A 115,288-nucleotide genomic window follows, 5' to 3' on the forward strand; every position below is an offset into this window, starting at 1 on the left:
ACAGGCCCCCAGAAGCACTCATAAAAACAAGCTGGTTGACAGGCGTCTGAATTTTGATCACATGACCATGGAGATGCTGCCAAGGTCCTAAGGATGAGGACCGTCGTAAGACACTTTATTCAGTGCCACTGCAACTTCAAACGGTAACTAAATGAATGGTTATAGCAATAGCACTTAGACTTCTATACTGCTTCAAAGTTTTTACAGCCCTCTCTAAGCAGTTTACAGAGTCAGCCTATTGCCCCCAACAATCTGGGTCCTCATTTTACCCACCTCGGAAGGATGGAAGGCTGAGTCAACCCTGAGCCTGGTGAGATTTGATCTGCCAAATTGCAGTCAGCTGGCAGTCAGCAGAAATGACCTGCAGTACTGTACTCTAACCACTGCACCACCACAGCTCTTGTAAGTCAAGGACTATCTGTATTAACTGGCTGATCACTGCAAACACAAAAATCAAAAATTGCTGGTCCTGGATAACTTCCAACTGCTTTCCCCTCTCCTCCACCATTTCTTCCCATCATTGTTTCCTGCAAATCAAATGGCAAAGCAAACTTCAAAACAGAAGGAATTTAAAAACTGTCTCAAGCTGTATTTGAGAGGGAGGGAGTTCCTTGTAAGGGTTTGTTTTTTGCTTTAAAAGTTCAGAGAGGCAGGGAAGTACATCACGAGGCAAAACAAAGAATAAAAGAAGTCCTCCATTTACAAAGCATACAAAACTCTAGAATTACAATCTGTACAAACTCTGATCCCGTTACAATATTTATAAAACCATCGCTTATCCATGAATATCTTTTAACGTCTTCGCTGTCTCCATTTTCTGAGAAAACATAGAATTATTGGGCACAAAAAAAGCCACCGCTCATCCGTGAGGGATTAAAAAAATTGCAAAAAAATTTGCAACTCCTTTGTAGGAAGCAGACATACACACACACACACACACACACTCTTGCACAGAGGGATCTGTGGAGTCTGGAATCCCAGGAAATTTTTTAAAAAGGATGGTTTTCACATCCTTGTATCACCACATCCTTTTCAAAGGAATGGTCTCTGAAGAATGTAGAGCTAGAAGTTTAAAAGCAGACATATCAGAAGAACCAAATCTTCCTGAAATGGAAGGATTTTAGACTGGATTATTTCAGACAACAGGCAGAAGTAGAGAAGGATGGAATAGGTTTGTCCTCAGTTTCCCAATACGTTAGTTTCTAGATAACAGTGAGTTTGGCGGCAGGAGCATGTGGAAAAATAAGGAAGAATGTTATAGTAAAAATGTTTTCCCCAACCCTCTCCCACAATTCTCTGCACGAAGCAAATTCACACACCAAGGAAAGCTCTTCGCTTTCCTACAATTGTCTACTTTTCTGCAACTCGAACAATGCTAAAAAAAATGCTTCATTTTTAATGTAACATTTTAACCCTTCCTGAATGTTGAGCTAAAATCTCAATAATATTAAAAAGCTAATAAAGAGAAGAAACGATGGTGCAATTTAGGGATATCAATGCAACTTTGGCACTGGCTAAATTCCTTTTGCTACCAGAAGTGCCAATCAATTCAAACTCTTCCAGCGCCTTCCATTGATTTCTCTTGGTGCTTTGCCCCAGGAAAGTCTTCTCCTCCAAGGGGTGGATAAAATCACCCGCAACTCTTTCTGTCATATCTTATGTTGGGGATTTTGTTCCCCTCCAGGACATTTTTTTTTTTAATGGAGTTTCTGGAGTAAGCTGCAAAAGTCCTCGGAAATCCCATCTGGTTAAGACAAAGAGTCCTGGCGTCCATCATGAGTAGCTGAGGGGCATTCTTCTCCAAAGACCACCGCAAAGGCAATTCTTGATCCATCGCTGCTCCCATTGCTTCACAGCCGTGGTCTTATTGGGGGAACGGAGCATTGTAACACAGCCGCACCTAAAAAGGGGGACAATATGGCACCCAGCTGAGAAACTTCTCCAAAAGGTATGGAGCAAAAATGTTTTCATATTTTTTTTTTTGACAAGGTTTCCCGTATAAACTTTGGATCATCTCTCTGACTCAGCCCAATTTACCTCACAGGTTTGTGGTTGTGGGGAAAACGGGAGGAGGAAGGAGTATTAGGTCATGTGACCCAGTGATGGGATTCAAAACTTTTTACTACTGGTTCTGTGGGCGTGGCTTGGTGGGCATGGCAGGGGAAGGATACTGTAAAATCCCCATTCCCTCCCGATCAGCTGGGACTCGGGAGGCAGACAATAGATGGGGGCGGGGCCAGTCAGAGGTGGTATTTACCGGTTCTCTGAACTACTCAAAATTTCCACTACCGGTTCTCCAAAACTGGTCAGAACCTGCTGAATACCACCTCTGATGTGACCATTCCCATGATCATGTAATCAGAATTCAGGCGCTGGCATGTATTTATAATGGCTGCATTGTCTAGGGGTCATGCGATCACCATTTCTAACCTTCCTAGCTGGCTTTTGACGAGCAAATTTAATGGCAAAAGCCAGGTTGTTAATAACCCTGGCAAAAGGGTCATAAAATGGAGCACAACCCACTTGCTTGCTTAGCAATGGAAATTTTGGTCTCCACTTGGTCATAGAGTGAGGACTACCTGTACCTTATGCCAGGTTTACATACATCCAGTGGTGGGATTCAGCCGGTTCGCACCAGTTGAACTGAACTGGTTGTTAAATTATCCCCCGTTTAACCCGTTTCTCCATTGCAGCGCAGGGCCCAGGATGCACTTTGATAGCGGGAGGGGGCGTGTAATTTAACAGCCGGTTCACCCAGGATCAGATTGGCTGTCGCAGGAGGAACATCCCGCATGTGCGATGGAACTGGAGGATGGGAATGGGCCACGCCTCCCATGACAGCCAACCTGACCCGAATCAATTGTTAAATTATCTGAATCCCACTCCTGCATATATCCTCCACAACTTATAAAGAGAGGAGCCATCATTAGGCCTTTTGTTTTAACGCTCTGCATGACTGTAGAAACCTTTTTTTGCCCTTTACAAACTTTGACCAGCAGCTCCAATTTCTCACTGCTGTAAGGCAGGGAGAATCAGAACCATAGTTGTTGCATTCAAAGATGTATCGCTGAACCCTATAAACAAGAATCTAGTCACTACATTGGCACTAGATAAGAATCAATGGAATTCAAGAGGACTTGGACTTAGATCATTTGTGGGAACATAAGGATTCTAGGAACATGGTGGCTTAGTGGCTAAGAGGCTGAGCTTGTCAATCAGAAAGTTCGCAGTTCGCAGTCAGCAGTTCGGCAGTTCGAATCCCTAGCACCGCATAATGGAGTGAGCTCCCGTTACTTGTCCCAGCTTCTGCAAACCTAGCAGTTCAAAAGCATGTAAAAATGCAAGTAGAAAAATAGGAACCACATTTGGTGGGAAGGTAACAGGGTTCTGTGCGGCTTTGGCATTTAGTCATGCTGGCCACATGACCACGGAGACGTCTTCGAACAGCGTTGGCTCTTCGGCTTTGAAATGGAGATGAGCACTGCTCTCATTTCATTTCATTTATTGAATTTCTAGGCCGCCCAATACTCCGGGCGGCTTACAGAAATGAAAAATATTAAAAATATCTCTAGACTCGGGAACGACTAGCACATATGTACGAGGGGAATCTTTTACCTTTAGCTTTAAGGGTTGAAGGTTGATAACAAACTCCACACACACACCACACACCCTCAGCTCTGCCTATTCTTCTCCTACTTCTGCTTATCTTTAGTCAGTTTGGGATTAGGTTCAAAATTTAAGATTAATCTTTTGGGGGACTGAACCCTTCCTTCCTTCTTCCTGGGATGCTAACCTCGTACAGGACTTGCATTCTTCAGTGGGATAAGCTCCAAGATGGAGTCGCCGCAGGTGGTCAATCTTTGGGTACCCAGTAGTCCTGGGAATAAAGACAACACTTGTTAGATAGCACAGTGCCAAATGCCACGGGGAGAAACAATCCTTCAGGGTGATAACACAACAAAGCCATCAAGAGAGGAAGAGACCGATTTCCCTGCCCCTATTATTCCATATAGGATAGGAGGGGACAACAGTTTTTTTTTTTAAATGAACCTTCATGAACCCAGCTGTGTTCATAAGGTTACTATACCCAATTTTGGTGCCTTTAAAAGAAATAATACCATAATTTTGGAATATAAGAGGCACCTTCCCCCCCCCTAAAAGAGCGTGGAAATGTTGGTGGTCTACACAGAATACAGCTATTTTTATATACCCCCACCCCCGCATCCCATTTTCACCACCCTCCAGGCCTTCCGCAAAGCCCTTAAAACCTGGCTGTTCAGACAGGCCTGGGGCTAAAGAACTATTGCCCCCCCCCCCGTCTCGAATTGGTATGACTGTTGTGTATTTTAAATTATGTATTGTTTTTGTATCGTTTTAATTTTCTGTTTGTATCCCCCTTCCCTGGTTAAGTTGTGAGCCGCCCTGAGTCCCCTTCGGGGGAAAAGGGCAGCATATAAATAAAATCAACATTCAACATATATCCCTTCCCCCTCATTCAATTTTTGCAAAAACGGATCGTTTTTGAAAAAACAAAGGGATTTTTGCCTTCCCCCAGCCCCCAGGAGCACTCTGCAGGCTTCAACAGGGCTGAGGGAAGGCAAAAATGTCCCTGTTATTGCAAAAAAACGGCCCGTTTTCTGCCCATTTTTCACAAAAATGGGAGCATTTATGTCTTCCCCCAGCCCTGCTGAAGCCTGCAGAGTGCTCCTGGGGGCCGAGGAGGACAAAACCTTTTTTTCCTTACTTACCTCTTCAAAATCTTGCTGCATCTTATACACCGGTGTGTCTTATAGTCCAAAAAAGACGGTAATCAAGATACAGCACTGCTCTAAAATCAGTGATTTGCTGCCACTTGGGAGCTGCAAAATGGAGCTGAGGCTCATGTGAACTGTGGAAGGATTACAATCAAGGCTAATTTGGCCCAAATCACCAAGTCAAGGAACTTGTATTTCAGGATCTCTTTCCCTTCTGCTTGTTTTTAACTGGATCTATTAAAACAGGGGTTTTCCAACTTGACCGCTTTAAGACATGTGGACTTCAACTCCCAGAATTCGCCAACCAGCCATGCTGACTGAGGAATTCTGGGAGTTGAAGTCCACATGTCTTAAAGCGGTCTTTGGAAAAATACTGTATTATTAAAATCCATGGAGATTCTCCGTCATCCCAAAGGTACTTTTTCAAGAGGCAACTGGAATTTCTGTTTTTTCTTTGAAGATGTTGCACTTCTCATCCAAGAAGCTCCTTCAGCTGGAAGGTGGAGAATGGAAGGATTAATACTCCTCGCAGGTAGCTGGTAAAAAAAAAAAAATTGGAAATGACCAGCTGTCCGCACCATTCCCCACCATTCAGTCAGAGCTGAAGAAGCTTCTTGGATGAGAAGCAAAACGTCTTCAAAGAAAAACCAGACAGTCCAGTTGCCAGGACTGGGATTCTACCAGTTCGGGTGAACCGGTAGCTCCGACGATCAGCTGCCCCCCTTTCCCGCTAGTCTGTCCTATATTTCTTTTGTTTGAGGCTGATAAGACGCCGCAGAACGGATTGCTACGCCTCCATTCTTTTACTCACTGGGGCTGCAGTAGAACGTGTGTTTTGGAGCTGTTTTAAAAACTAAATGCACACGCGCGTACGAAGCGCATGCTCGGCGAACCGGTTGTTACACCCGTTGAATCCCACCACTGCCAGTTGCCTCTTGAAAAAGCACCTTTGGGACTGTATTAAAGCAAGCTAATCTTTCGGCGAGTACCGTGAAGGCCTTAAGCAAGAGTAAAACGCATAAAGGACCATCCGCCCAGCATGACAAGGAGCTTCCCTGTCGTGTCAAGAGAAAAACCAGGTTGCCCTCCATGCACCTGGTAAACGCATCGCACGGAACCGGAGCGGGGTGTCCAACGATCCCGGGAGTCTTTCCAAACTGCAGCCGGACCGGCTGCTTGTTCTGCAGCTTGCTGATGATGGCATCGTTCACCGGAAGCCAATCCATGTTTGGGATGAGGAGCTGGCTGGGTAGGAGACAGCATTCATCGATCAAGGTATCGTCCGGCTCGCTGGGGTGCCCTTCATCACGACCTGCCCAAGGGAAAAGGCTTTGGGTCAGTGTTTTTCACCCTTGCCCGCTTTAAGAGGTGTGGACCTCAATAGCAATAGCAATAGCAGTAGACTTATATACCGCTTTATAGGCCTTTCAGGCCTCTCTAAGCGGTTTACAGAGAGTCAGCATATTGCCCCCAACAATCTGGGTCCTCATTTTACCCACCTCGGAAGGATGGAAGGCTGAGTCAACCCTGAGCCGGTGAGATTTGAACCGCTGACCTGCTGATCTAGCAGTAGCCTGCAGTGCTGCATTTAACCACTGTGCCACCTTGGACCTCAACTCCCAGAATTGATGTGTATTGGATCACAAACACCTGTTTTCACTTGGGAAGCATTTCTAGATAAATAATGAAGGGGATTCCTTTTTTAAAAAAGAAAATTGGGTAGACAGGTAGCAAAAACATGATTATTACTTCCATTGTGTCAGCCTCTATATCACCTGGCTTGCTATCAGCTGCCATAGTAACAGGGAGCGATGGGGTTTCGGTATTTGGGAGAGGAATCGTGCCGGAGGAGATATCTCGGGACGAGAAGGGAATTTTGTTCTCACCATCTTCTGTGCATGCTGAATGATCCTGTTTTAAGTCTGGTCAAGGTCAACCATCTCTGCATGCCAGATGGATGAAGCCACCTGAAGATGCAGCCCACATGACACCCTTGGGGGCTGGAGATTGGACATTCGCCTTGGGGTCGTTGGAGGGAGGGATTTGGGTAAACCTTTGATATGTACAATTTTGCGCCTTTAGTTTCAGATCTTGCTTTACTTTCAATGCTTTCACTTCAGATTCAATAAAAGTACCTTTTATCTAAAACTATGCAGTTGGGGGTTAGGGTTTCTTGAATTTTGAAGGAGGCGCACTTGACACATTATTTTATGGGAATGTTTCTTTTTTTTTTTTTTGAAAAAAAATCCATTTCAAAGAAAAGAAATTTCTTATTTTTTTTTTCTCAAGTCTGAGCCAGAAAGTTTTGTGTCCAAAAGTCACAAAAGGTGACAAAACAGGACACTGCAACTGTCATAAATGTGGGACTTAGATTTAGAATAACTTTATTGTCACTTTGCCAATAGAGTTGGTTGCCAAGTGTCCAAATTTTGTTCACATGACCATGGGGGATGCTGAAACAGTTGTAAAGGTGAAAAACAATTATGTGTCACTTTTTTCAGTGTTGTCGTAACTTCAAACACTAAATGAACTGTTGTAAGTCGAGGACTACCTGTATCTCACCTCCTTCTTTATCGTCTCAAAATGAAAAAGAAGGGTCCATGGGCTTGTCTCACAAACCAATACTGAAACAATGTAGATCAAAACTCAAGCCTGGAAATGTTTATGTTGAGCTCAAAATGCTCAAATGGTTTCTGAGCTTTGAATGAGTCACACCTGGCTCATGTTCTGCACACCATTTCTTTGTGCTCCAATCCTTCAAGCCAGCCTAGAACACAGTTCTATGCTACATAAAACTGTGAGAGGGATCTTGGAGACAACCATTGTAATATGAGCCAGCAGTGTGCAGCAGCTGCCAAAAAAGCCAACATAGTTCTAGGCTGCATCAACAGAGGGATAGAATCAAGATCACATAAGTGTTAATATCACTTTATAATGCCTTAGTAAGGCCACACTTGGAATACTGAATTCAGTTTTGGTCACCATGATGTAGAAAAGATGTGGAGACTCTAGAAAGAGTGCAAAGAAGAGCAACAAAGATTATTAGGGGACTGGAGACTAAAACATATGAAGAACGGTTGCAGGAACTGGGTATGTCTAGTTTCATGAAAAGAAGGACTAGGGGAAAAACGATAACAGTGATCCAATATCTCAGGGGCTGCCACAAAGAAGAGGGAGTCAAACTATTCTCCAAGGCACCTGAGGGTAGAACAAGAAGCAATGGGTGGAAACTAATCAAGGAGAGAAGCAACTTAGAACTGAGGAGAAATTTCCTGACAGTTAGAACAATTAATCAGTGGAACAGCTTCCCTCCAGAAGTTGTGAATGCGCCAACACTGGAAGTCTTTAAGAAGATGTTGGATAGCCATTTGTCTGAAACGGTATAAGGTTTCCTGCCTAGGCAGGGGGTTGGATTAGAAGATCTCCAAGAAGATCTCCAATTATTCTATTCTATTCTATTCTATTCTATTCTACTCTATTCTATTCTATCCCTCTCCCTCGTTTGGCAGCACATCAGATTACTCACAGCACAGCCACAATTTGGTAAGAAGTCGGAAAAGGAGGGACATGCTGTCCTGGGTGTCAGACGTGGCTATATAAATGGGAAGACAGCTTGGCTTCAAGAGGCCCCAGATCCGGATCATGACCATCAGTTCGCGGAGCATCCCCAGGGAGGCTCCATCCCGGAGGAAACTGTGACCTGGCCGAACAGGTCCTGATGCGGGTCCAGAGCCCTAAAGGCAGAAAAAGAAACCTTGAAGGCAGTCCAAGGCTGAAAGGATGCACACAATTCTTCAATTAACATGATTGGTAGACTTATAATAGAAGAAAAGAAAGACTCAAATTTATTAGGAGCTTGAATTACCCGACATCAACAATGAATCTCCTGCACAATTTGCATTATGAGTTAATAGCAATAGCCCTTAGACTTATATACCGCTTTATAATGGTTTACGGCCCTCTCTAAGCGGTTTACAGTCAGCCTATTGCCCCCAACAATCTGGGTCCTTATTTTATCCACCTCGGCAGGATGGAAGGCTGAGTCAACCTTGAGCCGCTCAGAATCGAACTGCCAAACTGCTGGCAGCCAGCAGTCAACAGAAGTAGCCTGTATTCTAACCACTGTGCCACCACAGCTCTTAAATGCCCTTGTTGTTGTTAGTTGCGAAATCGTGTCCGACCCATCGTGACCCCATGGACAACGTGCCTCCAGGCCTTCCTGTTCTCTACCATCCTCTGGAGTACATTTAAGCTCACGCCGACTGCTTTTGCCCGCAATCTTTCCCAGCATTAGGCTCTTCTCCAGTGAGTCCTTCCTCATATTTAAATGTCCTTAAATATCCCTATCTGCCCATCCTTGGGAATTCTGCCTCTGCTCTGATTTCCAAAGCAAACCCATTGTTTCCAATGAGGTTACTCATGATCACCAAGGCAGGATTGGGAATAAAGGGTTGAGGCTAGCAAGCTGTCGGTCTTAACCAGCAATGGTTCTCTGGGATGGGCCCATTTGACTTTCCTTGGTTAAAGATACTAGGGTTCAATAGTTAGGAGTGCTTCAGTTTTAGAAATCTCGGCTAATGAAATAATGCAGTTTTAACTGGTTAATCTGCATATCTAGATTATCTAGACCCCAGCCAGTCAGGATTCAGGCCTGGATATGGGACAGAAACGGCATTGGTCGCGCTTTTGGATGATCTCTGGCGGGGCAGGATGGGGGTAGTGTATCCATCCTTGCTCTACTTGACCTCTTGGCAGCTTTCAATACCATCAACCATTTCTTCTAGAGGGGCTTTGGGGGATGGGAGTGGGAGGCCCTCTGCTAACCCAGTTCACTTCCTTCCTCTGTGGCCACTCTTAGTCAGGGTTGATAGGAGGGGAGAGATCCAGCCCTCGCCCACTGCTTTGCGGGGTTCTGCAGGGCTCGGTACTCTCTCCGCTCCTGTTCAACTGTTGGGTGAGATCATCCATCACCATGGACTGAAGTATCATCAATATGCTGTTGATACTCAGCTGTATGACTCAGCTGAGTCTCAGGGGTGAGTTAAGCGGTGCAATGTCCTCCCTCTTGCAGTGCCTGGAGCCGGTTAGGAGTGGGATGGAGCCCATTAAATGGCTCGTGTGATGTGTTGTCACTGGGGTGGGGGTTATTATATTATTTCAAAAACTTATTATTCTCTTTTATTAGTTTTATTTTTATATATATGAGGTTTTTATGCTCTTGCAAGCTGCTTTGAATTGCCATGTGCAAATAGACGGCAATGTAGCAATAGCACTTAGACTTATATACCGCTTCATAGGCTGACTCTGTAAACCTCTTAGAGAGGGGCTGAGCAGCCCTCTCTAAGCAGTTTACAGAGTCGGCCTCTTGCCGCCAACAATCTGGGTCCTCATTTTACCCACCTCGGGAGGATGGAAGGCTGAGTCAACCTTGAGCCTGGTGAGATTCGATCTGCCAAACTGCAGCTAGCAGTCAGCTGAAGTAGCCTGCAGTACTGCACTCTAACCACTGCGCCATCTTGGCTCTATTTCTATTTATTTAGAAAATATAAAATTTCTAAATAAATAAATAAGAAATAAAATATTCAACAGAAAGGGATGACACTTGCACCGGGTACACCACTTAAAGCTAGGAATCCTGGTTTAATTAGCCAGGGTCCAAATGGGGTGATATACCAATACACTAACTCTGTTTACTTTGTAGGATAAACAAGCAAGAAAGGATATTTTTGTGTAACTCTGTGTAACAGCGGAATCCACACAAATCATTAAATACACTGCATAAACTAAGTCACTTTGATGTAATGATTAAGCCATCAGTCCAGAGACTGAGAGACTGAGAATTCCACTCCTCCTGTCTTAAGCATGAAGGCAGCTGAGTGACCTTCTCACCTTCTCTCAGGCCTAGGAAAGAGGCTCTGGCAAACTACTTCTGAAATCTTGTCAAGAAAACTGCACTCGCCAGGAGTCAACACTGGCTTGAAGGCAAAAAATAAACAATCAAAAACAACCTTCTTGTTAAACGCTGGCTTATAATTCTATCCCACGGTTTTTCAAACTTGGCAACTTTTAAGTATGTGGACTTCAACTCCCATGACTCAAGCTGGCTGCGGAATTCTAGGAAGTGACATCCACATATCTTAAAGTTGTCAAGTTGGAAACACAGCAGTTTTGCCCATTTTGGTTCAATAAACCACGAGGCTGTAGATAATGGGCTTCATATATGATGAAGCTCTTCCTTCCTGATTTCTTTCGGTGCAGGATAAAACGAAGAGGCACCATGTATACACCATTATTATGAAGTCAAAATTCCTGATTAAAAATAATGTCTGATCAAAACCACAACTACAACCTTTATATTATATGTTGCAACTGAAAAGAGATGGGCCCCTGCGTTCTGACCTAGGCTTCCTGCAAAAACACGAGGCAGAGTCCTAATCCCGACAAAACCCCTTTTATTAAATGAATATGATTTCCTCTGATTCACATTCAGCAAGGCCTGGCAAACAGTCTTCCAAAGGAATATTTATGACTACAGACCTTATCTATCTTGGAAACTCTCATGTAAATAGTTTCTAAATGAGGTGCTGTGCAAGGAAAGACTGGGCACAGAGTCTCTGAGATTCACGAACAGATCTTCACACTCCTGAAACAAATCTAATGACCGAACGAACTGATTGTTTCCTGCAAAAGCCCACTCCCCTTTCGCTCCTCTTTTATGTCCTATGGGAAGGTCCAATCACCTTCCACCTGTGGCTTTATTCCCAAGCCTACCCTGATTTCTGAGTTGTTCTTTTCTTCTGGCAGCTCTGCGCATGCGCACACTGGGAACAGGCTCCAGCTGTTCCTCTGCCTCACTGCTGTCTAGCTCCGTAGGCACCTGATCACTGCCAGACAGCATCTCTGCCTCTCATGCAGAGCCCTCATCTGAGCTTTCTGCAGCCTAAAGAATTGGCCCATGCTCCTCCCCAACCTCCTCACTGTCCGACTCTGCTGCCAGCTCCACTGGCCGCTGGCAGGCCACAGCACCCTGAGAAGTGGCACCACTGTATGTAAAGGATGAGAGAAGGCCTCACTTTAAGCAAACAGTCAATATTAGAACTCGAATGGTGAGTTTGACACAAAAGTTTACCCTCCATTAAGCAAAAAGCATCAAAGGGCATCTGCTGCACAAGTGAGTCTTACCTGGTTGGGGAGACTGGCAAGCAAATAGAGCACAAAGTCCCCAACCCACTGGATCAGTTGTTGGAGAGATTGCAAGGTGGTCATCTCCAGCACAAATTCTTCTGTCTTCAAATTAATCATCACTTTGTCAATATCTGGAAGGATCAATGGGAGGAAATTTCAAGGGGGTAGATGAGAGATTAGGCATTAGGAAGAACCTCTCAACAGGAAGAACTGTCAATCAAGTGGATGAGGGCAGTGCATGGAATGGTTTCTTCCCCTTTACTGGAGGTCCCCAAAGGTGCTTTTTCAGGAGGCAACTGGACTTTCTTGTTTTTTCTTTTGAAGACATTTCGCTTCTCATCCAAGAAGCTTCTTCAGCTCTGGCAGGATAGTGGGGAATGGAAGGATTTATATTCCTTGCAGACAGATGGTAAAAAAACCCTCCAAGGGCTTCAACGACCCTCTAAAAGGATGCAAATTATCAGGTGTGTGTGTGCATATAATATATATGCATACATACATACATACATACATACATACATACATACATACATACTGCATTTGTGCTGATAAATAAATAAAGGGAGATTAGTATAGATCTATTTCAAGCTATTTAGCTCTCATCAGCTAGCCATACCCTTACTGGGATTAGTTGATGAGAGCTAAATAGCTTGAAATAGATCTATACTAGTCTCTCTTTATTTATTTATTAGCACAAATGCAACACAAATTATGGTTTCCTGCCTGGAAGGCTCCTAGGGTGGAGTTGAAAGGCAAAAAGGGAAGCAGTATGCTCCCTCCCATATTTGGGCATACCAAATGCTTTGACATAACATGTATGTGTGTGTGTGTGTGTGTGTGTGTGTGTGTGTGTGTGTGTGTGTGTAAAATACTGGGGATATTCCTAAAGCAGCAAATTTCATTATGAATGAACAATTTTCTAAACTGAAACCAATTCATTAGTCATTTGATTGTAAATTGCTTTCTTTCTTTCTTTAGAATTTAATGTGTAAACAGTTTGCCATAATTTATTAGTTCCTTCAAAATTAACTTAAATTGTAGCTTCCCTTTTCTCTGGGACAGATGTCTCCAAACATGGCAACTTTAAGACTGGTGGACTTCAACTCTCAGAATTGCTCAGCCAACATGGCTAGCAAAAGAATTCTGCGACTTGAAATCCACAAATCTTAAAGCTGCTATGTTTGGAGCCCCCTGCCCTAGGATACCAACAGGCAGAGACATATTGATAAAAAAAGAGACTAAGAAGCAGTAACGAAAAACTTTGGGATTATTTGGTTCTCTGTGATACTGATATTACCAAAAACCAAGCAGGCAAGGAACATATTAAGAAAGAAAAGAATACAGAATACCAGAAGGTCAGTTTTGCAAATCCAGCAACGTTGACATTATCAGAGGAGAATGTCATAATTCCACTTTTAATTATGAAATTGTCTTTCAACCATGACTATAACATTGAGGGAGGGAGAGAAGGAGAAAAAAAATGTAAATAGCAAGCTGGGGAACTTTAAGATATGTAGACTTCAACTACCAGAATTTAAACCAACTATGCTGGCTGGGGAATGCTAGAAGTCCACATATCTCAAAGTTGCCAAGTTTGGGAAACACTGGTCCATCTGATGGTAAAAAACAAACAAACAATAAGGTTGCTATGGCAATGCAATTGAAATTCTGCCCTTTTTGTGTGTGTAGATGCCCACAAAATGACAGACAAGACTTCAATCATGGAGCTTGGCCACAATTGGAACGTTTTGATTCTTTCACTCTACATGGACAATCTTGAAAATAGAAGAATTTTTTAAATGAGCTTTTTCTTCTTTTTCTAGTAGACCAAGGGAGGACCAGCCCTTTGGAACATACCTATATCGGTGATCTTGGCACAGATCTCAGTGAGCCTGTCTCCAGGGGTCTTGTCGGGCGTGTTGAGGACAGGGGGGCGGAGCAGGGACTTCAGGGTGCAACTGATGGCGATCAGGAAAAGCTTAGCGTGGTAGTCACACACACGTGCCACCGTACTGGAGGAGAGCTTGCAAAGTGAGGCTTTCATGGCAATGATGCGTGTGGACAGAACCTGTCAAAAGAGGGACGTGATCAGCCCTGAGAATGCTGCTCCTTTCAGCAAGGACGTTCACACATTAAAATCAACAAATAAACAACACGAGTTCACTTGGGGTTTCACTTCTGGCAGTTCAGGTTTCTGTGACCCCAAAAGATTTACTCCAAACACACCAGAGGTGGCATTCAGCAGGTTCTGACCAGTTCTGGAGAACCGGTAGCAGAAATTTTGAGTAGTTCGGAGAACTGGTAAATACCACTTCTGGCTGGCCCCGCCCCCATCTGTTCTCTGCCTCCCGAGTCCCAGCTGATCAGGAGGAAATGGGGATTTTGCAGTATCCTTCCCCTGCCACGCCCACCAAGCCACGCTCTGCCCACCAAGCCACGCCCACAGAACCGATACTAAAAAAAATCTGAATCCCACCACTGAAACACACTTGGCTAATCATGATTTAACCCTGGTGAAACCATGGTTTAAACACACAACAGAGTCCATGTCCCATTACATGTCCATCTAACACCACTACTCGTGATCTATGCTCCCCCCCCCCACCCCCACCCCCACTCAACTTCCAGGTACAATTCAATTATTGCCTTAAAAACCCTACACAGAGTTCCCAGCGTATGACGACAAATGGGAACGGAAATTCGGCCATAAGTTGTCGTACGTCGAGGCACTTGATCATGATCAGCTGTTTTTACAGCAGCCATTAGGCCAATTGTGAAACTGTAAGTCTAAATCACATAGTCATTAAGTGAATAATATAATCATTAAGCAAGTCCATTCTTCTGAAGAAAGAATGGCGGAAAAACCACCCTGCAGCAAACTGTGGTCATGCAACCACAGGACACTAGGGTTGTGGCCCGCCAGAGTTGCACAATAAGGTTGAGGAAGAACATGAGCCAGTGCTGGAGGCTGGGGAAGGCTCAGACAAAGGCTTTGCGTCAGAGGCAGAGATGGGGCTAGTCTGGCAGTTCTCAGCTGCCTTCAGAGTCAGACATCAGTGAGGCAGAGGAACAGCTGGAGCCTGTTCCCAGTGTGTGCATGCTCAGATCTGCCAGAAGAAAAGAACAGCTAAGAAATCAGGGTCGACTTGGGAGTAAAGCCACAGGTGAATGGCCCCTCCCATGGGAAATAAAAGAGGAGCGAAGGGGGGGGTGGGCTTTTGCAGGAAACCGTTTGTTTGTTCGTTTGTGAAGATCTGTCCGTGAATCTCAGAGATAATGTTGCAAGAGCCAATCTGGGTCAGTCACCGGGAAAGAGGTTTACTCTTCCGAGCTTTTGGATTCATGCTGGAGCCCATCTTCAGGGAACCTCTCTCTACTGGAACATGGGCTTTGGGCTATTGTGAGTCAAAATTATGTGGTGCCTTCCTATTGATAGACTGGTGTGTTGACTGCCAATGACTGGGTGTTGTTTCCTTATGCTACCAAGTCCTTGGCTCCTAAGCACCTGATAAGCTGGTGGTAAATCAGCACTCCTCTCGACTGACGAGGGACCCATTTCCCAGGCTTCAATCATTTCCCTGGCTGTTTTTGTACCTGCTCGGCCAACAATCTTAGTAGTTGCAAAATTGAATGCATGTTTCAAAAATGGGAACTCACCTGCTGCAGGGCAGCATTTTGGCGCATGTATTCCTCGTGCAGCTTTTCCACCAGATTTTGCACCATGCCGGGCTGGACGTGAAGCAGGATGTCCCACCAGTCATATCCTGTCACCATGCAGTACTCCAACAGGAAAAGCAAGTGACGGAGGGAAATATTCATATCCAAAACATGCCCCATGGAGGGAGAGATCCTGAACATGCTAAGCTGCAGAGAGTAAGGGGACAGACAGAAATGACACATCAGATGCAGCCAGGAAGTCAGTTACCTCCATCTTCCAGGAAAGTTGTGTGTGTGTGTGTGTGTGTGTGTGTGTGTGTGTGTGTGTGTGTGTGTCCCTGCTCAGGGATTTTTTTTAACACCCTCTGGCAAGATTAATGCTTGGCACTTTTCAGGATTCTGTTCTTGTTTCAACCAGGGAGCTGCAGGATTGCTTGCCCGATTGTGAAGTTTGACTCATTTGTTTGAGTTATCCGTTCTTGGCAATAATTCCTTGTTTTGCCTGGGTTGATCTCGGAGAAAATGAAGGACTTTCCAGTTAAATGCACCACAAAGCAAAGGGACATTTCCTTTACAAACTGTTGGACTTGTTTATGGAATTCCCTGCAACAAGCTATAGCGATAGCCAATAATTTAAAGGCCTTCGAAAGGAAATCACTTGGATTCATGGTGGAGGGAGCAAATAAGCTATTATTTGCAGGGATTAACATGCCTTTCCAATCAGAACAGACCCAAACAGCTGATGTACCCTATCAATGTAAAGGAAGTTAAAATGTACAAATCGAATGTTGTCATTGAAAAACCAGCTGTGGAGACAAATAAAGCTCTTCACTCATTCATCTTCAGAATACAGGGATTCAGGGAGTTACAAAAGTGAGATGCTCATATGAAAAACAACACAGGGAGATAGAGATGGCTGATGCCTTGGAGACATTTGGCTGTCTGTTCTATGAATCTGGAAGCAGGGGAGAGAATTTCTCTTATTATCCAATCCTGCTCTTACGTTTTTGTCTTGGGAAAAAAGGGAACTGCAAGCAATGCTTGACTTACGACCACAACTGTGCCCCAAGTTTCTGTTGCTAAGCAAAGCAGATTCCTTAAGTGAGTTGTGCCCCATTTTGTGACCTTTTTGCCACAGTTGTTAAGTGAATCATGCGGTTGTTAAACAAACCTGACTTTCCCCCATTGTCTTTGCTTGTTGGAAGCCAGTTGGGAGGGTTACAAACAGAGGTTGCATTCAGCCGGTTCGGACCGGTTCATCTGAACCGGTAGTGGAAATCCCCAGCTCTATACCAGCTCTATGCCATCCTATTTAGGCATGTTTTTGAGGCCAGGCGCATGTTTTTGAGGCCAGGTGCATGTGTGAGCAAAGTGCATGCGCAGAAGGCTGGGCAGATGCATGGAAGGGTGCAAAGCGGGCGGGTGCGCACACGGTGAACCAGTGGTAACAAAATGTGAAACCCACCGCTGGTTACAATGGGTAATCAGATGACCCCAGGATAGTGCCACTGCCATAAATACATGCCAGTTGCCAGCTGCTCGAATTTTGGTGATGTCCCCATGGGGATCCTGCAATGGTTGCGTGAAAATTGGTTGTTAAGTCACTGCTTTAAATACTATGGGGATCTTACTCTGTAGCCCCAAGTGTACCTTTCCGTGGCTATCGACCCCAACTAAGGCCAGCGAAGTCCAAGACATCTGCATCGCTTTGAAGTAGATCAGAGGGCCCGACGTTCTCTGCCGTTTGATGGTCTGGTCATCCACCGGGCGCTGCGAGCTGGAGCCATAAAACACCGCCATGGTTTGCAAGGAGAGACGGTTGATGATGTGGACGCTGCCATCGTGGAAAGCAAGCGCCAGGCCTGGAACAGAGGTGGGGTAAATTGCAGAGGGATTTTAAAAATGGTTTACTGAAAGAAGAAGTAGGGCTGCATTCCTTTTGGACTATTCTAGTATTTTATCCCTGAGCAAGCCAAACCAAACATCACTGTTGGGAGACACTTCTGCTCACAATATAGTATCAGCGGCAAATTACTAATTTGGTAAGCTGCTAAATAAAGTTCTAATTAGGATCTGAAAAAGATGCATCTATGATTCCCAAGATTTGATATCCCACTTTTAGGCATTTATACTTTTCTTAGGAGAGCCAGTTTGGTGTACAGGTAGTTCTCAACTTAGGACTGGTCTCTTAGTGACCTTTTGAAATTCTGATGGAGCCATCTGGGTGTTATTTACAACCTAGATTTGAAGTTCCATTGATCACTCCTTTGTGGCCCAGAACAGGAAGTAGGGAGTTCAGCTTTGAAATTGGCATGGGGGAACCTTGGAACTTTCCAAGAATGGATCACATTAGCTATAGCATTTAGACTTATATACTGTTCCATAGTGCTTGAAAGCAGCTGCCTCCAACCTTTCTGGCTCGGCAGAACAGTAGAGGTGGCACAGCAGGGCGAGGGGGTGGTTTCACGTGTGCGCTCAGCCATAACTTCCGTGGCCCGGTTCAGAATAGGCCATGGATCAGGGGTTTGGGACTCCTGTTTTAATGCACTCCGAGCACTTTACAAAGTCAGCCTATTGCCCCCAACAATTTGGGTCCTCATTTTAGCAACCTCAGAGGGAGTTAACCTTGAGCCCGTCAGCATCAAACTCCTGGGCTGTGAGCAGAATTGGTCTGTAATACTGCATTATAACGACTGCATCACCACAGCACTAGATTTTTGACTATCTGATGTAGGAAGTAAGCACCCACCCCTCCTAGAAGAATGAAATATTTTAGGAAATATTAAAAAGGCAGAATATTATATTTCCCATAAAAGAAAAATAGAAATCTTAAGGGAGACAGAGATTCTGAGATTCAGCTCCCTGCCCCCAGCAGATATCTGTTGCCCATTGAGAAGGACGGGGCCAGCCTTTCTACAAAACCAAAGACCTTCAGCTCCAGGGTGATGGGATTTAAGACATGACCCTCCAGGACATAATAGGATTATCTAGCGGCAGGGCTCACTGCATTGCAAAATCACCTGGGGACATTGCATCACCCTCCAGGCTTCAATCAAACTTGATTCAGACATACATGACCCCACGGGAGTCTGACTACAGCCAATAGAATATATTTCTTGCACAAGAACAGAAAGCTCAAGGGCCAGGCTCAAGATAGGGTATAAATACCTCTCATTCTCCACTCCATGTGCTCAGCTGCCCAGGACCACAAACCTATGTGGTTCTGCTTTATCAACAAACCATCTTTCCAATCAGCCTCCATGTTTCCAGTGTCTTTCTCCCCGCTTGGAACTGAACCAGATGGATATTTCTTGCAACACTGGTAAGACTACATATCCAAGAAAAAACTTTCCTCACCTAAACCCGGGTAGAACTTGGTGTCACTTGCTACCTTCAGATCGGTGCTGGTCAAAGAAATTGGCAGTTTGGGTAACGCCACAGCAGAAACTCGGTCCAGGTCATTAGTGGCTGAAAGGATCCGCCATTTCAAGATCATCGGCGGCTTGTCCCCAACTTAGAAATAAAGAGGAAGAGGATAATGAAAAGTGCTGCAAAAAAGCATTTGGTAATGGAACGTCTGGTTCCACCACAAAACCGCGTTCGACTAAAGGGCGCTCGACGAAACCGCGTAGCTGACGTCATCACAGCGCGACAACAGTGTGGAGAAAAAAGCACGCTGTAAACGCTAAACCTAAAATTAACCCCTAAACCTAAACCTAACCCCCCTAAACCTAATCCTAAACCTAACCCTAAACCTAACCCTTAACCTAACCCTAACCCTAACCCTAACCCTAAACCTAATCCTAACCCTTAACCTAACCCTAAACCTAAACCTAATCCTAACCCTTAACCTAACCCTAAACCTAACCCTAAACCTAACCCTAAACCTAACCCTTACCTTAACTTGAATCGGCTTGCTTTCAAAGCGCTATTTAAAGCACCCTTCTTTCTCCGCGCTCGCTGTTGTCGCCCTGTTGATGACATCAGCGACGCGGTTTAATCGGGCGCGCTTTAGTCGCGCGCGGTTTTGTCGTGCCACGGGAACGTCCTTCCTTTACTTTATTGTCATTGTACGTATGTCCACAGTATACACATACAACAAAATTCACATAACAGAGATCAGGCCCAACACACATAACAATCCCCAAACACACCCCCACCCACCAAAAAATTTCCCACCCCTAAACCACCCAAGAATCCACACAACAGACCAAGTAGTACTGTCCAATAGCTCACTGACGGTGGCCCTTTAGTTCATTCCTTTCTGCTTAGCACAATCAGATTACTGTAATACTCACACTTTCTAGAGGTGTTTGGGACTGCAATTCCCAGAATTCTGAGCAGCAGGGATATTGAGAATTCTTTGGGTGTGCTGGCTGCTCAGAATTCAGGGAACTGTAGTCCTGAAATTTGTGGAGAGGCCTGGTGTGGAAGAGACTGTGTGAGTTTATTATGTCACCTTGTACCACAAGATGAGCGCCATATAAATTTGGTAAATAAACAACTTTGCATCCAGAAAAGCAAACTGAACTAAGTTGCACATATAAAACTAGTTTTCTTGTATTCCTAAGACATCACAGCTGAAGGAATATTGCATGGTATGAAAATCTATGCATTTTACACACAGGTCGCCTATGATTTCTTTTTTCAAAATGATACTAGAACCTGTTTCAAATTAATCAAATGTATTGTTTCTAAGCGAAAGGAGCAGAAATTCAGCTTCGAATTTGCCAGGTCAAGATGTACCAATTTAATGGTTTCTCGCCTAGGGAAGAATCAAAAGAATCTCATTTCCAGAGGGAAATGGCTGTGATGAGAATCTGTTGCCAGGTAATTTCCTGTGTAAAGGCAACAATTAAATATCAACTGTGAGTTTGATTGCTCTCAGTTAGAAAAATTGCTCCTGCTGAGCTGTGATGAGGGAGATGAATAGAAGGAAAGCTGGAAAGAAAAGAGCAATTTTTTTATTGGCAACACAAACCATCCATGAAAAACAAAGAAGTAACTCCTATGGGAGAAGCAGAATTCTGGTTTTGCCTTAGGCATGAAAGCTGGCTGGGTGACTCTGGGCCAATCCCCAGGAGACTGTGAGTTCTAGTCCCACCTTAGGCACGAAAGCTGGTTAGGTGACTTTGGGCCAATCCCCAGGAGACTGTGAGTTCTAGTCCCGCCTTAGGCACGAAAGCTGGTTAGGTGACTTTGGGCCAATCCCCAGGAGACTGTGAGTTCTAGTCCCGCCTTAGGCACGAAAGCTGGTTGGGTGACTTTGGGCCAATCCCTGGGAAACTGTGAGTTCTAGTCCCGCCTTAAGCACGAAAGCTGGTTGGGTGACTTTGGGCCAATCCCCAGGAGACTGTGAGTTCTAGTCCTGCCTTAGGCATGAAAGCTGGTTGGGTGATCCCTACAAGATTTTGTCCTGATCCCGCAAGATTCTGCCTATGCCTTTTCTGCCTCATTGCTTGGGCTAGAATTGCAGTTCACAGATTTCAAACTCCCCAATCTGACCATTCAGGAATCCAGGATGACTTCAACCTAATGAGAAGAAGAAGCTATGTTCTGCTGAATTCTTTCCACACTGCTACCTGACTCACCTGTGGGAGAAATCTGCTGGAAAATGTTGTTAACTGGCAGTCCTTCTTTCCGGAGTGACCAGCACTCCACAATGCTATTGTTCTGACTGGAGGCACACAGCAGCATCTGGAGAAGGAGGGAAGGCCAGGTAGAACAATGTTAGCAACCTTACCAACTTTAAGATGTGTGGACTTCAGTTCCCAGAATTCCCAGCCATCATGCTGAGGTTGATAAAACCGGAGTAGTATATACTTCCAGAGGCACGGAGAATAAACACCTGGGAAGATCCCACTGGATCAAGGGAAGCGGACTCGGGTCCAATCTCGTTTCCCATGGTTGTGCTCTAGGATAGGAGTGAAAAACTGACCCAAATGCAGTCCATTTCTCACTAGTTTCAGAGTTCACTGGAAACTCCTCCCCCCATTTGTTCATGGTGCATCTAGATCAGGGGTGTCAAATTTGTGGCCCGCAGGCCGGATGCATCACAGGCTGGCCACACCCACACCTGGTTTAGCAAAAGGGGGAAAAAGTTGTGATATGTCATGTGACGACGCTGTGATGACTCAAGTTTTACATCCCTGATCTAGATGAACAATGTTTCTGAAACTTGGCACTTTTAAGATATGTGAACTTCAACTGCCAGCATGCTGACTGGCTGGGGAATTCTGGAAATTGAAGTCCACACATGTTAAAGTCTCCAAACCTGATAAACATTGTTCTGGAATGCCCAGTGTCAGATCTAGCAGCTATTTAAAATTCAAAATAATTACAGGAAGACAGAGATTGTGGTGAGAAGACAGCATCTGAGCTGAGGTGGCGCAGTGGTTAGAGTGCAGTACTGCAGACCACTTCAGCTGACTGCTAACTGCAGTTCGGCGGTTCAAATCTCACCGGCTCAGGGTTGACTCAGCCTTCCATCCTTCCGAGGTGGGTAAAATGAGGACCCAGACTGTGGGGGCAATAATGCTGACTTTGTAAACCGCTTAGAGAGGGCTGAAAGCCCTATGAAGCGGTATATAAGTCGAACTGCTATTGCTATTGCTATCTAGATAGACAGACAGACAGACAGACAGACAGACAGCAATAGCAATAATACTTAAACTTATATACCGCTTCATAGTGCTTTACGGCTCTCTCTAAGTGGTTTACAGAGTCAGTCTATTTCCCCCAACACTCTGGGGCCTCATTTTACCCACCTCGGAAGGATGGAAGGCTGAGTCAACCCTGAGCCGGTGAGATTTGAACCGCCGAACTGCAGTAACTGGTAGTAAGTGCAAGACTGCTATCACATCCTTCCACGTGGACCAACTCTGTGGACTAACAAGATCCACTCCTTCCATGTTTCTGCATTGGGTTCTCCAGGTTCTTCACTATCTGATCTGTCTTCAACTGACTAATCTAGATATGGCCAAGTAGCTAGAAGGAAGAGGCAGCTAGGACTGGAGAAGGAAACCCCAAGGAACTCACCTGTTCAGACATGTCCCGAGCTAGAAATTTCAAGTGGGTGATTGCAGGATATTTGTCTTTCCGAGCTGGGTCAGTGGTGCAGCGCATGAACAAGGAGGGGAGGATCTCGGTGTCAATCTTACACTTCTCGTTCACCACACTGACGCAGACTTTGTAGAACTGGACTGGAGAGGCACTGCTCCCATCTGACGTGGCCACCACAATGTTGCCTCCACCGGTGAAAGCAATATCAGCCAAGGCCACTCGGCAGCGCAGGCGGCAAAGGCTCTCTGTGGAGGTCAGCACTTGTCCGTTGGGCTTCAGCAGTGAGACGGTGACCAGCCCGCTGATGGTTACTGCGATCCAGCCCTCCATAGGTTTCCCCCCAAAGAGAGTCAACGATGGGGAGAATTTGACCCGGGAGAATTTCTCACCAAAATTGGATGCTCCAGACTAAGGGCAGAAGGAAACAGAAGATATTTAGGAGAGAGTCGATTATCAAGAGTTAAGTTAAGGTAGTCCTTAACTTACAACCATTCATTTAAGTGACCGTTCAAAGATACAATGGCACTGAAAAAAGTGACTTGTCATTTTTCACACAAGCGTTGCAGCATTGACTTTGTTTGCAGGAAGCTGGCAGAGAAGGTTGTAAATGGCAATCTGTTGTGGCCCGCCAGTGGCAACAGAGTTGGACAGTGAGAATGTTGGGGATGAGCATGGGCCAGTCCTGGTGTGAAGTTTCCAAAGGATGACCTAATTAATTTACGAGCCTCGAGACAAAGTTCAAAAGAAATCCATTTGTTAGGATCAACATTTTGGCATGTTCTTCTGTGGAGCCGAAACTGATTTCCGCTTAATTGCATTTGAACTTTACCCCTGTATCTCCTCCCTTCTGTTTGTGTCATAAATCACATTCACCAACAAGATGTTACGGCTGGCTATGAACATGTATATTTCATAAACTAGCTGTAGCAATATGAGACCTGACTCTGGCCAAAGGTATGCATGGGATTCTACTCCCTTTTCTATGTCGACTTGATAATAGTCATGGAAACACTTTAAATGTTGACACCTGGAGGCTGGGGAAGGCTCAGACGAAGGCTCTGCGTCAGAGGCAGAGATGGGGCCAAGGCCATCTGGCAGTGATCAGGTGCCTATGGAGCTAGACAGCAGTGAGGCAGAGGAACAGCCGGAGCCTGTTCCCAGTGTGCACATGCGCAGAGCTGCCAGAAAAAAAGAACAATTCAGAAATCAGAGTAGACTTGGGAATAAAGTCACAGGTGGAAGGTGATTGGCCCCTCCCATAGGACATAAAAGAGAAAGGGGAGTGGACTTTGCAGGAGACAATCGTTCGTTCAGGAGTGTGAAGATCTGTCCGTGAATCTCAGAGACTCTGTGCCCAGTCTTTCCTTGCACTGCACCTCATTTGGAAAATATTTACATGGCAGCTTTCCAAGATAGATAAGGTCTGTAGTCATAAATATTCCTTTGAAAGACTGTTTGCCAGTCCTTGCTGAATGTGAATGAGAGGAATTCACCTTCATTTAATAAAAGGGGTTTTGTCGGGACAAGGAAACAATTCGTTCGTTCGGTTGTTAGATTCGTTTCAGGAGTGTGAAGATCTGTCCGTGAATCTCAAAGATTCTGTGCCCAGTCTTTCCTTGCACAGCACCTAATTTAGAAAATATTTACATGACAACTTTCCAAGATAGATAAGGTCTGTAGTCATAAATATTCCTTTGAAAGACTGTTTGCCAGGCCTTGCTGAATGTGAATGAGAGAAATTCACCTTCATTTAATAAAAGGGGTTTTGTCGGGACAAGGGGTCTGCTTGTGCTTTCTGGGGAAGCCTAGGTCAGAACACAATCAAGTGATTGCAGCTCACTGCAATTACAAACCAGGCACCCAAGTCATGAGAGCCAGAACTTTGAACTGTCACTGAACGAATGGATATAAGATGAGAACTACCTGCAGAATAGCAACCCTTAATTCATCTAATTACCTTCTCCACATGCAAAGCCAGTTTCACCCCATTGTGCAGCCAGGAAAGGGCCACTACTGGGTCTCCTTCCACTTCACTGCCCACCTCGCTCTCCCAGCTGTTGGCCAGGTGGTCCATCATGCTCCAACATTTGACGTTCCCATCAGCGTCAGCAGAGAGAAGTCTGGATCCTGCAGCCAAAGGGGAAAAAAAATGAAGTCAGAATACAAATCAAGGGAAAGACAGGTCCATTCTCTGGGAGTCAAATGGAATTACCATATTTTTCAGAGTATAAGACGCACCAAGATTTTGAAGAGGCAAATTAAAAAAAAAGATTTTGCACTCTGCAGGTCTCCCAAAAACGGTGCATTTTTCGTCAAAAAAATGATATGCATAGCCTTTAGGAGGCTTGTAGAGTGCTCCTGGGGGCTGTGGGGGCCAAAATGAGAAAGAAGCGGCCCATTTTCTGTCAAAAAAGGTTATGTATAGTCTTTAGAAGGCTTATAGAGTGCTTCTGAGGGCTGGGAGGGGGACAGAAACGAGCAAAAAATGGCCTGTTTTTCACTCATTTTTGCTGTCCCCAGCCCCCAGGAGCACTCTGGAAGCCTCCTAAAAGCTATGCGTGGCCATTTTTGCAAATGGGGTGGGGTTTGGGGAGGCAAAAAAAAATGCTGTATTCAGTGTCTGACACCCCCAGATTTTCACCCTCTTTTTTGAGGGAAAAAAGGTGCTTATACTCCGAAAAATACGGCAACTGATCTCACTTATTTGAATGTTGTCTTAAAGATAAAAGTTTCTTTCATGAAATTTTTGATTTAGGGGATATCACGAAAGAGACAACACAAGGATTAGTGAAATGTTATTTTAGGTTATATCACCATAGTTTATAATAACAGAATCTTGAAAGGCTGCCAGTTTCCTTGCATGCTCTTATACCAAACAGTAGGGTAGGGTTACTTTGAGTCTCCTTCTCACGTCCTCTTCTCCCTCCCAGGATTGAATTGTCATTTATAATCTCTTAATGATCCTTGTATTCCTTCATCAAGGTCAATTTCATGCTCCTAGCCCTGTGGTCATCTTGGCAACAAGCCACGCATGATTTGTCCATGCTTTCTTTTAGGATATTTTGTGAATAGTCTACAGTCGTGAAGTTTGCTGGTGGTTTCTCATTGAAATAGCTTCAATGGAATCAGTTAAGGTCAGCTGGGTATGTAACAGGGGTGGGTTTCAGGCGGTTCGCGGTGGTCCCCGCGAACCGGTTGGTCGACGAACCCGGAAGTAAGTAACTTCCGGGAACACCGAAGGGTCCACCCGCCCGCCTGAGTTTCTTACCCGGTTTTGACGAGTTCTGCGCCTCCACGCATGCGCAGGACGCATACAGCACCTGCGCGATCCTCCAGGAGCAGCTGGAGCATCGCACAGATGCTAGTACGCATGCGTGCACTGCGCGCGTGCACAAGGACGCCGCCGGCCCCGTTCCAACCGAACCGGTTGGAACGGGGCGAGAAACCCACCCCTGGTATCTAATAATATAAACCACCTATCAATTGTGAACTGAACCTGGCCACAGCCATCTTTCTGTTCCTCAGTTGCCACACAGAAGGGAAAGGGGGGAAGGAGGTTGGAATGCATTACTAGGCACAACAAAGAGCTTTCTTCTGAGAACCAAGATCATCTCTACCGGCAACTGATAAGGTTGCGGAATGAGTGCCTGAAGAGCCTGCCAAATAACCCAATTGACCAAAATGACCTATGACCCTTATTTCCTAGTTTCATTATACTGAAAGTGTGGGAAAGATTTAGAATTGGTTTTCCCTTCCACTGGGCTGATATGATGTACTCAATAAAGAGGACCTTTGGGAAGAAGCCAAGTCTTGGGTTTGTTAGTTGGGAGCCTTGACACCATACTTCCCCATCCTGCACTCTCTTCAATAAATCTGGAAAGTACCAGCCTGAAGAAATGGATCTTTAATATCCATTTCATCAACTCAATGACACTTCAGGTGTTTCTGGAAAAACTTAAGATTTTCCCAGGCAACCCATTGGCGGAAACACTTTTTTATTTGCAAGTGCCACGAAATGAACTCAAGGTCTTCAGGTCAAACAGGTGCACCAAGCTACAGTTGCCTTTCTTTACCTGACTGATCCCATTCCAAGCAGGTGATTATTTCAATGTGTCCAGAATTGATGGAGTGGACGTCCCACGGGTGTTCTGTGTCAAGGATGTGGATCATGTGTGTGAGGTCTGAGGAAGGAAAGGAAAGAAAAAAAAGTGACATAGATAAGTGTCAACCCTGAAGCTGACCTGACCAAAGCCATTTTGAAGCTTCAATGTTTCCACACTGGAGCTGAGGGATAGTGAAGGGGGAATACAGATAGCTGGAGTTTGTAGCCAAAACAAAATACTTTCTCCTGAGAACCAAGGACATTCTCACACCTGGTCAGAGAGAGGAGGAGTGACATTATCAGGCAACCGGAAGCCACCTTGATTGGACCATGTGACTGATTGTTTGGGGAAGGGGAAAAACTTTTACTTTTAATTCAGTGAAAACGGTGGGAACCTTCAGAGTCGGTTTTCACCAGAACTATGCCAATATGATATACCCAATAAAACTATTCTTTGAAGAATCTACTTGCCTCGGAGTTTTGTTTGCTATGGGTGTATTACTTGGAACCTGACAGGTGGATGAGAAAGCAGTAGAGGAGAGAAAATATTATTTAGAATTAACACTGCAGCTGCTTGGAGATCAGGTACAATACAATAGCAGAGTTGGAAAGGACCTTGGAAGTCTTCTAGTCCAATCCCCTGCCTAGGAAGGAAACCCTATATCATTTCAGACAGATGGCTATCCAACATCTTCTTAAAGACTTCCAGAGTTGGGGCATTCACAACTTCTGGAGGCAAGCTGTTCCACTGATTAATTGTTCTGTCAGGAAATTTCTCCTCAGTTCTAAGTTGTTTCTCTCCTTGATTAGTTTCCACCCATTGCTTCTTGTCCTACCCTAGCCGAGGTGGCGCAGTGGTTAAATGCAGCACTGCAGGCTACTTCAGCTGACTGCAGTTCTGCAGTTCAAATCTCACCGGCTCAGGGTTGACTCAGCCTTCCATCCTTCCGAGGTGGGTAAAATGAGGACCCGGATTGTTGTTGGAGGCAATATGCTGACTTTGTAAACCATTTAGAGCGGGCTGAAAGCCCTATGAAGCGGTATATAAGTCTAACTGCTATTGCTATTGCTACCCTCAGGGGCTTTGGAGAATAGTTTAACCTCCTTTGTGGCAACCCCTGAGATATTGGAAGACTGCTATCATGTCTCCCCTAGTCCTTCTTTCTATTAAACTAGACATACCCAGTTCCTGCAACTGTTCTTCATATTTTAGTCTCTGGCTGATCGGGAGAGAATGGGGATTTTGCAGTAACCTTCCTCTGCTATGCCCACCAAGCTACACCATGCCCACAGAACCAGTAGTAAAAAAAATGAATCCCACCACTAGGGCAGAGCCCTATGTTTGGTACAAGATTATCCATTTCTTCATATTCTCTTATTTATTTATACCCCACCTTTATTATTTTTATAAATAAATCAGAACATACCGAATAGACCTTCCTCCTGGTTGTTAGCAACATTTATTTATTTGTATCCCACCTTTAGTTTTTATAAATAACTCAAGGAGGCATATAATACTTCCTCCTCCTCCTCCTAGCTTCCCTACAACAACAACCCCTGTGAGGTGGGTTCGGCTCAAGGCTGAGATTCAGCCAGTTCGAGCGAACCGGATGTTAATTTTAATCTGGTATGCCGAAACAGTAGTTACAAGGACCGGCTCACCCCACTCACCCTACCCCATCCAGGAGTCTCCACGTGGCCCGTTTTGGATGGCAGGTAAGTGTAGGGCCCACACAGAGGCTCCGGGAGGGTGAAAAACAGGCCTCCCGGAAGTTCCAGAAGTCTGGAAACGGGTCCGTTTCCTCTGGAGCCTGGGGGATTCTGTTTTCGCCCTCCTGGAGGCTCGAGGAATGCCTCTGGAGCCTGGGGAGGGCGGATACACACACACACCCCGCCACCATGGTGCAGGAAGCCAACTAGGCCACGTCCCCGTGGCCACAGCCACCCAGCAACCAGGCAGAGAACTGGTTGCTAAAAATTTTCAATCCCACCCCTGGTTGGGCTGAGAGAGTGACTGGCACAAAGTCACCCAGCTGGCTTTCATGCCGAAAGTGGGACTACAACTCCCAATCTCCTGGTGTTTAGCCCAAAGTCATCCAGTCAGTTTTCGCATGTAAGGATGTCTCCTTCATGGTATTGGACCTGGGTACTTGAGAGACCGCCTGCTGCCAATTACCTCCAATAGACCGATCAGATCCCACAGATTAGGCCTCCTCCGAATTCCATCCGCCGGCCAATGCCGACTGGCGACTACCCGGAGGAGAGCCTTCTCTGTGGCTGCTCCGACCCTCTGGAACAAGCTCCCCATGGAGATTCGAACCCTCACCACCTTCCAGGCCTTCCGCAAAGCCCTTAAAACCTGGCTATTCCGACAGGCCTGGGGCTAAAGAGCTTCTGCCCCCCTCCTCGAATGGTATGGTTGTTGTGTGTTTTAAATTGTGTACTGTTACGTTTGTCTTTTTATCCCCTGTCTGTACCCCTTTCTCTGACTGAATTGTGAGCCGCCCTGAGTCCCCTTCAGGGAAAAGGGCGGCATATAAATCTAATAAATCCAATCCAATCCTGGTTTCAAGATTGGTGCCTTAAATATTAGATCAAACTGGTTAAAAATCTTAAAATAATGTTAAAATATTAAAACCATTTCAGTAACTATCTTCATATTCCGGGATGCATTAAGAGTAATGTCAATGGCAAAGAAGCCAACATACCTTTTTCCTCCTCATTTTTGAGATCTGTGGTGAAAGCAATCAAGTTGCGACAAGACCAGGCACAGACCAGTGAAATGGATGGGCAATGGTTGCTCTTTGGCCGCTTCTCCCACTCAGAGATATAGGCCAGATCCATTGTATCTTCCTCAGTTTAATAGCTGGGAACTGCTACCTAGAAGAAAATTGCAACTGGAAGCTGCTGTAACCATTACAAAGAAGAAGAAAAAACAAAACCAGCTTGAAGAGTGTTCGAAGACTCCAATTAGTCCAGAATGCAGCCGCACGAGCAATTGTGGGTGCACCAAGGTACACCCACGTTACACCTATCCTCCGCGAGCTGCACTGGCTACTTATTAGTCTCCGAATCTGCTTCAAGGTGCTGGTCGCTACCTATAAAGCCCTACATGGCATCGGACCTGGGTACCTGAGAGACCGCCTCCTGCCGATTACCTCTCTCAGACCAATTAGATCTCACAGGTTAGGTCTCCTCCGGATTCCATCTGCCAGCCAATGTCGGCTGGCGACTCCCCGGGGGGAGATCCTTCTCTGTTGCAGCTCCGGCCCTCTGGAACGAGCTCCCTGTTGAGATCCGGATCCTTACTACCCTCCCGGCCTTCCGCAAAGCCACCAAGTCCTGGCTGTTCCAGCAGGCTGGAGGGGCTGAGAAGCATCTACCTCCACAGAAATTGTGAATGTTGGTTTTGTTTTTAATATGTTGTCTTTGTCTCATTTCACCCTTTCCCTTGCCTTTTGTGAGCCGCCCGGAGTCCTCCGGGAGTGGGCAGCATACAAGACAAATAAATAATAAAAATAATAATAAAAAGCTGATCAACCAAAGGGAATCACACAGCAGCCATCCCCTGCTTCACTTCTTAAAATAGGCTGCTTGCAATATTTTGTCCAAAGTTTGGACAAAAGGTAAGGGGAAGCAGTAAGTGTCTGCAAGGCAGAAGAAGGAACATTAACACACAGACAAGACAGCAGGCATTTTCCCACTCTTCACTATATTAATTCCATCAGATGCCCACCACAATCCAAACAAATCGTGTGTTGCTGGAAGAGAGTTGGACTTTTTTCCAAGTACGATCAATTGGAATGAGTCTCCTTTTAATTCAGTTTCTTTCTAAATCAAAGACAAAGGACCTGTATGTGAACTAAAGTCACATTTCCCCCTTTTTAACTTTGCCTCCATTTACCTTTTTTTAAAAAAAATTATCCAGATACGTTTACAAAGGCAGCCACAAAGTCCTCTGCTTTTGTCAAAAGGAGAAAAGCATCACCCTGCTGTCACAGTGCAAGCTCCATCTTTTCATATGTGCATGTGAAACAATGATGCACATCCATAAGGAGCCAAACTGATGTCGCTCCCAACACTCGTGTGATTTGCCTCCAACACCTGCCTTCCCTCTCAAACTCCACACCCCCCCCGGCACTCCCCACACCCCGAAAGACACCTCTGAATTGCTGGATCACATCTGGCTGGCCCTAATGGTAGATGTAGCTGAAAAAGTTGAAAGCAACCCGTTATCTCATCTTTTAAACCCCAGAAACCTTAAGTGAGTTTTAAAAGGAATGTAAGGTTTCAAATCAATTTGACGGACCGGTTGGATTGACTGAAACAATGATGGGGAAAAAATAGTGCTACTCAGCCAGCCTACTGATATTTTTTAAGGCTTTTGAAATCCGTAGCCATCTGGAAGTGCTATGCCAGTGATGGCTAACCTTTTAGTCACCATGTGCCAAAAGCGTGTCCGTGTGTGATAGTGTGCACTCACATGCAAGAACCCATAATGCAATGCATGCATGATCCCCCCGTGTGCCCTGCCCCTCTGTGCACCCTGTCCAGTGTGCATGCATGCACGACTCTCCATGCTCCCCCTGCATATGCGTGCATCCTGCCCCCTGCATGTGCCCTGCCGCCCATGCATGCATGACCCCCTGTGCATGCCCCCGCCCGCGCATGCTGGCAGAGACCCAAAACCAGCTGGCCGGTGGGAGGCACGCATACGTGTGTGGTGGAACTGAGCTAGGGAAATGGCTCGCGTGTCTGCAGAGAGGGCCCTGCATGCCACCTGTGGCACATGTGCCGTAGATTCGCGGTGCTATGCGATTTTATGTTCATGCTACGTAAGAATATGTCAGGTAGCTGTCAATATTGGTAAAATGAATCTTGCTTCTCTTTGGAATTCTTGGTGCCTTCTTGAGTTTGGTTGTTTGCCACAGTCATTTCATTACATCCAACATCTGTAAGAAAACATCCAAGCTCAGAGAGCACCAAAGATTCCACACTTCCACCCTGATCTACAAATATTTTCTTCTATTGTTACTTTGTTGACATTTGATTTGAATGCCATTAATGGTTTTAAATGGCATTTATCACAACCAGGTATATGTTTTAGCTATAAATGTTCATACCAACAAGAGTCAGAAAGGGCTAATTAGGCAATCAAAACTAGCCCTAGCATCAAATTAAAGCACTCCCTGCTCAACCTTTTGCCTGAGCGCATCCCATGACAAGATCCCACCATGTCTCTGGCTTTAGTTGTCAAAATGTGCTTCATGTTAGGAAGTTCTTCCAGTGGAGAGAGTGAGAAAAGATCTTGATCTTTGTCATTGTCATTGTAACTTTCCTCCAAGTACTTAAAAAGCATTATCATTTCCCTTCCTTAGTCTCTTCTCTTCTCTTTAACTGCCTCTTCTCCCAGTTAAATATATCTGATTTCCTCAATCTCTCCTCATGAAGGCCTTGTTTCCAATTCCCTAATTATACCTGCACTTTTTACAATGTTGACAATCTCTCTGGGTTTTTAAAAAGGGGATGCTTGGAACCAAACACTCAAGGTGGCGTCTGAGTTATGCTGTATATCATGGAAACGGCTTTTCCTATAATTTGGGACCTGTACTTCTATCAATGCAGCCCAAAACTGCATTTCACCCTTTTTTCAAATATGTTGCACTGCTGAAGCATATTCAATTTAAGATCAGTGACAATTCCAAAAATCTTTTCAGATGCATCGCTTCTAAATCAGGTACCCACTATCTCACAGCTGGGGAATTCTGGGATTTGAAGTTGACAGATCTCAATGTCACTAGATTTGAGAAACACCAGTCTAGATGTTTGCAGCCTAGATATGATGGTCTTAAACATGGCAGATCTTCCCTACTTCTGTTCACTCAAGTCATTCATGAAAATATTAATGGGTACCAGTTCCAGGAACAAACTTGTAGCTCCCCATTGAATGCCTTATTATTCCAGGTTTATCCCAATTTGATTTTTAAAACATAATGACTATTCTGTCCATTCTGTGAAGGGCAGTTAGACTCAACAGTGACTTGATGGTGCATAATCAACCAATCACTCTTTGACTATGGTTTTGAAGGCATCTGTGCTTTTCCCTTAATAGATCACACATTGATTTAAGTTGCCAATACAAGTAGATCTCGACTTACGACTACAACTGAGCCCAACATTTGTTAAGTGAGACGTTTGTTAAGTGTATTTTGTCCCATTTTATCACTTTCTTACCATGGTTGTTAAGTGAATCACCGCAGTTGATAAGTTAGTAATCTGGTTGTTAAGTGACTCCGGCTTCCCCATTGACTTTGCTTGTCAGAAGGTCACAAGAGGGGAATCACACGACTTTGGGACACATCAACGGTCATAAATATGAACCAGTTGCCAAGCATCTGAATTTGGATCACATGATCATGGGGACGCTGGAAAGGCACTTTGAAAAACGGTCATCAGTCATTTTTTTCAGTGCCATAAGCGGTCACTAAACGAACTGCTGTAAGTCGAGATCTGCCTGTAAAAACTTGTCAAATGCTTGCTAAACTCAAGTTGTATTAAATTCAAAGCATCCCACAAGCTACCAAAACCAGTAATCACTGCTCTGTATCCAGTATAATGGCTCTAAAAGATTAATGCCTCAACAAACGATGGAAGGGAGGAAATTACTCTGGAAGTACAAGCTCCGCAGCAAAAATATCCTCCGATAATAGCTTTAAAATGTCGAGATTTTTAGCATTCTTTCTTACTTCTGCTGCCCCCCCCCGTTCTTCCCAAAATGAACTCTCCCATATCCCCCTACTTACCTCAACCATCCATGCGGTCCAGCCCCCATGCGCATGCGCCAAAACATGGGCTTTTCTCTTTAACGCTGTCTTATGAAGTGCCTGATATTCATGTGAAATAAAATCTTTGAAAAGTTCACCCCAGAGAAAAATTTAATCTTCCCAAGCCTCTTTTGCTGCGAAAACTCAAATCCCCGTTTGTTTCCGGGGTTCTTAATAAGGATGAGCACCTCTGATCTTAATTCCTACCCAAACCTTCCGCGATGATACCCAGAGGGTGTGTATTTGCATACGTCCCTTCCCATCATGCACCCCGAGGAAAAAGTAATCGGATAATCTATTGAAAACATTTTTTATTTATTTTAGTACTACTATTTTAAAAAGAAACAGAGGGCTACGAAGATCCTATATGAATGTAAAAAATAACAAATATATTTGCACGTTACAGTATCTCACCATAACAATACAATTACATTGACAAAAACCCTTATATACTGTACAAGGCAGAGTTACATTTGTGCTCGCTTCGGCAGCACATATACTAAAATTGGAACGATACAGAGAAGATTAGCATGGCCCCTGCGCAAGGATGACACGCAAATTCGTGAAGCGTTCCATATTTTGCTTTGCTCCAAAATAACAATTTATTTGCAATCAATCAGTTCTTAGTCTCTCTTCTGTAAATTCCTTTTCTACCCAGCCTCTTTATGGCTCAGCCTTGATAGATCCATTTATAGAAAACGTTTGTTACTCTTTCATCTTTGAACATCACAGAGAATGGAGCTTCTGTTATGATTATGCTTTATTAATGCAATATGAGTCTTTTAAAAACATGGTAAATATAATACGAATGCTATAATTTATATAAATATATAAGTGATTCTAATTTTTATTTCTGTCCTAAACAGAGTTAAGATTACATCTTCCAAGCAGGAGAATTTTTCCTATGTTTGTTATGCGACAAAAAGGTCCGGGAAATATTCACCATAATGGTACTTATAATAAGCATAATGATGGTGTGACAACATTATTTTATTCCAACAGTTTTAAATATATTTTAATTTTTAAAACTTCAGATGTGATGCAGTTTTTCTAATTTATGGGAAAATATCCACAGACCCTTCATATCCCGGACATAAACTGTTTCAATTTCTCCCCTCAGGATGCCGCTATAGGACATTGCTTACCAAAACAACTAGACATGAAGACCCTGTAAGAAGTTATCACCCAGTCCTCTCCTAGAAAAATGAAATATCCTAGGAAATATTGAAAAGGCAGAATATTTCTCTGGATGTGAAAAGAAAGAAATATGTTTTAAAAAACAGAATAGCTGCCTGTAACTTCCTGCCCATCCCCACTTTGTCAATGGGCCATTAAGAAGGCCAAGCTAGTCCACTTTACATAATAAAGACTTCTCCACTGCAGCCCCAGGGGGGATGGGAGTAAAGGCATGATAATATTGCCCCTTTATTCAACTGACCACATAGCATCTGAGAACTCAACTAGACCTAGATTCAAAACACAGCCCAGAGAGTTGCCCCTGCATGGCCCTATGGGAGTCTGACAACCAATCAGAATACATTGCTTACACAGGAACAGGAAACAGAGAGGTGGGACTGAACAGAGTATAAAAAGCCTAGCAAGCCCCTCCCTCAGGCCTTCTCCACCAACATTGAAGCATGTGATCACCTTTTCTGTTCAGGACTCAAGCCATGTGGTCCTGTCCACCAATAAACCATCTTTCCAAGCAGCCTCCATGTCTCCAGTGTCTTTTTCCCCACTTGGAGCCGAACCCAGAAGGACATTTCTTTCATCAACCCAAAGGTGCTTTTAAAAAAAAGGCACTGAACTTCGTTTTTCCTTGAAGACATTTTGCTTCTCATCCAGAAAGCTTCTCCACTTCAGTTCCCACATCTAAGGATGCCTAAGGATATCTAACTACGTAGTAGGGCTGTATTACCTTTTATATCCTTCTCATCTTTCCTATTACCTGCTCCTATGGATGTAATCTTATGATTTATGATTTATCACTTTATTGCTTGTATGTACACTGAGAGCTTATGCACCGGAAACAAATTCCTTGTGTGTCCAATCACACTTGGCCAATAAAGAATATTATATATTCTATTATAAATACACAATAAGAATAGCATTAGAAATATTATTGGTTTATCTATATCTATCTATATCTATATCTATATATCTATATCTATATCTATATCTATATCTATCTATCATCTATCTATCTATCTATCTATCTATCTATCTATCTATCTATCTATCATCTATAAAAAGCAAATACCACTCACTCATCACAAAATCTCTAGAACCGTAAAGCCTACAAACTTGAAATTTGGCACATATGTTCCCCTTGGCTTCAAAGACGCAAGATACGAAAGGATTTTTCAAAATGACCATCAGATCATTAGTATTTCTTATACAGTAATTAACACGCTCTAATGCTAAGGAGTTCTACTTCCCCTCCCCACCTGAAAAGAACTGTTCCAACTGCCAGTTGCCTCACCTTCAATAGTTCAAACTGGCAGATGTTCCACTCCTTCACTCAGGAGCAGTCTGGGGCTCCTTACAGTACTAAATGTCGGTACCTCACCAAAATGTCTGTATCTTCCAGTTATGGAACTGCTTCCGGACTCAAGGCGGTGGGAGCGATATTCCTTTATATGTTTCAATCGCCAACCACCACTGAGCCAATTTCTCCCGCACAGCCTGATCACCAGTAACGTGCAGTGAGGTTCACTGCCGATGAGGCAAGCCGGCAGGATTTTGCCTCCCCCCCCCCCAGCAGGAATAGTGTGCGTGCACGCGCCATCCACCCCCCTCACCCCAGTTACACCTGAGGAGAGGGGGGAAAGCCAAGCAGAGCCCCCCCTTCCCACTCAAAGCCCCCTTAAAGCAGAGAACAAGCCCGCTCTATGGCGGACAGGCGCGCTGGGACTTTTAAGTGGCGGCATGCCTTCCGGGCTGGCCATTCCCGCTGAATACACTTTAAAGTGCCAGCGTGCCACCCGGCCACAAACCAGGACATGTTTTGCTGTATGGCGGGCCGAGGTGGCATGCACTTTAAAGTGCCGGCATGCCTTCCGGGCCAGCCATTCCCACTGAATGGCTGGCCCGGAAGGCATGCCGGCACTTTAAAGTGCCAGCGCGCCTGTCCACCATAGAGCGGGCTTGTTCTCTGCTTTAAGGGGCTTTGAGTGGGAAGAGGGGGCTCTGCTTGGCTTTCCCCCCTCTCCTCAAGTGCAGCTGGGGTGAGGGGGCTGGATGGCGCGTGCGCGCGCACTATTCTGGCTGATGGGGGTGAGGCGAAATCCTGCCCGCTTGCCTCACCTGTAGTGAACCTCACCGCACGTCACTGGTGCCTTGTGATGAGATAGGTAAAGGGCTAATATTATCATGCCTTAATCCCATCAGGAGCTGAATAGGGAAATATTTATGTAGAAAAGACTGGCCCAGGCTTTTTTAATGGCCCATTGACAAAGGTGGGGGTTATTAAGAGTGAGTCTGCGTCCTGCCTAAAAACATGTCTCTCCATTTCTGATCCAGGGAAATATAATATTCTGCCTTTTCAATATTTCCCAGGATATTTCATTTTTCTAGGAGAGGGGTAACTTCCTACATTACAATTACATTTTTCAATCTTTGAAACTTTACCTCATTTCTAAATAAACAGTGGCCTTTTGAGTGCATATCAGGGAAACCCCCAGAGACTTTTTATATGCAACTCCATCTTGTATTCACTATATAAATAGCCTACCTTTGAATTTGTAAATAGAGCACAGGTAGCCCTCGACTTACAAACCACAGTTGACGCCAAACCTTGTTGCTAAGTGAGACAGTGTTTAAGGGAATTTTGCCCCATTTTGTGACCTTTCTTGCCATTGTTGGTAAGTGAATCACTGCAGTTGTTAAGTTAGTATTACAGTCATTAAGTGAATCTGGCTTTCCCATTGACTGTGCTTGTCAGAAGGTCACAAAAGGTCATATGACCCAGGACACTGCAACCGTCATAAATATGAGTCAGTTGCCATGCGTCCAAATTTTGATCACGTGACCATGCTGCAAGGGTTGTAAGTGTGAAAAATGGTCACGTCACCTCTTTCAGTGCCATTATAATTTTGGTCACTACGCAAATTGTTGTAAGCCGAGGACTATCTTGAATCGTTTCATATTAGCTCATTGAGAATTTAATTGTGATGGGCTTTTTAATATTTCTGCCATATGGTAAATAAACAAATTTCTAAACAGATTCTAGGTCAGTGTTTCTCAACCTTGGCCACTTGAAGATGTCTGGACTTCAACTCCCAGAATTCCCCAGCCAGCATTTGCTGGCTGGGGAATTCTGGGAGTTGAAGTCCAGACATCTTCAAGTAGCCAAGGTTGAGAAACACTGTTCTAGGTGTACATTTAAAAATTAGATATCAGTCATAGACAAAATATACCCATAATAATACAGCGACATTAAAATGCACAGAAGATGAAGGAGGGGCAATTTCTTTCATTGAAAGAAAGGGATAGTTTTTGAAACCAACTTAATTAATTAATCAATCGTTGGGTAATACCTCCAAATGTATTCACTCTTTCAATGCCTTTTTACTGTTCTAAAAAATTAATACTCAATAATTTCATGAACCAAACAGCGATTTTTTCCAAATGCTTCTCAGGTCTGTCAGAAATGGTGTAAGGGTCTCCTGCTTGGGCAGGGGGTAGGACTAGATGACCTACAAAGTTCCTTCCAACTCTGTTAATCTGTATCTGGATCTATAACCCCTTTGGATTCACCCCTTGTGATTTTTGTAAAAAAGTATTTTAGTGTAGGCAAACGAGGCTGCAGAGAGAGGTGTGTTCCAGTTGCAAAATATGGAACGCTTCACGAATTTGCGTGTCATCCTTGCGCAGGGGCCATGCTAATCTTCTCTGTATCGTTCCAATTTTAGTATATGTGCTGCCGAAGCAAGCACAAACTATGGCTTGCCTTAAGGAGTATTTAAAGGTTATTCCTCCAGTTTTTCTAAAGTTATGGTGATTAATGCCACAAGTAGGATCGGGTTTTTTTTTCTTTCTGTATTTCATATTCGAAACATTTCTTCTCATTCGAGCATATTGCTTTTCAAACAATGAATCTACGCCTATTTTTAATTAATTTTAAAAATGACAGGCTTTATGGAGTTCCCCCAGTGCATGATGGGAGGTGCCTATGCAAATAACGCCATGCTTATATATGCTTATCTCCCCCGCCCGCCCGCCCCTTTTCCCCTTTTATTTCTTTTCTTCAACTATTTTTCTCGTGCATTCCTGATTCCCCCCCCCCCCAAACACTTTGGAAAAAGTACTGAATATAGCAAAAGAAAAAGCTGTGAAATGTAACCTATCTGCGAGCACATACTGCCTTTCAAATACCCAGCTGCTGCTGTTCTGAAGGCCAGACAAGGAATAATGGATGGAAACGGACCAAGGAAAGATTCAACCTAGAAACAAGGAGGGACTTGCTGACAGAACAATCAACCAATGGAACAGAAGTTGCCTTCGGAAGTTCTGGGAGCTTCATCACTTGAGACTTTCAAGAAGAGATTGGACTGCCGTTTGTCAGAAATGGTGTAAGCAGGGTCTCCTGCTTGGGTGGAGGGTTGGACTAGATGACCTATAAGGTCCCTTCCAACTCTGTTAATCTGTTAAATCTGTTCTTTACACACGAGGAGGGGGTCTGGCAAGGCAGAGTTTGCTCTGCGTGCAGATTTACACCTTCCGTGCCTTGTTTCTATAGACGAATCTGCATGTTGCCCCCATTGCAATGCCCATAAAAATCCCCCAACCCTTCTAGTGCATTCCACCCGAAGGTCCCTAAACAGAGGCAGCCCCCCCCCATCCGCTCCCCTCATTGTTTGGCTGACTCCCCCCAGCCTTCCCGCTGCATCAGATTACAGCTCCTTCCCATCGCTCCAAGTTCCATATTTTGGCTGGGAATCATGAACAGTGGAGTCCCTCCTGCTCTGGGCATTATAGAACAGGTATTCCCTCGGGGATCATGATGTTAGGGAGGAGATTCTATATGTCATCTTTCCGATGAAGCAAACCAATGAAAATAGTCATCTGATTAAACTTTCCCCACCCAAAATGAATAATGGTAATGTAATTGCCCAGGTACGTTTACATAGAATAGAATTCTTTTATTGGCCAAGTGTGATTGGACACACAAAAGAATTTGTCTTTGACGCCTATGCTCTCAGTGTTCATAAAGAAAAATAAAATAGATACATTCATTAAGAATTATAAGATAAAAGACTTAGTGATAGTCATATATTAGGATGTTTCTCAACCTCAGCAACTTTTTAAGATTTTAAGGAACCAGGAGCACCACTCAGGTGACCCTGAGGACCCAGGTAAATCTCCAAGTGGCCTCAACGACTCTCTAAAAGGATGCAAATGACCAGCTGTCTGCAAGGAATATAAATCTTTCCATTCCCCACTATCCTGTCAGTGTCTTTATGGAGATTTTCAGTCATCCAAGTCATAGTTGTCCCAAAGGTGATTTTTTTTTCAAGAGGCAACTGGACTTTCTGGTTTTTCTTTGAAGACGTTTCGCTTCTCATCCAAGAAGCTTCTTCGGCTCTGACTGGATGGTGGGGAATGGAAGGATTTATACTCCTTGTATAAAGAAAACATCCTGCAGAAAGCACCGCTCCAACTCCTCAATGAAAGACCCAGGGAGTATAAACCCTTCCATTCCCCACTATCCAGTCAGAGCCAAAGAAGCTTCTTGGATGAAAAGTGAAACGTCTTCAAAAGAAAAAAAAAAGTCCAGTTGCCTCCTGGGGAAAAAAAAGCACCTTTGAGACAACTTTTTAAGATGCCTGGATTTCAATTTGCACATCTGCAGGGTTAACTGAATAGATTAGATTAGAATAGAATAAAATAGAATAAGAATAGAGCATAGCATGGCATAGCATAGCCAAGCATAGCATAGCCAAGCATAGCATGGCATAGCATAGCATAGCATAGCATAGAATAACAGAGTTGGAAGGGACCTTGGAGGTCTTCTAGTCCAACCCCAGGCTTAGGCAGGAAACCCTACACTACTTCAGACAAATAGTTATCCAACATCTTCTTTAAAAACTTCCAGTGTCCTTTTTCTTCACCTTCTGCATTGCACTGCCTGCACGCGAGGTAACTGTTCTCACGTCACTAGTCCCTCAGGCAGGCAGGCAGGCAGGCAGGCAGGCAGGCAAGCGGAAGAGCAGCACAATCCCGTCCCAAAAGAACGACACCAACCACAACAGGGACGACAGCTGCCTTGCAAGGGGCCAGGTTCAATCCAGCCCTGCCTCCCCGCCCCGGGCTGACGTCACTTCCTGCTGGGGAGGCTCCGAGGCCGGGTCTGTCCCGTCCTTCGGGCGTTGGGGAGCGGAGAAAGAGGGAAGGAGGTGGAGGGGTGGGGTGGGGGTGAGGTGAGCAGGCCGGGCAGCGATGGTGGGGCTGAAAAGGGCTGGAGGGCTGAGGGGGAGCCAGGAGGAGGAGCAGCAGCTGCCTGGATCCCCCCTGGACCAGCCCTACGGGTGAGTAGGAGGAAGGCTGGAGGGTTGTGGCCGCTCCACAATTGTCTTTGTGTGTCCCTTTCTTGCATTGGATTCAGGTCCAGGGAAAGGAGCCCCTTCCCTCTGATAGACTGTCTTAGCATCTGGAGGCTTGTGTGCTTTAATAGCGCAGAGGGCTCTGAAGCCTTGATTGCAAAAATGCAGCCTATCCAGGATCTTGAAGGTTGGGAAGGCAACAGCTGTCACCCGCCCGCCACCTTATTTTGGGTGATGTGTTTCCTCCTAAAGGTGGAGGTTTCATTTTTGAGAGTTAAAATTCTCAGAGTTGATTTGAGAATTAAAATCCTCATTCAAGTCTATATTTTATTTAGACCAGAGCCTTAAACGACTCTCACAAATTCCTTGGCGGATGAGTCCCATGGATACATTACAAACATTGCTGGTTCTTTTGTCAACCTGCACTTGGGACGTCTGCCTATCATCTTCGATCGTATTAGTGCTTTATGCTTTTTTGATATGTCAGCTATCTGAAGAGGTCTACTGAAAAAGGAAATCTATGATTTTATACGTAATACTGTACAGTATTTTAATACAAGGGATAAGAATCATTGCATTATTTCCTGTCCATAATCTGATGGCATTCTAACATTTCACTTTTTAAACTTTTTTCCACCCTTATTTTTATTCAAAGATTGAGGAAATGGTCAGCCATCAGATGAAACCGTTTCCACCTACCTATGATGCAAACTTCCTGAGAATGATGAGTATTGTAGACCAATGCAATGTATTAACTTTCGGCATAGTCCTTATTATTTTCCTCCTTTATCCATTTTTGGGGGAATATTCATCATAACTATTAATTGGAAACTTTATTATTTATAAATTTTATAAATTTTTTACAAAACAAAATATATAAAACACTAACAGCCCAAGAGTCAAACCAATCTAGGCAAATTATAACTACATCGTGGATTTTAATAAACACTCAGGTGTCTATTCCCGCAAACCCAATCCATATCTTTAGAGCCTCTGTCCGTCCCATTCCCCCCCCCCCCCCCCGCGCGGCCAAAAAAAACCCTGGTTGGTGAGAGACAATCTATTTTTAAAGAAGGAGCGGATTGCAAAATGTAAGGCTTCATTGCATATTCTATAGAAAGCAATGAACCAATGTAACTTGATGCCTTTTGACTCAAAAATAAAACCCACAACTTTTCCTCAGTGCTTCCTCTCCAGAGTGGTCAGATTGCAACATTAACAAAATATTTTCTTGTACTTTGACTATTGGAGAAGCAGGTGGCTTGCACTGACCCAGGTGGTGGCCGTTTCCATTCTAAAAATAAAGTTAATACCAATATTTCCTCTTGTTAAGCAAACAGGCAGAATGACAAAACTGTGCAGGGAGTTTGTAACTTATGACCATAGTTCAGCCCGAAATTTCTGTGGCTAAGCAAGACAGTTAAGTGAGTTTTGTCTCATTTCACAACCTTTCTTGCCACAGTTGTTAAGTGAAACACACAGTTGTTAAATTAACAGGGTTGTGATCTGACCTCCCTGTTGATTTCGCTTGCCTGAAGGTCACAGAAGCTGATCACATGACCCTGGGAGCTGCAACGTTCATAAATATAATGGACTTGTGCAATGTTGCTGCAGGAAAAAGTTACAACAAAATCTGTGGGAGCTAGGTTTACTTAACTGTGCTACTAATTTAACAATTGCAGTGATTCACTTAACAGATGTAGCAAGAAAGGGCTAAATGGGGAAAACTCACTTAACAAATGTCTTGCTTAGCAACAGAAATTTTGAGGTCAAATTGTGATTGAAAGTTGAGGACTACCTGTATAACTAAGCTTCATAGCCTGGGCCATCTTTTGTAGCCCTGGCATTGATTGAATTGCCAGTACTTAGGAAAGAGTGCGTCATGGATTAGAGTGCATTAGAGTGCACTACTGCAGGCTGCTTCTGCTGCCTGCCGGCTGCCTGCAATTTGGCAGTTCAAATCTCACCAGGTTCAAGGTGGACTCACCCTTCTTTCCTTCCAAGGTGGATAAAATGAGGACCCACATTGTTGGGGCAATATGCCGACTCTGTAAACTGCTTAGATAGGGCTGTAAAGCGCTGTGAAGCACTATATATGTCTAAGAGCTATTGCTATTGCTGGTTCATTGTTATCCCTTGGAAGATTCCAGCAATCAGCAGTTTCAAGATAAAAATATAGGCATGGAAAATGAGTGTAGATAAAAGCATTGTTCGTAACATCTCAATAGATCCTCCATGTTTAAGAGCAGCCTACCTCTAAAAACTATATGCCAGGAGAATGACAGGAGAGTTCTACATCATCTCTTGTTTTTCCTGTCCACTGATGAAAATTGTTTAGGTCCAACTGGGATTTTTTAAATTTTATTTTATTATTATTTTTGCAGTTAGCTGCGCTGGCCCTTGAAGCATTTGCAAAAAGAGTCTATAAAGAGTTAAACCTTTGATTTGGGTGTGTGTGTGCAATTGTGTCTCTTGCAGAAGGATTGAAGATTGCTTGCCCCCTCTAGCCACCCCTTCCGCTAAGAGGTTTTCTCCAGCCAAACGGAAGCAATATTATATTGACCAAGCCATCCGCAACTCGGACCTCATTCCCAAGGCTAAAGGGAAGAAGAGCCTCCAGCGCCTGGAGAACAGTAAGTGGTTGTTAGGCAGGCTTAGAAACCCTTTGGTGGCCAGTTGTTACCTCTTGATTACCTATTAAATTGATCAAAATCCAGAGCAGCCTTTTCCAACTCAATGCCTTTCAAAAGTTTGAACTATTAACTTGTATCAACCACAATTACGCTGGCTGGAGAATTCTGATAGTTTGGGCCCTAGCACTTTTCAGTGATAAAAGTAGCACAGACTTTTCCAAACTTTTTCCTTCATTACCCCAAACTGCTTTTATCAAAAAGTCTTATTGAACTGGAACGAGCTCCCTGTTGAGATCCGGACCCTTACTACCCTCCCGGCCTTCCGCAAAGCCACCAAGTCCTGGCTGTTCCAGCAGGCTGGGGGGAGCTGAGAAGCATCTACCTCCACGGAAATTGTGAATGTTGGTTTTGTTTTTAATATGTTGTCTTTGTCTCGTTCCCCCCTTTCCCTTGTCTTTTGTGAGCCGCCCGGAGTCCTCCGGGAGTGGGCGGCATACAAGACAAATAAATAAATAAACTTTGAGGACAGGTAGTAAGTCCCTCCCTTCAGTACTATCATAATGTCTAACAGTTGCTGAATGAATGGTCGTAATCCAAGGACTATCTATGTTATAAAAACAGTATCATTGAATGATCTTTATCATTTCAATAAATTTCCATTGATAATTTCAGCAATTTAGTTTATTTTACTTTATTGTCATTGCCCCTCTTACAACAAAATTAAATGCCACCTTCAGTGTACATTATAACTATAAAAATACAAACATAAACACACACCTTTCACATTCTATATAATTGAACTGAAACCCCGATATTGCATTAATATTGCACTATACCGTAGAATTCAATATAGATACTGCCCTGGGATAGAAGATGTTTTTCAGCCTATTTGCCCCTGTTTTTATTATCCTGTACTGTCTGCCAGATGGTAATAAAGTCTGCCAGAAGTTCAAAAAAAAAGGGTGCCCAGGATGAGATGGATCTTTAAGAACGTTTTGAACTTTCTTAAGGCAGCGGGAGCTATAAAGCTCTTCCAAAGAGGGGAGAGGGCAACTAATGATCCTCTGGGCAATGATGTTGACCCTCTGGAGTGCTGTGCTATCTGCAATTGGCAAATTTCCATCTTAGGAGGAGTACTCTGGCAGACTTTCAACTATATTTTAGTACAAAAGTCATTACCTTCTTGTGATGGGTAATGAGTTTGTGTGTCAGTACTGAAAGAAACACCACTTTTACCCAATTTTGGATAATTGATCAGTGGTGAAGAGCTCTTCATTCAGGCCAGCAAAGGTTATTATCTTCCAGACTAGTTGGGACTAGCGGTTCTCTTATTTTTATATTAAAATATAAAGGATGGACAGCCATTTGCCTGGAATGGTATGAAGATGATTAGAATAGAATAAAATAAACAAGAGTTGGAAGGGACCTTGGAGGTCTTCTAGTCCAACCCCCTGCCTAGGCAGGAAACCCTATACCACTTCAGACAAATGGTTATCCAACATCATCTTTAAAAACTTCCAGTGTTGGAGCATCACAACCTCTGGAGGCATGAAGTCTTGAAGACCTCTAAGGTGCCTTCCATCCCTATTCTATGCCTGAATAGTCCAACCAAGTAGCTGCTAGGGCCAATCTGGCTTGGTGCTCCCTGGGGCGTTGAGGAATTGATCATTGAGAACCAGGCTAAGGTGGTGATGCTGAACTGGGCATCAGGAGAGCTGGGTTTCTATCCCATTTCAGCCACCAAAGCTGATTGGCTGACTTTGGGTCGGTCCCTCCTTCTTAGCCCAACCAGGGTGGTTGTTGGGAAAAATAGGAGAAAAGAGCACTTAGTGAGCAGTCTTAAATTTCTGTACAATACAGGTAGTCCTCAGCTTACAACTATTCATTTAACAGCTGTTTGAAGTGGCAACAAAAAAAGGGGGAATTACAACTGGTTCTTGCACTTGCAAGCTTCACAGCATCCCCCAAAGTCAAGTGATCAAAATTTGGGCATTTGGAAACTGGCAAGTCATGTGATTGCCATGTGAGACCTTCCCAGCAGCTTCCAGTCTGTGGGAGAACCCAGATTTGCTTAATGATCCATTTAACAACTGCAGTGATTTGCTTAACAACCATAGCAAAAAATATATAATAAAATCAGGTGAGATTCACTTAACTGCCTTGCTTAGCAACTGTGGTTCTAAGTGAAGGATTACCTGTAGTTAAACACTACTGGCAGCATGAAGTTGAATGTGCTATGCTGCCCACTGATGTCCCTAAAAGGTTCACTACAGGTGGTCCTTGACTTACGACCACAATTGAACCCAAAATGTATGTGTTCAGTGAGAATTTGTTGGTTTTACCCCGTTTTACAACATATCTTGCCACAGTTGTTAAGTGAATCACCGCAGTTGATAAGTTAGTAACCTGGTTGTTAAGTGAATCTGGCTTTCCCAATGACTTTGTTTGTCAGAAGGTTGCAAAAGATGACCACATGACTCCAGGACGCTACAACAGTCATAAGTATGAGCCAGTTGCAAGCATTGGAATTTTGATCACATGATCATGGGGATACTTCAAAGGTCGTAACTATGAAAAAGGGTCATAACTCATTTTTTTCAGTGCCGTTGTTACTTGGAATAGTCACTAAATAAACTGTTGCAAGTTGAGGATTACTTGTATTAAGGTATATGCATGAAGTTGCATATTTCATTATTAATTCTGTGTATTTCTAGCACGTTACCTAATGACCCTCCTTGAGCGGGATGACTGCACCAGTGAAGATGGAGATCTTGCCCATCCTGCCTCTCCCAGCATTTTTACCGAGGCCTGCAACAATGAGACTTATATGAAGGTAGGGGCTCTATATATTTTTTTTCTTTAGCTGATTCCTCTTCCTTGGAAACACACCATCTCGCTCCAAGCCCAGTTTTGCATTTTCTGTTCTTAAGTGACATCACTGGATGTGGTAGAAGTTGAAACATAGCCTTCAGGTGATGGGTTAAGCCATGAAACCAAAGGAAGCTGCTCCCAAAGAGATGGCACGAGAATAAAATAAGATGAAAATGGGACAGTATTATGCACGTCGAATCATGTCTGTATTACAAAGGATTATAGTTTATGAGTCCATGCTTTCACGGAGAAGGTTCTTTCCAATGTAACTGATGCTAGAGGTCAGCAGTTGGGGATAAAGGGAGAATTGGAGTGGATTGGACCAACCTTTGGTTCCCCTAATGGGAAAAAGAGCCAAGGTGGCGCAGTGGTTAAATGCAGCACTGCAGGCTACTGCTAGATCAGCAGTTCAGCGGTTCAAATCTCACCGGCTCAGGGTTGACTCAGCCTTCCATCCTTCCGAGGTGGGTAAAATGAGGACCCAGATTGTTGGGGGCAATATGCTGACTCTCTGTAAACCGCTTAGAGAGGCCTGAAAGGCCTATGAAGCGGTATATAAGTCTACTGCTATTAAAAAGCTGTATAGAATAAAGAAAAGTTGTATTGTCCGTGGACCTGTACCATTTCCTCTTTCACTGAAAGCAAGATAGGGGATAGAATCATAGGGCTGGAAGGGACCTTGCTGGTCTTCTAGTTCAACCCAAGACCTTATATTATCCCAGTCAAGTGGATGTTCAGTCTGTATTTGAAAACCTCCAGTGGGGGAGCACTCACAACTTCGGGAAGCAAGCTATTCCACTGATTAATTGTTCTAACTGCCAGAAAATTGCTCCTTACTTACCATTTGGAATAAAATAGAATATTTATCTCCAAATCCAAACTAAATACAATAAGGATACTAAATTACATGACATTGAAACAGAACCACACGAATTGGATAAAATTATTCAAAGCCCAGATAGAAAGATGATAGGGAGAATATATAAATTCCTCCTGAAGTATAAAATGGAAGAGGAAATTGTGATAAAATGGGCACAGAACTTTGGCTATAATATTGAATTAGACAAATGGGAAAAATTTGGGGGAATAAATTTAAAAATGACACTATCACTTGCATACAAGGAAAACCAGTACAAAATGTTTTACAGATGGCACCTGGCACCAACATGGTTAGCTAAAATCTTAACAAATATCTCCCCAAAATGCTGGAAATGCAAATCAATACACAGAACATATTACCATTTATGGTGGACCTGTGAGGAGGCTAAAAATTTTTGGAAAAGGATCAAAAATTGGCTGGAGACAATAATAGAGGTTAAAATAGAATGGAAACCTGAAGTTTTTTTTTATTAGGAATTATGTCTGTGAAATACAAAAAAGAAATCCAGTATTTAATACTACATATAATTACGGCGGCAAGGATTGCCTTTGCCCAGAAATGGAAAAACAAATTAATCCCAAGCAAAGATAAAATAATAAGAAAGGTTATGGACTGTGCCGAAATGGATAAACTAACTAAAGAAATCCAGGGAAAGGAAGAATCAGAATTCTACCAGATATGGGATAAATGGTATAGATGGATGGAGGAAAGAAACAAAAATCAATAAAGAAATATAATAAAACTCAAAACACAATAGTTGTGAGTAAAATAAGAGGGTTAAGAATGGTGAAATCCAAATGAAATACAATAGAAGGGGAAATAATATAAGGTGAGTGGTATCGATTGATGATTGCTATTATAAAGAACAGGAAGTTCCTGTTCGTATTGTATTCTATAAATATGGTGTACGTCTAATTTGTGTGTGTGTGTGTGTATTTTACATGTTTGTTAATAAAAATCTTTTTAAAAAAGTAAAAAAAAGAATAAAATAGAATAACAGAATTGGAAGGGACCTTGGAGATCTTCTAGTCCAACCCCTGCTTAGGCAGAATACCCTACACCACTTCAGACAAATGGCTATCCAACATCTTCTTTAAAACTTCCAGTGTTGGGGCATTCACAACTTCTGGAGGCAAGCTGTTCCACTGATTAATTGTTCTAACTGTCAGGAAATTTCTTCTCAGTTCTAAGTTGCTTCTCTCCTTGATTAGTTTCCACCCATTGCTTCTTGTTCTGCCCTCAGGTGTCTTGGAGAATAGCTTGACTCCCTCTTCTTTGGGGCAGCCCCTGAGATATTGGAAGACTGCTATAATGTCTCCCTACTTCTAGGTTGGGCCTTTTTTTAAAAACAAGCTTCCATCCTTTACTTCTTGTCCTGCCCTCTGGTGCTCTGGAGAATAAGTTAATCCACTCTTCTCTTATGACAGCAGAGCTCTGGGTTTTCCTGCTCTGGGTTCTGCCCCCTTTTGTCCTATGCCAGCCAAAGCCTGGCCCTAATGTTTAGCAAAAGCAGAAATTGAAATTCATCTGGAAGGCTCCTGGTTGGGGGAAGGCTGGAGTAATTAGCTAGTTTTGTTCCTCAAAGAAGAATTGAGTGGCAGGCCTCTAGGAATGAATCCCAGGTAGTGTTTTTTTTCAAATTAACTTTTAAATTAAAAAGGGGGTGTTATCCAGGAGGGCTGCTTGTGCTGGATGTCCTGAAGTGGTGCACCCACAACTTGGTGATGTAATGTGTGGAGGAATGAGCAGGATGAAAGGGAGTGTTGTGTGGAGAAAGATAATGGCGTATTACCGGATAAAATGTTGCTTAGTCACACTTCAGGCATTCTTACTGTGCAGTACATGGGTGGTGTTAGGTTTTTCTTATAATGTGTCATGGAAACAAAGGTCCTTGTGCAAACCTGGGCATTAGACAGTTGTGATTTGGAAGATGAGGTAAGAAAAACGACACTCCCTGCTAAGACAATGAGGAATAAAGCTGCAAAAGCATGGCTCAGTCAGAGAGGCAGAGTGGTGTAGCAATTAAGATGTCCAACTCCCAGCAGGGTAACCTGATTGCAGCTACTGTATTCTCTCCCAACCCAAAGTATTCCAGTGGAGTTTTTCACAGAGTTGTTGTGAAATGAAACTGAAAGAATCATATGGATTGGAATGGAAGTTGGAGGTCTTCTAGTCTGGCCCAGGATTCCTCAAACCCTCCAGGCAAAACCTTTGCTTGAAAACCTCCTGTAATGGCATCCCCCATGAGTCCACGAGCAGGCTTGTTCCGCTGCCTACTACAGAGGCCTTCAAACTTGGCGACTTTAAGACTTGTGGACTTCAACTCCAAGAATTCTCCAGCCAGTATAGCTGGCTGGAAAATTCTGGGAGTTGAAGTCCACAAGTCTTAAAGTTGCCAAATTTGGGGACCCATAGCCTAATAGATCTCCCCCATGCCATCACTCTGCTAAACAACTAATTCCCACAACACCGTCAAACCAATTAGTAAGACTGTATTAATATTTTTCTTCTCATCTTTCCTATGACCTATCTCCTTTTCTATTACCTATCTCCTTATATCCCTATGACTTGTTGCTTGTATCTTTACTATTTAATTTTATTTCGTTTCCTGGTATGATTTATGTTGATTCTATCACTAAGTGTTGTATCTTATGATTTATGATGACTATGATCATGATTTATCACTTATAGCTTTTATGTACAATGAAAGCTTAGCACAGGAGACAAATTCCTTGTGTGTTCAATCACACTTGGCCAATAAAGAATTCTATTCTATTCATATTAATAATAAGGAAGATCGGAAAAGAGATCAGGGCTAGCTAAAATGCTTCATCCCCCGCATATTTTTTCTAGCTTGCGCAAATTTCAAATAAACTCAACAAAGAGAAGAGCAGTCTGGAATTGGATGTCTTCCATCAAAGAAAAAGCTACACTATATTGCCAAATGTATTTGCTCACAACTGAGTCTGATTATGTGGATGGGTGAGCGAATACTTTTGGCAATATAGTGTATATGTTGACAAAAGCTAGCAAACTCTCCCTCTCTCAAAGTACCACTTCAACTCTCGATATATATAAAATGCTAAACAAAGATTTCTTCAAACTTGGTTTATTGACCAAATCAGCTAAGTTTATACAGTATAAACACATCAAGACATACAACTTAAATCAAAACTGAGACGCTACTTTGGGCTTAATGTGGTACAGAGAACATTAGTTTAAGTGTATTTAGCTGCAAGTTAGTAAACACATGTAATAAACAGAATCTTTTTAAAAAAATTTCCGTATGAAATGAAAACATCCCATCCTTTCCATTTATCTTACGGCTCTTAATTTAATAAGGTTAAAAAGCATCCCTTGCTGGAATCATCAATTAAGTGGTTGATGCATGCAGCCCTGTGTGATCCAGAGGTAAATTTGCTTTGATTACTGCAGATGGCAATGAGGAGGGACTCTAAATGGGTTTATATTATGTATTTATATGTCTCTTAGATCTGGAATGATTTCATGAACCGGTCTGGGGAAGAACAAGAACGAGTCCTTCTGTATTTAGAAGAGGAGGCTTCAAAAAAACCAAAAAACAAATTGCCTGATAAAACTGAGGGCAAATGGAAAGGTACGGAAAAGGCATTATGGGCAAAAAGGACATTATGGGCAAAAATATGCAAGGACGTTATAGGCAAAAAGAAGTCTCTGTCTTCCTTCAGTATAGTTTAAACCAGGGGTCTCCAACCTTGGCAACTTTAAGACTTGTGGGCTTCAACTCCCAGAGATCCTCAGCCAGCTGTGGGAATTGAGGTCCACAAGTCTTAAAGTTGCCAAGGTTGGAGACCCCTGGTGTCATGCCTGCAAGCCATCTTTTCTTTTTGGACTTCAGGCCCGCCACACACTCTACTGTGCGAAACTGGGAAGGGGGATTATGTGGAGTTGGGTGATATGTAGCCATAATAATATTCTTCTTAGAAAGTCAAGGCTATCTTTTGTCTCTGCACCTGGCCGGAACTGGATGGGTGGACTCTGTCTTCGTGGCAGTGGAAGATTGGACCATGTGATGAACATGTGGGTGTTGGGGCATGATCTTGAACTTTCAACTGGGTGGGAAAATCTGGAAGCTTTCAGATTCGGGTTTTCCCAGGAAACTCAAGCGTCTGAGTTTTATTTCGTTGGAGGTGTTTTTGTAATCTTGACATTGACCCAAAACGGACACCTGGTTTAAAGCACCGGACATAAATCAGGGAGTTTGAACAGGAGGAAGAGAAGGCTTTTGGTCTTTCTAGTTAAGAATAGCAATAGCATTTCTTGGACTAATATCATAGTGCTTTACAATCCTCTCTGAAACGATTTACAGAGTCAGCCTATTGCCCCCAACAATCTGGATCCTCATTTTACCGGTTGGAAGGCTGAGTCAACCTTGAGCCAGCCAGGATCGAACTGCTTGGCAGTGGGAATGCAGAGTTAGCCTGCAATACTGCATTCTCACCACTCTTTATGAATGGAACATCCATATCCAAGACCACAATCTACCTGTGAAAATCAATCCAACACTTAGAACTTGTAGGCTTCCAAAATGTATTGGCTTTGCCCCGGAGGAATGAGATATGCTTCCAGGATTATTTGGTGTATTTTTTGTTACATTTTTTCCCCATTTCTTTTTCCCCCCTATTGTTACAGAGCATCTTCCGTTCACACCCAAAGACTGTTTTCAACGCATCAGCCGACGCTTACGAACCACCCTGAAACGAAGTCGGATTCCCATGGTACGTTCAATAGGCAGCAATAGAAGTGGTTTATTCAGGTAGTCCTCAATTTATGACTGGTTGCTTAGTGATTGTTGAAAGCTACAACAGGCTACTTTTGTCCTGGATTCAGAGTTCCAACAGCTGCCACCCCACAGCCACATGAATGCATTTTGGGTGCCCAGCAACTAGCCTGCATTTATGGCCATTTGCAGGATCTCAGGACAGAGGTGTTGTCGGTTTGCACCGGTTCTAGGGAACCGGTCGTGGCGGTGGTGCGAGGCTCCGCCCACCCACCCTGATGTCATCAAGGACCTTCTGTGGTCATATGACCACGATTGAAGTTAATAACCGGTGTTTATTTTCAGTTTCCAGCAAAAACCTCTATTGTAGACAATGAATTCACTTAATGACTACACATTCATTTAACCATGATGATTCACTTAAGGACTGCTGCGAAAAATAAAATTGGCAATGGTCACATGGTGACCCACTTAATGACTGGCACAACTTAACGATTGTAATTTTGGATTCAATTGTGTTTGTAAATCAAGGACTATCTGTACTGAGGGATCATTTCAGAGCCTGGTTTACTGACGAAATAAGTACTTGGCAAATAAACTTCTGAATCTAGCCTGTACAGGCCATTCTCAGCTTATAATCGTTTGTTTAGTGACTGTTTGAAGTTACAACATCATTCAAAAAAGTGAGTTATGACTGTTTTTCACACTTACGACTGTTGCAGCATCTCCGTGATCAAAATTCAGGCACTTGGCAACTGGCTTATATTTATGACGGTTGCGGCGCCTGGGGTCCCGTGATCATCTTCTGCGACCTTCTGACAAGCAAAGTCAATGGCGAAGCCAGATTCACTTAACAACTATGTTACTAAGTTAACAACTGCAGTGATTCACTTAACAACCCTGGCAAGAAAAGTTGTAAAGTGGAGCAAAGTGCACTTAACAACTGTCTCCCTTAGCAACAGACATTTTGGGCTCAATTGCGGTCCTACGTTGAGGATTATGTGTAAATGCACAGCAATTCCTGCTTGACCTTTTCTCTCTCTTTCCCAGTGAGTTTATCACTATACTAGCTATTAACCTGGCATTGCCCGGGTATTCGTTTATCCCAGTCCTGTATTAGACATTCACAAATGTCCAGACCAAATGTAATTTCTGATGTTGGATTTTCCCCTTTACCAGAGAGAGACCCCTTGTAGGAGTACTGTGAAGCCGTTACCATGGCAACTTCACTGCACTGTACATTAGAAACCATTTTTAGGCAGTACAGTAGAAGACATTTTAAGGCACAACAGGCTGTATCTTAACAGAACACGCTCCCCCGAGGGGTGTTAGGGATGTCTTACCCCCACAACATTTGTTTCCAGAGAATAAGCCACCTGTGTACCAAGTTTGATTGAAATTGCTGGAGGCTTTCCAGAGTTATGCTGGAACATACACACACACACAGCGCGATATATACATAAGAGTATCCTGCCTTTCTGGAAAGATCTTGTGATGGGTTGGCTGACACCGCGGAACTGCAACATCTTGTCCCTTTTATTTTTGTTTTGTTTGGTGCTTTTTCCTGGATCTTTGTCAAGGACCTGTGAGATAGACCTGTAACTTACACCCATAATACAGAGAGGAAAACTGAGGATGAAAACAATCTCACTTTATGGGGCCTCTTGTGAATTGGAAGCATAAGTGAGATCTGAACTGGAGGCTTTCTGATCAATAGCTCTGTTTCCGAACCACTCTATTTGTCTCTAGTCTTTTGACTGTAATAAAGTTGATTGGATTGATTGATTGATTGATTGATTGAACCACTTTGTTGCAGCAGTAAATATATGAGTAGAGTAAGTAAGTTGCTGCTTCTTGTTACAGATTGTAGATCAGTATTTTTCAACCTCGGCAATTTTAAGATGTTTGGATTTCAATTCCCAGAATTCTGGGAGTTGAAGTCCAAACATCTTTAAATTGTCATAGTTTAAAAATCACCTGTGTCGATTTTCTGGGTTGTAGATTGAAAGACACAGCTTGTTGTTTTTTACAGGAAACCTTGGAAGGTTTGGAGGAAGAGTTGCTGGCCTTTTTCTCCACTAACCCTCAAGCTGTCTACACAGCTATGATGGACAACAGGTAACTATTGCTGACTGGCATTCTCAGTAATGACTTCAGTGGCATTTAGCACGCAAAGCTTGACCAGACCATCAACTAGTGTGTGTATTTTGAATGTTGAAAGCCGGTTAGGATGTTATCCTCAAATGGCCACCAGGGGAGTTTACAAAATGGCGGCTGGGATGGGCTTAATCAGTCACCAAGGTCTCCTCTGACACCCTAGAATGCTCATTATCTCCCCAACTTCTTTTCATTTTTCTGGGTAATTCCCTATTAGACCACTCTGTCCTTTTAGTTACCGAACCTGCCTGTGGAATTTAGAGACTTTTTAATATATGAATGAAGATATTGCTTGAGGCCCGACTCCTCATTTTGTGAGCTTCTCGTTTCCTTTTTAAGTTAAAATAATTTATGATAATGATAGTAGTAGTAATTAGGTAAAGATGAGTAGGAAGCCTACTGAGTGCCAAGGGAACTATTCAGAATCATTATAGTTTCCCCGCAAGCTAAACAGTCACACATTTCTTTTGGAGCTTTGAAAGTTGAGGGTTTTTTTTGTTTTGTTTTGTTTTCATTTGAATTTTCAAACTCTCGTGCCCTGGATTTATCTGTGGCCAATTTGACATCCTCCTTTTTACATTACAAAGAATTTTGGAGGCTTTTTCTTATTACTGTAATGCGCTCTACGATTACTGTAACGCACTCTACATGGGGCTGCCCCTGAAGAGTGTCCGAAGACTTCAGCTGGTCCAGAATGCAGCCACGCGAGCGATAATGGGTGTACCGAGGTACACCCATGTTACACCTATCCTCCGCGAGCTGCACTGGCTTTCTATCAGTCTCCGGACTCGCTTCAAGGTGCTAGTAGTTACTTTTAAAGCCCTACATGGTATCGGACCTGGCTACCTGAGAGACCGCCTCCTGCCATTTACCTCCCAATGACCAATAAGATCACACAGGTTGGGCCTCCTCCGGGTGCCGTCGACCGGACAATGCCGGTTGGCGGCTCCCCGAGGGAGGGCCTTCTCTGTAGCTGCACCAGCCTTGTGGAACGAGCTTCCTGCTGAGATCCGGACCCTCACCACCCTCCCGGCCTTCCGTAAAGCGACTAAGACCTGACTGTTCCAGCAGGCCTGGGGCTGTTGAGTATTCCAGCCCCATTTGATGAAATGGATGCTGTGTTGATTTTAATTTTGTAATTTTAAATGTTTTAAATGTTTTTATTTGTTGTTTTTATTTGCTGTGAGCCGCCCAGAGTCCCTAGGGAGTGGGCGGCATACAAATACCATTAAAGTTTGAAAGTTCTGCAAAACCAAATGGCTGTCCAATCTCTTCTTAAAAACCTCCAGTGATGGAGCACTCACAACCTCTGGCGACAACCCGTTCCACTGGTTAATTGTTCTGTCAGGAAATGTCTCCTCAGTGCTATAAAGGCAAATGCCAAATGAAAGCTATCCAAAAGAATTTCCCCTCCATGGATTCCTAAGTGCAGATGTTAAATGCCATTTTCTCTCTTTCTTGCAGCTTTGAACGGCTGCTCCTTCATGCCCTCTGCCAGTACATGGACCTCGTCTCTGCCAGTGAGTAACTACATTTTAATATGCATGTGTATTTTTATATTTTTAAGCTTACTTGCTGTTGCTTTATTGCTATCTCTCCCAACCAGTAAGGGCTAGGCTACAAGGAGCTGCCTCCCAGTTTACAATCTAGCCTTCCAGGCAGATGGTTAATCAGACCCTTTTTCCAAACCCATTTAAAGGGACAGCGCAAACCTTTAGTAAGAAGATTCTCAAACTCTTGATTAAAATTGTAGCAAAAATACAGTAGTTTCAATATAGGTTGTAGATAGCTTGGCTATCTAGCGAATGTCTCCATAAATATAAAGAGCAGAATTTCAAAACTAATAAAGCAAAGAGCAACTTCATGGAAGGATTCAAAACTGGCATCTCTCATAGATTGGAGACACCATCTTTGAAGCAGCATGACCTCCTTCCAAGATATTTTTTTGTTTAGTTTTGAAAATGTACATGCTGTCCTATTGTTTTATAATTCCTGGAGCAATTTCTACAGTATCAAAGATGCTGGTAGGAAGCAGAGTTAAGCATTCCCTTTCTGCAGCCACAGAAGATATAGATGTTTAACGGGGTGTGTGATCAATGGGGGATCCACTGAGGAAGGCTATAAATAGCGTATAATTGGAGTAATGCAAGCTATTGTGGATATTCTGGAGCAGTGAGTGGTAACATTCAAAAGCAGGGACCTTCCAGCAACAGGCCAGATCTCGATTACATGGCCTCTTCTAAAGTTGTGTCCAGGTTTGCATGGTATGCTGGACTGCTGTAATTACCAGGCTGCATAGGCACTAATAGCAGTTAGCAGTTAGACTTATATACCGCTTCATAGGGCTTTCAGCCCTCTCTAAGCGGTTTACAGAGTCAGCATATCGCCCCCAACAATCCGGGTCCTCATTTTACCCACCTTGGAAGGATGGAAGGCTGAGTCAACCTTGAGCCGGTGAGATTAGAACCCCTGAACTGCAGATAACAGTCAGCTGTAGTGGCATTCAGTATTGCACCCTAACCACTGCGCCACCTCACCACTAATGCCGAAAAGAGAGGATCAGTTTATACCCAAACAGTTTAAGAGTTTTATGAAATTTTGTTGTGCCATCCTAGTCAATGATATCTTGCAATATTAAAAAAAAAAGGAAGGTAACATAGGATTAAGTTTTTCTGGTCACCTGCAGATTTTCTGCAGCCAGAGCATTTGGATTATTGAGATGCCGCTTTATGGCCAGTACACTGCAGATATTTTAATTCAAACCTCTTCCCCGCTCAGGCACTATTTTTTTTTCTTCCCCACCCCATGTATGGATAAGAAAGATAACTTTCTTTCTGTCTGCAGTGGCTGCAATTCCAACTGAGCCACTGAAGTTTTTTATATTTTTTCTGCATAGTTTTTTTTAAAAAGAACAATTATTCAGCCTTTTGAAAGGTAGAGGGCTGCCAGAAACTGCTATTCTAACCTGCACAAAAGGTTATTGATTGTCTGCTGTAGCTGCACCAGGTACGTAATTAGCCTGGAGAGTAGCAGACTTGGTCACTATTAGCATGCAGGAAAGTCTTTGAGAAAGGACTTTGCTCTATAAGGGTCATCAAGATATCTGTGAGGGCATCAGAATTTCCAAGATGATAGGCAAAGGAACCTGGTCGAGACCTTGCCCCTTTTATACACACATATAAAAGAGGTGGGGCTTGTCTTGCAAGGCCACACCCACCATCTTGCAAATTTGGATCCCCCGTGTACCTTCACTTCTACATGCATTGTCCTTAGGAAAGGAGCTGCTTAATTCTTGTGGCATCTTCTTCCCATGGCACATTTGCCAAACTAAATGAAGAGTTACAGCAGTATTTATGTGGTGGAATGTAGCTTGGATTCCCAAGAGGGAGGGGCCGCATTCCAGAGGAGCAAGAGGCAGTGAAGTTTAGAGAGTTTGGTTGGGAGGAAGAGGCTGAAGACGGCTCCTCCCTAGAAATTCTCACAGTGTATCTTTATTGAGGCAATAGTTTGCTTTAGTTTGGCAAGAACTCTGTCTGTAGGTGAGGAACAATAAAGAAAACTGGTTTGGAGTAACTCTGCGTGTGTTTCTTGGTTTTGGAGTTTCTCAATTGTGGCTACATTTTTTTAAATTTTTAATTTTTTTATTTATAATACTTTTCACATCCATCAAACAGTGTGTGAACTGGGTACAATTATTCATACTCCACATATTTGCTATTATATTCATTGCAATAACATTGATAATATAACTATATATCAAGATAATTACAATAATGCATAATATCATCATAAACTTCTCTCCAGAGTAACATTTTCTCTTCTTAAATCTCCTCCTTCCTAACTTCAGTTTCTATTCTCTAGCCATTGATAAAATACATCCCACGTCAAAAAATATTCAGTTTCTTCTCTGTCCTTGATAATAAGCATTAATCTGTCCATTTCTGCGCATTCCGTTATTTTCTGAATCACCCTCTCGTCTGACAGGATCTCCTCACTCTTCCACTGTTGTGCAAATAAAATCTTATCCGCAGCCAATACATGTAAAATCAAATATATAGTCTTTTTGTCCTATTTTTCGGGTAGGATGCCCAACAAAAATGTCTCTGGTCTCAGTTCAATATGCTTCTTTGTCATTTTTTCCAACCAAATATGTATTTTCGACCAGCATTTTTTAGTTTTGGGACACGTCCACCACATATGGTAATCGTGGCTACATTAAGATCAGTGGTGGGTTTCCAATTTTTTTACTACCAGTTCGCTTGTGTATTTGTGCACGCTTGCGCATGCGCGCAACACTTCTGCGTGTGCATAGAAGCATCCAAGTGGGTGGGCGGAGCCTGCCACCACCGTTACTAACAGTTCACCCAATCTGGCCCGAACTGGGAGCAACCCACCTCTGATTAACATGTGTAAATTTCAATTCTCAGAATTCTTCAGCCAGCATACTAGAATTCTGGGAGTTGAAGTCCACACATCTTAACCTGGGCAAGATTGAGAAACATTGATACAGGAACTGGACAATGTGATATGGAGTGTGGAGGCGAGGTGGCGCAGTGGTTAGGGTGCAGTACTGCAGGCCACTTCAGCTGACTTGTTATCTGCAGTTCAGCGGTTCTAATCTCAAGGTTGACTCAGCCTTCCATCCTTCCGAGGTGGGTGAAATGAGGACCCAGACTGTGGGGGCGATTTGCTGACTCTGTAAACCACTTAGAGAGGGCTGAAAGCCCTATGAAGCGGTATATAAGTCTAACTGCTATTGCTATTGCTAACAATAGATAATAAATACGTACATAGTCTGATCAATGGGCTTTGCATTTTTTAAAATTGGCACATACCGTATATGGAGATGCCCTGTTTGTCTAGGGGAGATGTATATATGAGACAATGGAGTAGATAATGGAGTAAAAAAATTTGAATTTCACCACTGCCTGAAGAAACGGAGGCTGCAAAAAAGGGGAGGGCAACTGCGTGGGAAGAAAATGCGAGAGTTCCTCTCCAACTACTCTTTTCTGTTGAATTCTGCACTGTCTGTCCTTTGCATCTGTTGTCAGCCTCTTAATATTATGCTGTCTATAGATCAGAGGGCTTTATAAATAAGCACAATGTGGCAAAAGGGCGATCAATTAGCTCCATCAAGGAAGAGCAGGAGAGCAGCTTCCATTTGGCTTAATTAAAACTGGCAAAGAGTGGTTCCATTAAACAGCACCTCCACAGAGATCCATGTTAGTTTGCGTGTTTTCAGAATAGCAGCCCATTTCCTCAGTCTCAGGCTTCCTATTTTTGGAGCAAACTTAAAGCTAATCAGGGAGAGGTTGGCTTTTAAAAAATAATAATTCTGCAGCTATGGAAACTCAAGGTCATTTTTGAGAATGGTTTCTGAATTCCTACGTCTTGTTAAATTACAGTTAAGAGAACGAAACAATTGCTGGATTCACCCATAACATCACACTGTCAGCCTTGGTTCAGGAAAAAAAACCACCCAGTGGCTGAGTTCATACAATAGCAATAGCAGTTAGACTTATATACCGCTTCATAGGGCTTTCAGCCCTCTCTAAGCAGTTTACAGAGTCAGCATATTGCCCCCAACAACAATCCGGGTCCTCATTTTACCCACCTCGGAAGGATGGAAGGCTGAGTCAACCCTGAGCCGGTGAGATTTGAACAGCCGAACTGCAGAACTGCAGTCAGCTGAAGTAGCCTGCAGTGCTGCATTTAACCACTGCGCCACCTCGGCTCTACTAAACCTTAGCCCAGGGGTGAAATGCTACTGGTTCGGACCGGTTTGCCTGAACCGTTAGTAAAAAAAAATGCTGGTAGTTCCGACGATCAGCTGTACGACAATCAGCTGTGCCGCACGATTTATTTAATCCTGCTTTCTAGTGAATCTAAATCGCGCTGCACAGCTGCATGATAGCCCCTGCGGTGGGCATGTGTGTGAAGCACGCGTTTGGTGTGCATAAGTACGAAGCATGCATGCGTGTGCAAAGCAAACCAGTAGCGAAGCGAACTGGTAGCAGACTTCAGAGCATTTCACCCCTGCCTTATCCCCATAAATGTGATTTAGTGTGGTGTGAATCCTGTTGCTGTACTGTAGTTGAAGGCTGCCTTTAGTCATTCTGTGCAGAAAAAGTGGTGCAAATTGGGTGTGTATACTTGAATGCTTGCTTTGGTGACTCCCGAAATTCAGGTTTTGGAATTACATCTGTCCCAGCTGTAGTAAAGCCACCCTGGAAAACATACATAATCTGATCAATGGGATCTGCATTTTTTAAAATTGGCACATATATGGAGATGCCCTGTTTGTCTAGGGGAGATCTATATATGAGACAATGGAGTAGATCTGCAGCCCCCAGCTTGGTGGCATCCTTCTCTGAATGAATACACTCTTTGCCCCATTAGAAAGCATGTGGCAGAGGATTCCTATAGCCATGTGATGGCTTTTAACATGTGGCTTTCTTTTGAACATCTCTGCCCTCAGGTTCAAACTACGAAGGCAAACGCCAAATGAAGGTTAGCAACAAACGCACTGTCTTTTTGCCTCCTGAGCTGCTACTGTCCACCTACCTGGAGCAAATGAGCTGATACCAGCAGAAAATGATGTCCCTGTCCTACTCCCCGGGCCTGCTTTGGAGATGTCTGCTTTCATTGCTTTTTAGTACTCAACACCAATCACATTACATGGGATTCGGTTCTCCCATCTTCATGTCAAACTTGCAGACTGATATCCTGTTCCGGAATTGAGACCTTGATGCCATCCACAGGTTGTATATGGTTGCCTAGCAACTGTCCATCTTTCCTCTTTGCTGCTTCAACACTTAGAAGGCCGCAAAGGTGGGAGTGGAGGCAGTTGTCTTAAATCCAGATAGGGAGATCTGTTAACATCCAGGCACCATAAAACTACAAATCCCAGCATGACTTGCTTTTGGCCATCTCCAAGCTGGGCCTTCTGACTGAGCAACTGAGGGAGGCCAAAGCAGGGAGGAGCCCCCACCCCATAACAAATAATAGTTCAAATATTTTGTTTTGCTTAGGTTATGATATGCTGCAGACCAATCCCATCATCCCCAACCATCACCAGCAATTATCTTGTTGGTTGGAGTGATGGAGGCTGTAGTCCACCATGAGTGTTTTGTGAATAGAGAGCCGGTGTGTAAATTGAAATAATGAGTAAACAGTGTGACATATTGACCATAGCACATTGGGGTGGGTGGATTATTGTAATCAATTTCTCATGTCCAAATATTGCTTAAAAGGACTCACTTTTTCCATGGGGGATTAATATAAATTCAGAAGTTCCTCACTTCCAATTCCTTTATCATTTTAACCCTTAAAAACTCCACAAAAATGTTAGGTCTTCGTTCTGAAAGATTCAGCAACACTCAACTCTAATGAGTAAATATGTCACATTTCTCTCTGACAAGTTTAAAGTTTCTCCAGCATGGAAGGATTTATATTCCTTGCAGACATCCCTTTAGAGGGTTGCTGAGGCACTTGGAGGTTTATCTGTGTCCTCGGGGTCACCTGAATAATTCTCCTGGTTCCTGTGGCCTGCAATTTTTTTCCCTCTGGAAATCCATTCCTAGTCCCACACCCTCTAAAAGGATGCAAATGACCAGCTGTCTGCAAGGAATAATAAATCCTTTCATTCCCCACTATCCTGTCAGAGCTGAAGAAGCTTCTTGGAGAGAAGCGAAACGTCTTCGAAAGAAAAAAAAACAAGAAAGTCCAGTTGCCTCCTGAAAAAAACACTTTTGGGACAACCATGAGCTGGATGACTGAGAATCTCTACAGACTGTTCTTTAGATGGTGTCCTGATTTAGGTAGGACGGAATTAAAAAGAAAGAACCATTTTTTAAAAAGCTGCCGTTAAAATAAATTTGGATGCCATTGGTCATCTAAGCCAGTGTTTTTCAACCTTGTCAACTTGAAGATATCTGGACTTCAACTCCCAGAATTCCCCAGCCAGCGAATGCTGGCTGGGGAATTCTGGGAGTTGAAGTCCAGACATCTTCAAGTTGACAAGGTTGAAAAACACTGATCTAAGCAGCTTTTCTTTGCACTAATGGGGATGGTTTATGTAAAACTGAACTGCCTGAGGTTGCTACCTTTATTTCCCTTTGCATTTGCTTCAGGTTCAAATGCCTGTTGATCTTAAATTCGATTCTCGGCACGATTAGTCACAAGGCAGACCTATCTCCTAGGACAGGGGTCGGCAACCTTAAACACTCAAAAGAGCCATTTGGACCCGTTTCCCACAAAAAAAGAAAACACCGGGAGCCACAAAACCCTTCCAGTGCCTGACTATTCCTTAGTGGCCACGAAACTAGCATATGTAGTTGAATTAAATGTTCTGTTTTCTTCTGAAACTTTTATTGGATTTATCCATGGTTGGCCTACCGGGGGTCAAAAAGCTCAATAAATCGTATGCTGATGGATGTTGCAAATTGGCGGTTGTGATGCATATTTTGAGTGGCAGGGAGCCGCAGCAGAATGAGCCACATGTGGCTCCAGAGCCGCAAATTGCCGAGCCCTGTCCTAGGACTTGCTATCAAATAGGCAGATATAGAATACTATATTGAGAGTTCTTACTTGAATCATTGGATATTTTTAAACAGCTAATTTGCACTCTAAAAAGCCATGCTGATATTTTTTTAAAAAATGATGATGTGGGTTTGCAAACGCTCCAGATCAATTGAGAATCTTGTTCGTGACCTTTATCTTTCCACCTCCTAATATGGCTCTTGTTACAGCAGGTTTATATTAGCTGTGTTCTTTTGTATTTATGAAGCAGGTAGGCATGAACTCCCTTAACCCAGCTGAACAAAATAATCAGAAGGGATCTGCAGGATCAGAGGCTTTCATCAAAATGGCAAAATGGGCTTCGCAGTACAGGTAGCTCCCGCGTTACAACCCTAGTTACAACCATGATGAGCTACGGTGTCACAGTGGTTAGAGCGCAGTACTGCAGGCTAGATCTGCTGATCACCGGCTGCCAGCAGTTTGGCAGATCGGATGTCACCAGGCTCAAGGTTGGCTCAGCCTTCCATCCTTCTGAAGTGATTAAAATGAGGACCCAGATTGTTGGGGGCAAAATGCTGAATCTATAAACCACTTAGAGAGGGCTGTAAAACACTGTGAAGCGGTATATAAATGTAAACGCTACTGCTATAATGGAGTAAAAAAAAAATTGAATTTCACCACTGCCTAAGAATGTTGGATTTTGAAAAAAAAAGAAGAAGAAACGGAGGCTGCAAAAAAGGGGAGGGCAACTGCGTGGGAAGAAAATGCGAGAGTTCCTCTCCAACTACTCTTTTCTGTTGAATTCTGCACTGTCTGTCCTTTGCAGCTTTTGCCAGCCTCTTAATATTATGCTGTCTATAGATCAGAGGGCTTTATAAATAAGCACAATGTGGCAAAAGGGCGATCAATTAGCTCCATCAAGGAAGAGCAGGAGAACAGCTTCCATTTGGCTTAATTAAAACTGGCAAAGAGTGGCTCCATTAAGCAGCACCTCCACATAGATCCATGTTAGGTCGCGTGTTTTCAGAATAGCAGCCCATTTCCTCAGTCTCAGGCTTCCTATTTTTGATGCAAACTTACAGCTAATCAGGGAGAGGTTGGCTTTTTAAAAAATAATAATTCTGCAGCTATGGAAACTCAAGGTCATTTTTGAGAATGGTCTCTGAATTCCTACGTCTTGTTAAATTACAGTTAAGAGAACGAAACAATTGCTGGATTCACCCATAACGTCACACTGTCAGCCGTGGTTCAAAAAAAACCCTCCCACCCAGTGGCTGAGTTCATACAATCTACTAAACCTTAGCCCAGGGGTGAAATGCTATCGGTTCGGACCGGTTTGCCTGAACTGTTAGTAAAAAAAAAAATGCTGGTAGTTCCGACGATCAGCTGTGTAGTTCCATCGATCAGCTGGTAGTTCCGATGATCAGCAGTGCGACAACCAGCTGTGTCACATTATTTATATAATCCTGTTTTCTAGCGAATCTAAATCACGTGGCACAGCTATCATCCCCGTCCGTCCCTCCCCGCTGTTCTACTTATCTTTGCAGACTCAGAAAAGGGTTCTTAGTCCTCCTTTTTCAGTGCTGCGCGGTAGCGCCTGTGGTGGGCATGCGTGCGAAGCATGCGCATGAAAAGCAAACCAGTAGCGAAGCGACCTGGTAGCGGACCTCAAAGCATTTCACCCCTGCCTTAGCCACATAAATGTGATTTAGTGTGGTGTGAATCCTGTTGCTGTACTGTAGTTGAAGGCTGCTTTTGGTCATTCTGTGCAGAAAAAGTGGTGCAAATTGGGTGTGTGTACTTGAATGCTTGCTTTGGTTACTCCAGGAATTCAGGTTTTGGAATTACATCTCTCCCAGCTGTAGTAAAGCCACCCTGGAAAATCTTTTTTAATGTTAGCAGAACCCCAATGAAATGAGGTGGTTATTTTTTAAAAGTCACTTTCAAAATCCTGCCTCAAATCCACCTTCCCCAATCTGGCCACTTGTGCAAAATGTAACATAGTGTCTCCCCCACCCTACATATACATATCCATGTACATTAATGTGTATATATTAAGAATTAATTTCAGTTCTTCAAATTGCTAGGGATTAACTGACAGAGATGGAAATCAACCTTCTTATTGACATAAAGGATCTGAAATGCTCATACAAGGTTACTGGAGTTTTTATCACGATTATAATTTAGGTTTGAAATTAATGGTTCCACCACAAAACCGCGCCCGACTAAACCGCGCCCAACTAAACCGTGTCGCTGAGGTCATCAACAGGGCGACAACAGCGCGGAGACAGAAGCACGCTGTAAACCCTAAACCTAAAATTAACACCTAAACCTAACCACCTTAAACCTAATCCTAAACCTAACCCTAAACCTAACCCTTAACCTAACCCTCAACCTAACCCTTAACCTAACCCTAAACCTAATCCTAACCCTTCACCTAACCCTAAACCTAACCCTAACCCTAAACCTAACCCTAAACCTAACCCTAACCCTTAACCTAACCCTAACCCTAACCCTAACCCTAACCCTAACCCTTAACCTAACCCTAAACCTAACCCTTACCTTAAGTTGAATCGGCTTGCTTTCAAAGTGCTATTTAAAGCGCCCTTCTTTCTCCGCGCTGGCTGTTGTCGCCCCGTTGATGACGCCAGCGACGCGGTTTAATGGGGCGCGGCTTAGTCGAGCGCGGTTTTGACGGGTCACGGAAATTAATAATCTGATGCCATCAAATGTGGTTCAGGTTGACTGGTTGTTTAACATTCTTTAGTCTTGCAAACCAAGTGTAAACTACCGGGACTACAGAAAAACAAGAAAATCCCCATAAACCATCTGTTGGCTAAACGAGGCCTGGAAAGAAGGGGAATATTTGAAATGAGAGGTCCTTGGTGCTCTTTGTAAGAAGGTAAATATTTAAACAGGAAAAAAACATTCTTTTAAATAACATCTGGTGGTTTTTCTGCTTTCCTCTGAGCATCCAATGTTCTAATCTCACCAAATTCATCCCCAAAATGTTCAGTCTGAAGTGTTAAATTTATATTTAACCAACAAAGAAATAAAATTTAACACGGAAATATTTTGTCGCAAAAAAGGGACTGGATTGAGGCTGAAAGGGGAAAGGGGAAGCAGTATACTCCATCCCACATTGGGTAGATCAGGTTGCCCCCGATTGTTTTAAAAAAATACTTGTTCAGTCTGAAGACTTCTGAAGCTGATTCTACCGTAGTCTATCTTGACGGGGAAATTCCTATTTGGTTCTCAGCATTCTGATAATTGATACTGTTTTCCCTTTGGAGTGAAAGATTTCTGCCCCCTCCACCTTGTTCCATTTAATGCCACTTGGGAGTCCTCTCAAATAAAGGAAAATCACTTGCACAATAATTTCTTGCCATGATATTGGTCACGCGCCTTGGCAGTAACCAATTCAGGGCTTCAACAGAGCAGGAGGGTTCAGGGATGCAAGTAATCCTTGTCTTATGACTGTTCATTTAACAAACGTTCATCATTATGAAGGTGCTGAAAAAAAGTAACAAAAATGTCCTTGCACTTAAAGTTCCCCATGGTCATGCAATTGAGATTTGGGCACTTGGCAACTGCCATATATTTACAACAGTTGCAGAATCCCTGGGGCATGTGATTGCCATTTACCACCTTCCCAGCCAACTTCCAACATACACACAGTCACTGGGGAATAGCCAGATTTGCTTAACAACCATGACAAAAAAAGATAAAATTGGGCATCACTCACTTAATGACCTCATCACTTAATAACAGATCACCTATCCTTATTGGGGGGTTGTAAGTATCCATTCTAAATTGGAGAACTCCAAAAATCCCTGCCGAATTGCTTGCTACTTGAAAAAAGAAGACTGCCTTTTAAATCTCTAGTAAATTATTTAACAGCTTAATCTCCTGTCAGTGAAAGATAAATCAGAATACATTTCTTTTGAGGAAGCCTTCCGTCCTAGTTCTGATTTATGGGACTCTTCTTCTGGTTTGTGAATTTTCTTACACACTCAGAAATGTAAAAAAAACAAACAAACCCAAAGTGTTGTGTTATTTTATTTTAATCATTGTCTAGCCATAAGACTCGTATTGTGAATATTCTGCTTCTTAAGAAATGTGTGCTTATTGATGATTTACAATGTGAGGGTTCATTTTGAAATGAAGACTTTGTTTTTCTTTTTGCTTAAAAAAAAAATTCTCTCGGCTTTTACCATAGGGTGAAAAAATGCTTTGAGTGAGGAAGGGTAAGAGCAGCCCATTGCTTTTGTGAAAATCATTTGTAATTTTTAGCAAGCAGTAAATCTTTGCACTTTGGAAGATACCACTTGTTTCCATGTGTAAAAGTCCCTATATGAGAAATGAGGTGTAGAATTTCCATGTAGAAATTTACTCTTGTAAATACTTGACTAGAAGCTACCAGCTTATAGTGTGGAATGCTAGGTTTCTTAGGCTAAGATGATTTAGGCAAGGGATTTCAAACATGCCCCTTTTGAGGTACAGTCTATGCCCTGGGTGAGTAACTATGGCAACTTTATGACCTGCCCTGCAGACTTCAAATCCCAGAATTCCATGCTGGCTCTGGAATTCTGAAAGGTAAAGTCCATAGGTCATAAAGTTGCCTATAGTTGTCCCCCCCTGATTTAAGCAGAGCTTTACTACATGCTTCCAAAGAAACGTTGAAACTGCACCCAAAGTTTGATTTTTGTGACCAGAGTGTACCAGGGTCATTGTCCAGAGTGTTTCTGTGTAAATAAATATTGTTACTTTAAAGCAATGTGTTCCGTGCTTGATTTCTAAAGCCCTTTGCAAGTTTTGCCTCTTGAAATTCATTGGATTGGCAGGGGAAGGAGTTTTCCAACAAAAATATGAATTACAGAGAAGCCAGAAATCCCAACAGGTTAAGCAATATTTGATATACAGTGTATATAAGAAATCTACACCCTGGTTAAAATGCCAGGTTTCTGAGATGTAAAAAAATCACCAAGATAAGTAGCTTTAGAATTTTTTCCATCTTTAATATAGCATACAATATAAGCTGTACAATACAGCTGAAAAATAAATTGAACTCTTTTAGGGCAGGGGTGTCAAACTCATACCATCACGGCATCGTCAAGTGACGTATCGCGACTTTTTTCCCTTTGCTAAACTTGGCGTGGCCGTGGCCAGTGTGTGACGCATCTGGCCTGCAGGCCGCAAGTTTGACATCCCTGTTTTAAGGGGGGGGGGAATGATTTAAAATGTTCAGTTACCTGGCAATCTTTGACATTAATCTGGATTTAAGTGATGGTTCAAAATGGCATTTGGTAAAACAGAAACAATAGAGTAGAAAGCTGCAAAAAAGAATCACACTAGATCAGATGAAAGTATGGCCAGACATGACTCTGGCTGATATATAGCAGCAACAATAAGAAATCAGGAACCCCAAAAAAGAAACATACTATTAAAACATGCACGATATATATAAATCTATGAAAAACACACAGACACATGGGCACGCACGCGCGCGCACACACACACACTATATATATATATATATATATATGTTATATTTATGCTTTAAATATATATATATATATATATTTAAATATATATATATTTATATATATATATTTAAATATATATATATTTGACTTTAAATATATATATATTTATATGATATATATATATATTTATATATATATAAATATATATATATATTTATATAATATATGACTTTATATATATATATATATATATATATATATATATATATATATATATATATATATATATATATATATATATATATATATATGTATATATATGTATATATATATACACATACATACATACATACATACTTACTTATTTATTTATTTAGTGTCACAACTCCTGGTATGCCCCAATTATGGGAGGAAGCTAACTGCTTCCATTATCTGTCAATCGGCTCGTCACAAGAGTCCATCACGACAGAAACCCAATATTTTTACTGTTGCCTTTGTTATATTTGTGCTGATAAATAAATAAAGGGAGACTAGTATAGATCTATTTCAAGCTATTTAGCTGTCATCAGCTAGCCATACCCTTAACACAGGTTCCAATCCCAGTAAGGGTATGGCTAGCTGATGAGAGCTAAATAGTTTGAAATAGATCTATACTAGTCTCCCTTTATTTATTTATCAGCACAAATACAACGTGTGTGTGTGTGTGTGTGTGTGTGTGTGTGTGTGTGTGTGTGTGTGTATGTTGACCTCACTGTTGAGGTCTGGCCCCGACTAGAATGAATGTATGAGGAGTGTCTGTTGTTTTTAAATTGTTTTGTAGTTATGAGTTTTTGGTTTTTTTTATATATTTCTTGTAAGCCGCCCAGAGTCCTTCGGGATTGGGCGGCATATAAAAAACTCAACAAAAAAAAAACCTCAACAGACTTCCAGGGCGGGACTTTGCCGTTGGCGGCGGCTTAATTGAGCTGCCCCCAGATTTCTGGCTCGTTATCTGCTTAAACACCTAGCAGATATCTCATTCTTCAGGCAAGAAGATTTCTTATGGTCCAACTTTCATAGCCATACATTGCAACTGGGGAGACCAGTGTGAGTAGCTGGCCAAAAGTCAGCCAATGAGCTCCTGTGGTTGAAAAACGACTAGAACCCAGATTTCCCCATTCCTTGTCTAGCACCTTCCCCGCCACTCCTGATTGGGTCTGGAGAGGGAGAAGCTGGGCCAATGTCAGCCAATGAGGTGCTGTGTTTGAAAAAAAAGATAGAATCGTGATCTCCCCATTCCTAGTCCCACTACTCCTGATTGGCTCTTGGGTTGAGAGGGAGGGACTGGCCCCCAATAAGCTTCCGTGGTTGAAGAAAGAGTAGAACCCAGATGTCCCCACTCCTACTTCCAGACCATCCCCACCACTCTTGATTGGTTCTTGGGCTGAGAGGGAGGGACTGACCCAAAATGAGCTGCTGTGGTTGAAGAAGGACTAGAACCTAGTCCAGGACTTTCTCCATTGGATCATACTAATAATGGTTGATACATTTCAATTCATCCAAAGGTTTTTAAAATAATGTGAAATGTGCCCCTCTCAGGATTGCACTGTGGCCAGCATCAGCTCTCAGGATAGCAGTAGACTTATATACCGCTTCATAGGCCTTTCAGGCCTCTCTAAGCGGTTTACAGAGAGTCAGCATATTGCCCCCAACAGTCTGGGTCCTCATTTTACCCACCTCGGAAGGATGGAAGGCTGAGTCAACCCTGAGCCAGTGAGATTTGAACCGCTGACCTGCTGATCTAGCAGTAGCCTGCAGTGCTGCATTTAACCACTGCGCCACCTTGGCTCTTGGATACTACAACATTATCATGTGAGAGGGGTTAATGACAACGCCAGGCAACAGGACTTACCAAACAACTACTTTAGCATTCTCTTTCCACGATGGTTATTCAGATGCTCCAGAGAAGCCCAGAGGCTAATTTTTTATAATAAAAAAAAACACCAATGCAACGAATCATTTAGATTCCGTTCCCTGGAGACCGGCATTAAGACCACGTTGGAGTAACATACGGCAATCATTGCTATTAGCTCTTAATAGTCCTTTCTTGCTGGCTAGGGAGAGTAACTCTGAACTTGTGCACAATGAGATTAATTTCTACTAGATCAGTGAAGGTGAACCTTTTTGGCACTCCCAAACCGGAATGCACATGTGTGCCCCGGAGCCCTAAAAACCCCAAGATCTAGTCTTTGGGTTTCCAGCATGTGCATGTGCACCGGTCAGCTGGCCTTCGTCCGTGCTAGAGCCCCGGAAACCCAAAGAGCATGTGGCGATGGTGTGCGTGCCCACAGAGAGGGCTCTATGTGCCACCTCTGGCACCCGTGCCATAGATTCGCCATCACGCCATCACTAGATCGTTAAAGCTGCTTTTGAATTGCCTTACCGTGGGAAAAGGATGATGAGATCCTTGCCAGGATTTTAAGTTTAGATGGGGGGAAAGAGAGAGTATCAGTCACATTGGCTTTTATAAGTGCTAAGATAATAGTGTAGTGGTTAAGCATCAGGCTAGAAACCAGGAGATTGTGAGTTTTCCTGCCTTAGGCACAAAGCCAGCTGGGTGACTTTGAGCCAGTCACTCTCCTTCAGCCCCAGCAAGAGGGTAATGGCAAGACCATTTCCAAAATCTTGCCAAGAACACTGCAGGAACATGCCCAGGCAGTCAAGTCTGAGTCAAAGACATGTGTGTACGTGCGAGCACCATTCAAATTTTTTTACTACTGGTTCTGTGGGAGTAGCTTGGTGGGCTACTGGCAAGGGAAGGATACTGTAAAACAGTGTTTCTCAACCTTGGCAACTTGAAGAGGTCTGGACTTCAACTCCCAGAATTCCCCAGCCAGCGAATGCTGGCTGGGGAATTCTGGGAGTTGAAGTCCAGACCTCTTCAAGTTGCCAAGGTTGAGAAACACTGCTGTAAAATCTCCATTCCCTCCTGATCAGCTGGGACTCAGGAGGCAGTGAATAGAGGGGTGTGTGGCCAGTCAGAGGTGGTATTTACCTGTTCTCCGAACTACTCAAAATTTCTGCTACCGGTTCTCCAGAACTGGTCAGAACCTGCTGAATACCACCCCTGGCGACCACACACACACACACACACACACACACACACACACACACACGATTGATGATGCATGATGCATCAAGAAAGTTGAAGGATATCAAAAAGAAGTCACTATGGCCCCATTGATTATAGAAAGGCCTTTGACTGTATTGACCATATCAAGTGGTGAAACATGGTAAGGAAAATGGGAATCCCAAAACATCTCACAGCCCTCACGTGATACCTTTAAACAGGCCAGGAAGCCAAGTTCAGATGCAACAAGGTGAAATACACTAGCTCCAGATCAGCAAAAGAATGAGACAAGGCTGTAAACTCTCCTCTTACCTATTCAGGTTGTATGCTGCATATATACAGGTAGTCCTCGACTTACAACAGTTCACTTAATGACTGTTCAAAGTTACGTCACTGAAAAAAGTGACTTATGACTGTTTTTCCACTTACGTCTATTGCAGTATTGCCATGATCACGATTGAAATTCAGATGCTTGGCAACTGACTCATATTTATGACAATTGCAGTGTCCAGGCAGTGGTAGTCAACCTGGTCCCTGCCACCCACTCTACTGGGCGTTCCAGCTTTCATGGTGGGCAGTAGGGGTTTGCTGTAACTCTGCTTTATAAATCTTATAAAGTAAAGTTACTTCCCTACTTTATAAATCACCATTACTTTGGAACCGGTGGGCAGTTAGAAAATTTTACTACAAACAGAGATACAAAAGTGGGCGGTAGGTATAAAAAGGTTGACTATCCCTATGAGCCGAGGTGGCGCAGTGGTTAAATGCAGCACTGCAGGCCACTTCAGTTGACTGCAGTTCTGCAGTTCGGCTGTTCAAACCTCACCGGCTCAGGGTTGACTCAGCCTTCCATCCTTCCGAGGTGGGTAAAATGAGGACCCAGATTGTTGTTGGGGGCAATATGCTGACTCTGTAAACCGCTTAGAGAGGGCTGAAAGCCCTATGAAGCGGTATATAAGTCTAACTGCTAACTGCTAACTGGTCCAAGTAATCACATAATCATCTTTTGCAACAATCAGACAAGCAAAGTCAATGGGGAAGTCAAATTCATTTAACCATGTTACTAACTTACTACCTTACAAACTGCAATGATTCACTTAACAACTCTGGCAAGAAAAGTCATAAAATGGGGCAAAACTCACCTAACAAATATTTCGCTTAGCAACAGGAACTTTGGGCTCAATTATGGTCATAAGTTAAGGACTACTTGTATTGAGAAAGCTAGATTGAAAGATGAGTATTCTAAATTTGGTGGAGAAATATTAATCATTTGCCCTTTTCTGAATGACATCACTCTGAAAAAAAAAATGATCTGGAACATTTAGTCATGAAAGTCAAATTACTAGTGAAAATAATGGAGTATAAATTAAATTTAAATAAGACAAAAATAGCCACAACAGGCACTGCACAGCAATCAGCCTTAGAACTGACAATGGAGAAATCAAAGTGGTAGAGAGCTTCTGACTGTTAGGATTTCAACAGTAGAGATTAGATTAACAGAGTTGGAAGGGACTTTGTAGGTCATCTAGTCCAACCCCCTGCTCAAGCAGGAGACTCTACACCATTTCTGACAGATGGTCCAGTCTCTTCTTGAAAGCCTCCAGTGATGAAGCTCCCACAATTTCTGCAGGCAAGCTGTTCCATTGATTGATCATTCTCACTGTCAGAAAATTCCTCCTTATTTCTAGGTTGAATCTCTCCTTGTTCAGTTTCCATCCCTTATTCCTTGTCTGGCCTTCGGGTGCTTTAGAAGATAGCTCCCGCTCCTATCTGTGGCAGCCCCTGACCCTTCTCTTCACTAGACTAGCCATGCCCAGAGGAACCAGCAGTCCAGAAATACCCCACAGGTGGGCACTTAGAGTAGCAATGAAGACCTTGGAAAAGCTGTTCAGATGTTCAAGATGTCTGATTAGGACTCTGACACTTCATAGAAATGAAAGTTGAACTTTGAAGAAACAGGATAGAAAAAGTGTTTTTGCATTTGAAACTTCGGTATTGGAGAAGACTCTTGAGAATACCAAGCAGAGCCAAGAAAGCAACCAAATAAATCATTGAATGAATCACTCGAGGCACAATGCCCAAACTCTGGACATTGTGCCTCAAATAATTTGTTCAACGATCTGTTTGTTTCCTTGGCTATGCTTCTTCTCCAAACCAGCTCTCTTGAGAAGTGCATAGGGCTGGGGAAAGGTTGAAGTACAAAGGATGATCTCAGCGTAGGAGGATGAACTGGATTACGGCAGCAATGAATGGGAAGAGATTGGAGAAAGATTGTCCTGGAGACGCTCTATCAAAGTGGTTGCTAAGAGTCCACACTGATTTGATGGCACAGAACCTTGCTCGGTCCTCATCAAGATAATACAGCATTCATTATGCACTCAGATGTTCATGTGCGTTGGTGCCAGAATTGAATCTTTTTTTGCAAACTGGCACAAATTAAGACCTGGCGCTCATTAAATTTAAATGGAAAACAATATATGTCTTGTGTTTGGGAATAAAACATTGTACACTGTGTAGAAGAGCTCTGATTACTCACTGCTTCGGCCTTTCATGTCTTTTCCTACCCATTAATCTCTCGCAGAGACCCTGTAGCCTATGTTGTTATTATTTTTTTTCTGTTGGAGAGCTCTTTGTCATATTATTTTTAATGCTACCCATCACTATCTCAAGCCTCCCAGGATGTGTTGCCTTTGCCATCTCGGTATTGTTGTTCTTTGCCCCCTTGCAAGCCAACATTAAACATAACAGAATAACAGAGAATTGGAAGGGACCTTGGCGATTTCTGGTCCAACCCCATTCACAAACAGGAGACCCTATACCAGTGATGGCGAACCTTTTAGATACTGAGTGCCCAAACTGTGCGTGCGCATGCCCAAACTGAATGGTACGCACAGACATGGGTAAATACATGCACAAACACACATGCACATGTGGACATCCGCAGTATAGACCCAAAGACCAGCTGGCCAGCAAGAGGTGGAGCATCCCAATATCGGCAGCGCAGCAAGAGGTAAGATCTTTTTCTTTCGTGAGCTTGTTTCATCATTTGCAGAGAAATAGAAGCTCACTAAAGAAATGCCACAAAGGCTGATCTGGGGCAATGGTGCGCATGCCAGCAGAGACGGCTCTGCGTGCCACCTCTGCGTGCCACCCTACCTGAACCCGGAGGCCCTCACAACAGTCACTCGGGCCCTTGTGACCTCTAGACTGGAATACTGCAATGTGCTCTACATGGGGCTGCCCTTGAAGAGCATCCGGCGACTTCAGCTAGTCCAGAACGCAGCCGCGCGAGTGATTGTGGGTGCACCTCGGTTCACCCACATAACACCTATCCTCCGCGAGCTGCGCTGGCTACCTGTTGATCTCCGGGTGCGCTTCAAGGTGCTACTTGTCACTCATAAAGCCCTTCATGGTAGTGGGTCTGCGTACTTGAGAGACCGCCTCCTGCCAATTACCTCCCTGCGACCAATTAGATCGCATAGATTAGGCCTCCTCCGAGTTCCATCTGCCAGTCAGTGCCGACTGGCAACTACACGGAGGAGAGCCTTTTCAGTAGTAGCTCCGACCCTTTGGAACGATCTCCCCGTGGAGATTCGTACCCTCACCACCGTCCAGACCTTCCGCACAGCCCTTAAGACCTGGCTAGCCCGTCAGGCCTGGGGACAAAGATAATTGCCCCCACCCGAATGATGAATGAATGTTGCTTACTATTTTACTTTTATGTATTGTTTGTGTCTATTGTCTGTATCCCCCCTCCCTTCATTTTATGTAAGCCGCCCTGAGTCCCCTCAGGGAAAAGGGCGGCCTATAAGTATTAATAAATACTCAAATACTCAAAATGTGTGCCATTGGTTCACCATCACGACCAGTGATGGGTTTCAAAAATTGTTCGAACCTACTCTGTGGGTGTGGCCTCCTTTGTGGGAGTGGCTTACTGCCCATGTGACCGAATGGGAGTGGTTTGCTGCCCATGTGACCGGATATAAAGATGCCGACGACACTTGTCAGAACCACCTTAAATTACCTCGCACACAGCACTGGCATGCATAAGAATATGATGTAAACTTGTTTTTTAAAAGGCATCTTTGGTTTTCGTTAAAACAACTTCAACATACGCAATGTTCTGATTGCACCACAAATGCAGTAGTCATCCTTACCTTTCACAGAGGCACTGAGTTTTATAAATATGAGCATGATAGTGTAGAATAATCATATCCAAGGACCAGTGGTGGGTTTCAAAAAATTTTGCAACCTTTTCTGTAGGTGTGGCCTACTTCCGGGTCCACTGGTGGAACCTCTTCTAACCGGTTCGGTAGATTTGACGAACCGGTTCTACCGAATAGGTGCGAACTGGTAGGAACCCACCTCTGATCATGACCCTATGCCATTCCAAACAATTGGCTGTCCTTAATAGTCTCCAGTAATGGAGCACCCACAACTTCTGAAGGCAAGTAAAGATTTGAAGCTGGCATGTTAAGTTGCAACATGCTAGATTTCTACATATTATTTTTCCAGCAATCTGGGTGGGAGGCATGAGATCTAATGGTGTCAAGACAGGAACCAGGGGCTTCATGTCGGAGAGCCAGATGCTAAGACAAATGAAACAGGCCACATCAAGACTTAGCGCATGAGGAGAACTTAGAGCAATGGCAAACGTATGACACACATGCCATGATATTTGGGGGCACATGGCGGCGTTCGCCACCACCTGACAGCAACTATTTTTGAAAGCACACCCCATTCTCATGTGATTTTGAGAGGCTGTGGAAGCCACACATGGGGTGTGATCTCACGTGGCCTCCAGTCCCTCCCAAAAAATCATGCAAGAATAAGACATGCCTTTGCGTGGTTTTGGGAGGCTGCAGAGGCTGACTGAAAATTGGGGTGTGCTCTTGCAAACGTGACCCGTCAAAACCGCGGTAGACTAAAGCGCGCCCGATTAAAGCGCGTACGTGACATCAGCAGCAGCGCGACAAATACGACCGCGGAGAAAAAAGGGCGCTTTAAAAAGCGCTTTTAAAGCAAGCCGATTCACATAAAGGTAAGGGTTAGGTTTAGGGTTAGGGTTAGGGTTAGGTTAAGGGTTAGCGTTAGGTTTAGCGTTAGGTTAAGGGTTAGGTATAGGGTTAGGTTTAGGGTTAGGTTAAGGGTTAGGTTTAGGGTTAGGTTAAGGGGTTAGGCTTAGGGTTAGGTTTAGGGTTAGGTTTGGGGGGGGTTAGGTTTAGATTTACGTATTAATTTTAAGTTTACCGCTCACAGTGTGCCGTTTTTGTCGCGCTGTGATGACATCACGTACGCGCTTTCGTCGAGCGCGCTTTAGTCTACCGCGGTTTTGTGGTGGAACCCTTGCAAAGCCTCTGGAAGCTCAGGAAATCACGCGAGCCTCTGAAAATCACACTAAAAATGTGACCCTGCTTTTGTGCAGTTTTTGGAGGCTGCAGAGGTTATAGAGCAGCAGCCTCGGAAGCCACTTCAAGAACAAAGTTTTCATGTGACCCGGAACAGCTTCTGGTAGGCCGCAGATGCCTGTCAACAGAAAAGCAACTAAAGATAAATGGCATGTGACAGGTTCTGGAGGTTACACATACACAAGATTGGACTGTATTCTTTAAAATAAATGTATATGTAAAGAATTGTTTCTCTTTGTTCAGGAGGGAAGAGTGACGGTTCCACCACAAAACCGCGGTTGACTAAAGCGCGCTCGACAAAAGCGCGTACGTGACGTCATCACAGCGCGACGAAAACAGCACGCTGTGAGCGGTAAAGTTAAAATTAACGTGTAAATCTAAACCTAACCCCCCCAAACCTAACCCTAAACCTAACCCTTAACCTAACCCTAAACCTAACCCTTAACCTAACGCTAAACCTAACGCTAACCCTTAACCTAACCCTACACCTAACCCTAAACCTAACCCTAACCCTTAACCTAACCCTAACCCTAACTCTAACCCTAACCCTAACCCTAACCCTTACCTTTACGTGAATCGGCTTGCTTTAAAAGCGCTTTTTAAAGCGCCCTTTTTTTTCCGCGGTCGTATTTGTCGCGCTGCTGATGACGTCACGTACGCGCTTTAATCGGGCGCGCTTTAGTGCACCGCGGTTTTGTCGTGCCACGAAGAGTGACATACCAGCTGAGACACGTTGGGCATTTTCTGAATGTTTGACAAGGTGAGCCCAAAAGAATCCCCAATGACCGCTAAATCTGTCTGTAGGTCTGCTTCGGTTTACCTTTTTCAACAAGCAACCAAGTCAGAAAATCATTTAAAAGCAATTTATTAGAGTGCTCTGCTAAAGTGCAGTCCCCCTATGAAAAAGAACCTGGAAAAATGACTTACATTTACTTTCATAGTTAACAGAACAAAGAACTTCAAAACAAAAGTTTATTGGTTTAGACATAGACATCTGTCCAGTAACGTTACAAGAATTAAAATAATCAGCCGTGGTGGCGTAGTGATTAGAATGCAGTACTGCAGGCTACTTCTGCTGACTGCCTGCTGCCTGCAGTTCGGCAGTTCGATTCTCAAGGTTGACTCAGCCTCCCATCCTTCCCAGGTGGGTAAAATGAGGATCCAGATTGTTGGGGGGCAAGAGGCTGACTCTGTAAACTGCTTAGAGAGGGCTGTAAAAGCACTGTGAAGTTGTATATAAGTCTAACTGCTATTGCTATTGCTATCTGATAATATTTGGCCAATTGCATCCTCGGCCTTGATAGATCAGGGTTCCCCAATGTCTGGGCCGCGGTCCACTATAGGGCAGCAGGCCTATTCACAAGCAGACTGAGGCCTATTCGTAAGAGTGTTGGCCTGGCGCTTGTCCGCAACTCAATTCACATGAGTGATGAGCTGGGACATACACATGTGCACAGCTCAGCTCGAGCAAGTTGAACTGCATGCATACATGTTTGCAAACCTGAAGGTCATGTGACCTGGTTCCCCATTCCCCACCCCCAGTGGGATCACCAAGCTGCAAAGGTTGGGGACCACTTTGATAGATAATTGTACAAGAGATTTTAGCAATGTACTTGCAGGTAAAGAAATTGCATCTAACTGAGCCAAGCACTGGCCTTTACGTGAGACAAATGAGAAATTCAAATGGGAATTCCAGAGAAATGTATTGTGTTTCTGTCTTTCTTTGAAAAAGTAGCTGTTTAACTGATAAATTCTGCTCATCTCGTTTTTGAGGAGGTCACAACCCTCCCAGATTGCATTGACTAACTTAAACAGAAAATGACTCAAAAATTGCAGTGCTATTTCCTAATTACATTTACCATTGTATAAATGTAATGGTATAAATCTTCCTTGGTATAAAACAAAATGAAGTTACTGAGATCAGTCTCACAATGAGGAACCAAGTTAAAAGCTGCTGGCTAGAAATTTCTGAAAATGATTCTCATACAAAACTTCAATCTTCATCCCTCTTAATGCAGTGAAGACCAGATTTTTAATTAAATAACCTTTTAGAAAAATTAGTCTCATCTGAGAAGTGTTATTTTCATGTCTCCGGAGTAGTTGAGAGCCTCTCTAAAATGATTACTGTTCAAAGCTATTGAAGAGTCTGCTTCGACTCTGCTTTGCTTTTGCACTGAGATGTTTAATTTTTTCACCCTGAAATTATTCCCTCTTCTTTCTTTATAATAATCCAGTGCATTTATAAAATTAGATGTCATTTACATTTCGAGAACAAATAGTAGTGTGACCTTTAATCAAAGGAAATTTCTTATTACATGGTATTGCTTTCTGCTTTCCTAACTTCAGATGATCATTAACCAACTAGCAAGTCAAGAACCATCTGTACTTCTTTCATATATGTAACTCCCTTTTCTAGTCAATCTACATTTATTTAATTTCATTTATTTATTAATCAGATTTCATCCTGCACATCTCATCTGCACAACTCATTTCTTGGACACGCTATCTTTCCTAATCTTTTTCATCTTGCTTTACCACTGAAGTCTATCATCAGAAGAGGATGCAGGATGTGGGTATTATCATTGACTTGGTAGTTCCTTATTTAATCATAATTACCCATTCCTATTCATACAATGTAAGTTTATATTTCTCTTGACATATCCATTCTTACAACAATTTTGTTCATCCTTAGAACAACATGTACACTTATGTGTAGTTACTTTTTAAAAGAAACACTATTTCATCAAACTACCTGCCTTGTTGATGTCTTGATACTCCATCCATTTCTCCCTCATTAATAAATAGCCATTCAAAATCTCACGTCTTTTACACACACACCCCCATTTGATGTATGTAGCCTGCTTGCCAGCATGATGCCCAAGTGGTCAGAATCCATGACCACATGTAGAGAGGGCTCTCTGTCACATGCACAAAGGGAGGGATTGCAGCCTTTCCTCTGTTGATGGCTGAGAAAGGTTGGTGATTTTACAATAAAGAGCAGGTGAGATCCCCACCAAAGTTTGTGAACCAAGGCTGGGAAAAGCATGAGACTTCTATACCATCATTCTCCACAACATAATAATGTAGAACATAGAACAATAGTGTTGGAAGCAGAGGTGGTATTCAGCCGGTTCTGACTGGTTCTGGTGAACCAGTAGAGTAAATTTTGAGTAATTCGTAGAACCGGCAAATGCCACCTCTGACTGGCCTCGCCTTCCCCCCCCCCAACAATCTATTCGATTCCTCCCAAGTCCCAACTGGGTCTTCTTTTGTTGCCCTGCAAAGGAGAACGGACCTGGAAAGCAGGTTAGTGGGGTGGGGAGTGAATGGGGATTTTGCAGTATCCTTCCCCTGCCACAGCCACCAAGCCATGCCCACCAAGCCACACCACAGAACTGGTAGTAAAATTTTTTGAATCCCACCATTGGTTGGAAGGGATCTGATCAAGGAGAGGTTCAACCTAGAAATAAGGAGAAATTTTCTGACAGTGAGAACAATCAACCAATGGAACTGCTTGCCTTCAGAAGTTGTGGGACTTCATCATAGAAGCTTTCAAGAAGAGACTGGATTGTCATTTGTGAGAAATGGTGTAGGGTCTCCTGCTTGAGCAGGAGGATGGACTAGATGACGTACAAGGTCCCTTCCAACACTGTTAATCTGTTAAATCTTCTAGTCCAATCCCTGCTGAAGCAGGAGACCTTGTACCATTCTGGAAAAATGGCTCTCCAGTCTCTTTTTGAAAACCATCAGAGCACCCTCAACTTCTGGACACAAGGTGTTCTACTTGTTAATTTGTCTCACTGCCAGGAAATTTCTCGTTAGTTCTAGGTTTCATCTCTCTTTGATTAGTTTCCGTCCATGGTGTCTTCTCCTCCCCTCAGGTGCTTTGGAGAAGAGTCTGTCCCCCTCTTCTCTGTGACAGGGACGTAATGGAAGATGCTATCATATCATCCCTATTCCCCTTCAGTAGATTAGACATGCCTAGTTCCCTCAGTCATTCATCATATGATGTCATTTTTGTTATCTTGGTGACCAGAACTGGATGCAGTATTCTAAACATGGTTTTGTCAGTGCAGTATAAAATGGAACTTCATTTTTTTCCCCTTTTTTTATCAATTGTTGATAAAAAAATGTCTGGATCGTGGATGTTGCAGAGCCTAGAAAAAGCAGAATAGATGAGAAAGAAAAATCACAAAACAAAGCAGCTGCAAATAAAAGTAGAACAGCTGTGGGGAAATGAAGCAAAGATAGCACCAACAGTGATAGGTGCCTTGGGTGCAATCCCAAAATCTTTGGGACATCACCAGAGGTTGAACACGAGGTTGGCATTGGGAAAATCCCTAGTAATCCATTGTAAAATATCGGTTTACTTGGAACAGTTTACTGCGCTGATACCTTTAACACTATCAAACCATAACATCTGCCTATCCCAAATCCTTGGGAAGGACTTGGTAAGTGGACAAAAATGACAAATCGATTGTAAATGACCAACAATAATAGTTTATTACATTTGTATGCTGCTAAACTCCCAGCAACTCCCATTAAAGTTGAGAATCTCCAACTTTAAGGTAATTGAAGCAAGATAAAACTGCCTCAAGATGTATCTCTTTTTATAGAAAAATAAAACAAAGAGGCACATATTTATTTTAGCTCTGATTTCAGTATTCTCTAGTGTCGTGCTCTTATTCCTAAGTAGGTTAAGAAATTGCTTTTATTGCCATTTTAAGTTATATAAAATTACATTTTTTCCTGGTACAATCTTATTTTCTATAATATTAATTTGGAACTTTCCATTATTTTTCTATAGAGATTTCGGACAATGGGGGCTAAATTATAGCAGATTGGAGTTCTCTTGTTATTTGGCCTGAACATCAAATTTTCTTTTTTCTGTTATCTTTTTACTTAAGTTGCCAGCTGGAACATTGTGGTTGTTTTCATTTTTATTCCATTCACTTTGTGGAAGGGTGCTTGATTAGTACTTTTCATTCATTTACAAAACAGTAATTCATTTATAACACAATCTTTAGTCTCCATTAAGATTGCTCTATATTTTCTCATTAAATCTAAATGATTGCTGATGAAAATTTTGCAATTAATTTTCTTTATTTATATATTATACAGGCTCTTTCAACCCCTTTGTTTGCAGCAATCATTCTTGTATATGTACTTCGCCCCATTTAGTAATTGATCATTCTGGCAATCTTTTTTCCCCAAACTTCCCATCAGCTGTGAAAGTTGAAGGAGCTTCTTAAAATAGACAAAGAGGAAAGGAGCTCAAGTTGGAACACTATTTAAAGAGATTGAAACTCAAGAGTGTCAAAAGCAAAGGGAAGGAAACTAAAATTGGTTTATTTCATTAAATATACTGGTATATACACACAGAGAGGGAGGAAGGGAGGGAGAGAGAGAGAGATTGTTGTTTCTGAATTTTTGCTGATGACTGATGATGAGGCTTTAAAGATTTGTTTATAGACTAGAAATGAGTTGTAGTGCTACCAGAGAAGGTGATAAATTATTGAAATTGTTATTGTTTGTACTTGTCTGAAGAATTGATATATCATGTAAAAAGCATGATATTTATATATCATGTAAAAAGCAAAGACAGATCATGCCAAACAAATCTTACTTCATTCTTTGACAAAGTGACTTACCATATTTTTCTCACTATAAGACCCTCCGGACTATAAGATACACATTAACTTTAGAGGAGGAAAACAAGAAAAAAAATCTGCCTCTGCCTCTCAGCATCCATCCAATATTCATCTGGCTACCATCCTTTCAGAAAACAGCAAACAGCCTGGTCAGCTTCAGCATGAATGGCAGCAGTGAATGGGTAGTAGCGTCGAACGGGTGGTAGTGGTGAACCGGTGACAAGGGTGAACGGACAGCATCAAATGGGCAGTGGTGAACGGGCAGTGGCAACTGGGTGGCAGCGAATGGGTGGTGACAATGAACAGGCGGTGGCAAATGGGTGGCGATGATCAGTGATCAGCAGTGAACAGGCAACGGTGAATGGTGGTGATAGGCAGTGGCAGCAGCGAACCCCAAAGAACAGCTAATCGGTGGTATTCTGGGAGGCCGATCCAACCGCCAATCAGCTGCTCGGCAGCGAAGGCTCCAGTGTTCCCTGGTGGCGGCAGCAAATGCTGCCACTGCACCAACACCCCCCACCCCCCCCAATATTCGCTCTATAATACGCACAGACATTTCCACCCACATTTTTGGGAGGGTGAGTGCATCTTATAGTGTGGAATATATGGTAATTAGTTACCAGAGAAATGCTGTGTACATAGTATACTTGGATTTCAGTAAGACATTTGACAAAGTAGACTACAACCTACTTCTTAGTAAGTTGGAAAAATGTGGGTAGATCTGTAACTGGCTTAGAAACTACACTCAACATGTAGCTCTTAATGGAATTACCTCTACACGGAGGGAGTACCCCAAGGTTCTGTCTTAGGCACAGTACTTTTTAACATCTTCATAAACAATTTAGATGAGGGAAGGGGAACTCATCAAATTTGCAAATGACGCCAAGCTGACGGGAATAGCCAACGCTTGGCTCAAGAGCAGCAACTGTGAAAGGGATCTTGGAGTCCTAGTAGACAACCACTTACATATGAGTCAGCAGTGTACAAAAGAACCCAATGCAATCCTAGGTTGTGTTAACCGAGTGATAGAAATCAATATCACATGAACTGTTTGTACCACCTTATAATACCTTGGTAAGACCACATTTGGAATACTGCATCCAGTTTTGATTGGCACAATATAAAAAAGATGTTGAGACTCTGAGCAGAGAAGAACAACAAAGATGATTAAGGGACTTGGAGACTAAAACATATGAAGAACAATTGCAGTTGGTGTTGATTGGGGGAGGAGAAATAATTTGCTCAAGGTCTTTGCTTTCTGGTGCATCACAAAGTTCCATTTTTTTTTCTCCCCTCCTTTTCAACATCTACATGAAACTGCTGGGTTAGCTTATCTGCTGGTCTGGGATTCAGTATCATCAGTATGCAGATGATCCTCAATTATATCTTTTGACCGGGGGGGGGGGGGTGTTGTCAGCCAAACTAGTCTGTCAAGTTGTGTCCCAGGGCCTGGAGGCTGAATGGGTTTGTATAGAGAGGAACTGTCTCTGAATGATTTCTACCAAGATTGGATGACTGTGGGTGCTTGGACTGCCCAGATCTTTGGATAGTCGCTCTCTGACTCATGGATGGGGTTGCACAACCTTTTTTTGGGGGGGGGGTCTTCCTGGACTTACAGCTCTGTGAGCGGGGGGGGGGGGACTGTGACCAGGAAGCCCTTTGCACAACTTCATCTGGTGCTGCATTTGTACTCTTTCCTAACTTAGGGGGCCCTTCAGACAGTCATTCACCTCTTAACTCTCCCGCCCTCAAAAACCTCATTCCCTACTTCTTTCATAATCAACATTTACAAGAGAATAACATTCAATTATCACCCAGTTATGGATTCTGCTGTTTTTGTGCATCCGCAACCACTTACATGACACCAATCCATATATTGCAGTCCTTTCCTTTTTAATTTCACCTGCGCCTTCACTTCCCTGCAGATGTTTTATCAATCCCACTCCACAAAGTCAGACTCTCATCACTCACATCTATCACATTTTCCGGCTTTCACTTGGCTTCATAATTACTCAAGGTATGTTTTTCTCTTGTTTTCATTTCATTCATTCATTTCCTATCAGGTGTCCTTGTTATTGAGGAACAATAAGTCTCGGGGGTTGGAACAGCAGCTTTTATTTCAATATTTACCAGTTAGAGGACCAGTGATGACATAACTTTTATTGTCATTTTTTTACTGTGAGCACACAGGCCCACATTAAAGATAAAATTCTGTTGTCTGCTCTTCAAGAGACAGAGATATACACATATGTATATACACACATATACACATGCTACACACACACTCTCTCTCTTACTCACTCCCGATCCTATCCCCCTTCACTTCCTCAGGTCTGCCCCACAGAATCCTCCGCTATCCTATCCCCCTTCACTTCCTCAGGCCTGCCCCCCAGAATCCTCCCCTATCCTATCCCCCTTCACTTCCTCAGGCCTGCCCCACAGAATCCTCCCCTATCCTATCCCCCTTCACTTCCTCAGGCCTGCCCCACAGAATCCTCCCCTATCCTATCCCCCTTCACTTCCTCAGGCCTGCCCCACAGAAGCCTCCCCTATCCTATCCCCCTTCACTTCCTCAGGCCTGCCCCACAGAAGCCTCTCCTCTCCTATCCCCCTTCACTTCCTCAGGCCTGCCCCACAGAATCCTCTCCTCTCCTATCCCCCTTCACTTCCTTAGGCCTTTCCCCAGAATCCTCCCCTATCCTATCCCCCTTCATTTCCTCAGGCCTGCCCCCCAGAATCCTCCCCTATCCTATCCCCCTTCACTTCCTCAGGCCTGCCCCCCAGAATCCTCCCCTATCCTATCCCCCTCACTTCCTCAGGCCTTTCCCCAGAATCCTCCGCTATCCTATCCCCCTTCACTTCCTCAGGCCTTTCCCCAGAATCCTCCGCTATCCTATCCCCCTTCACTTCCTCAGGCCTGCCCCACAGAATCCTCCCCTATCCTATCCCCCTTCACTTCCTCAGGCCTGCCCCACAGAATCCTCCGCTATCCTATCCCCCTTCACTTCCTCAGGCCTTTCCCCAGAATCCTCCGCTATCCTATCCCCCTTCACTTCCTCAGGCCTGCCCCACAGAATCCTCCGCTATCCTATCCCCCTTCACTTCCTCAGGCCTGCCCCACAGAATCCTCCGCTATCCTATCCCCCTTCACTTCCTCAGGCCTGCCCCACAGAATCCTCCGCTATGCTATCCCCCTTCACTTCCTCAGGCCTGCCCCACAGAATCCTCCCCTATCCTATCCCCCTTCACTTCCTCAGGCCTGCCCCACAGAATCCTCCCCTATCCTATCCCCCTTCACTTCCTCAGGCCTGCCCCACAGAATCCTCCCTATCCTATCCCCCTTCACTTCCTCAGGCCTGCCCCACAGAAGCCTCTCCTTCCTTCTTTCCCTCAGACTCCTCTCCAAACTCCCAGCCAGCAGGTTGGATGAGTCACGTGCTGCCCACCCCTGCATCCAAGTTTTAGGCTGGGAGTGGGAGTACAATGTCTAATTCAGAGGTGAAATAAAAGAGCCAAGGTGGCGCAGTGGTTAAAAGCAGCACTGCAGGCTACTGCTAGATCAGCAGGTCAGCGGTTCAAATCTCACCGGCTCAGGGTTGACTCAGCCTTCCATCCTTCCGAGGTGGGTAAAATGAGGACCCAGATTGTTGGGGGCAATATGCTGACTCTCTGTAAACCGCTTAGAGAGGCCTGAAAGGCCTATGAAGCGGTATATAAGTCTACTGCCATTGCTATTGAAATTCAAATTTTTTTACTACCAGTTCTGTGGGCATGGCGTGGTGGCCGTGACAGGAGAAGGATACTACAAAATCTCCATTCCAACCCCACTCTTGGGCCAGCCAGAGGTGGCATTTGCTGGTTCTCTGAACTACTCAAAATTTCCGCTACCGGTTCTCCAGAACCTGCTGGATTTCACCCCTGATCTAACTCCTTAGCATCAGAGCATGTTAATAATAATATATGAAATACTAATGCTGTGATGGTCATTTTGAGAAATCCTCTCTTACCAAGCACCTAGAAGCTAAGAGGAAATATGTGCCAATTTTCAAGTTTGTAGGCTTTACAGTTCTGGAGATTGCGTGAATCCTGCCTGAGTGTTTTCGCGTTTATACACACACACACACACACACACACACACACACACACACACACACACACAAAAAGAGGGACAACGTGGCTCAGTGACTAAGACGCTGAGCTTGTTGATCAAAAAGGTTGGCAGTTCGGCGGTTCAAATCCCTAGCGCCGCGTAATGGAGTGAGCTCCTGTTACTTGTCCCAGCTTCTGCCAACCTAGCAGTTCGAAAGCATGTAAAAATGCAAGTAGAAAAATAGGGACTACCTTTGGTGGGAACAACGTTCTATGCACCTTCGGGGTTTAATCATGCTGGCCACATGATCACAGAGACGTCTTTGGACAGCGCTGGCTTCTCTACTGTATATGTTGGGTTTCATGACTGGAATTTCAGCCCAGTTGGAGGCAAACCACAATCTTTTAGTGGCAGCTTTGCCTGTGATTTTCTATGAGTTCTTTTAAAAAAAGAGGGGGGAAAAAGAATGCTGATTGGTACTCTGATAAGGCTTCTATTAGGAAAACCTCCCTCTGAGTCTCTGGAGAAAAGCTGACCAGGGCAGGAACCTAGATGCTACTCCACAGCATAGCTGCTTATGGCCAATGCCTGTTTCTGAGGAAACCGGTTATGGCGATGAGCATGACTTGAATGCAAAGGAATGAGGAATAAATGATAAGAACCAAGAGAGAAAGATTTCCACTGAAAAATGGAAATGGCTAAACTGGCTCTATGTGCCCCCCCTCCCATTAGACTACCCGAAATTACAAGTAGAAAATGTATAAAAATACAGGTAGTCCTTGACTTACAACCATCCATTTAGTGACTGTTCAAAGTTAAAACTGCACTGAAAAAAGTCACATGATCATTTTTCACATGACTGTTGCAGCATCCCCATGGTCATGTTCCTGCTTGAGGAGGGGTGGACTAGAAGATCTCCTGTTATTCTGTTAATATTCTGTTAACATGATTAAAATTCGGATACTCGGCAACTGGAATGTATTTATGACAGTTGCAGTGTCCTGGAGTCATGTGATCACCTTTTATGAAATCTGACAAGCAAAGTCAATGGGGAAGTCAGACTCGCTTAACAACTGAATTACTAACTTAACAACCGCAGCAATCCATTTAACAACTGCGGCAGGAAAGGTCATAAAATGGGACAAAACTCATTTAACAACTGTCTTGTTAGCAACATAAATTTTAGGTTATTTGGGGTCGTAAGTCAAGGACTACCTATAGATTTGTTAAACTTCTACAAGTCTTAATACCTCTATTCTGTTTAAACTCCCCCTAAAGGCCCCATCACTTCAAGCAGCCTTCTCTATGGTGCTATCCAAATGTGTTGGATAACAATCAACCCATGGAACAGAAGTTGCCTTCAGAAGTGGTGGGAGCTTCATCACTGGAGGCTTTCAAGAAGAGGCTGGGCTGCCATCTGTCAGAAATGGGATAGGGTGTCCTGCCTGGGGGTGGTGGTGGGTTGGACTAGATGACCTATAACCGTGATGACGAACCAATGGCACGCATGCTAGAAGTGGCACGCAGAGCCATCTCTCCAGGCACACGAGCTGTTGCCCTTCTGGGTTCCGGCCGGCCAGCCGGCTGGTCTTCACACACACAGGATTGCCAGAAACTGGAAAAGCAGTTGCCTGGTACGCATGTGGCCCGCTCTTCCAGTTTCTGATGTGGGCACGCACATCAGCCATCTAGCCTTGTGATTTCTGGTGTCCATGCATGCATGAAGACCAACTGACTGCTGCGCATGAACACGTGGGAAACCAGAAGATCATCTTCCTGGAAATGTGCATGTGCACCGGGTGGCTGCTCTTCCGGTGTTTGGCATATGCGCACACACACTCTCCTGTTTCGGCACTCAGTGCTGAAAAGGTTCACCAACACTGATCTATGAGGTCCCTTCCAACTCTGTTATTCTTTTATATTCTGCTCTGTTACTTCTTAAACAATAGCCGAGTCCCTTCCTAAGTCCTGTATTTCTTGGAAGCATTGTGAACAGCAGTCAACAAATGAATTATGAGGAGGGCAAAGGAACAAAACAGGCACACAAAGAAGCACTGAACGATCAATGGAAGACTTGTTTGGAGTTCTAAAACCTTCGCATGCAGCAGAAACGTTTTAATTGGCATGATTCAATTGAATCTCTTTCAACCTCTCTGAGAAAGAGTTAAAAGGGTTTTAAAAAGTTGCAAACAGATACATAGAACATCACGGTTTACCATAGCAGCAGCTGAACCTTAATACAAAGCTATTCCATCTTCCATGCAGAATCTCTGCTCTCCCCCATCCCCTGCACTTTAGGCCCCACCTCTTTTATCGGCTGGCTAGCTTGCTGCCTCCAGAACTCATCTCTAAAGCTTGCTTAGAAGCAAAGTCATTCTTCTTAAGACATTGATAAGGAAGGTGCCACACCAGGCAGGTTGCCCCATTGCATAAAGACACGGGAAGAATCCATCAGCTTTCCACTTAGGCAAGAATTGTTCTGTTTGGATTTGATCATCTCTGCCTCATACCGGGTGCAACTAGGAGGATATCTGGAGCCAGACAACCTTTTGACGAAGTTGATTCATTTTGCCAATCATCCAAGACTTTGAGAAATCTAGAATCTCCGAATCCCTCGATACAGGTGAACAGAAAAGTTTTGTTTATTGCCTCGCTTTGGACCGTGTGCAGGCATTTAGGATCTTCAGAGCATGCCCTTTGGAAGAGCATTACCCAGCTGCCTGCAATTTTGAAAAACTGCTGCAACTTTGTTTGAGTTGTATCTGCATGTTGTGAAGTTTATGGAACAGGATCAGTGTGGATTTAGGACTCTATAAGTTGCCCACAGATGAATGATGAGGACTGCACTAGGACGTAAGTCTCCTAAAATATTCTTGAGCCACAATAATTTATCTTAGGCTTTCCCAAAGCATATCAAACATTCAAGGAGGGGAAACTTCAGTCAAAGAAAAGACAATTCAGTTCTGGTGTCTGGATCTACCCAACAATTGGGACATTTTGCTTTGAGTGTTGGAGAAAGCAAGGGGACCAGTCCAATTTGTTGCCATCTCTGTGCTCTTGCAAATGTGCTTCTAGAACAACTTCTGCACCAGCTGGAACTGTCCAAAGTGCTGAAGTCATCTGCCATTGGACATTTCTATCCCCTCTCAAGCACCTACAAGATCCAGATTTGAGCAGATCATCACCCATTTTTGCAAGCAAATGAACCATTCTGGGAACAAACAAAACTGAAAAGTCCATGGTTCAGCTGGGAAAATAAAGAAGAATATGGTAGAGGAAGCACCCACCTCTGATTTCAACAAGTCCCATTTCTTTCTGAACAATTCTGCCTGCACTGCAGAGTTGTGCACTAATGGCTCGGGGCCACCCACTCCCCCATATTTGGTGGATGCCTGGCTGGTCCCACTCTTCTTTGCCATTCTGATGTTAGTTGGGCTATTGGGCAACTCTCTGGTAATCTACGTCATCATCAGACACAAGCCAATGAGGACAGTGACCAACTACTACATAGGTAAGACAATTTGGAGGCATTCAGATGGGGGAGGATGGTAATGGAGGTAATGCTTTTAAACTGGGACCAACAACTAAATGAGATAAGAGCGATTCAATGTAGTAGGAAGTTATTAGCTTCTTTAAAAGTATGAACATGGAAGTTGTACCACAATGTATCTAGAAGGCACAGTTTGAAGAAGACTGAGCTAAAATAATCATAATCATATCTTTTCATCCTCCCATTAGTACATTCATTATGGGAGTTTTCTAAATATCATAAATAAATAATATGTAAATAAATAGGTACTATTAAAAGGTTAAATTAATATCAGGCACTTAAAAATTAACCATTTAGTTAGTCATGTTATATGCCTGCTTGTTAGCATTACATAAGGACTTTAGTACTATAGGTAGTTCTTACAACCATTTGTTTTGATTCGAAATTACAACAGCCTTGGAGAAAGTGACTTATAATCCATCCTCAAAGTTATGATTGTCACAACAGCCTCATAGTCAGTTGTTTGCAGTTTGGGTGCTTGGCAATTGGCTTGTATTTATGACAATTGCAATGTCCTATGATCATATGATCACAATTTGCAACTTTTCTCTTTCTGAGCAGCATAATCAATTGGGAAAGCTATTATTTGCTTAATAGCCATGTGATTCTTTTAACAATCTCATGATTCAGTTAATTACCACAATAAAAATGGTCATAAAATCAGATCTGGTGGTCACATGATAACTCTCTTCATGACTGCATTGCTTAGTGACCAAAATTCCAGTCCCAATTGTAGCAGTAAATTGAGGACTACTGATATCTGTCCTGAATTTGAAACAAAATAGCAATAGCACTTAACTTATATACCGCTTCATAGTGCTTTACAGCCTTCTCTAAGCAGTTTACAGAGTCAGCCTATTCCCCCACACAATCTGGGTCCTCATTTTACCAACCTCAGAAGGATGGAAAGCTGAGCCAAGCTTGAGCCAGTGAGACTCAAACTCCAGGCTATGGACAGAGTTTGCCTGTAATTCTGCATTCTAATCACTACACCACCAGGGTTCCTAAATGAAAAATATGTTTGCAATATATTCACATTCATTAAGTTGGAAGTAAGTAACATTTCAAAGAGAACACCTGGCCATCTTTTTATCTATCTATCTAGTATTTAGTACCCTGTTTCCCTGCAAATAAGCCCTCCCAGGAAATATTGCAACACAGCAGCAGCCATGAGGTGACCACGCTCGGCGCCTCCTGCAAATCTCAAAAATAATAAGACCTCCCCGAAAATAAGACCAAGAGCTTATTATGTGTGTGTGGGGGTGTGTCAAAAGAAAATAAGACTCTGCCTTATTTTCGGGGAAACACAGTATTTAGTATTTATTAGTTTGCCAAATATGTACAAGATAGCAGGTATAAATGTAAACATGGATATGAAGAAAATAAATGAATACAAATAGATGGGGACAGTATGACAGGGATGCTTGGCATGCTGGTGCGTTTATGCATGCCTCCTTTACGAACCTCTTAGAAAAGGGGTGAGGTCCACGGTAGAGTTTAAGGTTGAAGCTGAGAGGGTTAGAGGATGTAACAACAGAGTCAGGTAGAGCATTCCAGGCGTTGACCACTCTGTTGCTGAAGTCATATTTTCTGCAATCAAGTTTGGAACAGTTTACTTTGAATTTGTATCGATTGTTTGCCAGTGTATTATTGAGGTTGAAGTTGAAGAAGATCTATCTATCTATCTATCTATCTATCTATCTATCTATCTATCTATCTATCTATCTATCATCTATCTATCTATCTATCTATCTATCTATCTATCTATCTATCTATCTATCTATCATCTATCTATCTATCATCTATCGATTTATCTATCTATCTATCATCTATCTATCTATCTATCTATCTATCTATCTATCTATCTATCTATCATCTATCATCTATCTATCTATCTATCTATCTATCTATCTATCTATCTATCTATCTATCTATCTATCTATCTATATCTATCATCATCTATCTTTTAAGCTTTCTAACCACCCATCTCCCTCATAGAGGGGCCATACGTATATGTACATGACAGTGGTGGCTTACGACCGGTATGCCCCAGTACGGGCGTACCCATGCCTACCGGGAGCACCAGGTAGTGTTCTGGTACGGTGCTCCGGCAAGCCTACCCACCTGCCCGCACTCCTTACCAGTATTTGAGGGCTTCCGCGCATGTGCACGGAGCATACAGTGGTTGCGCAACACTCCACCGAGCAGCTGGAGTGTCGTGAAGGTGTCGCGGAGCGTTTTGGGCGGTAAGTACGCATGTACGCACTGTGCGTTTGTGTGCGTGTGTTGACATGCGTTCATGTGGTGGATGCCCGGCCCCGTTGCACCGTACCGATTGCACCGGGATCCGGAACCCACCACTGGTACATGTATACTTATATGTTATGTGTAAATATGTCTTTGGATAGCTAGAGAGGGTGTGTGTGGATGGATAGGTAATGGAGGGATAGATAGATGGATAGATGGATGGGTGTTTATAAGAGTATAGAGAAGTAAAGAACCAAATTTAGTATTTCAGGGTCCTAAAAACAGCCTAGGTTTTTCTTTCTACATGGTGAAAAAAAGACCTACTGAAAAAAGTGCAATAGAAAAAAAACGGAATTTTTTATTTTATGTTATTTATACATATCAATGTGTGAATGGTGTGATACCTGGGTATCATACATTTCAATACAAGTAAGTATAATATTGTTACTCATAATTATTATGTTTCATTCTCATTATTTCATATTGTTTGGATTTTCTTAAAGTGATAATTGGGGTGCTAGGTTTCCCCTCCTTTTCCCGCTTGAAAATCGACACATTCCCTAAGAGGTCCCCCTCCCGCAGTTCCTCATTAGTGTCTTATTGTATTCTGATCTTCTTTTGAACACATGCTTGGTTCTAAGCCAGCTTAATAAAGGGAGAGAGAAAGGCAAATTTCACCACTGTTTAAAGACCAGCAGCCTCTGCTCTTTCTTCAACAGCCAACTTGGCTACCACTGACATCATTTTCCTGGTTTGTTGCGTTCCCTTCACTGCAATGCTGTATCCACTTCCCGGCTGGATCTTTGGAGAGTTCCTATGTAAATTTGTCAACTATATCCAACAGGTGAGCAATGTCTGAATTTGGAAACTTCTCCCTTCAGGTCTGTTTTTTTTTTTTTTTACAGGGATTTCTAGCTAAATTCAAGTGCCATATCAGAATTGTGGTGTCTCGTCCCTTCTCAGCTCAGAAATGTAAAACTCCAGCTCATTTTGAAATCATATCTTCAAAACAGCATCCACACGGAAGATCCTTGTGAAGGATAACAGTATTATATTTATGGGTCTGTGTATAGATATGGGAAACAGTGAATCAGAATAGACCTTGTAAGGACATACAGGTAATCCTCGACATATGACCACAATTGAGGCCAAGATTTCTGTTGCTAAGTGAGACAGTTGTTAAGGAGGCATTGGCATTGTCCCATTTTATGATCTTTCTTGCAATAGTTGTTAAGTGCATCATTACACTTGTTAACTTAGTAACACAGTTGTGAAGTGAATCTGGCTGGAATATGAGTCGAACCACTTCTCAAGCATCCAAATGACCTTGGGGATGTTGCAATGGTCATACAGTAAGACATTTTTTTTCAGTGCTGTTCCAACTTCGAAAGGTCACTAAATGAATGGTTGTAAGTTGAGGACTACCTGTACTGTATCTGTTGTGAATCAGTGCTGATTGTGTGTGAGTATGAGTATCCATCAGTATAGTATACAGCAGTGGTGTGGGTTTCAAAATTTTTTAGAACTTCTTCTGTAGGTGTGGCCTGCTTTATGGGAGTGGCTTGCTGGCCATGTGGCTGGGTGGGAGTGGCTTGCCAGCCATGTGACGGGGTGGGCATGGCCAACTTGTAAAATGTGGTGAAACTCACTTAACAACGCTCTTGCTTAGCAACCAAAATGTTGGTTCAGAAACTCTGGCATTTGAAGCACACAAGTCTTAAAGCTGTCAAGTTACAAGACCCTTGCATCCCTAAGCCTTTAAAAAACAACCCAGGGGTGTTCAAACTTGACAGCTTTAAGATTTGTGGACTTCAACTCCCAGAATTCCTCCTCTCGCTCTTCATCTTGATGATGTGCGGACGGCGGGGGGAAGGAGCTGGAACTGGTACTAAAAGGCACTGTCGATTTGTGGAACCTCTTCTATAGAAGAGGTTAGAACTGGCAGGAACCCACCCCTGGTATACAGGTAATCCTTTATGTCAGGGTTCCAAGTAACACCCCAACGAAAGAAGAATCCGAGGCTTGAAGTTCCTCAAAGTTCCATTTTATTAGCGATGTCATATTGACACATCTGGGAAAACTCCGAATCTGAGAGTTCTGGGTTTTCCCCACCCAAAAGAAAGTCAAAGATCCACTGCACTCACATGTCCATCACATGCTCCAATCAAACACCATCCCAACTAGATATGCCTCCCAGTCATGCCACACCAGGTGCAGAAAAAATGCCCTTGACTCTCTCTGAGAAAGGAATGTTATTATGCCTAGATCAGAGGTAGTATTCAGCAGGTTCTCACCAGTTCTGGAGAACCAGTAGCGGAAATTTTGAGTAGTTTGGAGAACCGGTAAATACTACCTCTAACTGGCCCCGCCCCCATCTATTCTCTGCCTCCCAAAGTCCAGCTGATCAGGAGGAAATGGGGATTTTACAGTATCCTTCCCCTGCCATGCCCACCAAGCCACGCCCACAGAACCGATAGTAAAAAAAATTGAATCCCACCACTGGGCTAGATATCCCTGCGACTCCATGCAATCCCCCCCTCCCAGTTTCCCAGAGCACTAAAATGTGCCAGCCTTGAAGAATTCAAGAAAAAAAATGATCTCCAGGGCTTATAATTTAAGTAAAGATGACCTGGTCAACAAGCATGCTGTAATGGCATGTCAAAATTGACACATGCTTTTAGCAATAGCAATAGCAGCAATAGCAGTAGACTTATATACCGCTTCATAGGCCTTTCAGGCCTCTCTAAGCGGTTTACAGAGAGTCAGCATATTGCCCCCAACAATCTGGGTCCTCATTTTACCCACCTCGGAAGGATGGAAGGCTGAGTCAACCCTGAGCCGGTGAGATTTGAACCGCTGACCTGCTGATCTAGCAGTAGCCTGCAGTGCTGCTTTTAACCACTGCGCCACCTTGGCTCTTTTCTTTCTCCTTCAGATTTGCTTGCTGTTCTAGCTTCTATCTAGACAGAGAGCTTATATTTTAACTTTACACTCAGAAAATATCTAATTCACACTCATTATAACATGGATCTGGTGTGAAACATACCTCTCTCTGCCTATTATCCAGAGGAGAGCCTACCAATCAGAGCAGTGGGATAAAAAGACCAGAGATGGTTTCCTACTGTTTGGACTGATTCAGCCGAGTAGGTAGTAACTCGGTTGGCCATGCCCCTAAACCAGTTCTATCGGCAGCGCCACAGGCGGTCCCATGGGCCAAATCTAAGCACCATGTGGGCCTGATCCAGCCTGCAGGCCTTGTGTTTGACACCCCTACCTTATATCATTTCAGACAAATTGTTGTCCAACATCTTCTTAAAGACTTCCGGTGTTGGAACATTCACAGCTTCTGGAGGGAAGCTGTTCCACTGATTAATTGTTCTAACTGTCAGGAAATTTCTCCTTAGTTTTAAGTTGCTTCTCTCCTTGATTAGTTTCCATCCATTGCTTCTTGTCCTGCTTTCAGATCCTTTGGAGAATAGCTTGACTGCCTCTTCATTGTGGCAACCCTGAGGTATCGGAACACTGCTATCATATCACCCCTAGTCCTTCTTTTAATTAAACTAGACATACCCAATTCCAGCAATCATTCTTTATATGTTTTAGCCTTCATGTTTAATCATCTTTGTTGATCTTTGTTGCTGTACTCTTCTCTGCACTCTTTCTAGAGTCTCCACATCTTTTCTACATCGTGGCAACCAAAACTGAATGCAGTATTCCAAGTGTGGCCTTACCAAGGCATTATAAAAAAGGGGAATTAACACTTCACGTGATCTTGATTCTATCCCTCATGCAGTTTAGAACTGTGTTGGCTTTTTTGGCAGCTGCTGCACACTGCTGGCTCCTATTTAAATGGTTGTCTCCAGCACTTTTCTCACAGTTACTACTATTGAGCGAGGTACCACCTAAATCTTACCTGTGCATTTTGTTTCGTTTTTCAAATCCCTTGATTTGGCTCCATAGGTCTCAGTGCAAGCGACCTGCATCACCCTGACAGCCATGAGTGTGGACCGGTGGTATGTGACTGTCTTTCCACTTCGATCCCTGCGACGACGCACGCCACGAGTTGCTGTAACCGTCAGCATCAGCATTTGGATTGGTGAGTAGGGGCAGCCTCCAGGTCAGTTAGAATTGCTCACAAACATGATCAAATCACTGAATGTCCTTTATCTGGGCAAAAACATCTGCTATGAAGTAAAAAAAATTAGAGAACAAAACCTAATAAATACCTTCCATGTTTGCCATGCGTCATACTTATTGCCAATGACAGGTGTGCTACCATTCAGATAATACATAAAGTCCTCCCATTTGGAAACTGGTAAAATTGTGGTTCTTGCTTCTAATGTTCAATATACAGCTTGCAATTCAAGGTTGTGTTTGCAACCATGTGACTGAAGCCCTGCCTTCTTTGTGGGAGCATGTAAAAGTGGGTGGGGCTTTGACTGAATAGTTGCGGCCACCATCTTGACTTTCTTGTCTGCCTCCCTGCAGACAACCCCGATTCTAACTTTATACACAAACCTCTTCTAAAGTGGCAATTCAAGAAGTCTTGCTAACCCACTCCTCGTTTGTTGGATTAGCTAAGGTTTTTCAGTGTTGAGCAATTATTGTTTCAGCTTATTTTAAACCTAAGCATCAATGGCATATAATTATTATACCTCAGTGTTTCTCAACCTTGGCAAGGGCTGTGGTGAGGCAATGGTTAGAATGAGGTACTGCAGGCTAATTCTGCATTCCCACTGACAGGAGTTCGATCTTGACCAGCTCAAGGTTGACTCAACCTTTCATACTTCCAAGGTCAGTAAAATGAGGACTCCGATTGTTGGGGGCAATATGATGACCCTGTAAACCACTTAGAGAGGGTTGTAAAGCAGTATATAAATCTAAGTGCTATTGCTATCAAGACCCCATGCTGGCTAGGGCATTCTGCAAGTTGAAATACTTGCATCTTAAACTAGCCAAGGTTGAAAAATAGTGCTATAAATCCAATGGGCTGCTCAATAGACAAAGTCTCCTTTGAACCAAATGTGATCTCCATGGGCACAATTTCTGCAGTTTCCTTGGTGACAGAATTGAAATGGTTTGCTATCAGCTTCCAAGTTGCTTTTCAATTGCCCAGCCAATCCTAGGTCTGTAGGATATTCTGGGCAGTTTAAAAGCATCTTCGAAGCTGTGGGATCCTTAACGGCAGGGGCTAAATGAGGAAATCAATATTTTGCCCTTCCAACACAACCAATTACAGTAACACTATAACAGAGTTGGAAGGACCATGGAGCAGGGGTGGGTTGCTGCCAGCATTACTGCCAGTTCGGTGCGTGCATAATTTTGCATGTGCGCGCTCATTTCGCTCATGCATACGCCGGAGGCACGCATCACACACGTATGCATTTGACCATAAATGCAATAAAAATTGCCCTGCACATGCGCAGAAGCAAAAAACAAGATGGTGGCGTCTATGGCTGGGAGAACTGGTTCAGGGGCGTGGCAGGCCTTGGTCACTGCCGGTTCCAGCAACCCAGGCTGCCAAACTACTACCGGTTTGGCTGAACTGGTCCAAACCAGTAGGAACCCACCACTGCCATGGAGGTCTGCTGTCCTTTTTTAGGTATGTGGTGCCAAAGCTTTGGGGGCATCAATGCTACTCATCCTTTCATCCTTCCAAGGTTGGTAAAATGAGGACCCAGATTGTTGGGGGCAATACGCTGACTCTGTAAACCGCTTAGACAGGGGTGTCAAACTCGATTTCATTTCCGCATCAGGATTATGTTTGACCTCAGTGGGCCAGGGTGAACGTGACCAGAGTAAAGGAGGCCAGCTCGACATCACTTGTGTTGGGGGTGCCTGAGGGGGCCCAAGTGCTCTGCCAGCAAAACAGGTTCCCAAGCTCCGTTTTCAGCTGCAATGGCCTCCTGTAACCCACTGCCAGGAAAACAGAGCTCAGGAAAGCCACCCGCAGCCCTTCTGAGCTCCGTTTTCCCTGGCAGAGGCATTGCGGGCCGGTCCTTCGCTGTTTCCTGGGTGGCCCCACAAGCCAGATCTAAGCACTCCACAGGTCAGATGTAGCCCGCGGGCCTTGAGTTTGACACCCCTGGCTTAGAGAATGCTATAAACCACTATGGAGCGGTATATAAATTTAAGTGCTGTTGCTATTGCTATTCAAAATATAAATAAAATGTCAAAACTTTGTATCAACAGGAGATGGCACCATCAATCCCTGTAGCACAGCAAACGGGTACCATTCTTAATACAATAGTAGCAGATAACCCAGGGATGGTTGTTAGGATGAAATCAATGTATAGTTAAAGAGTTAACTAAGATAGGTTTTAAACCTGGCATGGCTGATCCATGTCAAGGCCCGACATAGCATATAGTGTAAATCAATTAGCCAGGTTTAATGCTGAACCTACTGAAAGGCACTGGCAAGCTGCTAAGAGGGTATTAAGATAGCTTAAGCAAAGGATGCATTATGCATTGTATTTAGAACCTAAGAATGATCTGAGCTTAACTGCATATGCTGATGCAAGTTTTGCTACAGATGTGTCTACACGGAAATCAACATCAGGGTTTGTTGTATTCCTGGGAAAAGCACTAATTGGATGGCGGTCTATTAGACAAAGACATTTAAGTCTATCAACCATGGAGGCTGAATTCTCATGTCTGTCATTTTTATGTACAGATTTGGTTTGCTATAAACAACTCCTACTTGATATGGGGATTGACATACGAGAGCCTATTGTTGTTTATGAAGACAATCAAGCAGCAATTCAGATGGCATCTAATCTTGCTATAAAAACTAGGTCAAAACACACTGATATGAGATATATAAGGCAAAGTGTGAATAGTAAATTAGTTTCACTGGAGTACTGCATGTCTGAAGATAACATCGTAGATCATTTTACTAAGGCCCAAGGTAATATAAAGCATAAACATTGTTGTGAGGAATACGGATTAAGCTTGTAAGATTTATATATTGTCCTACCCAAAGGGGAGAATGTTAGGAATATAATCTAATAGTTGGGTTGGCAATATATACATCATGTAACAATGCTATACCTGTTTCTTTAAATCATACTGTAAAATGTGATTGGTTGCTGTTTTCCTCATTCGGCCATAAGAGGGAGCCAGAATGACTGTTAGCTCTTTGTTCGTTAGATGCTGGGCTGATCTGATCTGAGTGTTTGTGGAAGCTGGAAGTGCCGTGAGCTACTGTAAGTTTTGCAACTGCTAGAAAACTTTGAGTACCATACTGCTTGTATGATTATGGACAATGTTATTTGGATTATCCCTTAACTGAAAGACATTGATGACTGACTGTCTTATCCGTGTATGACTTGGACTGTTTGATGGACTCTGATACCTCTATTTCCACGAAAGTAAAAGCCTATTTAAACTGCAGTGTCTCTGTATGCTGGTTTGTGTGTTTTCCAACAACACTCTCACAATACTTCTCTGAAAATACTCGCTCTCCCAACGGGGAGCTTACCTAACAATGGTTATAGGGGCAGGGCCTCAGTAGGACTGAACAAAAGGTGCCTCGGAAACACACAGGAGTGCAAACTTAGCATCTGTCTGTAATGTCTTGTGACAGCTGATATTTTCCCCAGGCATTTAGGAGCTACAGCAACTTAGAAATTGAATTCCAAGCATTCCACAGCTCTTAAGAGATATCTGATAGCATCACCGTAAAGGAATGTCAGTGGCATTCCTGGACACTCTGAGCAAATTTGGGAACAGTGTGATTCCAGATGCATTTCACTGCCCAGAATTCCTTTTGTGGAGTCTTCGGTGCTCTCCGAGCTTGGCTGTTTCCTTGCAAAATGTGTCATTAGCAGACTAGGTTACACCTACAGCCAAACAACCAAACTCAGAGGTCACCAAGGACCCCAAAATTTAACCCTGGCCTGAGCTACATATCTTCTATTAGCATTCCTTTTGTTAGATAGAGAGTTATATACATTTTGGAATGAATGAAACAGATTGTTTCTTTGTACAGGCAAAGAACGGGTAAGCCCTCAACTTACCACTGTAACAGAACCTGCCTATTATGGTTGTAAGTGATCATCACTGATCTAATTTTTCAACCTTTTTTTTACAGAGGTTGTTAAGCAAACACCATGGGCATTAAGTGAACCCATTGTTTCTTAAGGGTCAGTTTTGTCAAAACCCAGACATAATTGCTGTCTTTTGGCAGCAAAAAAAAAAGTAAAACACAAATCATTTGATCACAGGACATTGTGCAGTGTTCCAATATCTTAGGGGTTGCCACAAAGAAGAGGGAGTCAAGTTATTCTCCAAAGCACCTGAGAACAGAACAAGAAGCAATGGGTGGAAACTAATCAAGGAAAGAAGCAACTTAGAACTAAAGAGAAATTTCCTGACAGTTAGAACAATTAATCAGTGAACAGCTTGCCTCCAGAAGTTCTAAATGCTCCAACACTGAAAGTTTTAAAGACATTGGCTAACTATTTGTCTGAAATGGTGTAGAGTTTCTTGCTAAGCAGGGAGTTGGACTAGAAGACCTCCAAGGTCCCTTCCAACTCTGTTGTTCTGTTCTGTTCTGTTCTATTCTATTCTATTCTATTATTCTATTGTTTTGATGTGACCATGGAGGAGCCACCACCAGAACTTCAGAATCAAGTTGTATGTAGGTCCATCATTACTAAATGAGCAGACGTAAATCCACAACTGCCTACTGAGCTTTTATTTTGCACACCCACTTCTAGAGGCTTTGGAAGGAGGTGATTACAGGTAGTCCTTGCCTTACACCCACAATGAAGCCTAAGATTTCTGTTGTTAACCGAGACAGTTGCTATGTGAATTTTGCCCCATTTTACCACCTTTCTCGCCACAGTTGTTAAGTGAGTGATATGGTTGTTAAGTGAATTCTGGCTTCCCTGTTAATTTTGCTTGTCAGGTCGCAAAAAGTGATCGCATGACCCTGGGACACTGCAACCATCATAAATATGAACCAGCTGACGATTACCTGAAATTTGGTCATGTGACCACTGGAATGCTGCAAGGGTTATAAGCAGAGGTGAGTTGCTCCCGGTTCAGCCGAACTGGTAGTGGTATTTTTGCCTGGGTCGGAGAACTGGCAGCGACTCAGGCTTGCCACGCCCCCGAACCGGTTCATTCACCGGTGCTGATGCCGGTGCCCTGTTGTTTGCTAGTGCTTGCGCAAAGAACAATTTACACTGAACTGTGCACGTGCGTGAGAACTAAACTGGTAGTAAAACCAGCAGCAACCCACCACTGGTTATAAGTGTAAAAAATGGTCATAAGTCACTTTTTTCAGTGCTGTTGTAATTTTAAGCGGTCCCAAAATGAATGGTTATAAGTGTCAGGGTTGGAAGCCATCTTCCAACCGAGGAAGAGCCGAGGTGGCGCAGTGGTTAGGGTGCAGTACTGCAGGCCACTTCAGCTGACTGCTATCTGCAGTTCAGCGGTTCAAATCTCACCGGCTCAAGGTTGACTCAGCCTTCCATCCTTCCGAGGTGGGTGAAATGAGGACCCGGATTGTTGTTGGGGGCAATATGCTGACTCTGTAAACTGCTTAGAGAGGGCTGAAAGCCCTATGAAGCGGTATATAAGTCTAACTGCTATTGCTATTGCTATCTTTTACAGTGGGCCTCAAGCCTGCCACATATTCTACTCAGGGGTGGGCTTCAAAAAATTTAGTAAGGTATTCTCTGCCTGGTTGCTGGGTGGGCGTGGTCATGGTGGGCACGGCCTAGTTGGCTTCGTGCACCACAGGGAGGGGGGGCATTTTTGCCCTCTTCGGGCTCTGGAGGCTTTCCTCAAGTTTTCCTTGAACTTTTCTCGGGGAGGGTGAAAACAGCCTCCCCAGGCTCTGGAGACCCTCTGGAGGCCAGAAACAGGGCCTACTGGAAGTTCAGAAAGGCCGGAAACAGACCCGTTTCCGGCCTTTTGGTAGGCCCGTTTTTCGTCTTCCCCAAGCCTCCGTGTGTGCCCTGCATTTACCTACATCCAAAATGGGCTAGGTGGAGACTCCTGGGAGGGGAGGGGTGGGCGGAGGAGCCAGGAGTGAGATTTGGGGGTTCTTTGAACTGCAAAAAATCTGCAAACCCCCAGCAGCCCACCCCTGAGTCTACCACTGTGGGAAACTGGGAGGCGGGATTGGTATGGGGCATGAAAGCTGTGTAGTCAAAATAATGTTTCTCAGAGAGTCAAGGTCATCTGGCCTCAGCACCTGGAAGGGCATCACTGGGAGGAATCTCTGTGGGACAGTGACTGATTGGACCATGTGAAGACATGTTGGTGCTGGGGCAGGGTCTTGAACGTTCAACTGGGTGGGGAAATCTGGAAGCTCTCAGATTCGGGTTTTCCCAGATGTGCCAACATGGCTCTTCTAATCAAATGGAGTTTTGAGGAATTCCTAACCTTGGACTCTTATTTCATTGAGGATGCTATTTGGAACCCTGACAATAAGTTGAGGACTACCACTATCAACAAATGGACAAATAAGGGCCTCCATATCAGGCGGTGGGATAGAGTTGCCAGCCTTGATCCTGCCTCTTTTCCTTCACAGGTTCTTTCCTTGTCTCCATCCCGGTGCTGATTTACAACCGGCTGGTAGAAGGCTATTGGTTCGGTCCGCAAATGTTCTGCAGCGAGTCCTTCCCCTCCGTGTACCACGAGAGAGTCTTTATCCTCTACAACTTTTTAGCGGTTTACCTCCTCCCTTTATTGACCATCCTCATCTGCTACAGTGCTATGCTTTACCAGATGGGACAGCCCACTGTGGCACCAGCTGATAACCATTACCAGGTACTTATAAGCTATATGTTGTATCGGGGATAAAATGGATGCGAGATGAAAGAGCTTAATTTTTTTTTAAACAATGAGATGGTTAGATACAGTAGTGGCCAAAATTGTGGAAACTTTTGGGCAAAGTGTATTTTTGAGGTTTGATGGCTAATAACACCACTTCCTTTTGGAGTAGTACCATAAAATTATATATCAATGGAAAGATAATTCAATCAAGAATGTAATGCAACAAAGATTGTTCAATTATCTTTATTCTATGAAAAGTTATAGCCAAATATATCCAACAATAAAACCCAGTTAAAAGAAGCAATCATTCAATCTTGATCTCACATTATAACAGCTGCAGAACTAAAAGACTTGGTTCACTCCATGGGAAGACGTTGTAAGGCTGTAATTCATACTAAAGGTTACCCAACTAAGTATTAACTGACATGGTGAAATTTTTGTATATCTTGTTTTTTCTATGGTGATAATTTTTGTATAGCTTGTTTTTTCTACGTGTTCCACCTTACTTCTTTATAACTGATTCTAATAGCAAATCCTTCATAAACGTTATTGCATTACATTCTGGATTAAATTCTCTTTCCATTGATATATAATTTTCTGGTACTACTCCGCAAAAAAAGTGGTGTTATTAACTATCAAACTTCAAAAATATTGTACACTTTTCCCAAAAAGTTTTCACAATTTTGGCCACTACTGTAGGGTCATTGATATGGTGGACATGTAAAATCTGCCAACACACCACTTCAGCTCTACTTTGCTTTGATTGCAGCCTGCCATAAACTGCTGGAGGGAGGAGGGAGAAAGGATACTGGGAGGGAGGGGGGTCACAGCAACCAGAAGTGCCAACCCAAGACAAGAGTTGAATAATCCAAGAACACAGGCATGGGAAAGAACGCAAACACCCACCAAAGAGGTGCCAACCACAGAACTGTTACCAAAAGAACTAATTTGAACTTCGTTGGATAATAGCAAGAGGATCAAGGGAGAAAATTATTCGGTTTACGCAGGAAGTTTCAGATCTGGCTTTTCTTACACTTGGCTTTAGTAAAATAGCAGTAGCACATAGACGTATATACCACTTTATAGTGCTTCACAGCCCTCTCTTAAGATGTTTACAGAGTCAGCCTATAGCCCCCAACTATCTGGGTCTTCATTTTATCCACCTCGGAAGGACGGAAGGCTGAGTCAACCTTGAGCCTGTTGAGATTTGAATATTCCAATTTTTTTTTTGTATTTTTGTATTTATTGCACATTTATAGGCCGCCGGGGAGATTGTTCCATAGTGTCGGAGCCGCAACAGAGAAGGCTCTCCTCCGAGTAGTCGCCAGTCGGCACTGACTGGCGGATGGAATACGGAGGAGGCCAACTCTATGCGATCTGATGGGACGCAGGGAGGTAATTGGCAGAAGGCGGTTGTAGGCAGACGGCAGTCAGCTGAAGTAGCTTGCAGTATTGCACTCTAACCACTGTGCCAACGAGGCGCAGTATACCTGTTGCTATGAATGGAGTCGAGGGCCTTTCTTTCCTAAATGCCCAAGCTGGGACAGGTATGGGCAGACTTTGGGAGACAGTAGAGAACAGGAGTACCTGGTGTGCTGTGTCCAGGAGGTTGGAGGACACGAGTTAGCGACTGAACAACAAGAAGACTAGACTTAAACCTGGCCATTTCAGTCCAATATTTTAATGATGCCATACTATCTCTCTACCTTCCTTTTCACTGGGGTCACCTCTTCGTCCTCCTTTCTGCGCTCCAATATAGGTACAGCAGCTGGCAGAATTCTCTGAAGCTCTGCGAGCCAAGATCTCACGTATGGTGGCCATCATCATTGCTCTCTTCACCATCTGCTGGGGTCCGGTGCAGCTTCTGATCCTCTTCCAAGCCTTTGACTCCAGCTTTCAGCACAATTACTATACTTATAAGGTGAAGATTTTCGCTCACTGCATGTCCTATGCCAATTCTTCCCTCAACCCCATTGTCTACGCCTTCATGGGCACTAATTTTCGGAAGGCCTTCAAGAAAGTTTTCCCGCTGGCCTTCAAGAAGAGGGTGGGTAATTCCAACATTGTTGGCCGAGCCCACCTTAATACCGAGATGCAGTTTGTCTCATCAGGCATGTAGGTTTAAAATAAGTACTTTTCCTCCATAGGTAGCCCTGAACTTACAATCATTTGTTTAGTGACTATTCGAAGTTACCCCAGCATTGAAAAAAGTGACTCATGACCATTTTCCACACTTATGACCATTGCAGCATCCCCATGGTCACGTGATTTACAATCGGATGCTGGACAACTGACTCACGTTTATGTCGGTTGCAATGTCCCGGGATCAGGTGATCATCTTTTGTGACCTTCTGACAAGCAAAGTCAGTGAGGAAGCCAGGTTCACTTAAGAGCCATGCTACTAACTTAACAACTGCAGGGGTTGACTTAACAACCACAGCACGAAAAGCCATACAATAGGGCAAAACTCACTTAACAAATCTCTCTCACTTAATAACAAGAATTTTGGGCTCAATTGTGCTCGTAAGTTGAGGACTACCTGTAAAGTGTTTTGCCTACCAGTGAATCCTACAGTGTTGTCCTGTGTTTAAGGTGCAGTGGAGGACTCTTCTTCAAATGTCATTGGCGTCCACCTGCCAATGCCCCAGTAGTGTGGCCAATATTGAGAGATGCTGTACGATGTAGTTAAGTGGCTCATACGTATGTAACAAACTCAAGAAACGAGAACAGCCATAGATTTCAGGCTGATAACTTTCATGCTAGTGGGGAATAAAAACATAATATCTTGAAATCTGTAAGAATAAAGGGAGACTTAAACCAACTAAGGCAGAATCTCTCTGAAATGTTTCTTTTTCACACTCCCCATCACGGGACTAGGCTGCCTCTTCTCGTGCTAGCTAATGGTCAGTACAGGTAGCCCTCGACTTACTACTGTAATTGAGCCCAAAATTTCGGTTGTGAAGCGAGGCATTTGTTAAGTGAGTTTTGCCCCATTTTATGACCTTGTTGAGTGAATCATTGCAGTCGATAAGTTAGTACCATGGTTATTAAGTGAATCTGGCTTCCCCATTGACTTTGCTTGTCAGAAGGTAGCAAAATGGTGGATCGTGTTACCTTGGGACACAGCAACGGTCATAAAAACGAACCAGTTGCCAAGCATCTCAATTTTGATCACATGATCGTGGGGACGCTGCAAAGCTTGTAACTGTGAAATGGAGTCATAAGTCACTTTTTTCAGTGCTGATGTAACTTTGAACAGTCACTTAAACAAACTGTTGTAAGTCGAGGGCCCTGTATAGATTCCCTATCCCTGGATTAAGGAAACTTGGATCCAATTGCTAGTCAATCTATGGCTTCTGGGTAAATCATGGGCCAATCATACAAATGTCACTTTCTCCCACGGCCAGCCCTGATATTGGCTAGAACAACACATCCTTGAAATCTTGATAGTGTTTCTCTTTCCCTCATCTTATACCTATGGCAGCCATGACTAACTTGAAGGGACAAAACAAAATTACTTTATAAAGTTTGAAACAATCCCGCCCTCCCCACCTCAGGCATGGGAACACATGCTGAAGTTTCTGAGGGAATAAAATAATTCCAGCACCTTGAATAAATTCTAGGACTTTAGGATGTCATAATGTCCTATTCCACTAGATGTCAATATTTCCTAATCTAATTGATTTCCCAGTTCAACAACACAAATCAACTAGAGAAGTGTTGTATTTTCAGATGAAATTAAATAATTGGAGTAACTCATAGTTTCCTAGTCAAAAGTAACTCTTTTTTTTTGAGATACAGGTCATTCTAACTTATGACCACAACCGAGCCCAAAATTGCCTCTGCTAAGGAAAGCAGTTGTTAAGTGTGTTGCAAGCAATGTTACAACCGTTTTGTCACCGTTGTTAAGCAAATCATGCAGCCATTAAGAGAATCTGGCTTCCCACATTGACTTTGCTTGTGAGAACCTAGCTGGGAGAGTTATAAAGTGTGATCGCATGTCCTCATGGGGATGCTGCAATTGTCATAAATAAACGCCAGTTGCCAAGCACCTGAATTTTGATCAGGTGGCCATGGGGAAACTGCACCAGTTGTGAAAAATGCTCGTAAGTCACTTTTTTAGTGCTGTTGCAACTTTGAACATGAACAGTTGTAAGTTGAGGACTACCTGTACAACAAATGTCAAAAAAAAGTCATGATATTGGGAGCAATGAATCAAGATGGAATAAAGCTGTATACCTTTAGCATACATTAACACTAGAGAGAAAGACTTATTTAAGCTGTAAGAAATCTTAGTTGGTTGACCAAATTTGTTTTATCAGCTGATAATATGCACACTAATGGGCCATGGTGGCACAGTGGTTAGAGTGCAGTATTGCAGGCTAACTCTGCCGACTGCCAAGAGTTGAATCCTGACCAGCTCAAGATTGACACAGCCTACCATCCTCCCGAGGTCGATAAAATAAGGACCCAGATTGTTGGGGGCAATATGTTGATATTTGTAAGCCACTCAAGAGAGTGTTGTGAAACACTTTGAGGCAGTATACAGGTAGTCCTCAACTTATAACGGTTCATTTCGTGACTGTTCGAAGTTACAGCGGCACTGAAAAAAGTGACATGACCATTTTGCACACTTATGACCATTGCAGCATCCTCATGGTCATGTGATTTATATTCAGATGCTTGACATCACATTTAGGATGGTTGCAGCGTCCCGAGATCCTGTGATCAACTTTTGCTTCTGACAAGCAAAGTCAATAGGTTCAATTAAGAACCACGTGACTCATTTAAGAACTGCATCGATTCACTTGAAACAAACGTGGCAAGAAAAGTCGTAAACTGGAGCAAAACTCACCGAACAAATTTTCTCATAAATTTTGGGCTCAATTGTGGTCATAAGTTGAAGACTACCTGTCTAAGTCTAAGTGCTCTCACTATTGCTAACGGAAGCAGTTGAAGACTAAGGCACAACTTTCTTGAACTTTGGATGGAGCCAAGGTGGCGCAGTGGTTAAATGCAGCACTGCAGGCTACTGCTAGATCAGCAGTTCAGCGGTTCAAATCTCACCGGCTCAGGGTTGACTCAGCCTTCCATCCTTCCGAGGTGGGTAAAATGAGGACCCAGATTGTTGGGGGCAATATGCTGACTCTCTGTAAACCGCTTAGAGAGGGCTGAAAGCCCTATGAAGCGGTATATAAGTCTACTGCTATTGCTATTGCTATTGCATTCATGCACTACCTTGAAAGAGATTCTTATTCTTTCTAAAAACAGTCCAATTAGCATTTCTTTTTTTGGCTCAGTGATTGAGGATGCTTTCTGGGCTGCATTCCAATCCACCTTTATTTCACAGGTCCAAACCAGAGGTGGTATTAAGCTGGTTCGGACAGGTTCGCCCAAACCAGTAGCGGCGAATTGCAGGTAGCTCCAAAATGTCCTATGTAGCCTCATTTTCGACGCTGTGTGCATGAGTGAATGCTGCGTGCGTACACACAAAGCACATGCAAAGAAGGCTGCACGCATGCACGGAAGGCGCACATGCATGTGATGAGTGTGCCGGCGCCTGTTCACATTTGCGAACTGGTGGTAAATTTATGTGAATCGTACCGCTGGTCCAAACCCCGTGGAACATTATCAGAATTAAAATGAACAAGGCTTCTATCTCATGATTGTGGCTGGCTGTCCTTTTAACTTTTTGACATCCCACAAGATGTCTCTTGATGGGATATACTTGAGTAAAACGTTTGAGTTTTTCTTTTCTTCTGAAAAAAAAAAGCCTTTTTTTTTAAAAAAAATGTAGCTTAAGTTGATGTAGTTTGAAAAGATGAAAATGTCTCCTTTCAGGGACTGGAGAATTCAACATCAGCTATGTTAGTATTTTTAAACCAGCAAGGACAATGTTTTTTTTTGCAATTCAGTGGAGTAAATTTTATTTTCAAACACAGACCACCATCAGCTTGGAAAGTTCTGAGAAGTCTTAATTAAATTCATCAACTGAAATCTGAACAAATATGAAGGAAACCATGTTTTAGTTCAAGAGCATTCTAGATGAAGGTTTTGTAAACTGTCTCCTGGGGTTCAGGATTTAAAGCAAATCTGTTTTTTTTTTTACTTTATTCTTCTCAAAAGCAAGGGTTTGCAAAACAAGTAGTCCTTGACTTATGACACGTCACTTAGCGATCATTCAAAGTTACAACGGAACCTCCCCAAAGTGACTTATAATCCAGTTTTAAAGTTCTGATATTGTCATTCCCCCCACCCCCGTTACATGACTAGATTTTGAATCCTTGGCAACCAGCCAAAACATTTACACCTGTTTGTAGCATCCTGTGATCGCAATTTATGTTTTTGCTGGAAACCAGCGTTTACTTTTGGTTTCCTGCAAAAACCAGCCCATAGCATACAATGGGTTTGCTTAACGACCATGGCATTCATTTAATGACTGCCACCAAACGGTAATAAAAATGGGTCCGGTCACATGGCAACCCTCTTTACAACTCTCACAAGTTATGAGTGTACCAATAAAGGAGAATATTTGTAGCTCCAGGTTGTTTTCTTGCAGACATTTCATTACGGTGGCGCAATGGTTAGAGTGCAGTACTGCAGGCTATTTCTGCTGCCTGCTGGCTGCCTGCAATTTGGCAGATCGAATCTCATCAGGCTCAAGGTTGACTCAGCCTTCTATCCTTCCGAGGTGGGTAAAATGAGAACCCAGATTGTTGGGGCCAATACACTGACTCTGCAAAGCGCTTAGAGAGGGCTGCCTTGCTAACTCATGATTATAGGAATTATAGTCCAATTCACCAAGATTGAAGAAGTGTCAGTCTAGGAGAAGCTGCTCTATAGCTTGCATTAATATTCTCCCTTTACTAATTTTATTAATAGAAATTTGTCTTTTTCCATATTTGACAGCATATTAGCATTAGTGTTAGGTAAGCTCCCCGTTGGGAGACCGAGTACGTTCAACGAAGCGTTGTGAGAGTTGTGTTGGAGAACACACAAACCAGCATACAGAGACACTGCAGTTTAAATAGGCTTTTACTTTCGTGGAACTAGAGGTATCAGAGTCCATCAAACAGTCCAAGTCATACACGGATAAGACAGTCAGTCATCAATGTCTTTCAGTTAAGGGATAATCCAAATAACATAGTCCATATTCATACAAACAGTCCGGTACACAAAGTTTGCTAGCAGTTGCAAAACTTACAATAGCTCACGGCACTTTCTAACAGCCAGTTTCCAAACTACTCAGATCAGATCAGCCCAGCATCTAATGAAACAGAGAACTAACAGTCATTCTAGCTCCCTCTTATGGCCGATTGAGGAAAACAGCAACCAATCACGTTTTCCAGTATGCTTTAAAGAAACAGGTACAATGTTGTTACATGATTCATATATTGCCAACCCAACCATTAGATTATATTCCTAACATTTAGTAATAGACTTTTATACTGCTTCACAGTGCTTTATAGCTCTCTCTAAGCGATTTCCAGAGTCAGCCTATTGCCCCCAACAATCTAGGTCCTCATTTTACCAGCTCAGAAGGATGGAAGGCTGAGTCAGCCTTGAGCCTGGTGAGATTCGAACTGCCAAATTGCAGGCAGCCAGCAGGCAGCAGAAATAGCCTGCAGTACTGCACACTAACCGCTGCACCACTGCTGCAATTAAAATGAATATATTTAAAAGAAGTGGAGGGGTTAGGGTTAAGCTAAGCCTTCCAAATGGGGCCGTCTGGTCCAACTCAAATTGAAACCTTTTTTGTTCCTGTACAGAAACCTAGCAAATATAACCCACAGGATTTCAGTGAGGATAAAACTAAGATTCAGCATATCTCTGAGCACACTGGGCAAGGCGTGAGATTGTTGTAAGGGGGGAAAAAAGGCAAGAGAAAAAGTAATAAAATGCACCATATTGGCAAATCCGCCTTGCAGATCGAGAAATCCAACCAATGTCAGTATTGCACAATTTTCTGTTTGAAGTCTGAATACCAGCTTGGTCTCTTCAGACCTGTTTTTTTGGAAGGCAAAATGATGGGGTGGGGGAAATCATTCACCCTGGGACTCCTGGAAGTTGATAAGCTACTGACGTTGCAATTTATGGCTCTGTAATTGTCCTGTTTTTTAAAGCACTGCTACGATTTTAATTCTGCTCTCTTTCGCAATTCTTTCCTTCAACTGGTACCTTGTAAATAAAGAGCAAAATAAATGTGATAAGACGGATCACTTAGTTGTTGTGTAATGGTGGAAAATCCCAGCTTTCCTCTCTGAACTGCTCTTTCTCTGACCAGAGTGGGGGGTAGGGTGGGGGGAGAGCTTTGGGGTCACCTTCAGGGGGTAAAGGAATTACAGATGTGGGTCACCCTCTTCAAACAGCCTCGCACCACCTCAACCCAACCCATTCTACTCTCCTTTGAACTCTTGAAAGAGGGAACTTAATCCTGAGTCCAAAATCACACCAGGGTGAACAGTCTCTACCAAATTATTGGCAACTCTGGAAGATCGACAGTTCTTACCTCGTCAAGTCTTCTCCAATTTCTTCCTACTGTGAAATAGTATTTTTCCTCTTCCCCATCCTCTCTTTTTTCTTTTTTCCCCATTTTTTTTTTGTCATAGAACACTCCTTTTTTAGAGAGTGCCTCATTTAGCGGCCATTCATAGTCTGAATCATGATGAAAAACTAGTCCTTGCATTTATGAGGTTTTAGTTCTGTAAAGCAAAGGAACACTGAAGTAAGATCAAAAGCACGCTTGCAGTTTCACTTAGTGACCACTTTACTTAATGACATTTTTGTTCCCAACTGTGGTTCCTAAATGGGGACTGCCTATAGTTGCTTGGATATGTTTGGTTAATTTCATTACTCTATAATATGAAAAGTTACATTTTTTTTGGTTACACAATTTTGCAACATTATTATTACCACTATTACCTAATTACTCACACTTTCCAAATCAGAAAAGTCCACTTCTAAATAAACATACGCACAGAGAGAGAGAATTTATTGGGCAAAGTAACTAAAAGCAAGGCCTATATGGATAATTTTATTGAAATATTTTTCTGTTTTACAAAAAGAAATGAATGCAATTATATTTCCCATTAAATAAAATGGATTCATGGAAGTTTACCTATCTCCTGCTAGAAACATTTTCCTCTTACACTGGGAAATTAATACCTACTAAATCCTTTCCTTTCCTTTCTTTTCCTTTCCCTTCCCTTCCTTTCCTTTCCTGAAAAGGTGGACAGAAGCTTTGGTTTCTCCCACCTTTCTTCACTTTTAATCATGGAAATAAAGAAGAAAGAATAAAGCACTAGTGATTTCATGGAATTAGAAAAATTAACTATTGATGGAAACCATTGCTGAAGATATTTTGCAAAAGAAATGGTTCTAAATTCTAATTTGGTTTTTTTTTAAAAAACTCACCCCATTTTAAGATTTAGCCATGCTAGAACTCTTGATGTTCTAGTGTTCTGTGTTCTTTCTTGACACAGAAAGACGTCAATAATTCATAATAGGTTACACTATTTCCTTCTTAAATTGCACTACTGCATATATATTTGAGAGCCAGTTTGATGTGGTGTTAAGTCATTAGGCTAGAAACTGGGAGACTGTGAGTTCTAGTTCCACCTTGGGCATGAAGCTAGCTGGGTTACCTTGAGCCAGTCACTTTCTCAGTCCTGCGGAACGGAGGTGGTATTCAGCAGGTTCTGACCAGTTCTGGAGAACCAATACCGGAAATTTTGAGTAGTTCAGAGAACCAGTAAATACCACCTCTGGCTGGCCACGCCCACATCTATTATCTGCCTCCCAAGTCCCAACTGATCAGGAGGAAATGGGGATTTTACAGTATCCTTCCCCTGCCATTCCTAGCAAGTCACACCCACAGAACAGGTAGTAAAAAGTTTTGAATCCCACCACTGCTACGCAGTCAATAGCACACAATTTCTGGGGGGAAAAACTTGCCAAGAAAACTGCAGGGACTTGTCCAGGCAGCGTCTTCAGAATCAGACATGACTGAATGGAAGAATATATACAGGTAGTCTTTGACTCACAACTGTAATTGAGCCTGGCAGTTTATAACTGTTAAAAGCATGGTGGTTACAAAGCAGGTCGTCACGGGACGGATCTGATTTTACAACCTTTTTTGGCTGCCATTCTTAAGCAAATGCAGCTGTCATAAAGCAAACACCAGAGTTGTTAAGTGAACAGGTGGTTATTAAGCAAACCTTTGCTTTGCTATGGGCCAGCTTTTGCTGGAAACCAGAAGTAAATACAGGCTTTTAGCAAAAGCATTGTAAATTGTGGTCAGATGATCTGGGCACTGCAAAAAACCTAAATGTGGTCTGATTGTCAGCTGTCTAAAATGTAGTTATATGATTGCAGGGGTGGGAGGAGGGTGTAATGTTGGAACTTCAAAATCAAATCCCAAGTGGCTTTTTTGGGTGAGGGGGTCTATCCCTCTGAATGGTTGATAAGCAACCAGTTGCAAGTTCAGGAGTGTGTGTGTGTGTGTGTGTGTTTGTGTGTGTCTGTCCCTTGAAGATTCTGTTAGTGGTTCAATAATAAATTGATACATCTGACCATCTTTAACCAGCGATATCCAAGTCTTGTCTCTTTCTTGTGATGTTTTTGAAGAAGTTGAGAAAAAATCGCCCAACCACAGTTCAAAATGAATCCCACTATTGATTTGTTCTCTTTATTTCCTTATCGCAGTAATGCAATGACAAAACCTGGCTCTCTTCCAGGTTGCTCTAGTTGGAAAGAAATGTAACTGAGCCCCTGATTGAAAAATGAAATCATGCATTGAGTAGAAAAATAAACAGAGCACCAGGGTGCACCCAATGAACGGATCAGAAAACTATTTAAACCAGAAAAGAAAGCATTTCATCACACTGTGCAGGATTAATCTGAGGCATTAATATCACCATAAAAGGTGCTGATGGCCACAAAACTGGAGATTTGAAAGCTGATTGGATTATCTTTGTGAAAGGCAGATCTATCAAAAGTTTCTTGGTTTGAAAAGGTTGGCAATACCATATATCCAAATTTTAGCTGTAGAGGAGTGACGTTTATTTATATCCCACCTTTATTGTTCTTTTATAAATAACCCAAGGTGGCATACAATATTTCCTTCTCCTATTTCACCCACAACAACCACCCATGTGAGGTGGGTTGCGCTGAGGGGCTGTGACTGGCCCAAAATCACCCAACCAGCTTTCATGCCTAAAATGGGGCTAGAACTCACAGTCTCCCAGTTTCTGAGCAAGGACCTGGAGCATCAGACCAAACTTGGAGTACCTGGCTAGTGACTGTGAGAAACCAAATGCTGGACCCAGAGCCTCCGTCGCATATTCTTATTTTTTTTTATGCCCTGTTGTTTGCTGACAAGTTTGTTATCAGAAAACACCCAAAAAGTAAATTGCAACAGCAATTAAACGCATAAATTGCTCTAGTTGAAATATGAACGAGCAATAAACAGCTGTGAAAAACCATTAATGTGAAGGATAGGTAAAGGTTCCCTTTGCACATATGTGCTAGTCGTTTCTGACTCTAGGGGGCAGTGCTCATCTCCATTTCAAAGCCGAAGAGCCAGTGCTGTCCGAAATCGTCTCAGTGGTCATGTGGCCGGCATGACTAAATGCCGAAGGTGCACGGAACGCTGTTACCTTCCCACCAAAGGTGGTTCCTATTTTTCTACTTGCATTTTTTACATGCTTTCGAACTGCTAGATTGGCAGAAGCTGGGACAAGTAACGGGAGCTCACTCCGTTATGCAGCGTTAGGGATTCGAACTGCCGACCTTTCTGATTGACAAGCTCAGAGTCTTAACCACTGAGCCACCGAGAAGGATCCATTTACCATTCAAAATTAGTTTTATTCATTAGCAATAGTAACAATGTTTTCACATTTGCAGTTATTTATATATTTTGAAAATGTCCAGTTTTGAATGACCGTAGATGTTTTACATAATCAAAAAAAAACAGAACAATAACAGAGAAACAGATGATATCCATCCAG

The 115,288-nt window shown here is 43.2% G+C and overlaps 3 protein-coding genes and 2 non-coding genes across 5 annotated transcripts; 3 read left to right on the forward strand and 2 right to left on the reverse strand.

Moving 5' to 3' along the window:
* Positions 1-565: 565 nt before the first annotated feature.
* Positions 566-33,688, reverse strand: MED16 (mediator complex subunit 16). The gene is made up of 15 exons (XM_087702420.1): positions 33,564-33,688; positions 29,469-29,640; positions 26,732-26,839; positions 24,616-24,785; positions 22,635-23,066; positions 21,188-21,293; positions 18,954-19,109; positions 17,247-17,458; positions 15,597-15,803; positions 13,797-14,007; positions 11,937-12,070; positions 8,281-8,488; positions 5,850-6,066; positions 3,794-3,877; positions 566-1,900 (listed from the first exon to the last, which is right to left on the reverse strand). The coding sequence occupies exons 2-15, from the start codon at positions 29,602-29,604 to the stop codon at positions 1,774-1,776; spliced, it is 2,508 nt and encodes an 835-aa protein (XP_087558546.1). The 5' UTR covers positions 29,605-29,640; positions 33,564-33,688; the 3' UTR covers positions 566-1,773.
* Positions 33,689-34,059: 371 nt separating this feature from the next.
* Positions 34,060-34,166, forward strand: LOC148049814 (U6 spliceosomal RNA). Its single transcript, XR_015695297.1, has one exon. It is a non-coding gene; the product is annotated as a U6 spliceosomal RNA (small nuclear RNA).
* A 4,248-nt stretch (positions 34,167-38,414) lies between these two features.
* LOC148049815 (U6 spliceosomal RNA) lies at positions 38,415-38,521 on the reverse strand. Its single transcript, XR_015695300.1, has one exon. It is a non-coding gene; the product is annotated as a U6 spliceosomal RNA (small nuclear RNA).
* A 2,433-nt stretch (positions 38,522-40,954) lies between these two features.
* R3HDM4 (R3H domain containing 4) lies at positions 40,955-62,280 on the forward strand. The gene is made up of 8 exons (XM_087702425.1): positions 40,955-41,113; positions 43,607-43,761; positions 46,476-46,594; positions 51,005-51,128; positions 52,184-52,269; positions 54,304-54,389; positions 55,893-55,948; positions 60,907-62,280. The coding sequence occupies exons 1-8, from the start codon at positions 41,025-41,027 to the stop codon at positions 61,008-61,010; spliced, it is 819 nt and encodes a 272-aa protein (XP_087558551.1). The 5' UTR covers positions 40,955-41,024; the 3' UTR covers positions 61,011-62,280.
* Positions 62,281-88,588: 26,308 nt separating this feature from the next.
* Positions 88,589-111,499, forward strand: KISS1R (KISS1 receptor). The gene is made up of 5 exons (XM_087702435.1): positions 88,589-90,203; positions 93,209-93,333; positions 96,450-96,585; positions 103,036-103,274; positions 105,040-111,499. The coding sequence occupies exons 1-5, from the start codon at positions 89,960-89,962 to the stop codon at positions 105,397-105,399; spliced, it is 1,104 nt and encodes a 367-aa protein (XP_087558561.1). The 5' UTR covers positions 88,589-89,959; the 3' UTR covers positions 105,400-111,499.
* The last annotated feature ends 3,789 nt before the right edge of the window (positions 111,500-115,288 follow it).

This window comes from Thamnophis sirtalis, unplaced genomic scaffold (genome assembly GCF_051295495.1).
Source record: "Thamnophis sirtalis isolate CommonGarterSnake01/CBP01778 unplaced genomic scaffold, rThaSir2_p1.2 scaffold_1, whole genome shotgun sequence".
Taxonomy (NCBI): domain Eukaryota; kingdom Metazoa; phylum Chordata; class Lepidosauria; order Squamata; family Natricidae; genus Thamnophis; species Thamnophis sirtalis.

Bases quoted from the DNA above. Each gene is read 5' to 3' on its own strand.
- KISS1R (XM_087702435.1), top strand. From the start codon at position 89,960: ATGGTAGAGGAAGCACCCACCTCTGATTTCAACAAGTCCCATTTCTTT. The intron at 90,204-93,208 runs GTAAGACAATTT...TTTCTTCAACAG, and splicing joins AGTGACCAACTACTACATAG to CCAACTTGGCTACCACTGAC. The intron at 93,334-96,449 runs GTGAGCAATGTC...TTGGCTCCATAG, and splicing joins TTGTCAACTATATCCAACAG to GTCTCAGTGCAAGCGACCTG.
- R3HDM4 (XM_087702425.1), top strand. From the start codon at position 41,025: ATGGTGGGGCTGAAAAGGGCTGGAGGGCTGAGGGGGAGCCAGGAGGAG. The intron at 41,114-43,606 runs GTGAGTAGGAGG...TGTCTCTTGCAG, and splicing joins CCCCTGGACCAGCCCTACGG to AAGGATTGAAGATTGCTTGC. The intron at 43,762-46,475 runs GTAAGTGGTTGT...GTGTATTTCTAG, and splicing joins CCTCCAGCGCCTGGAGAACA to CACGTTACCTAATGACCCTC.
- MED16 (XM_087702420.1), bottom strand. From the start codon at position 29,604: ATGGATCTGGCCTATATCTCTGAGTGGGAGAAGCGGCCAAAGAGCAAC. The intron at 23,067-24,615 runs GTAATTAGATGA...TTCTGCCCTTAG, and splicing joins TGGCTTTGCATGTGGAGAAG to TCTGGAGCATCCAATTTTGG. The intron at 14,008-15,596 runs GTGAGTTCCCAT...CTCTTTTGACAG, and splicing joins AAAATGCTGCCCTGCAGCAG to GTTCTGTCCACACGCATCAT.